General features: G+C 36.2%; 5 protein-coding genes across 17 annotated transcripts; 2 read left to right on the top strand and 3 right to left on the bottom strand.

Moving 5' to 3' along the window:
• The first annotated feature begins 53,702 nt into the window (after nucleotides 1-53,702).
• Nucleotides 53,703-55,093, top strand: LOC140005620 (uncharacterized). Its single transcript, XM_072046632.1, has 3 exons — nucleotides 53,703-54,005; nucleotides 54,307-54,538; nucleotides 54,645-55,093. The coding sequence occupies exons 1-3, from the start codon at nucleotides 53,703-53,705 to the stop codon at nucleotides 55,091-55,093; spliced, it is 984 nt and encodes a 327-aa protein (XP_071902733.1).
• An 11,073-nt stretch (nucleotides 55,094-66,166) lies between these two features.
• On the bottom strand, nucleotides 66,167-91,249 carry LOC140006113 (uncharacterized). 8 transcript variants are annotated; one of them, XR_011813729.1, is made up of 4 exons: nucleotides 82,479-91,224; nucleotides 81,543-81,761; nucleotides 75,778-75,838; nucleotides 73,795-74,621 (listed from the first exon to the last, which is right to left on the bottom strand). XR_011813729.1 is itself a non-coding variant. In XM_072047876.1 (3 exons), exon 1 carries the CDS (start codon nucleotides 85,282-85,284, stop codon nucleotides 84,472-84,474), a length of 813 nt encoding a protein of 270 aa, XP_071903977.1. In that variant the 5' UTR covers nucleotides 85,285-91,218; the 3' UTR covers nucleotides 73,795-74,621; nucleotides 75,778-75,838; nucleotides 81,543-84,471. The 8 variants fall into 8 exon arrangements, 1 of the variants encoding a protein (XP_071903977.1); XR_011813723.1 differs by having other exon boundaries at nucleotides 81,543-86,771; nucleotides 86,863-91,224; XM_072047876.1 differs by having other exon boundaries at nucleotides 81,543-91,218.
• A 2,339-nt stretch (nucleotides 91,250-93,588) lies between these two features.
• LOC140005619 (uncharacterized) lies at nucleotides 93,589-97,514 on the bottom strand. The gene is made up of 7 exons (XM_072046631.1): nucleotides 97,025-97,514; nucleotides 96,584-96,913; nucleotides 96,281-96,495; nucleotides 96,009-96,194; nucleotides 94,476-95,285; nucleotides 94,083-94,295; nucleotides 93,589-93,858 (listed from the first exon to the last, which is right to left on the bottom strand). Exons 1-7 carry the CDS (start codon nucleotides 97,512-97,514, stop codon nucleotides 93,589-93,591), a joined length of 2,514 nt encoding a protein of 837 aa, XP_071902732.1.
• A 2,194-nt stretch (nucleotides 97,515-99,708) lies between these two features.
• Nucleotides 99,709-101,394, top strand: LOC113740989 (protein SOMBRERO-like). The gene is made up of 3 exons (XM_072046751.1): nucleotides 99,709-99,923; nucleotides 100,598-100,884; nucleotides 101,242-101,394. Exons 1-3 carry the CDS (start codon nucleotides 99,743-99,745, stop codon nucleotides 101,299-101,301), a joined length of 528 nt encoding a protein of 175 aa, XP_071902852.1. The 5' UTR covers nucleotides 99,709-99,742; the 3' UTR covers nucleotides 101,302-101,394.
• A 539-nt stretch (nucleotides 101,395-101,933) lies between these two features.
• Nucleotides 101,934-107,938, bottom strand: LOC113741571 (S-type anion channel SLAH2). 6 transcript variants are annotated; one of them, XM_072047874.1, is made up of 7 exons: nucleotides 107,630-107,938; nucleotides 105,290-105,482; nucleotides 103,980-104,498; nucleotides 103,089-103,859; nucleotides 102,667-102,698; nucleotides 102,505-102,567; nucleotides 101,934-102,257 (listed from the first exon to the last, which is right to left on the bottom strand). In XM_072047874.1, the coding sequence occupies exons 2-7, from the start codon at nucleotides 105,464-105,466 to the stop codon at nucleotides 102,185-102,187; spliced, it is 1,635 nt and encodes a 544-aa protein (XP_071903975.1). In that variant the 5' UTR covers nucleotides 105,467-105,482; nucleotides 107,630-107,938; the 3' UTR covers nucleotides 101,934-102,184. The 6 variants fall into 6 exon arrangements, with proteins under 6 accessions (XP_071903975.1, XP_071903976.1, XP_027124914.1 ...); XM_072047875.1 differs by having other exon boundaries at nucleotides 101,934-102,250; XM_027269113.2 differs by having other exon boundaries at nucleotides 101,934-102,567; nucleotides 107,630-107,935.
• Between the last annotated feature and the right edge of the window lie 36,241 nt (nucleotides 107,939-144,179).

Here is a 144,179-nt window from a genome sequence, read left to right as displayed (position 1 = left end):
GAGAAGTCGTCCCTCAAGTTGCTTTGTCTCCTTGATGAATGAGGTCGCGAGCACTGTTTTCATCAAAGTACCGTGCGCCACTCTCTCCAGAATAATTGGTCATTGTTGGTCCAGGTATGGTATTTGGAGTTAAATAATGGGTTGAGAAATAACTCGACAGCCAAGCATATACGTAGTGCACTGGAAAAGTCACACGCGCACACCCTGGGGTAGATGAATTTGAAATTTTATTGAGTCCGCGGTAGATATTTAGTAAGACAGAAACAGCAAGGCAAATCTTACGACCGGCAGCCATCATACTAGCCATTTTGAAAGTGGATGGTCTAATATAATAGAGATCCTCATTTGGTAAAGCAAAGACGCAGAGCCAACAAGATATAAATGCTGCAAGATAGGTCTCTTCTCGCAAGTGAGATTTAACTCTGATGGTATCGAATACGCCATTGTCTTGACTTGAAAGCTTGCGGGGTTGTCCAATTTCTCCATCCGAATTTTGGGTCGCTTGAGCACGAGAGACCCTTTTTATCCTTCGTTGTTTTGGTTTTGAGTATCTCGTTTTACCTTTAAACCAAAAGGTAATCCATTGGTTAGCAGAAACTTCAACTGTTTTGGATTCTCAACGTTGAAGGTGATGCAAAGCCGCGAACAAATACTCACAACTTTGTGGATTATGCCTTAATTTCTTTTCATTAATTCCAATTAGCTCCTCTGCGCATGGGATTACCTCTTCATAGATATCCCCGATGATTGAAAGTCCTCCTAACTTGTGCTAATCCCAAAGTGAGAGAGACAATTCCCCGGCAGATGTTTGCAAGGTATTAGTGTCCAGACACCATGCCTCGCAAAATGCCCTAAGTACATGGGAATTCCTATCGTATGTGAAAAGCGAAGCATATAAGGCATCAAACAAGTAATTTTCACGGAACACTTGTTTGCTCCTACCAAGGATATTCTCCAACCACTCCCAATAATTTTCGATGTAACTAAATGCACCACTAAGTCTCAAGGAAGGGCCCCAGTGTTCATCTTCGTCTACGATCTGCCTGCCAAGGGTTTGAAAGGGAATTGTCCTTGACTTCTTATTATGAATAGAGGATTTCAAGGAGCGAATTTCGTGTCGTCCTCTTAAGAAAGTTCAAGCGACCAATCCTTCAATTCTGGGTACTGGTGAGAAGGCCACTTGCCAGAGTAAGTTCCTTGTATAGGAGGATACACCAATAATGTCGTCCCTTTGTCACCAGGGTCATCATGGTTGTCGGCGATAAGAAGATATTTTTCGTCTGAAGATATGACTTCTTTGAACATCACCATTATATCAAGATCAACCTGCAACAAAAGTAAGAAAAAGAAATTTTGGTTAAAATAGCATGACCGAAAATAGTAAAAGGACTTCACGAGTTTTGGTGAGCTCTCATTGAAGTTGGTAATCGCGTCTTCTTCTTTGTACTCCTCAAGCCGCAATAGGCTCTCGTGGGAGTTTGTGGTTGCCCCTTCTTCAAATTTTGGCTGCGCCATCTCCTTTGTATTCCTCAAGCCATACTAGGCTCTCGTGGGAGTTTACGGTTGCGCCTTCTTCAAATTGAGTGTCCACCGTGTATGTTGTAATGAGGGATCCTCCCTTCGTGGCAAAAAAAAAAATAGCATTGACAAGAAATAAAAGTCATAAAGTATGTGAATTACCTTAGCGTTTTGAATTCCAAGAGCTGTGGTCCTGAAATTGTGGACACAATTAAAACGTTAATTTGTTTCAAACAAGAGGTGTCAATGTCAGCTGCAACTTGAAAAAAAAAATTCCATCAAGAACAAAATTTTGCCTTGCTTTGCAAGAAGAGACATGCAAAAAAAAAATGTCGCATGCTGACGGGTATTTTACATACGTGCAAGCTAAAAAATACCGAATTACACCCGTTCACTGCAAGTATACAGATCAACTAGTAGTTTAGGGTATATATCGGGTCGATCCCACAGGGAAGAGTGAACAATTACCGGTATTACTAAAGTTTCTTTATTATTTAGACTATCAATTAATGATAAGAAATTTAACCTACTGCACTTATACAAGAAATTAACAAATAAAAGCTCCTTAGGTTGTGGTATCCCTAACTACTCATGCAAGTGTTATATTTGGATCATTGAATACTACATCTAGGCTAATTATGGTGTAATTTCCTTATGCATTTGAATCCTACTTTCGTAGTGAATCAATTATACTTATAACTAATCCATACCTATTCTCATGGTTATGAAATTAGCTACAAGTTCATTTCTTCAGTGAAATTATATGAAATGAATCACTAAAACCACATAGATGCACCTCTACTTTCGTGAGTGTACTCCCTATGTTTAGCACTTCTTGAACTAATGTTAAATCTCAATTTTCATTGCAGAAATAACACCTTAGATAATCACAATTAATGGTACCAGATTAATCATGATTTAAAGAGCCAAAGTACTAAATAATTTGCTCAAATCATAGCAGTCAAATAGCCAAATAATAAGCACTAACAATCATAGAAAGTTCAACCAAACCCAAGGTATAAACTTTAAAAACACATATTAGACATAAATTCCAGAACTTGCATATTAACTAAATTTGGAATCAAGTACAAAAGATAAAGAGTTGGAAAGGAATGTAACCCATGTCACTTGAGCTCATCACCTTGCCTTCTTCATCTCCATCTTAATCCTAGTCTAGCAATATACAAGAGTGGATGAATTACACTAGCTAAACTATCCTACACTAAGGAAATAGAAGAACTACATTTCTGCACTCTTCAAGCTTCTCCCGTATATTCTGCATGTCCTGGTTGCTCCCTATATAAAACTGCTCCAAAAGCTCCTTTTCCATTGGTCCAAATTTGCTGCATTTGATTTCCAAATCTGAAATTGTTAAGATAGTCAATAGCCATTGTTTTTGACTTGAAAATATGCCAACTTTCTTGCCCTTTTGTCTTCTAAAGCATGTGCACCGAATTCTCTTGCAGATTGTAGCTGGAAAGTAGTCAGAGCACAAGAGAATTGACTGAGCAAAATTGCAGAATTGCGGCCGGAAAACGCGCCTACACAAAACGCGGTTACAAGTCACGTTTTGTGTACTCGCGTATTCACTTTGTCCTTACTTCAGCTGCGATTTTCTCTATCATAAAGGCTGAACTGGCTTTTTTGTAAAACACCAAAGTTGTAGCCCTTTGCGTTAGCTTTCCAATGCTTCAAGAATCATCCAAATCTGAGCTTTGTAGCCTGAGATATGATCGAAATACTAAACACTGGTCAGAGCTCTGTTTTCCACTTTGGACAGCTGAGTTGAATTTCGGTATTTCAACTTTTGGACTATGAAAACGGCTGAATTGGACTTTGATGTCTTCATACCAAATGTAGATATATATCTTAGCTTCAAAATGGTACCAAGATCACCTTGATCCGATCAGTGTAGCTCCAGATATAGTCAAAATACCAAAACGTGTCAGAGTTGTCAAAACCTGACTTTTCTTGATTCAAATTGCATTTTTCCTTTTTACACTTCATATTTTATTTTCACCATTTTAATCCATCTTCAATCATCCAAATATCTTCTCAATACACTTCATTTGATGATTGAATCATTAAACTTACAAAATATGAAGTTTTTCCCATAAAAATCCATAAAATGCAATGTTTAGCCATTTTAACATAAAATGTAGTTTTTTACCAAAACCTTAGTTATTTTAGTTATTAAACTAAATAATCAAACCAAAATTAACTAATAAAACACACTAAAAATACGTAAAATAAACTCTTATCACATGCATTGGTGGGATAGGCTCTTCTGGTGGGCTATATTCGTCTCTAATGTCAAGTGTGGCATTACTTAATCACTATGGTAAAGGCAACGCAGATGGTCAACAAAATAGATCAATTAAATCCAAGTCAAGTAAAATTCACCAATTTCGTCATGCGAAGTGGGCACGTTAATCATTGAAGTCTTTTTGGATTTCTAGTTGCTACAAAGTCACAAGTCTATCCGTTAGGCTATATGTGAGCTTATTGGATTGAGTCAACGGAAATTGACGTGTTTAACACGAATTCTAATTCAATATTATGAGTTGCATGTGCATTGAGTCAATTTGTCAAGTAACTAGAGTACGAAGCTACACCGTGGGAGTTTTGGCAACAATTAAAGTTTGACAAAACCCAATTTTCAGCAGCAACATGCACAAGAAAAATTAAAATTCCAGCAGCAGCAAACATGAGAAAATTGAATTTCTTAGCAAGAAAGTTTCCAGATGAGATTGTGAGTTACCTGGGGTAAAGTTCGCAAATTGTAATTCACCAAGAAGGCTGGAAAATTTCGGTGTGATTGGAATAGTATCAAGACGAAAGCTGGAAAACCTCACAAGCTTGAAAACTTCGCAAATTGTAATTCTTCAAGAAAGTTGGAAAACTTCGGCATAGCTTCGGGCAACTTTATCTCTTTATATAAAACTCATATATGCTAGAAAAGACGAAGTCAGTTTCTCATTCGAAAGTCTTATGAAAAATTTTGGCAGTATGTTCATATGGTATTCAATTAAGGAAGCTGGTGAATTTTGGGAAGTGCGGCATTGCCGAAAAACTCGTTTAGGCCATGAGTTGGTCTTGGCACTTTCTAGTTTCAGTATCTTGCTTGACGCTTGAAGAGTTTAGAAAGTGAAGTAGTAGAGGTTTGATTGAACAATTGCTGAGAAGCTTGGTTGCCTAAGGCTCCGTGATTAGTCTCTTGGGACATTTGGAATTCTAAAAATCAATGAGGCCATCATTCGGACAATACCATTGGTTTGACAATTACCAAACCACTGCCATGATGCAACTACAATTTTAGCATCCTGGGTTCAGTTTCCAAAAGTCATTCAGTTGATAGTTTCCAATTATTTACAAGTTGATTTTAGCAGTTGTCGGTTTGCTCCCATGGTGCTTGATTGAATGTTCATTCTAGGCGGTGGACCTATTTTGATTGGTGCATGGTCTTAGAAATAAGTAAAGGTCAGAAGGAAAGAAATCACCTACCGTCTACACCGTCCAATAGTTGGTTTTGGCAATTACCACTTCATTGCAAGTACTCAATTTGGTACCTGCCGAATTGATGCATCATGAAAAAAATGGAAATGATTGAAAGTGGTATGTTTCTAATTCTCTTGGAATCAATTGTCAATCAAGAGGAAAATGGTCTCATGACTTCTTAAAAATTTAATTGGGCAAATGAAGCCGTGGCATTATGATTCTATACATGAATCAATTTGGTTCACAAATGTTCAACTGCATTGTGAGACTAGAAAGCAAAATTTGGAAGCTACAGGTTTCGGCAATTGTACTTCTTTAAATCAAGTTTAAGAAATCAATTCCAATTTGCTTGTGAATAGGATTTGGCAGCCATCGATTTTGTTTCCTGGTTTGAAACCTCATGCAAGGTGGTGAAAGTTAACGTGTTTGGTTGGCGGTTGCCTAAGTTGAGAATGTTCTAAATATTTGTGGCTTTCCATGTAAGACATCATGACCCAAGACATTGTACTTGGACAATTCTTATACGTTTGCACTTGAGAGCTAAGGGACTCATAGGAAGGTTGCTTGAGGTTATTCTCTGAATAAAATAATGTTCCTAGGAGAATTACAAGTTTCCTTATTGATTGGCTTCCTAATTGCATTCATGAAGCCGTGGAGAAAAGGCTAGGAAATATAGGAATCTTCAAACTGGTTCCCCCACTTTCCAAGCTTATCTCTTGCGGGTTATTGAAAGAATAGAAATTGCCAAATATTTTCTCATTCAAGAGCCAGTATTGACGGCTCCTTCAAAAAAAAAAAAAAAAAAACTCGAGGTCGTAATCTTGTCGTAGTGGATCACAAATCTTGTTTCTTTACTCAATTGATTATGGGTTTCAAAATTGATCCATCAAATTGATCTGTCAAGAAATTTCTACTGGAATGCTGTCTAGGAGCAAGACGGTAAATACTTCAAGTTCCAGTTTCAACCCTTGGCAAGCAAGTTCTCAACTGAACCTTGAAGTGGAGGCATTTGTAGGCAACGAAATTTTATTTAATTTATTTAGTCGAGATTTATTAAATTGATCTTGATTAAATTAAATTAAATTATAGAAGTCCATTATGTTTTGGACTGGCAAATTGGGCCAATATTATATGGGCTATTAAATCAAATTAAATCTGTACTGTCCATTTAAATTGAAGTGAATTAACTGATTTATTAATTCATAATGGACTATTTGGATTGGCTTACTATTTAAGCCCAAGTTAAATGGGTTTCTTGAGTTACAAGTTACCCAAAAATGCAGGAAGGTTCTGAAGGATTTTTCATGAAGACCTATGCTACATATTTTGGCTATAAATAGAGGTCTTCCCTCAAGGCAAGAGAGAGAAAAATCCCTAACTTTCGGAGAAACTCTGTCAAATTCTCCCAAGAGTTTTTTTCCTCAAATCCAAGTCCAAATCAAGCCAAATAAATTCTCCTGCCATTGGTGTTGAAGACTTAAGAGTTCCAAGTGTTCAATGTCATCATCAAATCAATTGTTTTCTACACCGAAATTGTAGGAAACACTCTTTCGATTGGAGAATAAGTCTTTTGGACCCTTCGATTGAACTCATTTGAAGAAAAGAATCAGGGGATTAAATTCTTCGATTCAAGAACTTTCAGAGATTGTAACCCACTTATTTTTTAATTCAATAAATTTGATATTTGTGCAAGTTTTCTTGTATTTTATTTTAGGCAACAAGATTTGTGCATACAATGACGTTTCTTTTAGGTTGTCTGAACGTTATAAATAAGTATGTTTAGATATTAGGAAAACTCACTTTTTACTTTTAGATTTACTGTTCTTCTACTTCTTATCAAAATAATAATTCTCTGAACCGTTCTTGGGAGAATTTTTTCATACCACTGTGTGGAAATTCTAGTTGGCTTTGTTATTCTTGGAGGGAATTGGTACAAACCTGGTAGTAGAATAGTGGGGGCAAATTTCCTTTAGAAAAGTGAATCTTCATGTCAAAACCATTTTCTGTAGTTGTAGTTGAATCTTCTCTAACACTTCCTTCTAATGCAAGAAAATTTATTAGCTTGAATTGTAGATCATTCCCGTTTATGCATGTCTAAATTGTAAGGGAGTAAGTACTCTTTATTTATATGCTGAATATGCTTCAGCGGTTTCTAAGTTTTCGGCTTTTGCTCAAACTCTTTGTAACATGTTTATTTTGTTTTAATAAAATAAAAGGGATGGCGTCCCTCATCCACGGGATTTGCCATAAGAAATGTCTTGAATTTGGTTTCGAAAACTGCTAAAATTTTGTGATTTCTGAATTATGATGGAGCTAGTTTCGGGAGTATCTTCCAAATTGGTCAGTTGCTGACTTGGATAGTTGTCTATTCAGTTTAGTGAGTCTAAACTCTTTCCTAATTCAAGCATTACGGTAGTGAGTCTCAAAAGTTGGACCTCACATGCCGACTGTTAAATGGAACATGTTTATTTGATGGGTGAGGTGGTGGTTTGATGACTAAGGGCAATTTCCTCCTTCAAAAATATTATATTAGGGATTAGAAGATTCCAAACTAAAGGTATTGTAAGACTCGATCTTCTCGTCAACAACCATTTGAGTTGTTGGCCACCACCATAACCTTTAAGGTTTGGTGGAGTGGCAAGTCAAGTGTTCAAACTAACCTTACTTCTCGTCACTTACCATTATATGTGGCTTATCACTTTATATGGCTTTGAAATTATGGAGGTCCTTCATGTTTTGATTGATAAATTGGGTCAGTATTATATGGATTGTTAAATCAAATTAAATTTATAATGATTTTGGAGGGTTTTCTTGAAGACCTATCCTACATATCTTAGTTATAAATAATATAGGTGTTCACTCAAGGCAAAAATAATTTTTTCTCTCAATTCCAAATCCAAATCAAGTTGAACAGATCCTCCTTCCGTTCATGTTGAAGATTTATAGATTCAAATATTAAACGTCATTATCACATTATTTGTATTCTATATCCAAATTTTAGGAAACACCCTCTTTATTGGAGAACAAGCCTTTTCGCCCTTCGATTGAAGTCTTTTGAAGATAAGGATCAGGAAATTAATTTCTTTGATTCAAGAATTTTCAGATATTATAATCCTTTTATTCTTTGATTTAATATATTTGATATTTGTACAAGTTTTCTTACCTTCTGTCTTAGACAACGAAATTTGTGCTTATAACAAAAATTAGGTGTTGTGGGTTCAATTTGCCCTTCTGTTCCCCTGCTTAAAAAAATGGTAATTCCTACACAAAATATTCAAATCTTACAAAAAATAAACACAGGCCCAGTTTACTAAAACTAAAGTCTGAAATATGAATTCTAAAGTCTAGAAATTAAGTGCTGAAAGTATTAAGTTGCTGAATTATCCTATATGTATTTAATAATTAACTAAAATATATTACTGAATTGAAATATGTACAAATATTATACTTTCCTTTTGAAAAAATTTATCTTTTATTGTATATTTGGGGAGGAAGAAAAATAATTTGTATGAGAAAAAATAATTAAACAATTGAGAGATAATATTTAAGTATGTGCGTGTGATACAGAGCGAAAGCGAACATATTACTTTATGTGAGAGCATGTAGAGAGTGTGTTATATGTTTGAGAAGTGTAATAGGTGTGATCCATTAAGAAAATTCAGTAAAAAAATTTTAAACTTTTGTGCACAAATTAAGTTGTGCTTAATATATGAGATGGTTATACATTTCAGTTATCAAACAAACTGAATTCAAAAGGTTTTGAGTGTATTAATTTTCAACATTAAGTTGAATTATCAAATAGGCCCATAAAATAGCAACCAACTTCCTATAAGGAAACATAATTTCACAAATCGGGCAATTGAGTTGGATTTTAATGAGTCCAACCTTGCTTCGTTGATATTGAAGATTTCTAGACACGTGCTTAGGCCCCCCAAACCTAAATTTAGGTTCACAAAAGAAAGGGAAAAAGGAAAAAGGATTTTGGCCGAGTTCAACTCAGGCCCAAATGACATTTAATGGTGATTATTTTTAAAATCTCATATAATGACAAATGGCAAATATAATTCTGTAGTGAAAAATTCCACGCTTATGATAAATATTATGCTTAAAAATGAAGACAATTACTTTCATATTTATGCTAAAAATTAAGCAACAAAGGCAATTTCATTTGACATGGATTACTTTAGAGAAAACTGTTTCAAATCTATGTTAAACACTAAACAAGAACAACGATTTTATACTTTATGTATTAGCAAACAAAAGTTTTGATATTTTTAACTTCTAATTTGGTGACAGTAATAACATAGTTATGGGTACAATACGAATAAGAGCATACTATGTGATTTTTATAAAAACAAAAAAGTAAAAGATGTCACTAAGATACTTATATACTAGCATTATGACTCGTGCTATGCACATATTTACATTTTAAATCCAAACAATAATATTAGTCATAAACACTGCTATCTAAAACAAAAATCCAAACAATTTAAAAGAGTGTAATTTTAAGCTAATTTATGTTAAAATATTTTGTTTTAAACACCAAATATAGACTAACAAGTAAAAAAAAAAAATACACACACATAAAAAAAGCATAAAGAAATATCTAGAAACAAACCTAACACACAAATCACCCTCCTCTACCCTATTGCCTGTAATTTTACCTTGCAGTCCCCTTCCTACTCTCTGATATCTCCTTCTCATCTTGCAGTCTCATCTTCCCCATCTCTACAATCATTCCGTTTCTTGCACCACATAAGCCGCATCTTCCCTTTCCCCTATCCTATACCCCTTCCTATAACCCCATTTAGACCTCATATTCTATTACTCTTCTTCTTATCTCGAAACCTTAATTCCCCCTCAACCACAAATTGCCCTCCTTCAACTTCACAATCTCGTTCTCCACTTTTTTCAGTATTCATGATTAGTTTCATTACCTTATAGACATTTTGGATAAATCAAAACTTGGAATTGCAGTCTTAAAAAAAATAAGTTCGATATATAAATTTTGTTTAATTCTTCCATCTTTAGCAATTTCTTTAAATAGCTATTAAAAGTTGGTTTTAAAAAATGTTTGTAGTAAATATTTTTTTAAAGCTACTCCCAAAAATAACAACCATCCAAATGTACCTTTAGTCATCTAACTCATACATACATTCACTTTTATTGTACTTTTCAAAATACTTGACTTATATGAAAAATCATCTAGATACTTTTATGTAAGATTAATCCTAAGTGCAAATAAAAAGTTAAAACTATTATTTATGAATCCAAATATGATGCCATTAGAAAGTCCAAAATTAAACTATAAAACTTACGAAAAAAACCTATTAAGGGACCCTAAATTCACTAAAGCCAATAATATTAAAAAGAAAAATTTCTTTGTAAGACAATAATAATACTGGCTGCCATTATTCACTACAAAAAATATATGTATAAAATTTCAATTTCTATCAAAACTTGAATTATATTATGAAGCCATGAAATTAATGAAGAAAAATTTGTAAGGTAAAAAAATAGATTTCCTCTAGATGAACTTGACAAATCAAAATGGAAGAAGAGTTTTAGATTTTATTTCTTTTCTAGCAAACTTTTGCTGTAAATTAAAGAAGAGTATTGTGCATTGAATCTTTCATATGGTTGATATTGTGATAGCGTGAAGAGTCCAAACAAAATTTTCGACCAAATTTGGTTACAGTTCCCATGCAGTAGCAACATTGATATGTAGTAACATAAAGGGATAATTTCAGAAACCTCTCCTGAGGTTTCTGACTATTTCACTGGCTTACCTCTAGGTTGTAAAAATTATATTAACCTCCCTTAAGATTTATTATCTTGTAACATCTAGATCCAACCAATAATTAAAAAGTGATATTAGGAGAAAGAAGATAATATGATTGCACTATTACCCTTTATCTACTAAATTATTTAATTAATCTAATACTAGTCCAAATATTAAAGAAAATACTAAAATTTGCTATTTATCATTAGGGATTAAATTACATGTGACATAAAAAATAGTATATCATTCTATATATATTTCATTTAATGAAAGATCCAAATTGTTCTTTTCAGTTATAAATCTATTGTCAAACAAGATCAACAACAAATAATTAAAAAAAATTGTAACCAAAATATTGCAAAGAGCAAATTTTAATACCATAAAAATCTAAAAAACTAACCTTAAGATGTTGGCAAGGATATTTATGATGTTAAACTTTGTTCTCTGTAATATTTTGGTTACAAATTTTTTGATTATTTGTTATTGATTGTGTTTGACAATGGGTATGTAACTGAAAAAGGTAATTTAGATCTTATATTAAGTGAAAAATATAGAATGATATACTAATTTTTGATACCATATGATTTGATCTTAATGATAAATAGCAAATTTTAGTATTTTTCTTTAATATGTGAGTTGGTATCAAATTGACTAAATAATAAAGTAGATGAGGGGTAATGATAGAATCATATTATTTTCTCTCTCCTAATGTCACTTTGTAATTATTGATTGAGTCCAAATGTTACAAGAAAATTAACCTTAAGGGAGGTTAGTGTAATTTTTAAAACACAGAGGGAGGCTAGTGAAATAGTCATAAATCTCAGGGGAAGTTTCTGAAATTATCCCTAACATAAATTCACTTAGAATGCAATTAAATACTAAGGTGACGACCGTGTGTGAATGTCAAATAGTGTGTTTTTTTAGTTAGAATTGCTGTAGTATGGGTCTAAAACATTGTCATTTCCTTTTTATTTGTAATAACATTTTCAAAAATAGCAATGCAAAGAATAACATAATTTTGGAAATAATTAGCGGTAATTAATGCATATATTTTCACCAACAAATCAAAGTACAATATTATTTTTAAGAATATAAAATAATTCAAAATTTTATGAAAGAAAATTAGGAGTCAGAGGCTTAATGCGACACTTGGTCTAAAAATATGTTCTCAAATAATTCTATATCAAAGGGTTCTTTGCCACTTCTTTTATCCAACTTCTCTCTACTTGTTCTCCTCTTTTCAAAGGCCTTCCCTTAGGAAGGGGGACCACACTATGGCCTCCCTCCTATAAATCTCATTTCATTTTGTTTCTTTTTTCTAATAAAGTCTTTCCTAAGTTTTGTTAGTGAGAGTTTTCTGTTTCTCCTAGGGATTTCTAGTGAAAATTTTCTACTCTCCTTGGGATTCCTATGGAGATTTATCTGACACCCCAACTTTTAAGATGCTATTGTTTTACGGTTTCTTTAGTTCATTTTATTTTAAAACATTATTTTGTTTCAGGGAAGATACTAAAGTTATTTCTTTGGGTTTGATTTAAAACCTTATTTTGTTTTAAAAGACTAGAAACCCTAAAATTTTAATCAAAAACCCTAGTTTACTTGTGACTATGTTTAAATCCCTCATATTTGACTCAAAACCCTAATTTTATTCTATGAAATTGTAAAATTCATCACATTTTTCTTAAAATTCCTTTTATTTGGAAATTATTCATTTAGTATGGCCCTACTACTCAAGCACCCCATAATAAGTGCAAATGAACCTAGAAAGTAGGGTTTCACTTTTCGTTTTCAAGATTGGAGCAATTAGGGTTTTCACGATTTTTCGCCGGATGATTTTTTCGGTACGGAGCAAGGATCAAATTTGGTGATTAAAAGTGACATTTAAGTAAGAAATAATATGTGATTAGGAGCAATGATACAAGGGTAGAAAATAGGAAGTAAAAACCCTAGTATATGTGTTTTTAAGAAAACGGCGCGAACCGACGGGTACCGTGCACTACCGATTGACCACACCACTTGACCACCACTTTCTTACCACATGAGCTCATTAATACTTGAGCAAAATATCTCCTTACTTCCAGCTAGCTTTGACCGAAATTGGTGGCCAAAAATGCAAGGGATAGTGAGAGAAATTTGCATGGCTTTGGTGGTGCCAAGTGTCACCACCATATGGCTCTTTGCTTATTTTTTTTTTCTTGCCTTTTATCCTTCATTTCAGATTCATTTCCTTCATTTATTTTCTGGTGTTGGCCGAGCTTAAGAGGGAGAGATAGAGAGCAAAAGAAACAACTTCAATCCATCTTGAGTTTGAATCATTTGAGTGCAACCAAGAAAAACTAAACCGATTGATTGTTAGTTTGGAAGCTTGGGAAGCTAAGGGAACCAAAACTTTCAAGAAATGGTGGAGGATCACTCTTGCAAGGCTTTGACTTAAGGTATATTGGCTGATCACCCTTTTCTTCTCCATTAATCATAATCAAGTTGGTTGTTAAGCTTAGAATTGAGCTAGTGATACCTATTTTCAAGTGGTTGTGATGATTAGAGGATTGTATTTTGAGCTAGGGTTTTGATTTAGTTGCTTATAATTCTTGTGGGTTAGGTGTTATATGATGTATATATATAGTATATGATCTTGTAAAGGTGATGGTAGTGGTAGATTCAAGATAAATGTGAAGTTTGGCTTGAAATACCAAAAATTCCAGATTTCTGGAAAAATTTCACCCTGTTCTGTCCGGTTCTAGTTCGTATAGTTAGAGGCCGAATTAGGCTTGGCATAAAACATAAAAGTTGTAGATAATGGTATTTTATAGTTTTCAACAAAATTTCAGCTCAATCGGAGTAATGTAGGACGTGAAAAGACCAAAATACCCTCGCTGCTCTAGGTTAAATTCCAGTGTTCCGCGTGGACAGTTCAGACTTTTTGGCTGTGTTTATTCACTATAATCCGTTCGGATTTAGCCATTTTCCAAAACATGAAAGTTTTAGTAACCTGTCTTAAATTTCTAACGCCACAAAGAACGCCTTAAATGGACCTTGGTAGACTGAGATATGGCCATTTGAATGCAGTACGGTTGATTAGCCAAATAGTTGGAACCAGGTTATATGAATTGGAAATTTGATTAGGTTACACTGAATATTAGCCTAAGTGCTCTTCATGAAAATTGTAGGTCTTCGTCTTAGCTTCGAAATGGTATAAGTTTCATTTCAATCCGATAAGCGTAGCCTCGGATATACCCGTTCCGCAAAAACCAGTCAAAACTGTTTTTTTTTAAACGTTGTTTCCGCACTTGATATTAGCTTAATTGTTGCTCTCGTATTGTTTTGGAGCCTATGGAATGGCTATTGAAATGGAATTGTGTTATGGATAACTTTGGGTTGGATTGAGTAAAATATTAAAGCCATAAATGGCTGGAAAATGGGTAAACACAAGGGGCATGCCGCCAAATTTTCACGAGAAAGATAAACTAGTCTTCGGAGTCCTAGTTTTATATTTTGCAAATTTAACTTGGATACACTGAAAAATGGATTGAGTTATTTTCATGGAAGTTGTAACCTTTTGTCTAAGGTTCGAGACACTATCTAGTACATTTTGATCCGATAACCCTAGCTCCCGTTATGGACAAGATCGTGTAACCGTTTTGATTATTTTGACCGTTTTCAACTGTATTCGATCGTTTCAATTATAAATTGCTGTTGTATGGCCGTTTCATTCATGTGTGTATATAATCTACCCATACAGATCTTGAGGCTTTTGACGGTGACGGTCAAACTCCGTGAATTGTATCATTTTCGTGCCAAGTTGTATCAAGTGAGTAATTGGGTGGTTATTGATGTGAAACTGTTAAAGTGCTTTGTACATGTTAAATGGGTACGCAGGCGAGGGTGTACTTTATCTCACTCGACCTAAGCCCATCCTTTGTTTAGATTTCCTATGTGAGAATACATGCTTTATGTTGAGTATCACCCTCTTGCTGTGTGCTGAGGAGGGGAATTACATGACTTGAGTATCACCTTTTTGCTGTGTGCTGATAGGGGTGATCTCGTGACTTGAATTAAACCCCATTTGTTGTGTGCTGTTTGGGGTAAGTATCTTGTTGTGCACTTGTTGAGAGATACCATCTATTGAGAGATTGGATATCTCAGGGCTTGGTTCCAACCCGGTTCCAAGGGTTAGACGAATTATTCGAGCCAGTCGGGGCTTGGTCGAAGATAGTTCCATGCTAAACTTGGGATTTAGTTTCTTGTTATAGCTTTGACGAAAGCTAAGTTACTTTATTTCGCTCGAGCTGCTGTGTGCTGTTGACTGGCCAGCGGGGGTTGATAAGGTGAACGGGGAACGTTTAAGTGGAGTCTACGGACCATGAGTACTTGGTTGACGGAGTGTCAACAGCCGTTCAAGTTCGGGGAATTGAACTGGCTTTGGAGCCACCCGTATCCTACACTTGTGATGTTACTTTTCTGTTATTGATGTGAAATATCCTGATTTACTTGTTTAATTATGTGAGTTTTATTTTTCCCCCTGATTGCTCACTAAGCATATAGCTAACCCTATTCCATTGGTTTTCCTTAGCAGGGGGCCGACGCGGGGGATCGCTCGGGAAGGTGTTTAGTGTTTCGATTTTAGATGAGTGAGCTTGTACTTGTTATAAGTTAACTGGCAAGATGTATATAGTTGTTGTGGTGGTTATAATTATCAACTTTTCTAGGGTTTACTTTCTGGTACTCGGGGTATGTATGATTTGATGTATATTTGAGATTTATATTGCAATTTGTTTGAGATTTGTAGTGAGGGAGTGAGTCCCGGCGAGAGTTGGGCAGGCGACTCGCCGAACCCTGGGGTACGCCCTAGGGGGAGGTGGGGCCGTCACAGGTGGTATCAGAGTTAAGGTTTCAGATCTCTGTAGTGTATCCTAGGCTAAAGTTTAGGATGCCGGACTGTGGAATTCGATTTGATTCAAAAGTTAAGCGATTGAGGGATAAAAGCTAGAGCCTGCTTCGCGTGGTCTCTGCGCGGAGTGAGCTTGGGCCAAGTGGTGTTATGGTCCTAATTTCGTGAATGGGTATTAAGGACTAAGGACTTTTTTTTTTTTGAAGCTTAAGTTACGAATCATGAAACATTCTAGGTTTGAACCCTTATCATGGTACTTTGGGGACAACGGTTAGGTATGCCAGGTAAGAATCTCTAATATGGATGATTTACTCTTGGGACCGGCTGGCTCGAGTTGTGAATTGTCTTATTGTGAATTCTTGTACTTGGGTACCATATAGTGTGCTCTTACGTACATGTAATGGACCTGATTTGATATTACGCATGAGTAATGTGACCTATATTTGGACTTGAATTCGGTGACTGTTTGAGAATGTGAATTGCTGGGTATAGGCTAGCCGAGTGAGTTCTTATTCGTACCTGTGCTCCTTGAACTTGAAGTAATTGACTCTATTTTTGAACTTATATGTTTGAACCCTGCTTCGACCTTGTTTTTGAACTTATTTCTACTCGTGTGGTTGTAGACCGGCTACTATTCCTCTGTAGCGGTTGAACTAAAACTCTCTGGTGAGGCATTGCCTGTTGTGTTTCCAAACACCGCCAGGGATGAATTTCTTGAATTAAGACTCACTGGTGAAGTATAGCCGTTGTGCTAGCTTGTTGTGTTTCCAAGCACCGTCCGGGGTAAAATTTTCGACTTGCGAAATTTTTGACCTGAGACTTGCATTTTGAGAACATGAACAGGCTTTGTCTGGCTAGAATGAGTACAAGAAATTAACGGGCACCTTGGGAAGTGGAGTAAGAAATCGGACGAGGGTGATTTTCACTGAGTGTAGGACGACAAGTCGCGTTTCTTTCATTTTGCCCTTGCATTGTTTCTACATGTCATTTACTTATGGTATGTTAATGCCTACATATATAGTACTTACTGCACATGACTTTGTCTAACCTGAAATGTCCCTTGGTGTATATGGTGCATTATATTATGTATATTTTGCGTGACTTGTATATATACGTACACACTTTGATCTTAAACCATATTTTGTCCCAATTAAAGAAACTATAAAACCATCAAATGGAGACTCGTGGTGGGGGTAGAGGACGAAGACAAGGAACCGAAGGGGTAACTAATGAAAATGCGAATATGCAAGCCGAAACCCAGGTAGCGATAGCCATACAGCGAATGGCTGATTTACTAGAACGAATGGTCAACCAACAGGGTCAAGGCCAAGTACAGCATCCTGGCAATCATGAAGGAGAGGACCGTGCCTTAGAACGGTTCCAAAAATTTCTACCGCCAAAATTCTTGGGTGGACCTAGTCCTGATATAGCGGAGAGTTGGTTGGAGCGAATGTTAGACATTTTTGCTGCGTTAGGATACTCAGAGGAACGGCAGATAGCTTTCGTCATTTTTCAATTTAAGGGAGCGGCTCGTGCCTGGTGGAATGTGATTCGAGCCAAATGGGATAGAGAGCAAACCCCATGGACATGGGTGAATTTTACTCGTGAGTTTAATGAGAAGTACTTACCGCCACTTGTTCAGGAAAGGAGAGAGGATGAATTCATACGCCTACGTCAAGGGACTATGAGTGTGGCGGAGTACGAGACACAGTTTACCAAACTCTCTCGTTTTGCTCCAGAATTAATACTGACAGACCAAAGGAGAATTCGTCGATTTGTACAGGGTTTGAACGTGGAAATTCAAGAGGCATTGGCAGCTGCTCAATTGGAGACTTATAGTCAAGCGATTGAAAAGGCACAAAGAATTGAAAGTACTAAGAGTCAAGTAAAGGCCTTTCATGATAAGAAAAGAAGGCACCCAGATACAAGCAGTTATATTGAGGGACAAAGCTCGGGGAGCGAGCCACCACTTAAGAAGAGTCAAGGAATAGGTGGACCACGATCCACTGGGATCCCAAATCAAGGAAATGTTGAGAAAAATCAGGTAGGAAGAGAGACCCAAAGGGGTACCTCACGAGGAGGTCCGACGTCAGGACCTAGAATGACATGCGGATTTTGTGGAGCTGCTAATCACATAGAAGATAATTGTTGGAAGAAAGGACAAGTACGGAAATGCTATCGATGTGGTAGTGCTGAGCATCTGATTGCTCAGTGCCCTCACCTACCAAAAGAAGGAAATTTGCCAAGGGCAGAAGGGAACACATCTAAGAAGACTAATGCCACGGGTAATCGACCGAAAGTGCCGGCAAGGACCTATGCAATAGGAAGCCAAGAGGTGACAGACCCATTAACAATCACCGAAGGTACCTTCCCTATTTTCCATCGTATTGAGGTATTTGAGTATTCCAACCCTTTAGTTCGTTGATTGGAATTTCGAGGACGAAATTCTTTTAAGGAGGGGAGATTGTGACACCCCAACTTTTAAGATGCTATTGTTTTACGGTTTCTTTAGTTCATTTTATTTTAAAACATTATTTTGTTTCAGGGAAGATACTAAAGTTATTTCTTTGGGTTTGATTTAAAACCTTATTTTGTTTTAAAAGACTAGAAACCCTAAAATTTTAATCAAAAATCCTAGTTTACGTGTGACTATGTTTAAATCCCTCATATTTGACTCAAAACCCTAATTTTATTCTATGGAATTGTAAAATTCATCACATTTTTCTTAAAATTCCTTTTATTTGGAAATTATTCATTTAGTTTGGCCCTACTACTCAAGCACCCCATAATAAGTGCAAATGAATCTAGAAAGTAGGGTTTCACTTTTCGTTTCCAAGATTGGAGCAAATTAGGGTTTTCGCGATTTTTCGCCGGATGATTTTTTCGGTACGGAGCAAGGATCAAATTTGGTGATTAAAAGTGACTTTTAAGTAAGAAATAATATGTGATTAGGAGCAATGATACAAGGGTAGAAAATAGGAAGTAAAAACCCTAGTACATGTGTTTTTAAGAAAAACGGCGCGAACCGACGGGTACCGTGCACTACCGATTGACCGCACCACTTGACCACCACTTTCTTACCACATGAGCTCATTAATACTTGAGCAAAATATCTCCTTATTTCCAGCTAGCTTTGACCGAAATTGGTGGCCAAAAATGCAAGGGATAGTGAGAGAAATTTGCATGGCTTTGGTGGTGCCAAGTGTCACCACCCTATGGCTCTTTGCTTATTTTTTTTTCTTGCCTTTTATCCTTCATTTCAGCTTCATTTCCTTCATTTCTTTTCTGGTTTTGGCCGAGCTTAAGAGGGAGAGAGAGAGCAAAAGAAACAACTTCAATCCATCTTGAGTTTGAATCATTTGAGTGCAACCAAGAAAAACTAAACCGATTGATTGTTAGTTTGGAAGTTTGGGAAGCTAAGGGAACCAAAACTTTCAAGAAATGGTGGAGGATCACTCTTGCAAGGCTTTGACTTAAGGTATATTGGCTGATCACCCTTTTCTTCTCCATTAATCATAATCAAGTTGGTTGTTAAGCTTAGAATTGAGCTAGTGATACCTATTTTCAAGTGGTTGTGATGATTAGAGGATTGTATTTTGAGCTAGGGTTTTGATTTAGTTGCTTATAATTCTTGTGGGTTAGGTGTTATATGATGTATATATATAGTATATGATCTTGTAAAGGTGATGGTAGTGGTAGATTCAAGATAAATGTGAAGTTTGGCTTGAAATACCAAAAATTCCAGATTTCTGGAAAAATTTCACCCTGTTCTGTCCGGTTCTAGTTCGTATAGTTAGAGGCCGAATTAGGCTTGTCATAAAACATAAAAGTTGTAGAGAATGGTATTTTATAGTTGTCAACAAAATTCAGCTCAATCAGAGCAACGTAGAATGTGAAAAGACCAAAATACCCTCGCTGCTCTAGGTTAAATTCCAGTGTTCCGCGTGGACAGTTCAGACTTTTTGGCTGTGTTTATTCACTATAATCCGTTCGGATTTAGCCATTTTCCAAAACATGAAAGTTTTAGTACCCTGTCGTATCTTTCCAACGCCACAAAGAACGCCTTAAATGGACCTTGGTAGACTGAGATATGGCCATTTGAATGCAGTACGGTTGATTAGCCAAATAGTTGGAACCAGGTTATATGAATTGGAAATTTGATTAGGTTACACTGAATATTAGCCTAAGTGCTCTTCATGAAAATTGTAGGCCTTCGTCTTAGCTTCGAAATGGTATAAGTTTCATTTCAATCCGATAAGCGTAGCCTCGGATATGCCCGTTCCGCAAAAACCCGTCAAAACTGTTTTTTTTTTAAACGTTGTTTCCGCACTTGATATTAGCTTAATTGTTGTTCTCGTATTGTTTTGGTGCCTATGGAATGGCTATTGAAATGGAATTGTGTTATGGATAACTTTGGGTTGGATTGAGTAAAATATTGAAGCCACAAATGGCTAGAAAATGGGTAAACACAAGGGGCATGCCGCCAAATTTTCACGAGAAAGATAAACTAGTCTTCGGAGTCCTAGTTTTATATTTTGGAAATTTAACTTGGATACACTGAAAAATGGATTGAGTTATTTTCATGGAAGTTGTAACCTTTTGTCTAAGGTTCGAGACACTATCTAGTACATTTTGATCCGATAACCCTAGCTCCCGTTATGGACAAGATCGTGTAACCGTTTTGATTATTTTGACCGTTTTCAACTGTATTCGATCGTTTCAATTATAAATTGCTGTTGTATGGCCGTTTCATTCATGTGCGTATATAATCTACCCATACAGATCTTGAGGCTTTTGACGGTGACGGTCAAGCTCCGTGAATTGTATCATTTTCGTGCCAAGTTGTATCGAGTGAGTAATTGGGTGGTTATTGATGTGAAACTGTTAAAGTGCTTTGTACATGTTAAATGGGTACGCAGGCGAGGGTGTACTTTATCTCACTCGACCTAAGCCCATCCTTTGTTTTGATTTCCTATGTGAGAATACATGCTTTATGTTGAGTATCACTCTCTTGCTGTGTGTTGAGGAGGGGAATTACATGACTTGAGTATCACCCTTTTGCTGCGTGCTGATAGGGGTGATCTCATGAGTTGAATTAAACCCCATTTGTTGTGTGCTGTTTGGGGTAAGTATCTTGTTGTGCACTTGTTGAGAGATACCATCTATTGAGAGATCGGATATCTCAGGGCTTGGTTACAGTCCGGTTCCAAGGGTTAGACGAACTATTCGAGCCAGTCGGGGCTTGGTCGAAGATAGTTCCATGCTAAACTTGGGATTTAGTTTCTTGTTATAGCTTTGACGAAAGCTAAGTTACTTTATTTCGCTCGAACTGCTGTGTGCTGTTGACTGGCCAGCGGGGGTTGATAAGGTGAACGGGGAACGTTTAAGTGGAGTCTACGGACCATGAGTACTTGGTTGACGGAGTGTCAACAGCCGTTCAAGTTCGGGGAATTGAACTGGCTTTGGAGCCACCCGTATCCTACACTTGTGATGTTACTTTTCTGTTATTGATGTGAAATATCCTGATTTACTTGTTTAATTATGTGAGTTTTATTTTTCCCCCTGATTGCTCACTAAGCATATAGCTTACCCCATTCCATTTGTTTTCCTTAGCAGGGGGCCGACGCGGGGGATCGCTTGGGAAGGTGTTTAGTGTTTCGATTTTAGATGAGTGAGCTTGTACTTGTTATAAGTTAACTGGCAAGATGTATATAGTTGTTGTGGTGGTTATAATTATCAACTTTTCTAGGGTTTACTTTCTGGTACTCGGGGTATGTATGATTTGATGTATATTTGAGATTTATATTGCAATTTGTTTGAGCTTTGTAGTGAGGGAGTGAGTCCCGGCGAGAGATGGACAGGCGACTCGCCGAACCCTGGGGTACGCCCTAGGGGGAGGTGGGGCCGTCACAGGTGGTATCAGAACTTAGGTTTCAGATCTCTGTAGTGTATCCTAGGCTAAAGTTTAGGATACCGGACTGTGGAATTCGATTTGATTCAAAAGTTAAGCGATTGAGGGATAAAAGCTAGAGCCTGCTTCGCGTGGTCTCTGCGCGGAGTGAGTTTGGGCCAAGTGGTGTTATGGTCCTAATTTCGTGAATGGGTATTAAGGACTAAGGACTTTTTTTTTTTTTTGAAGCTTAAATTACGAATCATGAAACATTCTAGGTTTGAACCCTTATCATGGTACTTTGGGGACAACGGTTAGGTATGCCAGGTAGGAATCTCTAATATGGGTGATTTACTCTTGGGACCGGCTGGCTCGAGTTGTGAATTGTCTTATTGTGAATTCTTGTACTTGGGTACCATATAGTGTGCTCTTACGTACATGTAATGGACCTGATTTGATATTACGCATGAGTAATGTGACCTATATTTGGACTTGAATTCGGTGACTGTTTGAGAATGTGAATTGTTGGGTATAGGCTAGCCGAGTGAGTTCTTATTCGTACCTGTGCTCCTTGAACTTGAAGTAATTGACTCTATTTTTGAACTTATATGTTTGAACCCTGCTTCGACCTTGTTTTTGAACTTATTTGTACTCGTGTGGTTGTAGACCGGCTACTATTCCTCTATAGCGGTTGAACTAAAACTCTCTGGTGAGGCATTGCCTGTTGTGTTTCCAAACACCGTCAGGGATGAATTTCTTGAATTAAGACTCACTGGTGAAGTATAGCCGTTGTGCTAGCTTGTTGTGTTTCCAAGCACCGCCCGGGGTAAAATTTTCGACTTGAGAAATTTTTGACTTGAGACTTGCATTTTGAGAACATGAACAGGCTTTGTCTGGCTAGAATGAGTACAAGAAATTAACGGGCACCTTGGGAAGTGGAGTAAGAAATCGGACGAGGGTGATTTTCACTGAGTGTGGGACGACAAGTCGCGTTTCTTTCATTTTTCCCTTGCATTGTTTCTACATGTCATTTACTTATGGTATGTTAATGCCTACATATATAGTACTTACTGCACTTGACTTTGTCTAACCTGAAATGTCCCTTGGTGTATATGGTGCATTATATTATGTATATTTTGCGTGACTTGTATATATACGTACACACTTTGATCTTGAACCATATTTTATCCCAATTAAAGAAACTATAAAACCATGAAATGCAGACTCGTGGTGGGGGTAGAGGACGAGGACAAGGAACCGAAGGGGTAACTAATGAAAATGCGAATACGCAAATCGAAACCCAGGTAGCTATAGCTATATAGCGAATGACTGATTTACTAGAACGAATGGTTAACCAACAGGGTCAAGGCCAAGTACAGCATCCTGGCAATCATGAAGGAGAGGACCGTGCCTTAGAACGGTTCCAAAAATTTTTACCGCCAAAATTCTTGGGTGGACCTAATCCTGATATAGCGGAGAGTTGGTTGGAGCGAATGTTAGACATTTTTACAGCATTAGGATACTCAGAGGAACGGCAGATAGCTTTCGCCGTTTTTCAATTTGAGGGAGCGGCTCGTGCCTGGTGGAATGTGATTCGAGCCAAATGGCATAGAGAGCAAACCCCACGGACATGGGTGAATTTTACTCGTGAGTTTAATGAGAAGTACTTACCGCCACTTGTTCAGGAAAGGAGAGAGGATGAATTCATACGCCTACATCAAGGGACTATGAGTGTGGCGGAGTACGAGACACAGTTTAGTAAACTCTCTCGTTTTGCTCCAGAATTAATACTGTCAGTGCTAATTTTGAGCAAAAACTTGCACATTACAAATCCAAAGTCAATGCGAATTTTTTCAACAAAGCAGTAGAACAGATAGAGTTCCATTTTGTTTGCATCTGTTCTGTGGCCATCAGTTGGCACTAACAGATTTGAAATGATGGTGAAGATGATCAAGTTCTGAGGACTAAGATCATCCAGTCTTGCCTCAGCAGGAGTATTGAACGTGGTTTGAAAGTAGGTCATGAGTTTAACATTGTAAAAATGATGGTAGGTAGAAGGGAATTCCTCATATGAAAAGAAATTTGCAATTTTTCCTTTGAAATTAGGTTCAATACTGGTTTTCAGAATGGAATTCACAATGTCAGGAGTTAACATGATGTCTACAGAATTGACCCTAGAGATGAGTTCAGTGTGTGATTTACCCTTTCTAAAATTAGCAAAAAATTGATACAGCATGTCAGGGTAAAAGACATTAGGAATGGTCAGAATATGAGTCCATTTCTGGAATTCAAATAGTTTGATAACAGGTTCAAGATCAAGTTTACGAAATTCATAGGGAAGGATGAGCCTTTGGGTGATGAACCCTTTTTGAGAGACTAACTCAAATCTGTCTCTAGCTTCATCATCAATGAATTTTGGAAGAGGAGTGGGTTCTTCTACTGGCTAAGGAACAGGATCCTTTCCAGAACGTTTCCTGTTTGAGGTTTGTGTGGCAGATGCCTCTACATTTTGAGCCTCAGTTCTTGTCCTTGGAGACTTCCTGGTAGAGGGTTCAGGAGTTTTCTGACTCCCAGTGGTGTTTCCTTCATTCTGCTGATCATCAGAGGGATCAGCAGACTATTTTTTCTTGGATTGAGGAGTGCTCTTCCTCTTTGCAGACCTCTTTCTTTTAGCAGAGGACCTTGTGACAGCTTTATCACCCCGGACAGCCTGTTCTGGTTCCTCGTTTCCACCAGTAATGTTTTCTTCAGAGCTCTGTTCTTTCAACTGTTCATCAGATGATTCAGCAGTTGGAATATCCAGTTTTCTTTGGGCAGTTTGCTTCACCTTACCACCACGGGTTACACTCTTCTTTTTGGGTGCCACAGGAGGTGGTTCCATGATTTCAATGTCTTCATCCCTAAGCCTAAAGGATCGTTCGGCACTAGTAGATCCTCCTCTGACTCTAACCATGATGCAATGTGGATATGATTTTTGATGCAGAATGTGGTGTACAGAAGAAGAATGCAGTAAAAGCCAACTAGAGTGCACTAAGAAGCCGCAAGAAGGGAGTTGTGTGAAGTTAGGGTTTCATATGTGAATTGGGAGTTTTAGGGTAGTTGGGGGTTAGGAGTGATTTTTATGAGTGATTAAGGAGCAATAGAGGTGTAAATAAGTTGGTTGGTTCAATTTCTCGGAACTTGGTTTGAGGAGAGAGGAATTTGAATTTCAAATATTAGAGAAAACTGAAAGGTCGCGTCCGAGACTTATGGAGGAAAATGAACTGAGAAGAATGGGTAACTGCCTTATAGAACTCATTTTTTAGTGTCGGACGTCCGAACGAAATGAAGCGTCCGACACAATCGTCCGAACCAGGGTTTTTCTGAAACTTGGACGAAGAACACTGTCGGACGTCCGTTCCAATTCATCGGACGTCCGATAAGGATTAACTTGAAATAAGACTTAGAACATTTTTTCTGAAATACCCAATTTTGTCCTCAAGGACACAAATTGATCTAGCGGAAGAGCTTTTGTGAGGATATCAGCGATCTGTTCTTTAGAACAAATAAACTCAACACGGATTACCCCCTTTGAGACAAGATCGCGAATGAAATGATGCTTTATATCAATGTGCTTAGTCCTAAAGTGTTGAATGGGATTTTTTGTTAGATTGATTGCACTAGTGTTGTCACAGTACATGGGTACAAATTCATATACTAAACCGAAGTCATTGAATGTGTTTTTCATCCATAACAATTGAGCACAGCAAGCACCAGCAGCAACATATTCAGCTTCAGTAGTGGACAGTGAGATAGCATTTTGTTTTTTACTAAACCAAGAGACCAAGAAATTTCCAAGAAAGTTGCATATGCCAGTAGTACTTTTTCTATCTATTTTACAACCACCAAAGTCAGCATCAGAGAATCCACACAAAGGAAGTTCATGACATTTTGGATACCACAAGCCAAAATTTAAGGTTCCTTTAAGATATCTCAACATTCTTTTTGCCGCATTCAAGTGTGATTCCTTTGGACAGGATTGAAATCGAGCACATAAGCACACAGCAAACATGATGTCAGGCCTACTAGCAGTTAAATAAAGTAAACTCCCAATCATACCTCTGTACTTCTTCTCCTCAACTTTTGTACCTTCTTCATCTTTGTCAAGTTTGGTAGATGTGCACATAGGTATCCCAACAGGCTTTGAATCCTCCATTCCGAATCTTTTCAGCAACTCCTTGGTGTATTTTGTTTGATTTATAAATGTTCCATCTTCGGTTTGAATCACTTGGAGTCCAAGGAAGAAGTTCAATTCTCCCATCATGCTCATTTCAAATTCTTTTTGCATGATGATGGAAAAGTCCTTGCACAATTTTTCATTAGTAGCACCAAATATGATATCATCCACATATATTTGCACAATCAAAAGATCTCGTGAGCTTTGTTTTGTAAAAAGTGTAGTGTCTACAATGCCTCTTTTAAAACCATTTTCAATCAAAAATCCACTCAGACGTTCATACCATGCTCTAGGAGCTTGCTTTAATCCATATAAAGCTTTTGAGAGTTTAAACACGTGATCTGGATAAGATTCATTTTCAAAACCAGGAGGTTGGTCAACATAGACTTCTTGATCTATAAATCCATTTAAGAAAGCACTCTTAACATCCATTTGAAATAATTTAAAATTCTTGAAACATGCAAATGCTAAAAACATTCTTATGGATTCCAGCCTGGCTACTAGAGCAAAAGACTCATCAAAGTCTATTCCCTCTTCTTGAGTGTATCCCTTAGCCACCAGTCTAGCCTTATTTCTAACAATCTCCCCTTTATCATTCATTTTGTTTCTAAAAACCCATTTAGTGCCAATGATAGGATGGCCTTGTGGTCCGGCAACCAGGGTCCAAACTTTGTTTCTTTCAAATTGGATTAACTCTTCTTCCATAGCTAAAATCCAGTGCTCATCATTCAATGCATCAACAACATTTTTAGGTTCAATATGTGATACAAAAGCAAGATTATCTACCAGGTGTCTAGAGGAACGAGTCCTGACCTTTTCAGAAGGATCACCAATTATAAGCTCCCTGGGATGATTATGAGCAAATTTCCAGACTCTTGGAAGATCATTAGGAGTAGTGATATATCTATTATTCACTTCTTCAGCTGGACTGACCTGAGCATCAGTATCCTTTGAATCAGTTTCTGGTGAGGCAGAGTCATGATCATTTATTGCTAGCTTCTTCAGTTCTTCTTGAACACATGTGTCATCATCTTCACCACAACTCATAGAGATGTCACCATTAGATTCATCAAAAGTAATGTGTATAGCCTCCTCTATAATCAATGTTCTACGATTATAAACTCTGAAACCTCTTTTGTTTTCACAATAACCCAAGAAAATTCCCTCATCAGATTTCTTGTCAAACTTTCCAAGATGTTCCTTGATATTCAAAATGAAACATTTACAACCAAATACTTTGAAGTAACCGACAACAGGCTTTTTGTCATACATGAGCTCATAGGGAGTTTTGTTCAAAATTGGTCTTAGAAGAACTCTATTCATGGTATAACAGGCTGTGTTTATGGCTTCAGCCCAAAAATATTTTGGTAAATTGCATTCACTAAGCATGGTTCTAGCAGCCTCTTGGAGAGTTCTATTTTTTCTTTCTACAACTCCATTTTGTTGAGGGACTCTAGCAATAGAGAATTCATGAGTAATACCATTATGATCACAAATTTCTGAAAAACCACAGAACTTGAATTCTGTCCCATTATCACTTCTAATCCTGACAATTTTCAAGCCAAGCAGATTTTGTACTTTAGCAAATAATGAGGTAAAATTCTTAAAGGCATCATCTTTATGAGCAAGGAATATCACCCAAGTATATCTAGAATAGTCATCAACAATCACAAAACAGTATCTCTTACCACCAAGGCTTGCAGTCTGTGTAGGACCAAACAGATCAAGGTGCAGAAGTTCAAGTGGTTTTGAAGTAGAAACACATTTCTTAGGTTTAAAAGAAACCTTGACTTGTTTTCCAAATTGGCAAGCATCACAAATTCTGTCTTTTTCAAATCTAATTTTTGGAAAACCTCTAACAAGTTCCTTTCTAGAAATTTCTTTCAGCAAATCCATATTGAAGTGACACAACCTTCTATGCCACAACCATGGGTCCTCATTTGCTACTTTGAGACATTTGAGATATGAGGAATCAATTTTTTCAAGAAAAACTACATAGACATCATTAACTCTTTTTCCTTTGAAAACAATGTTGAACTTTGAGTCAAATATGAGACATTCAAGCTTTTTGAACAATACAAACAGATTCCTATCACACAATTGGCTAACACTTAACAGATTGTAGCTCAAATTGTCAACAAGAAGAACATTGTGGATAAAAGTTTGATCATTCTTACCAACATCGCCAATACCAACAGTCTTGGCTTTGTTATCATCTCCAAACGTTACCTTTCCACTTGCTTTTTGCTTGAGTTTAATGAATTGTGATGCATCACCAGTCATATGTCTTGAGCATCCACTATCAATGAACCATTTTGATTTTTTAGCAATGTTATCCTGGTTCACCTACACACAAACCCACAAGATAATACTTGGTACCCTTTACATATTGGGTCCTTGAGAGTTAGTCTTATGTTTAACTACCCACATGCATCTCATGCCATTCCTCATGTTTTTCTTAACATGACAGTTGCTATTCATGTGACCAGATTGACAACAAAAGTTGCATACTGACATTGGATCAATCAAATGAACAGGTTTAATGAATCTGACTTGCCTTCTTCTGTGGATAGCAAACTCATTTGTATTTTGGTTCAGTTTTATTTGATGAGTATTAACATAAGGTACAGTGTCATTCTTTTGAAGATGGTTCTGTTTCAAATGATGTAACAATTGACATAAGTCATCCATCCTTTTTCTTAAGCTGCATTGCTCACTTCTGAGTATGTCACAGTAATTTTTCTTTTTGTAAAGTTCAGCAAGCACATCAGACTCAGTCCTTTTCAGGTTATCATTTTCATACTTAAGACATTTGTTTTGTCGAAAAAGATTTGCATTGTCTTGTATTAGAAAGCTAATTTTTTGCTTCAGTTCCTTGTTTTTAACATAGGATTCTTTCATTCTGTTATGCATTTTTTCTAGAAAAGAATTAACATCATCATCAGATTCACTATCACTATTGGTTTGAGAGTTGCATTGTGTTACCTCTTCATCTCCAATAGCCATGAAAGCCACTTGAGCAGATTCCTCTTCTTCTTCAACTTCGCCTTCTGAGTTGCAATCATTCCAGGTAATTTGAAAATCGTTGAACTTTGGTTTTCGTTCAATCTTGTTTTCCTTCTTTTTCTTCATTGGACACTCATTTGCATAATGTCCAGGTTGGCCACATTCAAAACATTTATCGTTTTGCTTTTTGTTGAACTCTAGTTTCCCTCTATTTCTGAAGTCATTAGTCTGATTCTGGAAGGAATTGCTGGATCCGCCTTTCCTGAATCTTCTCTTATTGAGAAATCTTTTGAACCCTCTTGTGATGAGTGCAATATCACTGTCATCACCTTCCAAGTCATTTTCATCCAGTGAGGCTGTTTCATCTTCATCTTGTGAAGCTTTCAGAGCAATACTCTTCCTTCCTTTTGTGTCTTCTTCTTCCTGCATCTTAGATTTAAGTTTCAGTTCGTAAGAAGTTAGAGAGTTAATCAGAGATTCAATGGATAAGGAATTTAGATCCTTGGCTTCCTCTATGGCAGTCACTTTACTTTCCCAATCCTTTGATAGAGCATTCAGAATTTTTCTGTTCTTTTCACCTAGAGAGTACTCCTTCTCAAGCACTTCTAAATCCTTGATCAGATCATTAAATTTACAATACATTTTGTCGATGTTTTCATGAGGCTCCATTTTAAAAGATTCATACTTGGTGACCAGAATGGACTTTTTCTGCTCTCTTACGTTGTCACTACCCTCATGAATTTCTCTTAGCTTATCCCACATTTCTTTGGCAGATTTACACCCTTTTACTCTAATTGACTCATTTGAGTCTAAGGCACTATAAAGAATATTCATGGCTTTGGCATTCAATGTGAGATTGGTTCTATCTTGAGCATTCATCTCAGCTCTCGTTTTTGGCCGCAACAAACCTGTTTCTGCATCAAGAAAGTTAGCATCATGCGGTCCTTCATTCACAATAAACCACAACTCAATATCAATGGATTGCAAGAAGATAATCATTCTTTCTTTCCAACTAACATAATTGGAACCAGTAAACATGGGAGGCCTAGTAACAGATTGCCCCTCAACAAACATAGCATGACTGGTTGTCATCTTTACTCCAAGCCGCTTGAGCTTAATCTCTAGGAGACCAAGCTCTGATACCAATTGTAAGGATCGAAGACAACCTAAGAGGGGGGTGAATTAGACTTTCAAAAAACCTGCTAAGATATAGTCCACTTTTTCACAGACTACCTTTCTTTTCTCAAATACCTCCCAATGAACGAGATAACACAAGAGCACAAGTTTTCGTGAGATGAAGAGAAGAACAGTTTATGTAGAAAAGCAGTAAATGAAAGTAAAGAAACAAACCAGGCTTCAAACACAACTGAGGTTTGAACACCACTTTTATATACCAAATTACTTCAAGTTGAACAAACTTGCAACCAATCTTTTGTGTACAAGGAAGGGATCACTTCCTTCTTGCCCCAAACCACACTTGGTCAAGCAAGGAAGTTTTACAAAGACTCGCAACCCTCACTATGCTACACTATTGAAGAAGTTGTGTCACACTTGAAAAACTACACGAAGATTACACAAGCAAAGAGTACAAATGTTCCTTTTGAGTATTCTAGCACTAGAATCACTCACAATCTGATGTAGGCTTGATGTGCAAAGTTCCCTTTAGGTGGTTGACTTTGTTCTACTTATAGGAGACCAGAAGGTTGTTCAATTAATGCTGTCAACGGGTAGAAGGCAACTGAAGAGTCAACTAGCCGTTGGTGCTGTCGGACGTCCGATACACAGGTGTTGAGCGTCCGATCCTGATCAGTAATCAAGTAACTCCTGGCTTGTCTTCTTCGGACGTCCGAGTCTGAGTTCTTTACTCAAAGAATGTCAGACGTCCGATACTCTCCTTTTGTGCGTCCGACATCATCCTTAGCAGACTTCATTATTTTTTATCTTCTTTTTCTGCTTTAAATCCACAGACCTGTTTGGTTCATTTCTGAAAAAGGATCTCTACAAAAGGTATTAGAAACATTCAATTGTTTTGTAATCATTAAAAGATATGAGTTGAGATAAACAACATTTTATGTAAAGATGTGTGAATATCAGACAAGAGTATGCGAATACTACTCTAGAGGGATTCTTGACAAATTTGTCCAAGTCGAGAGGGGTTCTTTCTGATTTCCGCACACGTCTACAGGTTTATGTTACTTATCTTGATCTATATATTCCTCGCTAACCTCGCAAGCTTGTAGTTTGCCTTTATCTGCCTGCTGCTTCCACACCTACACTACCTAATTCCCCGCTTGTTGAGCAATGTTAGCTTCATTTGCGGCTGCGCTTCAGATTTTGGCCGCAAATTAGGATTCTTCTTGAAACAGTCCTACTCTGAATGCCCTACTAGTTCGCAATACTACAAAAGTTAGGCCATTCTTCATATTGTACTTGCTGCTAGTATCCCAAAGAGTCATATCCAATCCAAATCCGTCTCACAGGCTGGCGCGTTACATCGAATTCCACTAGTACTCATGCGAGAGAAGGTCACTTACCTAAAATTGTTGCCGAATCAACCTTTAGAGGTCTGCCTAGTAGTTTGGCCAATTTCATGACATAGTTGACAGTATAAAAATGCAGCGGCAACCGTGGAAATAAAACCCAAACAAGGTACGATGGACGCTTCATGGCCAAGTTTGAAGCCCTAGAGTCCATTTGGAAATCACCATTGGCGAACTCTGTATGTACCAATTGCAGCAAACAAACGACCTCGTGTAATCTTCTTCTTGGGTCAATCGAATGAAGGCGTGATTATCATCAAAGAGGCCTACAGAAACATCTCCCTTAAGCCCTTCCGAAACAAAGAACTTGCGGATCACATCCGTTGGAGGCGGCTGAAAGAAAACCTCGATGCGGCTCAGCCAATCTCTCAATCTCCTGTTTAGATATCTTCAACGCTGGCTCACCCCTATATGAGGAAAGTCCTCCTACCTCTGGTAGCACAGCCACACCTTGTCGGGAAGAGGAGGAGGCCGCAGCCTCTGCAAAAGATTTTGCGGCCGGCTGAACCCCTAAAGGGGCTAGTCCGACGGCCCTAGTGCTACCATTCCAGCAGCCCAAGTTGCAGGGAAGGGTGAAACCTTGGAAACCCTAAACCCTAATGTGAGTCAAGAGAGCTAATTCTCTGTGTTATGAAAATTATTAATCTTTTTATGAGAATGAATAAACTATTCTCATAATTTAGATATATTTGCTAATATAGAAGTTAAGCACAAAAATCAGGAGCAATTTAATATTTTGCTCATCCCGTCTCATATTCACATAAAGTAGGGTTCAAATCCTAATTATTTTATTGTTAAATCTTGCACGAAAGTCATAAAGAAATTGTTGCAAGTTTTAACTAACTCCATCAAAAGGTTTTCTTTTGTGACACTTAATTATTGAAGTGTATTTTAACTCATTTTTTAAAAATAAGAATTTTACTATATCATCAACTGAAGTCCCATTAAATTGAAATTGAGTTATCCTATAGCATTTTATTCTTGATTCTCTCACAAAGAATTTCTTAGCCATTCAAATCTTTTATAACATGCATAAAAATATATGGTTAATAACTTGTTTTAACCATATGTATTAGGGAGAATAAAGATGTTAAGAAATAAGAGAAATATATACGACACTTAAGTTTCATCAAAGTAGAAATGCAAATAAATGTAATTCTATTCTCATTAAGTCAAACAATAGTAAAGACCAATATTGGTTGTCGGAGAATAGTCTTTGATACGTTGCATTGAGAAAGAAAAAATAACTCAAAAGAAAATCTCAATTGTTGAGTGTTGTATATTGTGATATATTTAGTGAATTGATTGAAATTCGTCAATTCACGTTGCCACTATAACAATTTTCTAATTATATAGAAACATATGAAAAGTGAACAAAAGTTTCTTTATAGGAACTAAAAATGTTCACATAGAGATAAGTGATATGTTAGTACTCATTTCAAGAAAATTTGTTTTTCTAAACATTATTTTCTTATTACTTTATAATTTCTATTTTCAAATTAATTGCTACTGGGTATGCTTCTAAACCTCAGTATCTAGTGATAGATTTTGAAAATAGTAAAATTATTAATTCTAAAGTTTTCAGTACCATTCTTTGAATTGAGCAATATAATATACTTGACCATAATAATTATATTGGCAATAAGTATGTTTATCACTAAGAGACTCTTTAAATTTTGGCATAGGAGATTGGGATATATCTCCATAAGAGAAGAGTTGATAAATCATAAATTTTTAAAAATTTTATATTTATTAATTGTGATATTTTAAGTAGACTGCATAAGTAAAGTAGACTACTCAACCATTATGGATGCCATAAGAGTTTCATTATAATACCAATTTTATGAATTACTTTCTACCCTTCTATGATTGATTAATAGCTAGTTTGGGAGTTTAGAATAGAAAAGAAAAGAAAGATCAAAGTTTCTATTTAAGTTGTTTGGGAGTTTTAAAAAAGAAAAGAAAATGAGTAGTTTTCTTTTGTTTGGGAGTTGAATGTAAAGGAAAGGAAAATATACTCAAACAAATTATTTTACAAATATGCCCTTTCTATAAACAAATGTGAATTAAACAAATTAATGTAGATTTGGCCATAGAAACCCAAAAGATATAACAAATTATTATATAAACAAAGTCACTTTGTAGATATATAATTAATCTATCTTCCCCATCAATATGCAACATTTCAACAAAAAATAGCTAAAGAAAATAACAATGAAATAGGGATGCACCTTATTAGAAGCCCATTGAAGATACAGAAGAACGCAAATGGCCACCTATTTCTTAGAGGAAGAAGCTGATGGCTAATAAAGTGAGAGGAGATGTTCTATCGATGGTTTTGCAGTGGAGGGATTCATCGGGTATTAAAATGTTTTGTATCAAAATTTTAAGGGTAATTTTGTGATATTCAAAAATTTACTTAAACTTCCGTCCGTTCCTTCCCTTTCCGCCCAAAATTGGGCGAAAAGTTTTCCAAAAGATGGAGGGCGGTGGAATCTTTCCTATTCTTTTCTTTTCCTTCTTATTTTTACTCCCAAACAATGGAAAAGCTTTCTTATCCCTTCAAAACCTTTCTTTTCTTTTCATTTCGATCCTCCCAAACTAGCTGTAAGAGATAGTTGTTTATCTTATTACTGAGTAAAGCTCTTTTCTTGTTTGTTAAAGGATCAACATTTGATACCTTTAGAAGTATTCAAACAGGAAAGGAAATTTGAGATTTAAGGGATAGAAAAATGAAATAAAGGCACATAAAAAAGGAGGGAGGGAGGGGGAACTATTTTGCATGTGCATATTTTGTAAGTTCCTTAACTAAGTAGCATTGTTAATGACTAAAACAATGCTTGATATGTTACATTTAAATGGTGTGCTCTAGCGACACAATGAGATACTTGTGGATATAGCATGTGGGTAACCTTTATATTTTGTGAGTAAAGTCTTGAAACTGAAGTATGTACTTAAACAATTTCATCCAATGTTATTTAAGCACTATTTTGATTATGGTACAGATGAAAACTAAATTTAAGGTATTTGGTTCAATTTTTGTGAGGGTAATCAACCTACACATAAAGAAGCTGAAACAAAAACAACAAGACTATCATGTTAACTCTAAGAAACTTTGATTTTTGTATCTTGCACACTTCAAGAATTATGAAAATCAGAGATTTAAAATTCTTGAAGAACATGAAGTAAGTGGGAGTGTTTTGACTCAAGAATGGGTTTTGAATCTCTATATACGTAAAATTGACGGCTTTCTCAAAATAATTATTTAAATTATTTTAGATAAGTAATCAATTAAAAAATTCCTAGTCAACTAAACACGTAAATCCACTTGTCAAGTTTTTTTTTTAAAAATAAAAATTTTATTGATTGGAAACAGAAGAGTACATAGCTGTGAAATTCTTAAGTAAGGAAAACTCAATCTATCTAAGATGACAAAATCTTTAATTAGGTTCGGCAAATTCTGGATGCGATAAATATCATATACATGGTTTGTATTGGCGCGATGAGCTAGGGCATCTGCTGCAGAATTGACCTCTCGATAATTGTGAACAAGGTGAAATTGCCCTTCCTGAACTGTATTCCAGACTTGTCGGACAAAGGCATCAATGCGCCATGGACAGCAAGTTTGCTTGCGAACCACGTCAAGTGGGGGTTTAGAGTCCATTTCAACCACAACCCTAGTATGGCCAAGTGTAGCGCAAGTCTTGAGACCCTCCAACAAAGCTTGTGCGTCGGCTTCCAGACTGGTGCAATGGCCATAATACGTGGAAAATATAGTGATCACATAACCCAAATGATCTCTGACGATACCTCCCCTATCGGAGGGCCCAGGATTTCCTAACGACGAGCCATCCACATTTAGCTTGATGAGAGGAAACCTCGGTGCCTACCAAGTTAGGGTAGTAACTTTCGAGGGAAATCTCAATTTTAGAAAAGGAATCACTCCCGAAGAAAGGGGTTTCGCGTCGGCTGCTGTCCTATGTGCTAAGGGCCAAGCAATGGAAATGGTGTGAACTTCAGCAAGAGTTCGACGGCAGACTTGGGAAGCGGATAGAATTATCCCCTCAAAGAATTGGAGATTCCGTGCTTTCCAAATTTCCCAACATACGATGGACAGTAAGATGTACAGAAGACTACCAGTTGCTGAAGAGACAGAGGCGTGAGCCCAAAAACTTTGGAGACGGGCTAAAACGTCAGTGCGGCGTATACTCGGGATATCCAACAAACGTTCAAAGAACCTCCAGACTTCCTCTGCAAACGGGCACTGGGAGAACAGGTGGTCCATTGTTTCACTGCTGTTACAGAATGAACATTTGGAGGACATATTAAACCCTAACCCCTCAAGGACGTCCGCCAGTGGGATAGCCTGATTCAGAAGTCGCCACATGAAAATTGATATTCGTAGCGGATGCGGGAGCTCCAAATGTATCTCCTGGAAATCATAGTTAGACGCCGTTGATGGGTGATGCTAAAAACAGATGAAGCGGAGAAGCGACCAGAGGCTGCAGGACACCACACAAGCTCATCCTAAGCCTCATTAGTCAAAGTAAATTGCCGTATATGAGCTCGCTATCCGCTGGAAACAAAAGACGGCAACGTCTCCAAGTGCCAGGCTCCGGCATTATAGAAATCAGAGATTCGAGCCTCTGAATTGGAATGATTGCCAGGTCGTTTGCTAGTGGCCCCTCACCTAGCCACTTGTCAAACCAAAAGGATGATGATCCATCGTGGACTAGCAGGCGAGTGTTCCCGATCACTATGTCCTTCGCTCATAGCATTCTTCGCCAAATCCGTGAATCGGATTGCCGGGGGGTGCTCAAAGAGGCATGAGTAATATCCCTTGTATATTTTACAGCCATGAAATCAGCCCAGAGGGAGGAGCCCGTTTGGAATTTCCACCAAAGCTTACATGCAAATGCCTGTTGAACATCCCCCAGCTTCCGAAACCCAAGTCCATTCTCTTCCACTGAGTAACAGAGTCTGTCCCAAGAGAGCCAACGCCTTTTGGTTGTTGTGATACCCCGACTTTTAGGATAATGTTTTTGTTTAGTCTCAAAGAGGATATTACGGTTTCTTTATTTTATTTTTGTTTTAAAACATTATTTTATTTTAAAGACTAGAAACCCTACTTGTACTTTAAAACCCTAGTTTACTTGTGACTAACAGGTTGTGTTTAAATCCCTCATATTTGACTCAAAACCCTAATTTTATTCTATGGAATTGTAAAATTCATCACATTTTTCTTAAAATTCCCTTTTATTTGAAATACATTACCTTATTATAGCTATACTACTTATTTACATCCTCAAGGGTTAGAATAAAGAATAGAATTAAGAGTTTTACCCTTAGTTTTATAGTTCGGGTAAATTAGAGTTTTCACGTATTCTGGTAATGTGATTAAGTGTGGAGGTTTGTGTACTAAATTTAGTAATTAAGAGTGAGTTTTAGATGATAAATAATATGAGATTAGAAGTGAGAATAATAAGTTAGTGAATTATAAGTAAAAATCCTAGTACGTGCGAGTTAAGGAAAAACGGGTAGAACCGACGTGCACCGTTTGTTACCGAGTGAGTGCACCACGTGAACACCACTTTATTACCTTAATACCCTTGCTATTAATTGAGTCAAATCAGCCCCAAAATATCTGATAAAGCAGCCAAAAATTGGACAAAAAACAAGAGAGAGAAAAGAAAATTTTGACCACCAATCAAATTGTGACATGTGTTAAACTTTGACTAAGCCTTTTTCTTGCTTTCTTATCTTTCCTTGGGCTGCATTTCTTCTTCATTTCTGCACATTTGGCCGTGAGAGTGAGGAGAGAAAGAAACACTTCATTCCATCTTGATTTCTTGCTCAATCGTGCAAACTAACCGATAGATTCACCAAATAATCCATAGAAGTTGCTTAGGAAGGTGGATTGCCATCTTGGAGTGGAGAGTTTTGGTGGTTCAAGCTTCCTAGAGGCTGTTGTGCTTCTCCAATACTAGGTAAGGAAGGTATTAGTTCATGGTTGTACTACTTAATGGTTTACAAGTGAAAGTTATGGTTTGTTGGGTAGATCTCATGGTTTAGTAGTAGATTTGGTCAATTCCAGCTTTATAGTGTAAAATTTCAGCTTTGGGTTTGAATGATTTTCTTCTTATACTTGCTGTATGGATGGTATATGATGTATATAAGCTTATATATGAGGTTGTAGTCCTGGTTTCAAGCTTAAAATGAGAGTTATACCTTGAATGGAGCAAATTTCCAGAATATCGGTTTCTTATGGTTCAGTTCTGTCCGTTTCTGTTTGAGTATGTTAGAGACTGAACCAGCCTTAGCCCAAAACATGAAAGTTGTATAGAATGATGTTTTATATTTGTCTACAAAATTTCAACTCAATCAGAGCAATGTAGTATACAAAAAGACCAAAATACCCCTGACTCTCATAGGTTTAGTCCAATGGACAATTTTGATATTTCGCAACACTAACTGTGTCTGTTCACCATGATCCGTACTGATTTAGGATTTAGCCAAAACATGAAAGTTATAGTGTTATGTCTTAAATTTCCAATGCCCCTAGAATCACCTTTATTGGACTTCGGTAGCCTGAGATATTGTCATTTACGAATAGTACGGTTAAGTAGCCCGAGTGTGAGATTCAAGTTCTGTAATTTGAAATTTTGACCTAGCTACACTACGAACTAGACTGAGTGGTCTTCATCAAAGTTGTAGCTCTCTGTCTTAGCTTCTAAATGGTATAAATTTCACCCTAATCCGATAAGCGTAGCTCCGGTTGTGTCTTTTACGCAAAACAACGTCAAATCTGCTTTTTGTTTCCTAACTTAAACTTCATTTCCGCACATGTTCTTAGCTTGATTTTGTACTTGTATGACCTTGAGCCTAGTGGACGGATAATGAAATGAGATTATGTTGTGTGTAACTTTGGGTTTGATTGAGGAAAATAATGAAGCCATAAATGGCTGGAAAATAGGTAAATACAAAGAGCGTGCTGCCCAAATTTACGCTCGAGAACTAGGTAGATATGCTTGCGACTTGAATAAGGTTTAAGAGCGAATACCACTTGACCCATCTAGGATATTGCACCTTCTTTTATCGAGGTATATAAGTTAGAACTTGGCCGACCTTGTACCTTTGGAAAAATGAAATTTATGACTAATAGATATACTTTTCTCCATTTCGTCGACCCAAATGGTATTTCAAAGTATAATTGTTTCCAAGTTTCAAAGTCTTAAGAGCGAGCATGAATTTCTTAGAATTTGATAAGTATCTTGAATACTACTCAAACGAGTTACATTTTATTGATTTTCTTGAAGCGAAACTCCTATGTTTCGAACTCTAGAAAATTTTACATTCGTAAATGATATTTTATCGCAGATTTGGACTCCAACCAAGGAGTTGGACCTGAACGTGTTTTTGAGAGGCACTAGACTTTTGGTGAGTGCTTCCAAATATCTGGTTGAACTGGACACTTGTTTTAATACTTGATCCATGAAAATACATGATACGAGATTTGTTGATCGGGCAAGGATGTACTTTATCGCACTTGCCCTAATATGATATATACTTGTTTATTGTTGCAATTGATTTGATATATTTGTACTTGAGTTGTAAGTGCGGAGCGGCAGTATGTACCACACTCAATCCGAGTGGGAGGTGTCTCTCATTCCCGTCTTCGTACTTTTATTTTAATTCAATCGATTGGAGTGTTATCTCATCGACTTTTGGAGACCCCAAACCCCACTGGCTAGTTAATCGAGTCGAGCCGGCAAGGGTTTGGTCGATTAGATAACGAACCATGGGTAGTTATTGATGTCGAGTGGAGTGTTATCTTCTCGACTAATCGGTATACTCGAGTGTTACCACCAATATTTATTGAGGATTTTGGGCCCAGTAGGGGGTGTGAATGGTGGACGGAGAGTAGTGTAAGTAGTACTCTACTGGATTGGTTACTTACTTGAAGGTTGACGGAGTGTCAACTATTACTTGATCAAGGTCTGGTGATGCAAAGGAGAATTTGGCTCCTGAGAGCCATCCGTATCCTTATACTTTGGAGTGATTATTGTTTCTTTTGAAAAACTTTTACACTCGCTCATTTTGAGATTTGCTACTTGAAGTATTATTGCTCACTTTTATGAACTTTTCATGCTCATTACTTTGTTACATGATACTTGCACTTTTAAATAAGGGTTAATTTGCTATTTGGAACCTCACTAGGCTTTTAGCTCATTCCACGTCATTTGTTTTCCTTACAGGGGGTACGAGCGAAGCATGAGACGTACAGGCTAGCGTAGTCTAGTTATTTTGACTTTTGGAATTGTACTCACACTAGTACCCGACTAGGGTTGATTGTACTCGTATTGTAAACATTTTGAAGTATTTTGGTGTGTTGAAGCTTTGTATCTGGATTTGAGCATCAAAGTATGTATATATTAAGTTGAAATGGGTGTGTTATTTATTTTCTAAGGATGTGCGTTATTTTTTTTTCTTGAGCTATGAGTGAGTGAGTCCTGGCGAGAGTTGGACAGGCGGTCCGCCGAACCCTTTCGTTCGCCTTAGGGTGAGGTGGGGCTGTCACAGTTGTCCCGTCCGAAGCCCGCCCAAAAGAAACCGGACATTAACTTCTCCAACTGTTTTAACACCCATTTCGGAGGATCGAGCACCGCCAATGTGTACAGAGGATAGCAGCTAGCACGTGCTTAATTAGTACCATTATGCCTCCCGCAATGAGAAGTTTACCCTTCCATCCTGCTACTCGCTTATTAAGTTTGTCGACTAGAGGTTGGAAATAAGATGATTTTGTCCTGCCTTTGAACAGTTTGCATCCCAAGTAATCTATTGGGAGCCATTTGCACTGCATTCCCGTAATGGAGGATACCAAGCGCTAGTTAGCTGTGGAGCACCTGCGAGGTAGAACACAGAAACTCTTCATCATGTTCACCTTTTGACCTAACCCACATTCATACAGAGTTAGAAAATCCATCAAGCCCCTAAGTGATTTCCTATCCGCCCAAATCATAATGTGTGACGACTGGAAAAATTTCCTTATATTTTTTCTTAAAATTTCCTTTTATTTGGAATTTATTACTTTAGAATAGCCTTACTACTCATTTACCCCACAATAAGTGCAAATAAACATAGAATCAAGGGTTTTTCCTTTCGTTTTCAAGTTATCGTAAATTAGGATTTTTACGCCTTTTCGTAGTGTAATTATTCGGCATGGAGTGTGTATCAAATTTAGTGATTTAGAGTGAGTTTTAGATGATATTAAGTGTGTGATTAGAAGTAATAATAATAAGTTAGTGAACTATAAGTTAAAACCCTAGTATATGCGATTTAAGGAAAATTGGTTTGAATCGACGGGTATCGTTCACTATCGATTGAACCCACCGCTTGACCACCACTTTCTTACCATAAAAAATCATTGATATTAGTGCAAAATATCAGCCCCTTAATCAGCTCTCTATGGCCAAAATTATTGACCATAAAACCAAGGCAAAAGAAAAAAATTTGAGAAAGATCTTGGAGTGACACTTGGAGACAATCCAACCATCTTTGACCCAAGCTCATTTCTATCACCTTGACCTTCTTGAAACTTCATTCTTCCTCCATTTTGACACATCTTGGCCGAACCTAAGAGGAAAAAAAAGGGAGAAGAAAGCTTCATTCCATCTTTGGGGTTTAGCTCATTTGAGTGAAAAATCAAGAAACTAAACCGATTAATCTTTGCTTTGAGCACTTGGGAGGTTTGGTGTGCTAAAACTTTACAAGGAGAGGTGGTAGATATCTCTTACAAGCATCATAGTGAGGTATATTGGCTGTCCATCACTTTAGTTCCCTTAATCTTGCTTAAGTTGCTATACAACTCATATTCTTGGTTAATTGATTAGCTATGCAAGTAGTTTTGATGATTATGGAGAATTTGTGAGTTAGGGTTGTGAATTGTTCAGCTATATTTCTTCTTGTTTAGATAGAATATGATGTGAATAAGCTTAGATAAGGAGGTGAAGTAGTGTTTCAAGCTAGAATTGTGACGATTAGCACTTGAATGCATGAATTCCAGTTTTTCGGTTTTGTATTACCATGTTCTGCCTAGTTTCATTCGGCCATGATGGAGGCCGAATCAGTCTTAGGTTAAAACATAAAAGTTGTAGGAAATAATGTATTATATCTTCCTGTAAAATTTCAGCTCAATCAGACTACTGTATCACATGAAATGACAAAATTACCCTTGCTGCATAGGTATAGTTTTGTGGACAGTTTTGACATTTCTTCATTCTGGCTGCATTTTTTCACCTTGATCCATATCAAATTAGCCTTTGGCCAAAACACAAAACTTTTAGTCCTATGTTTCAGATTTCCAACGCAACTGAAAGCAACTCAAACGGAATTGTGTAGCCTGAGTTATTGTCATTTGAACACAGTGCTGTTAACCAGCTTGATGGTGAAACTCTGGTTCTGAAACTTGTAAATTTGACCTAGATACACTATGAACTGGGTTGAGTTGTCTTCATCAAAGTTGTATCCCTTTGGTTTAGCTTAGAAAAGGTATAAATTTTACCCCAATCCGATAAGCGTACCTTCGGTTGTGACCACTACGCTAAGAGACGTCAAACCTGTCGTTTTATTCTTCACCTTAAACCTTATTTCTGGTCACTTTTCTAGCTTGGTTTTGTAATTGATTGACTTTTAGCCTATCGAACAGCTATTGTAATGAGATTATCTGTGTGTGACTTTGGGACTGATTGAGAAAAATAATGAAGTCATAAATGGCTGAAAAATAGGTAAATACAAAGGGCGTGCTGCCCAAATTTACACTCAAGGAATAGGTAAGGATTTGAGGATGAATACCACTTGAACCATCTAGGATATTTGCGTCTTCTTTTATCGAGGTATATAAGTTAGAATTTGGCCAAAACTTGTACCCTTGGAAAAATGAAATTTACGACTAATAGAAATACGTTTTCTTGTCACTTCGACTCAAATGGAGATTTCAAAGTTTTACGAGCGAGCATAAGTTTTACAAATATTTTACTCATGTCCTTTGGTTTAAATGTACTCTTTTCACTTTCAAAATCATATTTATACTTTGTACTAGTAGTTATTCGGATTTTCTTTGGTTCACCTAAACTTTGGATGGTTTAACTGTAATATTTTCCCTTGGTTATTATTAGGGTTCCTTGGTGATTGAGGGTATTATCCGGAAGGATACTTTGGACGTTATTTTGCTTAAATAGGTGAGTGTTCTTTGTTTGTTATGTTTCCATTAACTATATGATTTGTTGTGGATATTTGATTAAGTGATAAATGTTTGTTAAAAATGAATTTTGCTAGACGACTGTGTACTTTATCGCACTCGACCTAAATGAAATGTGAAATTTTCAAAGTTTAAGTGATTAAATGTTAGTTGTGCATGAATCTAAGCCTTTTGGCTGAACTGAGCCCTTGCCCTTCGTTGCCGGTCGACTCGAGCCAGAAGCGGACTCGGTCGGGCGATTTGGTGACCCTGAGTGAAAGTTTGGTATACTCGAGTATTACCACGTTGTCGGGTGGAGTCTGGCCAATGTCCAGAAGGGGGAGAAATGAAATGAATGAACGAAAGGAGGTTTTCAATTACAAATGAAATTTTAAATATTGGAGGAATAAGGAAATGAAAGGAGAAGGAAAGAACGAAAGGCTCCACGTGAGTATGTATCCTTTTAATGAATGTGTTATCATTGCTTCATATTGTAAATGTTTCCTGGATTACTTGTTATTACATGATTAATGTCCTTGTTTAAGTTGATTATGTGTCTGGAACCTCACTGAACTTTTAGCTCATTCCGTTAGTTTTGTTTTCCTTAACAGGGGATGCGAGCAAGGACGAGAGATCTGTACAGACTAGCCTAGTCTAGTTCTTTTGAATTTTTGTAATGGTTCTCGCCTTAGTGCTTGGTAAGGGTTGGATGTATGAAGAATTGAGAACCTTTGTGTATTTGAGTTGTATCTCTTTTGAGATAGAAGTGTATATAAGTATATGTTTTAAGTTTGGAATTATTGTTACACTTGTTATGGTGGTCTTATTTTCATTTTACTTGAGGTATATGAGTGAGTCTCGGCGAGAGTTGAGCAGGCGGTCCGCCGAACCCTTTAGTTCGCCTTAGGAGAAGATAGGGCTATCACATAATGTCATCAGCAAAGCTCAAATGGGAGATAGATGGACACCTTTGCGGCAACCCATAACTAGCGAATCCACTTGTCAAGTTATCTTTAAAACAGTAGGAGGTAAAGTGTTCTCTACAGTAAGAAATTTAAATTTCTAGTCACTGTGTTGTACACCTACAAGAGTTTAAAAATAAATTGTATAATGTTTTTACAAGGCACACAAGGAGAAAACTCCATATTTTGGAATAGTGTCATAAAGATACATTAATTGCCATAAAATTTCTACTAAATTTTGAGAGATTTTGTTTAGGTTAATTATGACACTAGTAACTTACTATTAGAGTTACATTAAATAAATGTGAAAATTAATGTCCTAAATATGAATCTTGATAAATAGATATACATATGTGTCATTGCAACAATCATAGGAAGGTGAAATGGTCAGCAGCAAACAAGTGAGTTTTCAACAAACAAAATTCCAGTTTACTTCACCACGGTGATCGTGCACTCTGAGTGAATTTTGATTCAACAAAAAGTTATGAAGAATCTACAAGAATCAGAATTAAGTAGCAATGAATGTTGAGGATTATCTGAAAGGGGTGAAGCATGCCATTTGCATTTTTTTTGAAAATGCTAGAAGTTATTGAGCTTTGAATTGAGCAACTTTGAGCAATTCTTGGTTGTTTATATTGAACTTATACCAACCGAAAAAAAGAAGAAACTCAGGGTCTCATTCAGAAGTTGCAAAGGCTAACTATAGCAATGTGATGAGTATAATTTTAGAAGCTACTAGCCTCAGGTAATTTTCAATTGCAAGAGAGATCGCAAGCTGGAGAAAAGGAAACCTATGTCTATTCCAAAGTTGCAGTAGTTGTTTATTGCAACGTTTTTTATGCTATCTTCTGGTGCATCTTCGGATCAGATAGCTCTGGTTTATTTGGTATTGGGTTTTAGACAACAAGGATTTCTTTTTGTCTATCTTGGGATTTCGTTATATAAGGGTAGGTCAATGGTGATGTTGTTTGATGCTCTTCTTGCCAAGTTAAGAAGTAGGTTGCACCATTGGAGTTCCAAACTATTATCTATAGGGAGTAAGATTATTTTACTTCAACAACTTTTGTCACCAATTCCATTTTATTGGTTGTAGGTACTATCTCCTCCAAAGGCTGTATTAGTTATGCTTGGTTATGTCTGCAATTGTTTTCTTTGGGATAGTAATACTGAGGCTCATAGGTTGCATTGGAAGTTTGGGAGAATATGTGTTTTCCAACGGATGAAGAGCATATTGGTGCTCGCTCTTTTGATGACATAATACAAGCTTTTTCTTGCAAATTATGGTGGAAATTACATAAAAAAATTCTATTTGGGCATCATTTGTGCATTTGAAATATGTTCAAGGTGTTCGTCCTTCTTTTGTGTCGGTTGCGAGGCCTACATCTTTGTGGCGTCATTTGGAGGGGATCCATAAATTTGCAGAGAGTAACTTTCTTTTGGTGTTTAGGAAAAGGTCGTGTTAATTTTTGGTTGGATAAATGGTATTTTGATCGTCCTCTTGCTCAAGAGATTGGGGTGTTGGATCCGCCAAACCAATGTGTTGCGGATTTTTATTCTAATGGAGTATGAAATTTGGAACTGGTTAATCAGTATTTACCTGCTCGATGGGTAAATGTTATTGCTTCAAATGCAATTATTTCCTGACTAGGAGGAAGCTTTGGTATGGTCTTTATCTTCTTCTGGGGATATGTTAATTTCATCTGCTTGGGAGGGTTTAAGAAAGAAATGTAACAAGTCCTTGGTAGATGATAGAATATGGAGTTGTATTATTCTGCTTAAGGGTTCCTTTTTATATGGAGATTGGTACGTGGTCTCTTGCTGCTAGATACAATCTTGCTGCTACAGAAGTTTGATAGCGATTTGTGTATATGTTTCGTATTTTGGACATTATGCGTGTGAATGTTTCTTCAATGATATGTCCATGGTTTTTATCGGTTCTGTCGGGGGCTCAAGATCATATTAGTATTTTGTTGCCTTGCTTATTTGCTAGTTTCTATGGAAAGAATGTAATGCTGCCAGGTTTGAGGGGATTTTCTTTGATGCTCGGTCTGTTGTGTATCAGGTTGAGCTTTTTCTAGATAATTTGGGTGTGGCTGGTACATTTAAGAAGGGTGATTTTGTTGGTGATTTGGGGTGTAAATAGTTTAAATATGCTGCTAGAGTTAAGCAAAAGGTCCCAGGTCTTGCTGTTGATTGGGAGCCTCCTCTTGGGAGCCTACTCTAGAGGGGTTCTTGACAAATTTGTCCAAGTTGTATTTGGTTTCTTAAGTTTTTTTTTTTGACTAAGTTTTCTTAAGTTTTATCATAACTAGTGCTAAGGCACACACAATTTTTTGCTAGTTAACTCCTTATCCATGAAATTTTTTGGCTATTTTGACTATTATTTCCAAGCAAGAAACAATTTTATTGTATTTTCTCCTTGGAAAAAGAGAACGACTTTTGTTCTTTTCTCTGGACCGCATGTCCATTGCAATTTTCCATATTTTTACTTGGGTCATTTCAATGATGAGCAACTAATTTTTTTTCTAATTGAAGGTTAACTTGAAGACATGGTTCCAAATTTTTGGCAATTTGAAGGTTAATTTTTAATTATTTCTTTTAATTCATTGGTATTCATATATTTTCTGATTTAATTTCTTATAATTATTTTATTATTTGGATGTCAAGGGACTGATATTCAAATTAAACTCATAATCTACTGCCATATTAACTAGTGTGAATATCCATGCTATGTATGGTGCTGACATTATTGAAAAAATTGAAAATAAAAGGGTGAATAAAAAAAGGTTAAAAATTGTACCAACACAATTAAAATGTAATATGTGTCTAACAATAGTTTGAAATATGATAGAATGTGTATATTATTCAAGAACTGTCATTTTTCGGAAGATAGATCTTGAAAAAATAATAGAAATTTATATTAGAAAATGAACGATAGATGAATAAAAATGAATGTAATTAAATGTTATTAAAATGAAATATTTACAAATATTATGCATTCGATTTGATAATCTTGCATGAAGGTGCGAACTGTGACGATCCCACCTTCCCCTAAGGCGAACCAAAGGGGTTAGAGGACCATCTGCCCAACTCTCATCAGGACTCGAGAGTCACAGTTCCATTAGCAGTACAAAAGATTCTTGACCGAATACAAAATATTGTGACTAATACAATCATCACAAAGCCTACTACTTCAACTTACAACAGTCAAGTTCCTAGCTTACAAGAACAAAACTAAAGTTGACACAACTATCCTAAAGCAAAAGATTCCGACAAGACTCGGCCCTTCTTAATCACTTGCTCAGGTCCTCACTCCTGTAAGGAAAACAAATCTAAATGGTAAACTTTCGCTCCCATGAGGTTCCAAGAAAGTCATGCAAGCAAGGATACCATGCTCAAACCACAAAAACATAATACACCACAATATAAAGCCAGTACACTTCAATTAATAATTCACATATTCATTTAAAAGGATATGGGGCTCTCAAGAGCTTGTTCAAGTAGCTTGATCAAGATTCCGTTGACACTCCATCAACATTTTTCCAAAATATTATCACGTATTTCACCACTTCACGTCGTTCTCCATCCACCATTCCACCACCTACCGGGCCCACACATCAAAATTCAAGAAAGGTAATATTCGAGTATACCAATTCAAGTTCAAGAGCTCAAGTACAAGTTCACGTCCAAGTCCAAGTGACAAAACCCCTGGTTCGTTAATGTTATCGACCAAGCTCTTGCCGGCTCGACTCGACTAACTAACCAATAGGGGTGGGGCCCCAAGCATGCAAAAGAGTCGATGGGATAACCACCCAAACGACCAACAAGTCAAGCACAACTAAAGCAGTTCATTTCACATCAATATTAAGAAGCTAGCCACGAAGGATCGAGTATGATAAAGCACATCCTCGTCCCAATATCATCAATTCAAAAGCAAGTACATCAATCAAGCAAGCATGTCCTTCAAGCAAGGAAACATTTCACGTAAACAGTTTCATGTACTTAGAACACTCACCATGACAACAAGCTCAAGTATTGGCCACGCATGCACTTCCGGCCTCATTTCCACGCCCTAAAATCAAATATATAAAGTGCCATGAGATCCACTACTCCAAGTCACAATATTCAAAGGAAAAATCACCTCCAAATCGACTAGGTATCTCAACCCTCAAATCACATGATTCTAGTGCAATTCAAGAGGAATTCTCCTTGTTTATGCTAGGCTCGTAGTTAAGTAAATGGTAGTCCCAAACTCTTTTCATTTTCGTTCACCAATTGAAGTTCAAAATTGCCCACCAACTGAAGTTCAAAACTGCCCAAATCCATTTGGTTTATAGGCTGGAAAAGTGAGGTTTTCACCCCTTAAAACCAAACCATTTTGCTTTCAAATCCCTCATTTATGCTAGGTTCAAGTTTTCGCGCCCCATTTTTCAAAAAATAAGATTTACGGTTTATAAAAATGAATTTTTGATTAATTTTGAGTGAAAATGAATTTTTGATTTTTAGAGAAATAATAAAGAAAAAGGGCCTAAAATGGGACTTAAAAAGTGCGACAATTTTAGCCCAAAATAATAGTCTAAAAACGGATTTTTAGAAAAAGTAGGAGTCGCCATTTGGTATTGAGTTAAGGTATACCAAGTCACTTAAAAATGTATTTTTAATAAAAAATAGGTAAAACCCTTTTTAAACGACTCCTAAGTCTTCGAAAACAAGAGAAAAGTGTTCGGGAGTCAGATTTGAAGAAGCGAAGGCAAGGATAAAATACAAAATACCCTTTCAATCTAGCCAAAGTTAGTTGCGTGATTTAGTCGGAAAATTTTCTTAGTTTAACCTATAAAACTTATCACATTTGGATGTTACTACATGGATACAAACCTAGACCTAATAGATATCGGGGGGTCAAAAAATATCTCTTCAAAGTTAAGTTGGTGCGAATCACATTAATTGTGATGCCCAAAATGACTCTTAAAAGAGGTCACGAATATGCAAGGAGTGAGATTCGAAGAAAAGAAAAAATTTTAACATAAATATACGTGACCTAAAAAGAGAAATGCAACATAACGGGTACGGGGGTACTAAGATTCGCGACTCAATTTTTCCTTTTATAGAGGGAATATGAGCGTGCTAAAGTTAAGTAGCCATACTCATCCATATCCCATATTTAAAGGATGATTCTCCAATCTAATCAAGCAAATGATCTAATCTAGTTCTAATTTTCTCAAATGGAATGCAAGTCTACGTATCATGTTTTCATACATGGGGATGAGGGATATACATATACGGAAAATATCATGCAAAATGATAAAAATCCTAAAAAGTAGAAAATATGTATAAAGTGCAGTGATTGTCACGCAAGCATGATCTAGAGTATGGACAGTCCCTAAGGGTCTAGCGTTGGACTAACCCATATTTATAAGTTCTTACTAGCGTTGGACTAATGAGAAATCAGAACAAAGGGCCACAACTAGCATTGGACTAGTATGGTGATGTCATGCATTTTTTATATTTAAATAAATCATATAAAACATAATAAAAGCAAGTAAACACATGAATTACATAGAGCACATAGCACATAAGCATGATATCTAGATGCAAAGACCCTAAGAAAGTGAGTAAACATGCAAACACACAAGCATACAAGCGCACAAGCAAATAAAAGCAAATAGAGACCTAACTATTACATTCGGGAGCCTTAACTACAATATAGGGGGGAAAGAATAAAATAATATTCTAACTATTACACTTATCTAACTAAATACATTTTTAACAAGAATTAAATCCTATCTATTACATAAACTAACTAAATACATGTTTTGAACCCTCTATCTATTATAATTTGGTATTTAAATGCCTCTCAAATAATCAGAAATTAAATTAATATAAATATACAAAATTAAAAAAAATAAATAAAGTGAATAAATAAAATAAAATAAAATAAAATAAAAACATTCAAAAACATGCAATTACATACATAAAATCACATAAGAGCACATAAGAGGATTTAAAAATAATACAAGAGGATACTCCCTTTGAAGTAGTAGCTAATGGGGGTTGGATTTGCCCTATTTAACTCCAAAATTAACAAAATTATCAAGGCACCAATTTAATCATAAAGAAATGAAATTAATCATGAAATCTACCAACTACATCACTTAAATGAAGCATAATTAACAATTAAAGAAGAAAAGCAACTTGTATTTAAGAAATCAAAACTGCTAGGGACTTAATTACAAAATTAAGAAAGTTCGCAGTCAAATTATAATAATTACAAAAATTAGGGGTCAAAATGAAAGAAAAATTAAGTACAGGGACTTATTTGCAATTAAATTAGGGACCTAATTGAAAGAAAGCTAAAATTTTTAGGGTTGTAATATGATTAACGAAAAGTACAGGGACCATTCTGCAAAGTTTGTTACAGATTACTTGAGCAAACAGGCTCCTGGGCCTTTTTATTATATCTTCTTGGGTCAAAGCTTCCTAAACCCAACAAGAGTCCAACAAAAAGATGCGGGCCGGACTATCGGGTTCGTTTGGATTGACAGTTTTTCCAAAAACTGTTTTTGTCTTTGAGAAACAATACTTACTGATAAGTAAGTCTACAGTGGGTCTTTAATAAAACGACGGCGTTTTTGACAAAATACCCAATTGTCTTGTTTTCGGCTTTCCTTTGTCGACGCTACTTTGCCAAATTGCCTTCTGTGCTGAAGGCGAAGACAGATTCAGAACAGGGACCAATCAGGAGCTTGTGCAAAGTACTCCTCTGAAGCACCATTGCCGACCATCGAGAGGCGAAATTTGTGAGTAATCGAAGCAGATTTCAGCTCGCAACCTTCGAATCCAACCTCCTTCAGCTCGCGATTTCAGCTTGCGACTTCACTTCCAAACCTCCTCTGAGCTCCGACCCCCTCTTCGCTCTTCGATCCATCTTGCTAGTACGCCCCTCTTTGAGAGCGACCTTGTCTGCAAGAGCCCATCCTCGCGCTTCAATCCATCAGGATCTTAACCCCCTTTCACAGCGAACAGCACATCTCGAGTGACTGGCAGCTCCGACCCCTCTTCGCCCTTCGATTTACTATTAAGGTTATGTTTCTAAGGCATTTTGCGGCTTTCACTTTACTGTTCTTGCTGCGTATTGTAAAGAATAATGTGTGGGATGTTCAAAATTTGATGTCCGGAAGCCCCAAACATTTGACTGTGAGGTCAAAATTTGCTTGTTGCTTTCAATTTTCCAATTTGGCGTTTAGAGGTGTTGGACAGTAGAGTTAGAGATTAGTTGTGCAGAGAATTGTGGTGTCTGAACCAAGTCTCGGCAATGCTGAAAATGAACCATGAAAAATTGAACTGGTTTGAATATTGAGACGATAAACTGGCCATGCTCTGAATTCAATGTCAGATTCATTTTTCAAAATATTGAGAAAATCTCTTGACCACAATACGGCATTGACTTCAATTCATATCAGCTGGTCATGAATTTTGTTTGGTGCTGTTTTGCCGGAGTTGGTGGTTGCATTCGATAGTCCTTATATAAATTTACCAAGATGTCTTACTTGCTTGAGATTCATTAGAATTGCCTAAATTCAGTGAAAGAAGCATATGTTTGTGCTTCTGATGGAAATAAAATATTTGTCCGGCTGCTTCTGATTGTGCTTTGGCATATTATTCCCCCCATGAGTGTGTCTCGCTTTGTTGAAATGCGACCCCAATACCCTGTTTTCGTATTATTGTAGTATTAATTCTTGTGTTTTTACCCCAAAATGAACTCTCTGATGCTATTTCTGTGATTTTAAATTGTCTTCTCCGGCTATAGATGAGATTGGTATCTGCAGTCTAACTTCATACTGCTGCTTGGTGCTACAAAACAGGGTAGGTTGGTGTTTTCATTGCCGTTCTCTAAGGTTACATGCCCGCTATTACCCGCTGTGCTTCCAAAGGTAGTTTGCGTGGTTCTGACTCTGTTTACTGCCTTGTTTAGTGCGACTAATTTTGACTCGTGTGTAAACACAGCATTGAAGATGAAAAATTGTGACAATTGTTGGGAATCCAACTCAGCTTGGGGGGAAAATGATTTACAAAAGTGCATTTCAAACTACTACAAGGTAATACATGCTAGTCCTCTACTTTCGCTACTTATTATTTCATCTCTGTTTTGTCCGGCCGATAGTATAAATACCAATGTTTCTGATTGCCTTTGTTTATGGGTTAATAAGATGAGAAAACAAAGGCGCAATCCAGGCCACCAGAAATTTTATTTCACTAGGCAGCAGGAAATAGAAATTGCCAACCGCCTAGTCAGCATGCATAGAGCTAGTGAAATTAGGGACAACAATATTGGTAGCTACGTGGTTCCTGAGATTCAACAGCAGTTGAACTGCCAATTTGGCACATCGTTCACAAGGGACAGCATAAGAGCCAAATACTATGCCTTGCGAGAACTTACCAAGCTGTACATTGCCTTCAAGAGGCGGGAAACGGGACTGGGTTGGGATAGCCAGAACTTTACCTGGCTCATGGATGATAGCAAGTGGGCTGAGCTTGCACAGGTATTTTTTGTCAAGTAAAGTGTTTTTATATCAATTTATGGATGTTAAAAGTTAATCAGATTATACGTGCAGCTCCCTCAAATAACCTTTTGGCTGTGTTTTTTTTTTTTGTCAGGTGAACCCAAAATATTTAAAATTTCAAGATGACTGCACCGTCTACCACTTGCTTGAGGAGGTTTTTGTCAACCAAGGAGCAACGGGAGATTTCAGCGCTGGCTTTGAGAACGAGCCCCGTACTTCACCCGAGGAGAGATACATGGAGAACCTTGCCCAATCGTCACAGGGAAAAGGAAGGTCGGACGCTGCGCACGAGGGTGTTGAAACTGAGTTAGTAGGGGCAAATGAAGCGAAAGGGAGAAAGGGCAAAGGAAAGCGGAAATCGGGGAACATGTCAAGCGGTAGTCCTATGTCCACCGCCTCCCATTCAGCTTCTGATAGGTACATGAAGGCTCTTGACACCATTGAGTCCCTGGTTAGTCGCCATAAGAGCAGCAGCATGGGCGTGTCAGTCAGTTCTCCGGACAAGCAGTGTTCCGGCCGCGGTGGCCCTCCCAAAACTGCCTATGAAGCTGCCATGGATCAACTTCGGGGAATGGAGAACGTTTCGTACGTAGTCAAAATGGCAGTGGCTGAAATATTGAAGGATAAGCAAGAGCTGGCCATTTGGAATTTAGCACAATCGGACGCCAACCGCATCACATTTATGAAAATAAAAGGCTGTTTCCCGCCTGATACGCAGGAGCCCCCTCCCCCACCTCCATTCTAAGCGTTTCATTTCCATCGGGAGCTTGTATCTGAGACTTGAGTTGTTGACTATGATTTCTTTATAGCCAACTCAGCTTGTTGTAGCATTTGTTACTGATACATTTGAGTGTTTTTTTTTCAGAGGTGTTGTGATTTGTCTATTTGGATTCCGGCCCCGTATTGGCCATGAGTTTGTTCAGTTTTTATTGCATTGGGTTGGAGTTGTTGAGTTTTTATTATTATTGATGATGTGTTTGTGGCATTGACTATCTTGGTTAATCTCTAAATTTAGGGGTGCTTTGTGTCCATAAATGCCCTGGATATTATATGTCGAAACGCAGGATTTGAGTTCATTGTGTTTGGTCCTCTGTTGGTTACTATTTAAAACCATGAGTAGTATATATTTTTGGGGATGACTTTGTGGGATAATTTCTAAGGATAGGATTAGGAATGTGGTCCTAGTTTTCATTAACAACAGGTTACTCGTTTTAAGGCATTTGTTCATAGCTACAAATGTTGTGAACTGAAATGGCAAAGTAACATGCTGTCCTAAGGTATATGATTGGCCAGGTTTTGTTGCTGTCCAAATATTCACTTATTGGCTTGTTAGTAGCTGTCTTGACTTGGAATCTTATTCACTATGGTGAATATATATTCCAAGAGCTATTGCCATATAAACAGAAATCATGTGGCGGATTTTTTTTTCAGATTTGTTGCCCGAAATAGCATATAACCTGCCTTCTTGATTTGCTGATGCTATATAGCTATTTGTCAGTATGCTTTAATTAGGAGATAATGGCGTTGTTGTTGATCATGCCTTTTGAAAATGGCCTTTTTCCTCAGGATCACGAGTGACTTTGGCTGCCGATATCACATTTGGAAATGGAGTATGAGCATTATTTGCAAGGTGGGGATTTCTTCGACGAAGGAGATGAGGAGGAGATACTTTTGACCTTCATCTACTTTGTGCTTGCTGGATTGGCTCTGTTCGACCCATATCTAAACCCTGTGGAGCGCCGACGAATTCGAGATGGTGCACAGTCGGGTGCTCAATGGGTTGTAGAACTCATAAACAGCCATCGAGATAGAATATTCGACAACCTTCGAATCGAAGCTCCGCTTTTCCTCCAGTTATGTGATTTGTTGATTGAGAGGGGCTATTGGGAGCCCCACCCGACAGGACGGGTAGGCATTCACTAGTCTCTCGCCATTTGCCTTCTTTGCTTGAGCCATAACGAGCGACATAGGGTGCTAGCCGAGAGATTCCAACGCACAACCGAGACCACGGACCGTCATCTACGACGATGCCTTCGATCTCTCGTTCGCTTGGGACGCGACTTTGTCCGGCCGATAGATTATCACACGACGAATCCAAGAATACAGAACAGTGCTACGTTTTGGCCCTAGTTTAAGGTTAGAGATATTTTGTGAAATCTCTTATTAATTATAATCTATAGGAGACTGAACGTCTACTTATTGTGATTAGGATTGTGTTGGAGCTATTGATGGAACGCATGTTTCAGCTTGGTGTAGAGCCGAAGACAGGGAGCGTTATCGGAATAGGCATGGCGGCTTATCGCAAAATATATTAGCAGTGTGTGATCATAATATGCGATTCACTTATGTCAGGGTAGGGTGGGAGGGTAGCGCACATGATTCTAGGATCTTAAAAGATGTCTTACTTGATCCTAATTGTGCTTTTCCACGGCCACCAGAAGGTAATTTGGGTATTAAATCATCCATTTGGAATTTATCGCATGATATTTCTTAAAACATTTATAGTAATATTTATAATGCACTTAACTATAATTACTTTGTGTGCAGGGAAGTATTATGCGGTGGATGCGGCATACACGAACATGCCAGGATTTATGGCTCCCTTTAGGGGTGCACGGGGAACCCAACAGGAGCGGGCAGCAAGAACACTTTTCAACAGACGCCATGCATCTTTACGGGGCATTATAGAATGCACGTTTGGTGTTCTTAAGAAGCGATTTCCAATACTTAAGGGCCCCATGCATAACTATTTGATGGCGACACAGAATAATATTGTCCTGGCTTGTTGTGCATTGCACAACTTTATGCGTGATAATGTCCCGAATGATGCATATTTTGTTGAAGAAGAGACTATTGCAGCACAGGCAGATAATATAAATCATGTGGTGGATCAAATGGCCGGCGCAGAACCACTGGATATGTCGCCTCAAGGAATTGCTGGTTGGAATGAATTCAGGAGCGCCTTGGCAAACAGCATGTACTATCACCAACATTAGTAGCTCCATTTTGTCGTTATCTATTTTGTGCTTTTGTAACTAGTGGGCGGATTGCGAATGGCAAACCATAAATAATGGTTCCACGGTGGCTATTGTATATGGCATGTACACTTATGCAAAATCTCTATCTATTAAGTTTACTTTTAATTATACCAGTGGTGTACTGATAAAGTATTTTGGTGAATGAAATTTATTGATTTTTTTAATTACCAATTTGAATGATGTTTTTCAAAAATAGCTAATAAAAACCAGCTTGTTTTTCAAAAACAAGCTGTTTCTCAAAAACAGATAAATCCAAACAAGCTTGTTTTTCAAAAACAAGCTATTTCTCAAAAACAGCTAAACCAAACAACATTTGCTGTTTTTCAAAAAATGAATAGTATAGTTTTTAAAAAACAACCCCAAAAACAGCCAATCCAAACGGACCCATCATTTTTATCAAGCAAACCCGACAAAAACTGCATGGGCTTTAACCCCCAAACCCATGCCAAAATCCAGAAATCTAAACCAATAACCCATTCCCCTAAACCCAAACAAAAGTAACCCTATAACCCAAACTATCTATTTCACTAAAACCCATAATTATAAAAATCAACTAAAAATTATTTAATCCTAATTATGTCCTAAACCAGAATTATTCTGCCCAAAAACCTATTTAAAAATGTAAAAAAGATGATTAAAACTTAACAGGGGTCAAAATGGTTCATTTGCAAAGGTTTTTGGGCCATAGCAGCATTATGTAAAACTTGAGGGGCTAAAATGAAATTTTTGGAAATGCTCATGCAAAGCCAATCGAAGAAAGCTTTCTTCCTCACAACTCTATTATTCCTACTTCTGCAACTTTGCTAGGTTTCCATTTCCGGCAAGAAATGAAAAAATATGATACTCCTAACAACATCCAAATCTCATTTACACAAACGCCACATTTAAACACAAGCAAACATGGGGGAAATCTTCATCTCACTATTCATGAATGGAAACAGCAAGAAAGAGCAAGTAACGGCAGCGATCAAGAAACCCAAAAGCATAGCCCAACAACGAATAAAAATGAAAGGAACTAAGTCATCAATCTAGGAGGGTACCTGAGGAAGCTTTTAGGACCAGATTTGAGCAAGCAAGATGCAGGGGGAAGTAGATCTGATGAAGTTCTACGCGAGGTTGCGGGTTGAGCCAGATATGTTGAAGCAGCGACTTTGGAGCCAGATTCGAAGGACTTTCAGTCATTTTCTCTACCAAGTTTCTGAACGAAAATCGCTCCCCTCACTTCGCAGACTTAGCAGAAATCGAAAGTTTCGTAAACGGAGCTAGAATGGAGGATATATTTGAGTCGAAAGATGGCTGAGAATCAGCTCTTTTTGCGAAATTTTTTCTGCAAAATTTTCTCCCTTTCTCTCTCTTTTTCCTCTCTTTTTTGGTTTCCCATTTTTTCTCTCTTTTCTCTCCGCCACCTCCCCTTCAATCTACATTCTTCAAGGCTGCGTTTCTCAGCCTTTTATAGTTACAAAAATCCCTCCAACCCTAGCATCTAATGGTGCAGGTTTGCCGCCTTTTCTTGTGGCTATTTTGAGCCCTTAGATGGCTCTTGTTACACAAGAATCTGAGGTTTCTGGATTAAGGCCAGATGGCCTGTACTAGAGTGATCCAATGGAGCCAAAAAAATGAACAAAAACATGTGCGAAAGGTGCTGGAATGGAGTTGCAATCTGTACTGCTCCATTGCTGGTTTTTGTACCAGTTTTGAAGGAGAAGACGCACACGTGCAGTGAAAGGGATTTTTTTTTAATAAAAAATAGATTTTGATTTAATTTTTTAATTTTGTTTTCTGCTTTTCTTTTCCTTCCTTTTCTTTTTCGATTTTTCTAAAATGCTTTCTCAAGAAACAAAATAAATTAAAATAAAATTTAACTAAAATGAACAAAAAAAATGGTAAAATTTTGGTGTCTACAACTTGTCCCTCTTTGTCTGAGTTTCGAAGAAACTCGAGACACAAAGACGTAGACACCAAATTATTTATCTATCTGACTCAACTACAATAAAAAACAACTAGCAAAACTTAATTGTTAAAACCTAGAAAATAAAAAGAGTGGTGGGATAACCCAAACCTAGCAAAAATAAGAACGGTCAGTGAGATAAAATCCAAGCCTGCCGAGGTTGGTGGGATAAAATCCAAACCCAACAAAAATAAAACAGTCAGTGGGATGAAACCCAAGCCTGCCGAGGTTGGTGGATAAAACTCAAACCCAATAAAATAAAAACGGTTAGTGGGATGAAATCCAAGCCTGCCTCGGGATAAAGTCCAAGATCAACAACATAAAAACGGTCAGTGGGATAAAATCCAAACCTATTGAGGTTGGTGGATAAAACCCAAATCCAACAAAATAAAAGCGGCCAGTGGGATAAAATCCAAACCTGTTGAGGTTGGTGGGATAAAACTCAGTCCCAACAAAATAAAACGGCCAGTGGAATAAAACCCAAACCTGTCACGATTGGTGGGATAAAACTCAAACCCAACAAAATAAAACGGTCTTGAAATAACTTTTGAAATCGCAACTTTTCAAAACTTGCCCCAATGTAGGGTTTTTTTTCTTGATTGACTTTCAAATTCGTAAGATCTTGACTTGCATTTTTTCATCGATTTCAGCCATAAATACCTGCATTAAGGGGATTTTTCAAAGCACAACATGTACAAAATTTCTTGCTTTATTTTAAAAAATGATGCGATTACTGCTCTTGAATGGAGCAGTTTTATTGAGGTCAAATTTTGGATGATAGGTTCGAAAGCATATTACTTGACCCTTAGGCGAAATTCTCAAATTTATTACAAAAATTTGCCCCAATGTAAGCTTATTTTGCGAAATCTCACAAATAAAAATTTGCCCTAATTTGAGCCTATTTTGCGAAATCTCAAAAATATATTATAAAATTTTGCCCCAGTTGGGTCTATTTAGTTGTAACAAAATTTTTGTTCGGATGCCTATCCATTTATTTGAACAAAACATGAAAAATGTGTTTCCTAAAATTTAGAAAATAATCATATACTTACATGCAATGTGAATAGAAAATGCATTTTTCAAATGAAGAAATCTAAATATCGTGTTCAAATTTATGTAGAAAACTCTATGATGAATTTCTCAAAACAAGACCAAATTGAAAAAATTCTTTCCTCACTTTAGGATTGGTGTTTAGAGAAAATGATCACTTTTCTTGCTAACTCATCCTTTAGGATCAAACAAGCGAGTATTATTCCTAATTTTGAGATGGCTAAGAGAAATGGTATGTCAGGATCTATCTTGCTTTTGTGCCCAGATTGTGTCTAATTCGTTCAATATCACATCTTGGTGAAAGCCAATGGTTTATCACTCTTATTTCTTGAGAAAATCCAGTCAACATATAAGCTCTATAGGCTTGTAATGTATAGGTAGAAACGATAGCTAAACATATGGAAAAACAGGTTATGGCCCTATGATCACGAGTGGTTTCTTAGAGGTATGATCTTTACTTCAAGTTGTCATGAAATATAAGTCAGCGATGGACTTCATGAGCTTGTAATACGGCTTGAAAACGACAGTTAAAGAAATAAGATTCTGAAGAACATTGCATTTAGAATCGCTTTCGTTTTCAAAAAAAATTGCCTCAGTTTTGGACTAAAAAATCCTGAACTCCATTTTGACTTTTATCATCACTCACTAGGGGATTCAACATTGAATCTTTTTGCATTTTTTTTATTCACATTTTTCTTTTTCTTTTTCTCTTTCTTCTCTTTTTTTCCAATATCGAAATTTCAAATATTAATGATAGAATTGAGAACCCCCTAACTTTTTAGAGTATAGATGCCCCTTCTCTCTTTTTTTTTTTCAAAATTGAAGGCCAAATATTAATGGTAGAATCAAATTATCCCAACTTGTAGTCTTTCTCCCTTCTTTTTTTAATTTTTAGCATTTTTGCTATTTTTTAAAAATTATGCAATCTCCTTCTCCAATGTGGGGTGCGATCATAAGTGCTTTTGAAACGAACCACTTATTTAAACTCAAATGAGGATACAAGGTGTGACGGCCCCACCTCCCCCTAAGGCGAACCAGAGGGTTCGGCGGGCCGCCTGCCCGGCTCTCGCCGGGACTCAGTCGTTCACTAAAGTCCTCAAATGAATTACAAGAATAAACCTCAAATATACATCACATGGTCCACAAATATACATCCAAGTCTCCAATAATTACATGTCACAAATGCAGCGGAAACAATTCTCAACTATACATAAAATGATTTCCAAATCCAAATTATACAAAACATAGGCCATCCAGTCACGTGCACAAGTACTACAAGTCCTTCCTTCGCCTTGAGCCCTGTGGAGGGGAATAAAATATTTTTGGGGTGAGCTAGAAGCTCAGCGAGTAACCAGTAAAATCATTAACCAAATATATTTCACAATGTTGCATTTCGATCATTTCGATAATGTCATGATTCAGAGATCAAATGTTCGTTTAGTGCTCTCGTGAGCCAGGGAAATCATCGCACTTGAATACCCAACGCTCAAATAGATCATTTAACATTAACATTAACATTAGGAGGGAGCCCCTTTTTGAGCTCCGGAGCCATTTGCTCCATCATGTCACGAACTCACGAAAATGGTGGAGACGTTGGTGTCCAGCACAAGACTTTCCCAGAACTCATTGAAGCCAAATCATGTCATGAATTCACATGCAAGCACGCATGAGATGCAATCGAGTACATAATGCAAGAAACATTTCACAAGTACTTTGGAAATAGTTTAGGGTCACTCACCTCCATGGCTCAGAAACCATCCATCATATATCATTGCCTTGCTCAAATCCGAGTCTTAGATCACAAACTCAATGAAAACAAATCCCTTCAAAGTTTGGACAGCACTTCCCCTAAATTTGCTTACTTTTCCAGCCATCATGGCTTCATTATATCCTCAGCCAGTCCCAAAGGTACACACACAACAACAAGTTCATCCAATAGCCATTCAGCAAGCTCCAAGTAGTACTAGTACAAGTCAAGCTAGGGAAAAGTCCGGAAATGAAAGTTAAGCTCAAAACCAGAAAAACAGTTTTGACGTCCTTTTGCGGTAATGGCACCAAAGGTACTACGAGTATCGGATGGAGGTCCAAGACCCACCGTTTCGAAGCTAAGAACCAGGGCTACAACAATGTAGAAGGTCACTCAGTCCAAATCCCAGCATAACTAAGTCAAATATGCCAAATAACAAACCAGAACCGTAATTGCAGGTTTACAAATTACACTATGCTGTAATCAGTACAACTCAGTCTAAACAAGTCCAAATGCAGAAATTCCAAAGGCATATGATAGCTAGGACATCAAGCTACATTTCATCAGAAGACCTCAACACCCAAATCCAAAACAATTCCAGTCAAAACAACCCATTTCAGACACAGTTCTAACATCCTGATGAACCCAGAACAGCAATAGTAATTTCGTCTTATCTCATTCTAAACTACTCCAATTGACCTGAAATTTTACAGGCACCCTTAAAACATCAATACCTACAACTTTCATGTTTTGAGTCAAGGCCAATTCGGCCTCTATCTATGACCTAAAAATTCGGACAGAATATTCATCACAAAACCCTCACTTTTCAATTTTTGGTCCAAAACAGAAATTGGTTGCAATTAATCACTTTTTCCACCTCCTAGAGTCATTAAACATCATTTCCAATCATCATACATGACCCCATAATCATATTCATATGAAAACAGAAAAATCCCCAATAATTATAAAACTTCACCAATTCAACCAAAATCAAGATTTAATCCATAAAAGTGCATCTTATACCACCACCAATCATGAATTGAACATCATTAGAGGAAGGAGAGGGGTCCTTCACAACTCACCTTAGCAATACAAGAGATAGAGCAACTAGTCACCTTAGCTTTCCAAACAACTCCACAAAACACCTCAAGACCACTTAGCAAAGAGATTTTATGGAATGATTTGGAGTTTTATTGGTTGGATTTGAAGATTGAGCAAGAAATAGAAGGAAGAAATTGAGAGCTTTTCTTTCTTTCTTGAGCAAGAACATTCGGCCAAGAGAGCTTTCAAAATGAAGTGAATTTTGGTCAATTTCAATTAAATGGTAAAGTTATGAATAGTAGTCAAACCCAAGACTAAATCTTATGGTGACACTTGTCACCTTTTAGTTCAAAACTTATCTTTTTGTCTCTCCAATACAAATATCTTAACACCTTATACAATAATATCACTTAATACAAAATTCCAAGAAGTTGTCAAAAATATATTGCGTTTACCGCACTTGCGGGTCTCACGTTCAAAATACGCTCTTAATTTCTCAAAAACTAACCGATACTAGAAAAATCATTTTAAAACTATTTTTGCTCATAAACTTTATTTGGGGAATTTTTCTAATAAAGAAACTGTAGAAAAGGCGGGCGATTAAATTAAATAAACCCTAAAAAATTAGAAAATTTTCGGGTTCTCACACTCATACTTTTCGGGGCGTCACACAAGGGATAAAACAGTATTTAGATCGTAGAAACGATGGTCAAAGTATCAATCTTACGCCTCATGACAACCAAAATAAAGAATAGTCTGTTGGGAGAACCCATTCCCTTTTGATATTTGAAAATTTCTCCAATGTTGGGTAATGATCATTAAGACTCTTATTTGAAACAAAATTATTCCTTTAAAGACTCAAATGGGAGAGTAAATGATAAAATCAGTATAGATAGAGAAACGAATGCTTGAAGTATCATTCCAAATTTTCAAAGCAAACAAGAATAATGTACATTTTTGCTTTCACTTAGATATGGATTGAATTTGTTTAGACATAGTGGACATTTTTCAAGCAAAGATTGCCCCAACTTGCAGTTTGTCAATCAATGTGACTGATTTTTGGGGGGTTAATAGAAGTGGGCAAAATATGGATTGTAGAGTGAAGGAGAAAAAGGCATCGCATTGGGTCTTTTGAGACAAACCAATCAGTTTGAGTGACCTCTTTTAATTCCGAGCACTCTTATTGTGTAGTTCGGATCACCAATCTAGTGTATGCAAAGATTTTAGAAAACATACACTTGTGAATCTTCAGGCAAGAGGTTGAAAAATCTCAACTTAGTTTTATTTTTTAAAATTCATCATGAAATCTCCCAATGAGCAAAATAAAGAATAAAATGTACATGAATATATACAAAACAATAATTGTCTAAATGAAAAACTTCATTATTGCAAATGTTTGAAACAATTTTTTTTTTGTACAACTATAATACAAATGATAAAAGAAAAATATCTAAAAAACACTTTCATACATACACACACATACTTTCTCTTTCTTTCTTTTGAGGCAAAATGTGTTAGAAACAATGAATCATGCAATCTTTGAGATGCTTTAGACTGGCACTTTCAGGTGGATTTTTCATGTTTTTATATTATAGGATCTGCCCAAGAATCAAGTAATACTTGTTATTTTTCAAAATTTAACAAATCAAAATTGTTATCAGATATAGAAAAAATATTTTACCTTATTGAAATATCCTTTATAAATGCAAGAGAGGGGGGAAAATATAAGAAAAATACCTAGAGTTAGTAAGCAAAACTGTAAAATCGGTATACATGTCCTATGGGGGAGCCCTTTTATGCTAAGGGTAGGTCTAACATGAAAAATACAATCCTCTAGGGTACGCACGATACAATACCTAATGATTCCGATCAATTTATTAAGATTCGAGAGAAAAGCAATTTGGCAGAAAAAATTTGGCTAATTGGAGTGACATGAGATATTTGCCCTAACAAAATGAGTACAAAATCAGAATGGATTGATTGTTTTGATTGACACATAAAGAGATGTTAAAAGTCAATTTAGTATGAAAAACTTATTTTTGAAAGGATTGCAATGTCTCGACTAAGTTTTCAATGAACCATAGATCGAAACCTTAAAAGATAATAAATTAATTAAATGAATCAGATGAAATTGATGGTTTATTCAAAAAATTGACTGGATGGAAAACTTGATAAAAAAAATTCACTGAATTGTCCTAAAAGTGAATAAATTGATCAAATAGATCATATGCAATTGATGGTTTATTAAAAAACTGACTAAATTATCCTAAAAATGAATTGATCCAATAGATGGTATGGAGTGGATGGTTTATCCAAAAAAACTGACTTGATCATCCTAGAAGCAAATAAACTCGTAAAATGGAATGGATGGAATTGATGGTTTATTTGAAAATTGACTAGATTGCCCTAAAAGTGAGTAAACTAATAAAATGGATTGAATGGAATTGACGATTTATTTGAAAATTGATCAGATTGCCCTAAAAGTGAATAAACTAGTAAAATTGACTAAATTGTCAACCCATTTGTGGTTTTCAAATTATACGAATTTCGCTACAATGCATTAGTCTATGAGTTTTTCTAAAATCAAGATTTGGTTTCGATATATTTATCGTCTCAACAATTAAGGAATTATTTGTGAATTTGTTCAACTTAATGTCTTTTACGCAAGGGAATTTTACCAACTATGATAAAATGGCCAAAAGATGATTATTAGATGCTCATATTCTAATGTGCAAAAATTGGTTTATCATTTTTGATGCCAATATCATGGAAAAGATCGGATCCTACCTTACCTTGTGCACTACCCCTTTGGACGGTATAAGAAATATAGACGTGCAAGTCTCATTGGATTACATATCCGAGACATAAGGTGGTTTATTCCTAACGTGGGATTCCATATGTGGCATTCCCTTCTAAGGTTGATGCATGATGCTAGTTTATAAAAACAAGTAAATATGCTATAACGAGGATTTTTTTTTAAGGGTGTCCCGCAGGGAGTGGACCCCGCAGACTAATTCCCCCGCCCCCCGCAACTTGCTGGCAGCGAGACTCGAACCAGGGACCAATTCCCTTCTTCAGCAATCCCATGCCACCAGGCCAAGCCCCGGGGGGCGTAACAAGGATTGAACATGACCTACAGGAGCCCTTTTGTATGCCAGGGTAGACCTAAAAATGAAATGCAATATTGAAATGTAATAACTTGTAATTTTAAACGTGTGAGAATCTATCCACTGAGGAGGGCTCTAAAAAGAGTACTATGCCAGAACTCTTATTTCTAAGGTTTGTGAATGCAAAAGAGAAAACAAGGAAACGTTAGTTCAACAAATAACACATAACACGTTGGGGCAACGAAAAAACAAATAAAAAATAGGGGTGGAATCCCTCCCCTTGTATCTAGTGTTCCTAGTTAGGTAAGGTTGATTCTATCCTAAGCAAATTCTAATATGGATGCATGAGTTTGGGCTCACTAATGCATCTAGATTCGATAGGGTTTCAGGCTCCCAAACCTTCAAACCAAGAAACAAAGGGTCATCAATCCCAAGGCCTTTAGTCGATGATTCGAATGATTCCTCGGACATTGCTAAGCGCATGTCATGCCACGGTCACATGTCCAAGTGGATCGATCCTAATCCTAATAGAAAGGAGTGGTTTGACAACCACTAAAAAGAAAATAAGATGTAGGGTTATAAATAAATAGTGTATGCACGTATGAACTGCTCCTTTGAGGGGAGTGATTATAATTAAAACACATGTGAAGACTCTAAGGTGATATTCCCCCCACCCAAGATGCAAGCGCGATACAAATATATAAACATAAATAAATGAAAATAAATAAATAAATCATTGCATACGCGAATATCGAGAGTTGATTGTGTGTGTAAAATGCAAAAAACCCTAAAAAGGAAAAAAGAAAGAAAAAGAAAAGTGCAATCTAAAACATCCCAATGTGATATGTAAAAAGGTTAGAAAAAGAAAAGAATCGACTAAATCAAATGCTCGGACTCTCTAAAAAGTCCCCAGTGGAGTCGCCAGCTGTCGCGCCTCATTTTTCAAAAAATAAGATTTACGAGTTTATAAAAAAGAATTTTGATTAATTTTGATTGAAAATAAATTTTTGATTTTTAGAGAAATAATAAAGAAAAAGGGCCTAAAATGGGACTTAAAAAGTGCGACAATTTTGGCCCAAAATAATAGTCTAAAAACTGATTTTTAGAAAAAGCAGGAATTGCCACTTGGTATTGAATTAAGATATACCAAGTCACCTAAAAATGTATTTTTAATAAAAAATAGGTAAAACCTTTTTTAAGCGACTCCTAAGTCTTCGAAAACAAGAGAAAAGTGTTTGGGAGTCAGATTTGAAGAAAGCGAAGGTAAGGATAAAATCCAAAATACCCTTTCAACCTAACCAAAACTAGTTGCGTGATTTAGTCGGAAAATTTTCTTAGTTTAACCTATAAAACTTATCACATTTGGATGTTACTACATTGATACAAACCTAGACCTAATGGATATCGGGAGGGTCAAAAAATATCTCTTCAAAGTTAAGTTGGTGCGAATCACATTAATTGTGATGCCCACAATGACTCTTAAAAGAGGTCACGAATATGCAAGGAGTGAGATTCGAAGAAAGAAAAAAATTCTAATATAAATATACGTGACCTAAAAAGAGAAATGTAACATAACGGGTACAGAGGTACTAAGATTCGCGACTCAATTTTTCCTTTTATAGAGGGAATATGAGCGTGCTAAGGTTAAGGAGTCATACTCATCCATATCCCATATTTAAAGGGTGATTCTCCAATATAATCAAGCAAATGATCTAACCTAGTTCTAATTTTCTTAAATGGAATACAAGTCTACGTATCATGTTTTCATACATGGGGATGAGGGATATACATATACGGAAAATATCATGCAAAATGATAAAAATCCTAGAAAGTAGAAAATATGTATGAAGTGTGACGTCCCCACCTCCCCCTAAGGGGTACCCTATGGTTTAGCGAGTCGCCTACTCAACTCTCGCCAGAGCTCACTCACTCAAAACTCGACAAAATAACTTACATCCAAAGAATAATAAATAACACAATAATTCAAACTTAATATATACAGTGATGTTCAAACCCAGATACAAAGCTTCGACACACCAAAATACTTTAAAGTGTTTACAATTCAAGTACAATCAACCCTAGTCGAGTGCTAGCTTGAGTACAATTACAAAATTCAAAACTACTAGACTACGCTAGTCTTTACAAGTTTCACGCCTCGCTCGTACCCCTGTAAGGAAAACAAAACGAACGGAGTGAGCTCAAACTCAGTGATGTTCCAAATAGCAAATTGACCATTAATTAACAGTAAATGTATCATATTAGTGAAATGGCGAGCATAACAAGTCAAGAAAATGAGCAATACACTTTGTATAGCCAACATTCCACGTTCAGTATTCAACGTAAAAGGATACAATTGCTTTTGTAAACCAGTTCCACCATAGTTTGATCATATAGTAGTTGACATTCCGTCAACTTTCAAGTAAGGTAACTAGTCCAGTAGTACACCACTTAACTCCAATCTCCGTCCACCAACCAAACCCCTTACCGGACCCGAACTCCAAGATAAACACTGGTGGTAATATTCGAGTATACCGATTAGTCGAAGAGATAACGCTCCACTCGACATCACTAACTACCCAGGGTTCGTTATCGAATCGACCAGGTTCTTGCCGGCTCGACTCGATTAACTAGCCACAGGATTTCTGGAATTCCAGACAAGATAAATGCATGTATATCAATTCAATTGAAATCAATGAACAAGAACAAATCACATTAGGGCAAATGCGATAAAGTACACTCTTACCCTATCAATCAACTCAGATAACATGTAATCACATTGGTCAAGGATGAAACCCACGTGTCAAGTTCAATGAGATATTTGGAAGCACTCACCAAAAGATGTAGTGCCTTTACGAGTCACGTTCGGGTCTTACTCCGTGTTTGGAGTCCAAATCTGCGATAAAACATTGTTTAAAAGCTTTTACAAGTAACTAAGGTTCGAAACTTAAACGTTTAGTTTAACGAGAATCACGTAATTGAAACTTATTTGGAGAATCTTTGTAAACTCATGCTTGCTCTTAAAACAGTGAAACTTTAAAGTGATTAATCTTTGAAATCTCCGTATGAGTCGAAGTGACGAGAAAAATGTATTTCGAGTAATCGTTACTTTCATGTTTTCCAAGGGTACAAGTTTCGGTCGAATCCTAATTTATATACCTTTATGAAAGAAGTCTTGAATATCCTAAATGATTCAAGTGAGGTTCGTTCTCAAACCCTTACTCAAGTCGCGAGTACATCTACCTAGCTCTCGGGTGCAAATTTGGACAGCACGCCCTTTGTGTTTACCTATTTCCAGCCATTTATGGGTTCATTATTTTTCTCAACTCAACCCCACAATCACACATAAGTAATGTTACTAACATAGTCCTTCAATTAGGCTCCAATATCATCCAATTACAACACAAGTCTAATAATACAATCGAAAATCAGTTTTGAAGATAAAAAGCTAAACAGCATATTTGACACCTTCTAGCATTTTGGTCACAACTGGAGCTACGTTTATCGGATTGGGGTACACTTTATACGTTTTGAAACTAAGACAAAGGGTTACAACTTTCATGAAGTCAACTCAACCCAGTTCACAATTGATCTAGGTTGAAATTACAAATTACAGAACCAGAATGTGCTTGTTAGTACGATTGTCAGTACTGAATTCAAATGACAATAACTCAGGCTACACAATTCTATTTGAGCCATTTTCAGATGCATTGGAAAGTTGAAACATAGGGCTAAAAGTTTTGTGTTTTGGCCAAAGGTTGATTTGATACGGATCAAGGTGAAAAACGAAGCCAAAAGTGTGAAATCACAAAACTGTCCGCAAAATGAGGCTTTTGGCGGTCAGGGATATTCCGATCATTTCATATGGTACAGTGCTCCGATTGAGATGAAATTTTATAAGAAGCTATATAACATTATTTTCTACAACTTTCATGTTTTAATCTAAGCCTAATTCGGCCTCTAACATACACAAATAAATCTAATCAGAACAGAGCAGTTTCACTCCTTAAATCTGGAATTTAGTGTATTCAAGATCTAACCTTCACATTTCTACCTTGAACCACTACTTCAACTTCCTATACAAGATTATGGACATCATATGCTATCTAAACAATAAGAAATACAAATGAACAACTCAATCCTAACTCAAAAACATCCACCACATCCATCCAAACCACTTAAATAACTATCATTTGGCACAAGTATGAGTTGTTATCCAAACTTAATCAAGTTTAAGAAAAAGATAAAGGAAAGGAAACCATGTACCTCTCTAAGATTCTTGCAAAAGAAATCCTTCATCTTTCCTTTCCAAACTTTAGCACCCCAAGCTTCCTAAGCTCCCAATTTAGAAGTTAATCGGTTTAGAATTTCGATTTTCTCTCAACTAAGCTAGGAATCAAGAAGGAATGAAGTGGTCTTTCTCTCTTGTTTTTCTCCCTCAAGGCTCGGCTGGAATGGCAGAAATGAAGAGCAAATGAAGTGATTTTTGGTGATAAATATGAAAGAAATTGGTTGGTCAACAACCTTGGGATGTTCGCCACTTGTCGCCTCAAGAATGCATCTTGAATTTTTTCCTTTTTCCTTTTGTTTTATGGTCAAGAATTTCGGCTGTCTCTCTAGGGTAATTAGGGTTGATATTTTTGCACTAATGACAATGAGATTAAGTTAATAAAGTGGTGGTTAAGTGGTGTGTTCAATCGGTAGTGAACGGTACCCGTCGGTTCACACCGTTTTTCCTTAACTCGCACGTACTAGGATTTTTTTTTCTTACCATTCACTAACTTATTATTATTACTTCTAATCACACATTTAATATCATCTAAAACTCATTCTTAATCACTAAATTGAGTACACACTCCACACCGATTACTCACGTTACGAAAAGACGTAAAATCGTAGTTTATCTTAACGATGAAAGTAAAAGGGAAACCCTTGGTTTTATGATTATTTGTAACTATTGGGGAAGTGAATAAGTAGTAAAGCTATTGTATAGTAATAATTTCCAAATTAAAGGGAATTTTAATAAAAATATAAGGGATTTTACAAGTCCTCACACTCTCTCCCCCTTAAGAGAATTTCGACCTCGAAATTCATACCTTTTGCTGTAAACAGGTCTGGATACTTTTCTTTCATGTCCTTCTCTAACTCCCAGATTGCTTCCTCCACCTCATGGTGCTTCCATAGAACCTTCACTAATGGAATCTGCTTGTTTCTCAAGTCTTTCACCTTCCTATCCAGTACTCGAATGGGTCGTTCCTCATAGGTTGAAGACTCGTCCAGTTCAATATCTTCTGGTAGCAAAATGTGGGTCGGATTCGGATGATATTTCTTAAGCAAAGAAACATGAAACACATCATGAATCTGAAACAAACTAGTTGGTAATTCTAGTCAATAAGCCACTGTTCCTATCCGCTAGAGTATATTAAAGAGCCCTATGTATTTCGGTTGCAACTTTTTCCCTTTTCCTGCTTTAATTTTTCTTTTCAATGGAGTAACCCTAAGAAACACTTTATCTGCTATCTTAAACTCCAAATCCTTCCTTTGATGATCGGCATAACTCTTTTGTCGGCTTTGGGCTGTTTGAAGCCTCTAACGAATTGCCTTTACCTTTTCGTAGGTTTCCTCAACCCATGGTATTGTGGCCGGATCTATAATCTTCCTCTCTCCTACTTCATCCCAATGGATTGGTGATCGACACCTTCGGCCATACAATGCTTCATATGGGGTCATTTGAATAGAAAAGTGATAACTATTATTATACGCGAACTCAACAAGGGTTAAATATTGGCTCCAATTCCCTTCAAAATCTACAATACAGGCTCTCAGCATATCTTCAAGAGTTTGAATGGTTCTCTCAGATTGTCCATCGGTTTGAGGATGATACGCTGTATTATAGTTCAACTTAATTCCTAGAGCCTCTTGCAATTTCTGCCAGAATCGAGATACAAATCTGGGGTCTCTATCAGATACGATACTCACTGGTACCCCATGTAGTCTCACCACTTCATCCATATAGAGTTTGGCAAGTTTCTCCAAAGGATATTTCATATTAACTGGCAGGAAATGTGCGGTCTTAGTTAATCGGTCTACTATCACCCAGATCGCATCATGACCTTTGTGAGTTCGTGACAACCCTGATACAAAATCCATCGTTATATGCTCCCACTTCCATTCAGGGATCTCTAAAGGCTGTAACAGACCCGACGGTTTTTTATGCTCAGTTTTCACTTGTTGACATGTAAGACACTTTTGTCCAAATTGGGCAATCTCCGCCTTCATATTATCCCACCAATACAGACTTTTCAGATCCTGGTACATCTTACCACTACTTGGATGCACCGTGTATCTAGAACGGTGAGATTCCTCCAAAATCTCATTTTTCAGTGCTTCATCTTTAGGTACCATGACACGATTTCGAAACCTTAAAATCCCATCGGAACCTAAGTTAAACTCAGGCAATTCCCCTTTTTTCACTCTTTCCACCCATTTCTGTACCGTGGTTCTTTCATTTGGCCCTCTTTAATCCGATTCAACAGTGTCGACTTCATCTCAATATTTCCAAAAATAACTTTCCGTGGATCCAGACGAGGGTTCCATTCACATACATCATCCGACAAGCTCTATCTCCCACCATTAAGCTTGCTAATTGAGCCTTTCGATTTAGAGCATCTGCTACAACGTTGGTCTTTTCTGGATGGTAATTAATCGTACAATCATAGTCTTCTAAAAACTCCACCCATCGACGTTGTCTCAGATTTAGCTCTTTCTGAGAAAATAAGTATTTAAAACTCTTATGATCCGTGTATACCTCAAATGTCACCCCGTATAAATAATACTGCCATTTCTTCAAAGCAAACACAACCACTGCAAGTTCTAAGTCATGGGTTGGATAATTTTGCTCATGAGACTTTAACTTCCAAGATGCGTAGGCAATCACATTCCTATTTTGCATTAAAATACACCCTAACCCTTCTCTCGAAGCAATTGGAAACTATTCCCACACTTAACATTCCAAATATACTTTCCTTGTTTTTTTGTCAAGTTAGTTAGGGGTCCCGCAATTCTCGAGAAATTCTTTATAAACCGGCGGTAGTACCTCGCTAGACCCAAAAAGTTTCGTACTTCAGTAGGATTCTCTAGCCGTTTCCATTTAACTACAGCTTCCACTTTGGTTGGGTCCACAGTAAATCCATCCTTTGAAATTATATGGCCTAGGAACCCCACTTTCTCTAATCAAAATTCACACTTACTGAATTTGGCGAACAACTGGTGCTCTCTTAGGGTTTGCAATAATATTCTCAAGTGTTGTTCATGCTCCTCCCTTGTTTTCGAATACACCAGGATATCGTCAATAAACACCACCACAAACTTATCCAAATAGGGCTTAAACACTCGATGCATTAGATCCATGAATATCGCTGGGGCATTGGTTAACCCAAAAGGCATTACTGCAAACTCGAAATGCTCATATTGAGTGTTAAAGGCCGTTTTTGGCACATCCTTCTTTCTAATTCTCAATTGATAATACCCTTGTCGGAGATCTAATTTAGAGAACACCACAACCCCTTGTAATTGATCAAACAACTCATCGATGTAAAGGATATTTATTCTTAATGGTTACTGCATTCAATTCTCGATAATCAATGCATAACCTTAAACTCTCGTCCTTCTTTTTGACAAATAGCACTGGAGCACCCCATGGGGACTCGATTTCATGTATGAATCCCCGTTCTAACAGGTCTTGCAATTGAAATTTAAACTCTTTAAGTTCAGCGGGTGCCATTCGATAAGGGATTTTTGAAATGGGTGTAGTTCCAGGTGCTAAGTCAACCTTAAATTCAATCTCTCTTTCGGGTGGCAATGATGCCAACTCTTCCGGGAACACGTCTGAATACTCATTGATCACCGGTATATCTTCTAACTTAATATTTTCTCTTGGGATGTTAACTAGAAATGCTAGATACCTCCGTGCCCCATGACTAAGCAATTTTCTAGCCCTAATTCCCGAAATAAAGGCAGATGAGGATAGAATACCTCTCACGTCTAGTTTTAGAGTTGCCTCACCCGGTATGCAAAACTCAACCACTTTTATACGACAATCTACTCGGGTATGATAATGGGCTAGCCAATTCATGCCTAAAATAACATCATACCCCTTAATGGCTAGACTTATAAGGTCAACCACTAATTTTCGCTCACCGCTCCATATATCGCAGTTTTTATACACCTCATTTACACCTCATTCGCAAGTAAAGTTTGATTACCAGTAGGTGTTCTTATTTATAAGTCATATGGTAGGCTTTCACCTTTCACATCAATTTCAAACATAAATGTGGGGCTAACAAACGAATGGGTTGTACCAGAGTCTATCAAAATTTTGGCTAAACGATGGAAAACAGGAATCGCACCTTCCACTACCTCCGTCGGTTCAAGTACCGATTGCTGGTCCAATGAGTACATTCTGGCTGGCACCCTTGACCTGGTCCCTCCTACATTGGTTGGTTTCGGGTTTGATTGGCCAGCCGACTGAGTATCACTGATTAGTGGGCAATTAGCAATCTGGTGCTCCGTACTTCTACACCTTAAACACTTTCGAACTTTTCTCTAACAGTTATCCTCGGTATGGTTCGACTTCCCACAATATCCACACGATACTCGGGAAGCGGAGGTCTAGCCTCCCTGTGGACCACCTCTTCCCTGTCCTCTTCCACTTTGGGGTCCCCTTCCACTTTGGACTCCCCTCGGAGTACCTCCTCTGGATATACCCGTAAACCTTCCACCTCCAACTCCACGACCGATTTTAGAATGTGGCATGTTTCGATCACTCTGTGCCGACCCTTGACTTCTACCAGGCGCACCTCTCCGTTTGGCATGGAAATTCCTTACTTGTACCCTGGCGATTTCTATTCTCTGAGCCTTTTCCAAGATCTCCGTAAAAGTGTTGATTTGGGCCGCCGCCAAAGCCTTCTGTATCTCTATATTGAGGCCCTGCACAAATCTCCTTATCCTTCTTTGCTCTGTAGCTATCAACTCGGAAGCAAATTTGGATAATTTCGTAAATTGAGTCTCATACTCAGCTACACTTAAAGTCCCCTGACGGAGTTTAATAAAATCGTTCTCTCTCTTCTCCTGGACGATAGGTGGGAGGTATTTTTCGTTAAACTCCCGCACGAAATTCAACCAAGTCCATGCGGCTCCCTCTCTCTCCCACTTAGCTCTAATTACATTCCACCAAGTCCTGACTGGACCCTCAAACTAAAAGACAGTAAATTGCACCTGTCTATCCTTCGCATAGTTTAAAGCGGCAAATATATTGATCATGATTTCTAACTATCTCTCCGCTCCCTCAGGGTCCGGTTCTCCCAAGAATTTAGGAGGAGAGAACTTTTGGAATCTCTTTAGGGCCCTATCTTGCCCCATTTCTGGATCCCTAGGTTGATTCACAGGAGCTTGACCCTGTTGCTCTACCAATCAGACAAGGATATTGGTCATCTGTTGAATTGTAGTTGCCACCTGATCCCCCCATTCCGTTCGGGGTCCAGGTTGCAGCTTAGTTGTTTCACCTCTTTTTTCTCTCGATTCTTGTACCAGTTCCTGTGCCTGTCTACCCCCACGCCCACGATTAGAGCCACGCCCTCGAGTAGCTCCATGATCCTAGCTTCTTTTACTTTTCCTGATTCTTGACTAACCAACTATATAAATATAAACAAAATAAGGTATGGCTCAAATAAAACGTTTCCAAATCATAAAACAAAGGCAATAAAACACATTCAAAATAAACATTTCCTTTATATACATAGCAAAACAAGTCACATAACAGGTTAGAAAGTACTATACATGCCAACCTAGCCAAGTCAAAAGCTTATACTATCCAAGAGACATAGAACAAAACAAACCCTATTTACATCCGCCGTAACACGTCACATTCAAAAACAAAAGGGGACATGTCATCCCATTATGTCCCTCACTACCTCACAAAAATCCCTCAAACCCTAAACTAAGACTCTAGGTAGTGGCCGACCCAATCGACTCCGCAGGTGCAACCGACTCCTCCTCCGGGTCCTCCTCAAGAGCCTTCTTGGGATTACCAGGAATCGCGGGCACTTGACCCTCCTCGACCAAGTCCTGAACCACATCCTTCACTAGGACCCCGTACTCAGTCAAGATACGGTCGGTCCGGTCTCTGACGTCTCCAACTACCCGAACAAGGCGACCAGTAGCCGCCTGAGTCTGCTCTTTGAAGGCATCAGTCCGCTCCCGCTCCTCTAGAACCGAAGTCTCAATCTCTCGGATCCTGGCCCCCTGTACATGGACGACTGCTTACAGGCGCTCAATCTCTGTCTGACACCTACGATTGGTGCTACCCAATCGTCTCCTCTCATCATCAACTGCAAGTACTACCCAATCGGGGTAGGAGTAAGTGTTCCAACAGTCGCAACGTCGGATGTTACGTGTCGAAGACCACCGACACACAGGCCCACCGGGACTCTCTTGATAGGTAAGTACATGACATATGGACCCCTCAAAGTGCATCTAGTCGGTAGATACGGGTTGAGATGGTCCGGCACCCCCAGTGGCATCTTTACCCTCCATCACCTACATTACAATGAACATTGCAAAACTAAGCAAGTGAAACATATAAATCAAGGATAAAGATCTATTCTCAAGTGTAAAACCATAACCTATTATAACCAAGCTATCACCAAGGAATATTAAGTATAACGCACTCAATCTACCCAAATCAATTCAAACCTAGACTCTGATACCACTTGTGATGACCCCACCTCCCCCTAAGGCGTATCCTATGGTTTAGCGAGTCACCTGCCCAATTCTCGTCAGGACTCACTCATTCAAATCTCGAGAAAATAACTTACATCCATAGAATAATAAATAACACAATAATTCAAACTTAATATATACAGTGATGTTCAAACCCAAATACAAGGATTCGACACACCAAAATACTTTAAAGTATTTACAATTCAAGTACAATCAACCCTAATCGGGTGCTAGTATGAGTACAATTACAAAATTCAAAACTACTAGACTACGCTAGTCTTTACAAGTTTCACGTCTCGCTCGTACCCCTGTAAGGAAAACAAATCTAACGGAGTGAGCTAAAGTTCAGTGATGTTCCAAATAGTAAATTGACCCTTAATTAACAGTAAATGTATCATATTAGTGAAATAGCGAGCATAACAAGTCAAGAAAATGAGCAACACACTTTGTATAGCCAACATTCCACATTCAGTATTTCACGTAAAAGGATACAATTGCTTTTGTAAACCAGTTCCACCATAGCTTGATCATATAGTAGTTGACACTCCGTCAACTTTTAATTAAGGTAACTAGTCCAGTAGTACACCATTTAACTCCAATCTCCGTCTACCAACCAAACCCCTTACCGGGCCCGAACTCCAAGATAAACACTGGTGGTAATACTCGAGTATACCGATTAGTCGAGGAGATAACACTCCACTCGACATCACTAACTACCCAGGTTTAATTATCGAATCGACCAGGCCCTTGCCAGCTCAACTCGATTAACTAGCCACAGGGTTTCTGGAATTCCAAACAAGATAAATACGTGTATATCAATTCAATTGAAATCAATGAACAAGAACAAATCACATTAGGGCAAGTACGATAAAGTACACTATTGCCCTATCAATCCACTCAGATAACATGTAATCACATTGGTCAAGGATGAAACCCAAGTGTCAAGTTTAATGAGATATTTGGAAACACTCACCAAAAGATGTAGTGCCTTTACGAGTCACGTTCGGGTCTTACTCCGTGTTTGGAGTCCAAATCTGCGATAAAACATTGTTTAAAAGCTTTTACAAGTAACTAAGGTTCGAAACTTAAATGATTAGTTTAACGAGAATCACATAATTGAAACTTATTTAGAGAATCTTTGTAAACTCATGTTTGCTCTTAAAACAGTGAAACTTTAAAGTGATTAACCTTTGAAATCTCCGTTTGAGTTGAAGTGATGAGAAAAATGTATTTCGAGTAATCGTTACTTTCATGTTTTCCAAAGGTACAAGTTTCGACCAAATCCTAACTTATATACCTTTATGAAAGAAGACTTGAATATCCTAAACGATTCAAGTGAGGTTCGTTCTCAAATTCTTACTCAAGTTGCGAGTACATCTACCTAGCCCTCGGGTGCAAATCGGAAATCAGTTTTGAAGACAAAAAGCTAAACAGTAGATTTGACACCTTCTAGCATTTTGATCACAATTGGAGCTACGTTTATCAGATTGGGGTACACTTAACACCATTTCGAAACTAAGACAAAGGGTACAACTTTCATGAAGTTAACTTTCATCAGTACGGTTGTCAGTACTGAATTCAAATAATAATAACTTAGGCTACACAATTCCGTTTGAGGCGGTTTCAGATGCATTGGAAAGCTGAAACATAGGGTTAAATGTTTTGTGTTTTGGCCAAAGGTTGATTAGATACGGATCAAGGTGAAAAATGAAGCCAAAAGTGTGAAATCACAAAACTGTTCACAAAATGAGGCTTTTGCCGGTCAGGGGTATTCCGATCATTTCACATGTTATGGTACTCCGATTGAGTTAAAATTTTACAGACAGCTGCATAACATCATTTTCTACAACTTTCATGTTTTAACCTAAGCCTAATTCGACCTCTAACATACACAAATAAAGCTGGTCAGAACAGGGCAGTTTCACTCCTTAAATCTGGAATTTAGTGCATTCAAGATCTAACCTTCACATTTCTAGCTTGAACCACTACTTCAATTTCCTATACAAGATTATAGACATCATATGCTATCTAAACAACAAGAAATATAATTGAACAACTCAACCCTAACTCAAAAACATCCATCACATCCATCCAAACCACTTAAATAACTATCATTTGGTACAAGTATGAGTTATTATCCAAACTTAATCAAGTTTAAGAAAAAGATAAAGGAAAGGCAACCATGTACCTCTCTAAGATTCTTGCAAGAGAAATCTGTAAGGATCGAAGACAACCTAAAAGGGGGGTGAATTAGGTAATTTTAAAAGCTAGCCAAAATATAAATCACTTTTTTCTGAACTAGCCCTCTTTTTCTAAAGAACCAGACCAAGGAACAATTTGTGATAAGGCCGAAGTAATTTAGAGCAGAAGAAATAAACAGTTAGTGTTGCAAAACAGTAAATAAGAAGATGGAATAGCAAACTAAATTTCAAACTCGACTAGAGTTTGAATATCCCTTTATATTGTAAGTTTCTTCAAGTTGATTCAACAAACAACCAATCTCTTGTGTATACGGGAAGGATCACTTCCTCCTTGCCTCAAGATACACTTGATCAAGCAAGGAAGTTTTACAATCATTCGAATAACCCTCACAGAGCTACACTATTGAAGAAATTGAATCACACTTGAAAAACTAAAAGAAGATCACACAACTAAGAGTACAAATCTTCTTTTTGGAGTATTCTTATGCTTGAATCACTCAAGATCTGATGTAGACTTAATGTGTATCAGTGCTTTTGGTGGTTGACTTTTATCCTGTTTATAATAGACCAAAAACATCTTCAATTAAAGCCACCAACGGACACAAGGCAGCTGAAGAGTCAACTAGCCGTTAGTAGTGTCGGACGTCCGGTAGGCTGGTTTTGTGCGTCCGAACGTAGGTAGTGAGTTCAAGAAACTTTCTTGAAATCTTTAGGACGTCCGGCAGCATCAGAATATGCGTTCGACCATATGATGTAAAACTTGGAATCCTTCATTGATTCTTTCCGACGTCCGGTGCTTCTAATGTTTGTCGTCCGAAGTGTTGCAAAGATTTTCGGACGTCCAGTGCTCAGGTATTGTGCGTCTGATCGAGGTTAGAGATCTTAGAAGTGCTGACTTATCAGCTTTGGACGTCCGAGGATAGGTTCTTTGCGCGTCCGAAGATACTCAACGATTATCGAACGGCCGATAGAATGTATTTATGCGTTCGACAGATGTTTTAGTAGATGCTTGGCCTTTGAACCTGTCTTGCTCCATTTTCTGACCAAAAACAAACTTGGAAAACATTAGTTTTATCCACTTGTTTTGTAATCATCAAAAGGTACGATCAAAGATAAACAATCTCCCCCTTTTTGATGATGACAAAATAATAGATAAAGTGAGGAAATTTTGATATAGTTTCCCTTTACGACTCCCCCTCAGAATGATATCCACATCCCTTCAGTGACTCCCCCTCAGAAAATTTTCATACCCCACAGAAAAATTTACTTGACTCCCCCTCACATATAGATCAGATTCTTGACTCCCCCTCACATATAGATCATATTTATATCCTGATTCCATCCATGTTTCTCCCCCTTTTTGTCATCATAACAGCAATATCCATATCAGAACCAAAATTAATCAGAACTGAGATCAGAGCAGCAACAAATGACAGTAATTTACAAGGAACTGACATAAACAGACAAGAGAGATAGCTAACAACGGATTTAAGACATCCATTTAAGATAAGAGAGACAACATCCATTTAAGACATGAGAGACACAACCTTAATATAGAAACATCTTCCAACAATGGATAGCTAAATATTTTTACAGACCAGTAGAGGAGTAAACTCCTTAAAATTAACAAACACACCAAATGTCTTTTAAGAGTAAAATATGCAAAAGAGAATTATTGAGAACTACTCATGAAGTGCAGTGGCCTAGTAGTGCCTATATGGTGATCTTGGATGATCCAGGCCTTCTCCTAGTCAGACGAAATTGCTCAGGATCCACATGATCTTCCTCTTCAGTATCTTCAGCATCAACTTCAGTCGCCTCTTCAGAGATGGGAGCTTTTTCTTTATTCTTGGGCTGAGAACTGGAGGCATGAGCTTCTGGAGTATCTTCAGTACCAGGAGTGTGCTCAGTAGGCTCAGTTCTGGGCTCTTTTTGATGAGCATGTTCATTGTTCACATGAGTAGGAGGCACAAGAAGATTTCATTTTTCAATGAAGGAAGCCTGCTGGTCAGGTGTCATGGTTGACATTAGACCATCTTCAATGAGCATAACATGTTGCTTGAGGTCTTCAAGCAACGTGATAACCTCAGAGCTGTATACAAAGGACTTGTTGGCTGATTTTCTAGGGTGAATGGTGAAAGGAGAGATATACATGGATTGATCCCGAGAGGTCCTAGGAGTGACTAGAGTTTCGTGAAGGCTTTTTCTTCTGAACTCTGACAGAGGTTCCTTGTGACACCAATGACCCTAAAAAAACTTCAAATTTTTTCATTCAAAATAGGTTTTTGAGAAAACAGTTGAGGCACTATCTCTAGGAGACTTTCCAGTGAAGGGAATTTCAAGGTAAGCAAAGATGGGAGTCAGGAATTTTTCATAGGAAAGCTTCCTACGACTGTCAGTACTAATCTTAAGCAGGAATTTGCACATCACAAAACCAAAATCGATTCTGATATTTTCCACAAAACAGTAAAACAGATACAATTCCATTTTGTTTGCATCGGTTCTGTGACCATCAGTGGATACCAACAGATTGGAAACAATGGTGAAGATAATCAAGTTCTAAGGACTGAGATCCTCTAATCTCGCCTCAGCAGGAGTGTTGAAGTGAGTACGAAAGTAAGTCATTAACTTGGAGATGTGAAAATGATGGTAAGCAGAGGGGAATTCTTCATATGAAAAGAAATTTGTAATTTTTCCTTTGAAACCATCTTCAATCTTAGTTTTCAAAACAGAGTTAATGACATCAGGAGTTAAAGTTATATCAACAGAATTGACTCTAGAGATAAGCTCGGTGTGTGAGTTTCCTTTCCTAAGATTTGCAAAAAAACTGGTAAAGCATGTCAGGGTAGAAGGTGTGTGGGATAGTCAGGAGGTGAGTCCATTTTTGGAACTCAAAAAGCTTAAGCACAGGTTCTAAATCAATCTTACGAAATTCATATGGAATGACAGACCTCTGAATGACGAATCCTTTTTGAGAGATTAACTCAAATCTATCTCTGGCCTCGTCATCAATGAACTTTGGCAGGGGTGTAGGTTCTTTGACAGGCTGAACCTCTGGTTCCTTTGAAGTGCGTTTCCTTTTTGCACTTTGTTTGGCAGATGACCCAGTAGTCTGAGCACCAGACCTTGTCCTAGGTGATTTTCTGGTAGAGGGTTCAGGTGTTTGCTATTCCTCAGCAATTTGTTCCTCAGTTTGATGTGCTTTCACTTGTACAGGAGATGATTCAGCGGTTGGAGCATCCTGTATCTTCTTTGCAGGTTGTTTTGCCTTTCCACCACGAGTCCCTGTCCTCTTTTTGGATACCCTGGTGGAAGGTTCTACAATCTCAACATCTTCATCCCTGAGTCTAAATGTGCGTCCGGCACTTGCTGAACCGCCTCTAACTCTCACCATGATGTAATGCAGATGATTCTTAAGATGCAGTGTAGTGCAGATGCGTGTCAAATTGACTACTAGTGCGTTAAGAGCTGCAGAGGATGCTTGAGATGATTACAGGTAGTGGATTTGGAAAAGTTAGGGTTTCTAGTATGAATTGGGAATTATGAGGCAGTTGGGAGTTATGGGGTGTTATGAGTGAAGTAAAACGGTCAATGGAGGTGTAATGAAGTTGGTTGGATCGATTCCTTGGAACTTGAATGTGGGAGAGACTAATTTGAATTTTGAATTTGAAAGAGAACCAAAGGGTTGCGTCCGAGTCTAAGAAGGTAACTGAACTGAATGAAGTGGATGGCTTCTTTATAAGACGCAGTAAATTGAGTGTCAGACGGCCGAACGAAGTGAAGCGTCTGACACAATCGTCCGAACAAAAATTTTCTGAGGAAACTGATGAAGAACACTGTCGGACGTCCGTTCTAACACATCGGACGTCCGATGGAAGTTTTTAGAGAACTTTTTCACAGATGCCCAGTTTTGTTCTAAGATACACAAACTGGTCCAGTGGAAGGGATTTTGTAAAAATATCAGCAATTTGATTTTTCAAACACATATACTGAACGCAGATTTCTCTCTTTTGAACAAGATCACGAATAAAGTGATGTTTTATGTCTATGTGCTTTATTCTAGAGTGCTGAATGGGATTTTTTGTCAAATTTATGGCACTAGTATTATCACAATACATAGGCACACATTCATATATTAGTCCGAAATTATTCAATGTGTTTTTCATCCATAACAGTTGAGCACAACAAGCACCAGCAGCAATATATTCTACTTCAGTTGTAGAAAGAGAAATAGCATTTTGTTTCTTGCTGAACCAAGATACTAAGCAGTTTTCAAGAAAGCTACATATTTCTGATATACTTTTTCTATCAACTTTACAACCACCGAAATCAGCATCAGAGAATCCACTCAATGGGAGTTCATTACACCTAGGATACCAAAGACCAAAATTCAAGGTTCCTTTTAGATATCTAAGAATTCTTTTTACTGCATTCAAATGCGATTCCTTTGGACAAGACTGAAAACGAGCACATAAGCATACAGCAAACATGATATCTGGTCTACTAGCAGTTAAGTAAAGCAAACTACCAATCATACCTCTATACTTCTTTTCATCAACTTTTGTACCTTCTTCATCTTTGTCGAGCTTGGTAGATGTGCACATAGGTGTTCCAACCTGCTTTGAGTCCTCCATTCCAAATCTTTTGAGTAGCTCTTTGGTGTATTTTGTTTGATTGATAAACGTTCCTTCTCTGGATTGAGCCACTTGGAGTCCAAGGAAGAAATTTAATTCTCCCATCATGCTCATTTCAAATTCTTTTTGCATTATTTTGGAAAATTCCTTGCACAAGTTCTCATTAGTAGCATCAAAAATAATATCATCCACATATATTTGAACAATTAGAAGATCATGTGAACTATATTTAGTGAAAAAAGTAGTATCTACAATGCCTCTTTTGAACCCATTCTCAATAAAAAAAAACTACTCAAGCGTTCATACCATGTTCTTGGAGCTTGTTTTAATCCATACAAAGCTTTTGAGAGTTTAAAAACATGGTTTGGATAATTCTTATTTTCAAAACCAGGGGGCTGATCAACATAAACTTCTTGATCTATAAAATCATTTAGGAAAGCACTTTTAACATCCATTTGAAATAATTTAAAATTTTTGAAACATGCAAAAGCTAAAAATATTCTAATAGATTCTAGCCTAGCTACGGGTGCAAATGATTCATCAAAATCAATTCCTTCTTCTTGAGTGTAACCCTTAGCTACCAATCTGGCCTTGTTTCTAACTATCTCACCTTTGTCATTCATTTTGTTTCTAAAAACCCATTTAGTGCCAATAATAGGATGATTTTGTGGTCTAACAACTAATGTCCAAACCTTATTTCTTTCAAATTGATTTAACTCCTCTTCCATGGCCAAAATCCAGCTCTCATCATTCAATGCATCAACAACATTTTTGGGCTCAAAATGTGAGACCAATGCAAAGTTATCTATTAATTATCTAGAGGAGGAACGTGTTCTGACCTTTTCAGATGGATCCCCAATGATAAGTTCCTTAGGATGATTTTGGACGAATTTCCAGGCTCTTGGAAGATCATTAGGAATCGCAGTATCACTGTCATTGTCTTCTCTAGCAGGATTGTCTTGATTTTCATCTTCCTTTGAATCATTTTCTGATGGAGCTGTACCTTGATTGCTGATTGTTAGCTTCTTTAATTCTTCTCGAGCACCTGCATCATCATCTTCACCACAACTCATGGAAGTGTCACCATTAGATTCATCAAAAGTGATATGTATAGTTTCTTCTATAACCAGAGTTCTACGATTATAAACTCTAAAACCTCTCTTATTTTCACAATATCCCAAAAAGATCCCCTCGTCAGAATTTTTATCAAACTTACCAAGATGCTCCTTGATGTTCAGAATGAAGCATTTACAACCAAATACTTTAAAATAACCAACTACAGGTTTTTTATCAAACAACAGCTCATATGAAGTCTTGTTCAAGATTGGTCTTAATAGAACTCTGTTCATGGTATAGCATGCAGTGTTTATAGTTTCAACCCAAAAAAACTTCGGTAAATTGCATTCACTAAGCATGGTTCTAGCAGCTTCTTGAAAACTCATGTGTAATGCCATAGTTGTCACAAAATTCTGAAAATCGACAAAAATGAAATTCTGTGCCATTGTCACTTCTTATTTTTATGATTTTCAAACCAATCAGATTTTGAACCTTGGCAAACAGGGAAACAAAGTTTTTGAAAGCATCATCTTTATGTGCAAGAAACATCACCCAAGTGTATCTAGAATAGTCATCAACAACAACAAAACAGAATCTCTTGCCACCAAGGCTTGTGGTTTGAGTTGGACCAAACAGATCAAGATGTAGGAGTTCTAAGGGCTTTGAGGTAGAAACACATTTTTTTGGTTTAAAAGATACCTTGACTTGTTTTCCAAATTGGCAAGCATCACAAATGTGATCTTTACAAAAATTGAGTTTTGGGAATCCTCTAACCAGGTCCTTTTTGGAAATCTCTTTTAGCAAATCCATATTAAAATGACAAAACCTTCTGTGCCACAACCAGGGATCCTCATTTGCTATTTTGAGACAATTAAGGCTGGAAGCATCAACTTTTTCAAAAATCTCCACATAAATGTCATTAACTCTTTTTCCTTTGAAAATAATGTTAAATTTTGAGTCAAAAACAAGGCATTCATGTTTCTTAAATAACACGAGTAGGTTCCTATCACATAATTGACTAACACTCAGCAAATTGTAACTCAGGTTGTCGACAAAAAGAACATTATGAATAAAAATCTGACCATTCTTACCAACATCACCAATTCCAACAGTTTTGGCTTTATTATCGTCTCCAAAAGTAACCTTTCCACTTGTTTTTGGCTTGAACTTGATGAACTGTGATGCATCACCAGTCATATGTCTTGAGCATCCACTATCTATGAACCATTTTGATTCTTTAACAATGTTCACTAGGTTCACCTACACAGTAGTCCACAATATAATGTTTGGTACCCATTACTTTTTGGGTCCTTCATGGTTAGTATTATGTCTAACAATCCACATGCATCTCATTCCATTTCTTATGTTTTTCTTAACATAACAATTACTATTCATGTGACCAAATTGACAACAAAAGTTGCATACAGTCATTGGATCAATCAAATGAACAGGTTTAATGAATCTGACATGCCTTCTCTTGTGGACAGTAAATTCATTTTTACTATAATTCAATCTTTTCTTATGAGTGTTAAGGTAAGGTTCAGTGTCATTCTTTTGAAGGCGGTTATGTTTCATATGTTGTAACAATCGACATAAATCATTCATCCTTTTTTTTAGGCGGCATTGTTCACTTCTGAGCATGTCACAGAGATTTGTCTTTTTGTTAAGTTCAGCAAGCACATCAGTTTCAATCCTTTTCAGGCTCTCATTTTCATACTTAAGACACTTGTTTTGTCAAAAAAGATTTGCATTATCTTGTATTAGAAAGCTAATTTTCTATTTTAGTTCCTTGTTTCTAACATAGAATTCTTTTAAGCTGTTATGCATTTTTTCTAGGAAAGAATTAATATCAACATCAGACTCACTATCACTATCAGTTTGAGAGTTACATTGGGTTACCGCTTCATCTCCAATGGCCATGAAAGCCACTTGGGCGGATTCCTCTTCTTCCTCTACTTCTCCTTCTGAATTGCAGTCATTCCAGGTGATCTGAAAATTGTTGAATTTTGGTTTTCGTTCACTCTTGTTCTCCTTCTTTTTCTTCATTGGACATTCATTTGCATAATGACCAGGTTGACCGCATTCAAAGCACTTATCAGTTTGCTTTTTGTTGAATTCCAGCTTTCCTTTATTTCTGAAGTTGTTGGACTGATTTGGAAAGGAATTGCTATGTCCTCCTTTTCTGAATCTTCTCTTGTTGAGTATTCTTTTGAAACCTCGTGTGATGAGTGCAATGTCACTATCATCACCTTCCATGTTATCTCCATCCAGAGAGATTGTATCATCTTCTTCTTGTGAAGTCTTCAGAGCAATGCTCTTTCTAACTCTTGTGTCTTCTTCTTCCTGCACCTTAGACTTGAGTTTTAGCTCATAAGAGGTTAGTGAATTTATAAGGGATTCAATAGATAAAGTGTTCAGATCTTTGGCTTCCTCAATGGAAGTCACTTTGCTCTCCCAATCCTTTGATAGAGCATTCAGGATTTTTCTGTTTTTCTCACCTAGAGAGTAGTCTTTCTCAAGAACTTCTAGATCCTTAATAAGATCATTGAATCTGCAATACATCTTGTCGATGTTTTCATGAGGTTCCATCTTAAAGGATTCATACTTCGTGACCAGAATGGACTTCTTCTGTTCTCTCACATTTTCACTTTCTTCGTGTATTTCTCGAAGTTTATCCCAGATTTCTTTTGCAGATTTGCAAATTCGTTTAAGTCTAAAGCACTGTACAGTACATTCATCACCTTGACATTCAGAGTGAGATGAGTTCTATCTTCAACAGTTAGTTCCTTTCTTGTTTTTGGTCTTGGCCTGTTTGTATTTGCATCAATAGTGGAGGCATCAAACGGACCTTCATTGACAATAAACCATAGCTCAATATCAATAGATTGTAAGAAAATAATCATCATTTCCTTCCAACTCACATAGTTTGAACCATTGAATATAGGAGGTCTAGTTACTGATTGTCCCTCAAAGAACATGGCATTGTTGGTTGTCATATTTACTCCTAAGCCGATTGAGCTCAATCTCAAGGAGACCAAGTTTTGATACCAATTGTAAGGATCGAAAACAACCTAAGAGGGGGGTGAATTAGGTAGTTTTAAAAGCTAGCCAAAATATAAATCACTTTTTCTGAACTGGCCCTCTTTTTCTAAAGAACCAGACCAAGGAACAATTTATGATAAGGCGGAAGTAATTTAGAGCAGAAGAAATAAACAATTAGTGTTGCAAAATAGTAAATAAGAAGATGGAATAGCAAACCAAATTTCAAACTCGACTAGAGTTTGAATATCCCATTATATTGTAAGCTTCTTCAAGTTGATTCAACAAACAACCAATCTCTTATGTATACGGGAAGGATCACTTCCTCCTTGCCTCAAGATACACTTGATCAAGTAAGGAAGTTTTACAATCTCTCGAATAACCCTCACAGAGCTACACTATTGAAGAAATTGAATCACACTTGAAAAGCTAAAAGAAGATCACACAACTAAGAGTACAAATCTTCTTTTTGGAGTATTCTTATGCTTGAATCACTCAAGATCTGATGTAGACTTAATGTGTATCAATGCTTTTGGTGGTTGACTTTTATCCTATTTATAATAGACCAAAAACATCTTCAATTAAAGCCACCAACGGACACAAGGCAGCTGAAGAGTCAACTAGCCGTTAGTAGTGTCGGACGTCCGGTAGGCTGGTTTTGTGCGTCCGAACGCAGGTAGTGAGTTCAAGAAATTTTTTTGAAATCTTTAGGACGTCCGGCAGCATCAGAATATGCGTCCGACCATATGATGTAAAACTTGGAATCCTTCATTGATTCTTTCGGACGTCCGGTACTTCTAATGTTTGTCGTCCGAAGTGTTGCAAAGATTTTTGGACGTCCGGTGCTCAGGTATTGTGCGTCCGATCGAGGTTAGAGATCTTAGAAGTGCTGACTTATCAGCTTCGGACGTCCGAGGATAGGTTCTTTGCGCGTCCGAAGATACTCAACGGTTATCAGACGGCCGATAGGATGTATTTGTGCGTCCGACAGATGTTTTAGCAGATGCTTGGCCTTTAAACCTGTCTTGCTCCATTTTCTGACCAAAAACAAACTTGGAAAACATTAGTTTTATCCACTTGTTTTGTAATCATCAAAAGGTACGATCAAAGATAAACAAAATCTTTCACCTTTTCTTTCCAAACTTTAGCACCCCAAGCTTCCTAAGCTCCCAATTTAGAAGTTAATCGGTTTAGAATTTCGATTTTCTCTCAACTAAGTTAGGAATCAAGAAGGAATGAAGTGGTCTTTCTCTCTTGTTTTTCTCCCTCAAGGCTCGGCTGGAATGGCAGAAATGAAGAGCGAATGAAGTGATTTTTGGTAATAAATATGAAGGAAATTGGTTGGTCAACAACTTTTGGATGTTCGCCACTTGTCGCCTCAAGAATGCATCTTGAATTTTTTCCTTTTTCCTTTTGTTTTATGGTCAAGAATTTCGGCTGTCTCTCTAGGGTAATTAGGGTTGATATTTTTACACTAATGACAATGAGATTAAGTTAATAAAGTGGTGGTCAAGTGGTGTGTTCAATCGGTAGTGAACGGTACCCGTCGGTTCACACCGTTTTTCCTTAACTCACACGTACTAGGATTTTTTTTTCTTACCATTCACTAACTTATTATTATTACTTCTAATCACACATTTAATATCATATAAAACTCACTTTTAATTACTAAATTGAGTACACACTCTGCACCGATTACTCACATTACGGAAAGACGTAAAACCCTAGTTTATCTTAAAGATGAAAGTAAAAGGGAAACCCTTGTTTCTATGATTATTTGTAACTATTGGGAAAATGAATGAGTAGTAAAGCTATTGTAAATTAATAATTTCCAAATTAAAGGAAATTTTAAGAAAAATATAAGGGATTTTACAAGTTCTCACATGAAGTATAGTGATTATCACGCAACCATGATCTAGAGCATGGACGGTTCCTAAAGGTCTAGCGTTGGACTAGCCCATATTTATTAGTTCTCACTTGCGTTGGACTAATGAGAAATCGGAACAAAGGGCCACAACTAGCGTTGGACTAGTATGGTGACGTCATGCATTTATTATATTTAAATAAATCATATAAAATATAATAAAAGCAAGTAAACACATGAATTACATAGAGCACATAGCATATAAACATGATATCTACATGCAAATACCCTAAGAAAGTGAGTAAACATGCAAACACACAAGCATGCAAGCGCACAAGCAAATAAAAGCAAATAGAAACCTAACTATTACATTCGGGAGCCTTAACTACAATATAGGGGGGAAAAATAAAATAATATTCTAACTATTACACTTATCTAACTAAATACATTTTTAACAAGAATTAAATCCTATCTATTACATAAACTAACTAAATACATGTCTTGAACCCTCTATCTATTATAATTTGGTATTTAAATGCCTCTCAAATAATCAGAAATTAAATTAAAATAAATATACAAAATTTAAAAAAAAAACAAATAAAGTGAATAAATAAATAAAATAAAATAAAATAAAAACATTCAAAAAAACATGCAATTACACACATAAAATCACATAAGAGCACATAAGAGAATTTAAAAATAACACAAGAGGATACCTCCCTTTGAAGTAATAGCTAATGGGGGTTGGATTTGCCCTATTTAACTCCAAAATTAACAAAATTATCAAGGCACCAATTTAATCATAAAGAAATGAAATTAATCATGAAATCTACCAACTACATCACTTAAATGAAGCATAATTAACAATTAAAGAAGAAAAGCAACTTGTATTTAAGAAATCAAAACTGCTAGGGACTTAATTACAAAATTGAGAAAGTTTGCAGTCAAATTATAATAATTACAAAAATTAGGGGTCAAAATGAAAGACAAATTAAGTACAGGGACCTATTTGCAATTAAAAAAGGGACCTAATTGAAAGAAAGTTAAAATTTTTAGGGCTATATTATGATTAATGAAAAGTACAGGGACCATTCTCCAAAGTTTGTTACTAGATTACTTGAGCAAACAGGCACCTGGGCCCTTTTATTATTTCTTCTTGGGTCAAAGCTTCCTAAACCCAACAAGTGTCCAACAAAAATATGCAGGCCAGACTATCATTTTTATCAAGCAAACCCGATAAAAATTGCATGGGCTTTAACCCCCAAACCCATGCTAAAATCCAGAAATCTAAACCAATAGCCCATTCCCCTAAACCCAAACAAAAGTAACCCTATAACCCAAACTATCTATTTCACTAAAATCCATAATGATAAAAATCAACTAAAAATTATTTAATCCTAATTATGTTCTAAACCAGAATTATTCTGCCCAGAAAACCTATTTAAAAATGTAAAAAGATGATTAAAACTTAATAGGGGTCAAAATGGTTCATTTGCAGAGGTTTTTGGGCCATATCAACATTATGTAAAACTTGAGGGGCTAAAATGCAATTTTTGAAAATGCTCAATCAAAGCCAATCGAAGAAAGCTTTCTTCCTCACAACTCTATTATTCCTACTTCTGTAACTTTGCTAGGTTTCCATTTCCGGCAAGAAACTCTGCCAAATATACATGTCCAGAAGCAAAAATGAAAAAATAATGATACCCCCAACAACATCCAAATCTCATTTACACAAACGCCACATTTAAACACAAGCAAACATGGGGGAAATCTTCATCTCACTATTCATGAATGGAAATAGCAAGAAAGAGCAAGTAACGGCAGCGATCAAGAAACCCAAAAGCATAGCCCAACAACGAATAAAAATGAAAAGAACTAAGTCATCAATCTAGGAGGGTACCTGAGGAAGCTTTTAGGACCGGATTTGAGCGAGCAAGACGCAGGAGGAAGTAGATTTGATGAAGTTCTACGCTAGGTTGCGGGTTGAGCCGAATATGTTGAAGCAGTGATTTTGGAGCCGGATTCAAAGGACTTTCAGTCATTTTCTCCACCAAGTTTCTGAACAAAAGTCGCTCCCCTCACTTCGCAGACTTAGCAGAAATCGAAAGTTTCTTAAACGAAGCTAAAATGGAGGATATATTTGAGTCGAAAAATGGCTGAAAATCAGCTCTTTTTGCGAAAATTTTTCTGCAAAATTTTCTCCATTTCTCTCTCCTTTTCCTCTCTCTTTTGGTTTCCCTTTTTTTCTCTCTTTTCTCTCCACCGCCTCCCCTTCAATCTACATTCTTCAAGGCTGAGTTTCTCAGCCTTTTATAGTTACAAAAATCCCTCCAACCCTAGCATCTAATGGTGCAGGTTTGCCGCCTTTTCTTGTGGCTATTTTGAGCCCTTAGATGGCTCTTGTTACATAAGAATCTGAGGTTTCTGGATTAAGGCCAGATGGCTTGTACTAGAGTGATCCAATGGAGCCAAAAAAATTTAAAAAAATGAGTGCTAAAGGTGCTGGAATGGAGCTGCAATCTGTACTGCTCCATTATTGGTTTTTGTACCAGTTTTGAAGGAGAAGACGCGCACGTGCAGTGAAAGAGATTTTTTTTTAATAAAAAATAGATTTTGATTTAATTTTTTTCTTTTGTTTTCTGCTTTTATTTTCCTTCCTTTTCTTTTTCGATTTTTCTAAAATGCTTTCTCAAGAAACAAAATAAATTAAAATAAAATTAAAATAAAATTTAACTAAAATGAACAAAAAAAAATGGTAAAATTTTGGTGTCTACTCAAGTATTTTCAAGTGTCTAGGCCTTAACAAGAAAATTTTACCACCAAAAATCAAGTGTAAAGCTAGTAAAATTCTCTTCCTCTCATTCGGCCAGCTTGAACAAATTCCAGCCATGGTTTTGGTAAAAAATGTGAGGTTTAAGCCACTTAAAGTTCATGATTTTGATCAAATTTCAGCACACCCTTGTAGCTTAAAGTAGTATAGAGTATCTTGATCAAAATCAAGCTTAAAATCATCATGAAAATTTCGAAACCAAGGTCACAACTGTAGCCCTTCCATTCGGCCAGCAAACAGAAAATTTTTCCACTAATTGTCCCAAATTCAGCCCAAATCATCTAGTAATTCCATAGGGTTTCATCACCAACACAACAATAGACATATATGTAGCCAAAATTACAACAAGATAACCACCATAATCATATGCATAATCAAACCCTAGAACTCAAGTATGAAGTATAATAATCATCAACTCATGAACTTCCAAGATTCACCATCAAATCATGCCTAAAATCCAAAAATCCAACTTGTTTCCAACATAAAGTAAACAAAGAAGGACAATCTAACATTTTACCTCTTTGGCCTTCCAACCAAGATGAAACTCAATTCAATCCACCAAATCTTCTCTTTTTTTCAAGCTCAAGCAAAGGTTGATGGACACCCCAAGCTTTCTTCTTCCTTTTCTCCTAAAATCCAAGCAAGATTGAAGCTACTTTGGTTGAAGTTTTTTCTCCCCTTTTTTTTCCTCTAACTCTCGGCCCTCTCTCTCTCCTCTCCTCTTGTTTTTATTTTGTTTGGTTTTAAGTCAAGAAAGGGAAGAATAAATGGTAAGAAGGCTTGGTCAAAGGCTTAAGGCTTGGTGGCTATGATGACACATGTCGCCATCTAAATGTTTTAGCTCTCAAATATCTCTACACTCTCACTTATTGCACTCAACTCATCTTTGTTCACTAAACTTTTCTTTTATACCCTACTAAGAATTGTGGTTACCCTCTCACTCCCTTCCACATATAACATTTAGGAAAAGCATTACGACAAAATCATTATCAAATCAATAAGTAAATGAATAGATAACTAAATGAATAAAATGCAATGTAGTTAAACTAGGTAAATTAACAAAATTTCTAGGTTCTCACACGAACACTCTTCACACCAATCAACTTTTCATACGAAAGTCAAAATTAGTGATTTAATTAATTCTGTTGAATTTTGTGGAGTGCGTAGTACAAATGAAAATGCATGATCTTTGTATGATCGATTCTTTGGTTGAATAACCTATCACCATTTTCCTGAGAATTAAGTACGTATGAAATTCAAAATTAGTGTATTTTTTTACATAGTTTATAAATAACATTATAAAAAATAAATATATGTCAAGAAATTCTACCTTCCTTTGTAATTCTCTGAGATAAGAAGCATCACAACCAAATGAATCGTGCATGTCTATCTTGTAGATTAAGATGCATATTACTACTGGAATCTCTAATTTGTATGTTAACATTGTACCTGTTTGACAAATAAAATATTATATATAGTACAAAAAATTATGTTGAAATTAAAGGTACATGAAATTAATCCTAACAACAGTGTCGACCATGTCATTACAATGCATACAAACTGTTTTTGAAAAATGACCTTCACATAGATGTCCACAATTTTTGCATAGCTCATAGAGCATGCTTTCTAAGTTAATGCTCTAAATGTAAGCAAGAATTCGAAAATATTTAACCTAGTAAGAATGAAAGAAGGTATAGGTTATGATTACAAATTTAAAAAATTTGTGCAGTAATTAAATTAAATAGAGTAAGTTTATCGTAGGCATGATTGTATATTTGGATATTCATATTCTCTTTGAATTTGCTATCAACAATGCTTGATATTGTAAAATTGCTTGACCTCAACCACATAAATAACTTTCGAGCACATGTATCATTTTCAAACCTACAATTTTTTGAAATACACGTTGATAAGAGTATGAAACAACATGAATAGTTTGATATAGTGTTACTGATGGAACTCACCAACTGCACAGGTATCGAGCAAAATCTAAATTGTGATTGATATACAATTTGTTAGCTCCAATTGTACAAAGTGATGGTCCTGCATAGTATGGTTATATTCACAAAAAAATATTCAAATTATATAGAGTATAACTAAAAGCATTTGATTTACCTCTGAAATTTCGTATGCAAATACCACATGCTAGTAAAATATTATTTTTTATAGCAGACTGATATAACCGTTCACCATCATCATTAGCAAATTTATCCCACAATATGAATCGAGCTATTGTCAAACTGTGTTAACAAAATTTTGTTTTGTGCAAATCTAAGTTCTCTAAAAATAAAAAATTTTAAAGAAGTCGGGATTTGTTAATTAACCTTTTGTCAACCAATAGTATCTTCCGACCAATTTTGTTATTAGTATATGTCTGATAGTATGAACCAACAGATACAACTAAACTAATCACATCTGTAATAAATAAAAAACTTTAATTAATAGCATTTGAAATGCATAAATTTAATAAAAATGATATTAATTGTAATGACGTACCTATCAATTGCAGATCATTATTCATGTATTGTTCTATATGTCTCAATTTGACCAAATTGAACTTGAAACGGGGATGGTTGCACAATCATCTAAAATCTTCACTATTTTTGTATCATTTTCAAATAACAACTAATACTGATGTGGTGCAATCCGGTACTTGGTATCTGCTAGGATTACATGTATATTCTGAAACAAATATATCTTACCTTCACGAAGGTATTCTCCAAAAATACTGGGCATGCTACTGCCTCTTATTATTCCTTGCATGACAAATTTTTGATAATTTTTAAAAAAATTAGTAAATATTAAAACTCAACATAATAAGTAAGATATGATTTGAATAATTACCTGATCGTGAATAAAAAGTATTTTGATGCACCATGAACGCTGAAGCACTCCAGATATCATCATATCAATCAATCTAAATAATCTAACCTTTACATTCCATGTACATCTTTGAAGGTCCAGAGAAATTAGAGGTATATATCGAATATCTGTAAATATTGAATAACATATTGATTAATTATTTAAAAACTATAGTTGACACAGATAGTAAAATAAAATGCAAATGCTAAAGATGAATATGAAAGTGTCATTTATTTACAATACATAAAATATAAAGGCAATACATGACAAATTTTTATTATAAAATGATGTGTATAATTTATGAAAGATTCTCAAAAACCTCTCGATATACAATATTCTTTGTGTAATTCCATGGATCATTATCTCTATTAACAATGAGTATTTTCAATCTAGATGGAGAAGTAGCACGGGAAAGAGCAATATAAAGTTGACCATGAGAAAAAACAGGTTCAGGAAGGTAAACACCAACATTGCTCAATGTTTGACCCTGACTTTTGTTAATAGTCACTCCAAATGCTACTTTCACTGGAAATTGCCTCCTTTTAATTGGGAAAGGAGTGCGTATACTCTGAGGTGTTAAAGAGATTCGAAGTATCAGTACTAAATCTCCAAGATTGGATCACCTCATAACTTCTGCTTTGATAACTTTATCTCCCAATCTAGTAATGATAAGTCGCGTTCCATTGCAAAGACCCTCTGACTGATTAAATTTCTCAAACGAATTATGGGTGCTCCTTTTTTCAATTCCAAACGATGATTTGGAAGTCCAGAAAAATTCAATGAGTTCAAAACTTCAGGAGAATTCATGTTTTCAACAATGTCTCCTTCGGTGGCACAAAAAGTATTAGCACTCATGTATGCATGAAATTGACCGGGAAGCATTGACATCAACTTGTCATTTAATTTATCAACATCACAAGTTTTTGGAGCCAAAATAGCACGTTCTCTGAGATAACTGCTATCATTATATGAATTTCTCAAATTAGGATAGACAGAATCTACTAACTTTGTAAAAGATTCACAGTCATTTTTTATGAGAAATTGAGATGGTATCTATATCCAATTTGCTTCCCCAAATTCTGTAAGTAAAATTTTCCGTGCCTTTCCTTCATCAACTGACAACAACCAATTTGTAAACCATGTTAATTGTCAACGCATATTTTGATAAAGATTCGAACCCATCACCCGCATATTTGTTTTAAGATGCAACACTGTGCAGTGATTCCAAATAGGAGATTCTTTTATGGTAGCTAATACTGTTGCTTCTCTCCTACCCTTAGGAACAATGGGTAATGTTTGGCAAAAATCACCACCAAGAATAATTAATTTTCCTCCAAAAATCTGATTTTCAGAATGATTATAATCGAATCTCAGAATATCATTTAATGTACGATCAACAGTTTCAAATCCGTATCGATGTGCCATTGGAGTTTCATCCCAAATAATTAGAGATGCCTCTCTAATTAGTTTGGCCAAATCAGAATTTTTATTAATTGAATAACTAGATAATTCATCCAAATTAATCGGAATTTTAAATCGCGAATGTGTTGTTCTTCCACCGGGCAACAGTATTGCCGCAATGCCTGATGATGCAACCGAAAGAACAATTTTTCGTTGAGATCTAATTCGAGCAATCAATGTCCTCCGTAAGTAAGTCTTACTGGTCCCACCACTTCCATATACAAAGAAAAGTCCTCCACGATTTTGTGTGTATGATTGCATAATAATATCATATGCATTTAATTGATTCTCATTTAATCCAGCATACAAATCATCGAACAACTGTTGCTCTGATAGAAAATCATAATCAAGTTCCTCTCTTATCAGCCTATTCATGGAGAACTGAGCATTTTGAAAAGATGGTAATGGCATCTGTGGAAAATCTCGTAAAGAGAAATCGTTTTTATTTAAAATGAGTTCAATTTCAACTAATCCCAAATTTTGTAACTCATCATCACCAATACGAATTTGAAGATTTCCCATGTCCCTTCTAATCTGATAAAGTAAATCATCTGTCATATTTTTCCAGTGACGTTGCCATAGATTGAAGGGGTTACTTATCTCGGAGTGCATAAGTATAGTACAGTATATGCTTCGCAACTTTTTTGCGGATGCCTATATAAATGCTTCAGTCAAAGCTTCATTCCACTCGTTATCATCATCAAGAAGACCAAGTGCTGCACATGCTGCTTTAAAAGTCGGGTGTACAATTCCATTAATGGTACGGATATGTTGAAAACTTTGAACTCCACGAGTTTTATGAAGTAACATTGGCAAATAATAGCGTTCGTCACAGTGGGGATGTGCGTATGGCAGTCGTCTAATGCACTTACCACTCAATTTGGGCTCCCATTATCGTATGTTTTGCTTCTAGGTCCACTTACTTGGAAACTCGACAAACGTCAAATTTCTAACTGAAACATTATTTGTATTTGTTTCGAGCCATTTGGTCAACATGGTGTCATGTATATTTTCACGATCAAGAACATGATAAATATGATCATCATCATTGAAAATCACAAATTGATTATCTGGAAGATGATACTGCAATCTAATCACATATGGATACTGCCTTTGCATTTCAAAATCAAATATCTTCTAGCATGATTCAATTGACGATAAATATCGACAATCGAGATATTGTATAATCTCATCAACATTTTTATAACGACGATGCCCACCTTCATTTGAGTGTAAAACACTATTTTTATTCTGTACGTTTGCTCTATCAACCCCTTTATTCATGTATTTGTACAGATATTTAGTGATATCCAGTTGTGCGACTTTAGTCACGTTGATATGGACATCAAACATGACAATTAAATCTCGATTATAAGAAATAACCCATCTATTGTCAAATGTGAAACCATTGATGGTCACCTTCTTAGATGGATCATCTCGACGCTTGTATGACACAAATCGTAGATGGATCGTAGTTTCATTATAAAACTTTTTTGGATAGTGTTTAGAAAACTTTTCATTCGCCATACGTGGAGCATTTGGATAAGCATCACCACAGTGTCCATGTAACATACACCTAATAACCTTATATAAGCAAGTGGATCAGCATCTTTATTTGGTATTTCAGCACAAATGATGTCATCAATAATTTGTTTTGGAGTAAGTGGTTTATCATCTGAAGCTAATGTCAGAGTGATATGAGTATGTGGCAAACCACGTTTTTGAAATTCAATGATAGAAATGTCTGCACGTATACATAGATGTTCTTTAGTATATATAAGAATAATAAGATGTGAAAATTTTTTTAATTTAAAACAAAGTGAAATTTTTACCTGCAAGTACTTTTCCAAATAGATTATTGATCTTCAGAACATCCATTAATTTTTTATGCCTTATTCTGAAAACTCGAGCAGTAATATCGGGCCTGTCTTCAACTTTTTGTCCCGATATTCTTGTCAACTCTTGTTTAATTTCTGGCCAATTCGGATTGCAAGTAAATGTAATAAAAATATCTGGATTTTCAATTGTCCTACAAATTGCCATTGCATCTTGAAAATGTTGTACCATATTTTGGATTCCACTCGAAAATGATGATGGTAAAATAATTCTCCTTCCAACTGCCGATGCATCCGTATCTCTGGCAACAACAACATCTTCCAAACCTTGATATACATCAGCCTACAATACAGACTGATGGATTTTCATGAAATTTAATCTGTCGTGTTCAATTGCTGCATAGCAATCAACGACAAACTGTTGGAATAGTTTAACACCTTTTAGAAGTGTATGACCTTTATTGTATTGAAATTGAATCCGAAAAGCATAAAATTCTCGGATTGAAACAAATTGTCTCTTCTTACTAGAAGAGCGTGAAAATTTTATGCCACATCGCCATCCATCTATTCCGTAGGGAAATAGTAAAGGATATTGTAGTGACATGTAAGATGGATAAGTCTCCTTAATTCTTTTCAAATTTCCATCTCGAGTAACAACTACAATATCACGATGTGTAATATGCCCACTATCTTCACCTACGATTATAGCAGCAACTTCATTTGCAGTTGATTGGATATATTGTCTATCACCCCGAGCACAAATTATTTGTACTTGAAGATTCGAAACATTTTGATTTCGAAGCATGTCTCTAGCATTCTGAAATACCTGTACATATGGGTTGATCTCATCTAACATACTATGTAACCCCTCAACTATGGATGCATCAACTCCAATTGGTTTGCCATCATGACTATTTAGAAGATTCATACGATTTTGTAACTCATTATCGGTATAAAAATTTTGCAGTTGTATGAATCTACCTAATTCTCCAACAGGTGGTAGCAGAGATCCAATTAAATGATAATTTTCTCCGCTAATTTGCAATGAATACGGTCCAACAGAATTAACTATTTTTTCCTCCCATAGATGTAAATCCAAATAGGGAGTTCAACAATATTTTTGGCTATTTGAAGGTTAATTTTTAATTATTTCTTTTAATTCATTGGCATTCGTATATTTTTTGATTTAATTTCTTATGATTTTTTTGTTATTTGGATGTCAAGGGGCTGATATTCAAATTAACCTCATAATCTACTGCCATATTAACTAGTTAAATATGTAACTGTTTGATTGGTTAATACTAGTGGTAACTAGTGTGATTGGTTTCATGTTAGGGAAACGTATGATCTAAGTTAAACAAACTCTAGTAGCATACTTATTGGTTAGGGTTGGGCTTTTCTAGTTTTTAATACAATTAGAAAATTAAATCATATGGTCATACCGAGAATTGTTTCTTGATTAGGGAAATAGTTAACGATCGTACCTTGACTATCGATAAAGTAAGAAAAAATTGGTTGTCAGATTTTGTTGATGGTTATAACCAATCTATTAATGAGTAATTAATCTATTCTTACATCAATGATCAGTTGTGTGAATCATATCTAAAATGTTGTATTCTTGATTAGAGTCGTGTTTATTATTGAATTAATTCTTGTTTATTTTCATGAATTATTTATTAATTAGTTATTTTTGAATCAAAATCCCCCATAATTCTTACTATAGAAGAAACAAATTTCTCGCCAATCCTTGTGGAGATGATTCTACTTGTTGCTCTATACAAAATCTTTATTTTCTCTAGTAAGACTTTTACTACTGTGTAGGGTCGACACCTGTCAAAGTGTTACTCCAAACCCCCATCTCTCCCTTTTTATATAGTATAAATAAATATAAATGTCAATCATATAAAAGACTCAATTAATGTTTATTAAGAAGGGAATAAAATCGGGGAGAAGGAATTGGTTGGATGGCACTGAAGGAGAGAGTGTAAATGAGAAGTTCTAGGTTCAAAACTTTCCACCTAATTGATCCCTAATTGCGCACACGTTGAATGTACCCTTAACACTAGTCTATACAATAAGCATCACTGTGTGATAAACAGTATTATTTTTTAAAATTCCTAATCTATCCTTAATGATAAGGTTAAATTTGTCCCAGTATACTAAACAAACTTCCCCACAATTAGGAGAGAGTTATTTGCTGTAGTTATTTGTTGAGCTTATCCAATTTTTTACACTAACTCCCAACTCCCATGTAATTTGCTCAGCTTCCATCATAGTTCTCTACAATTATCTACATTATAAAAAAATTTAACCAATAAGAAAATATTATAAAGGGATAATTTTGATAAATATGCTTTTTATTAGATGCAGACACATTAGGGTTGCCTCAAGCACTAGTATATATAAAGAGAGAGTATTGGATTTGGTGTAAACTTTTTCTTTTGTCACTTTTTAAATTTTCAACTTTACCCTCATAATCACTATATTATATCTTTACTATCTGATTACATGTTGCCCATGTTGCCAACCAATATAATCACAACTAATTTTTATCCATACCCACCCACAAACATTGCAACCACCAAATTAATTAAAATTTGATTAAAAAAACTTTAAAAAGATCAAAGTTTTTTTGTGTTTATGAAAATTTTATATTAAATTCTTCTATATAAAAAGCGATTGTTTCTAAATTACACACTGATTGGGTATCCTTGTCACTAGTACATATAGAATACAGAGAATGTAGAATGTGCATATTCAATCCATTGTGATCTCCCTTTAACGTTAATTTTGGTCTAGATATAGAACTACTATTAAAAATGGAAATGAAATTAATGAAAAAGTCAATTCACACAGTTTTAGGAAACTCACTTAGGGTTACTCTTCACCAGAAAACGAATACGTTTTAATCTTTTCTTAGCCACAAACAATTGAAAAAGTCGCCTAAAATTGTGTAGACTTTAAATACTCCAAGTTGTACTAGGATTCAACTTTCCTTCTGAAAGAAACGTACGTATACGCGCAATTGTTCAATACAAGCTAATATAAAATACGGGCTTCAGTTGGTAAAGCTACTACCATCTTCGTTCTTTCAAGGCTTGGCTCTATTTTGTCCATCTTCTTCATTGATTTGTTACTCAAAATCAGCATTTTCTCATGGAAACCAGCCAACGTTTGTTGGAGTTGGAGATGCCTGTTGGGTATAGATTTGTGCCCACTGATGAAGAGCTGGTCAAGTATTATCTGGCTAACAAAGTACTCTACAAACCTCTCCCGGTTAAGATCATCCGAGAAATTGATGCCCACGACCTCTATAGCAAACATCCCAAATGTTTAGGTACATCTCACTCTGTCATCTATATTCTTCTACATATGGATTATACGTTAATTCTGTATGGATAGCGCATGTAACATTAGTCTGGAAAGATTTGTAGGGTGCTTTTCAGATTTGTAGGGCTCTTTTATATAGTTGTTATGGAAGTTGCAAGAAGTTGCAAAAATTTTGTTATTTTTAGATGGTAATGCTAGTTGTGTAACGTATTTAACAATAGTTTTGGTACATCAAGATTACACTTAGGTATAATGAGACTACACGATGATAGGTTATAGATTATACGTTATACGTTGTGATTCAAGAAAATTGCAAAAGATGGAAAGGATAAGAAACAACAGAATTGCAAATAACTCATGACTAGAATTGCAACAATCTAAACTTACGTTCTCCCTTCTAGTTCATTATCCATCTTTATTCTAGTATACATCCCGTGATAATTCATTTATTTCCAGTTTCATCAATTTCCGCTTCAGGTCATTTATTTCTAGTTTGATCAATTCCTGGTTCATGACAACTCCTAGTTAAGTGGCATCTTCCAGTATACATCATGGTTGCAATTTTGTGATTTTGGAAATAAGACTAAAGATTTCACTGAAGTTTTTGTTTTTTCTGATGGAATGGTTTTTTTTTTTTTTGGTTATGTTTACAACTCATTGCGTTGAAATTTGTTTTTGCAGTGGGAAATGGTACTTTTAATGATAATGAAAGGGAATGGTTTTTCTTCATATACAAAGATGAATATTTTCTTGGGAAAACAAGATCAACTCGGATGGTTGGAAATGGGATCGGTTTCTGGAGATTCATTGGAGAAGAAGAACCAATTCACAATTCAGAAGGAGATATATTTGCTTTCAAAATTTATTTGACTTATTTTTCAGGTTCTCCACCACATGCTAAGAAAACACATTGGAGAATGGAAGAATACAGATTGCAGACTGAAATTAATGGCAGAAATAAGCAAGAGGTAATTAATTAACGTGAGACTGGAATATTATTTTACAAGGCAGATTTTGGCATCATGTTTTCTTCTGTTTTTTAAGTCTAATTTTGTCTGCAACTTGTCAGTTTTTACCTATTTGACAAGAATTTCAAGATATAGAACTTTCTAGCATTGCTAAAATTAAAATCTACAAAAACATGAAGTTGCTGAATGTTTTTCTTCACCTTACTTCTAAGAACTGAAACTATTTTCTTTAGGGCTGTTAATTGTCCTTCTTGTTTTTCTAGTTTTCTCTTCAATTTTATGTCCTACTCATTTTCCTGCTGATAGTAAGCTTGGTGTTTTTCGTCTTATACATTGTCATCTAACCTATATTCTCAGGTACAAGAATGTATACTGGCTAGAATTATACGTGGGAGAAATTACACTGATTCTATTTAGTTGTAGAAGAGTGATATGGTGATTATGGGGAATCACCCTTGTTCTTGTCATTGTCCAGTTCTCCTTATTCAGCACATTTTGAAGTTCTAATAATAGTGACTGTTCTGAACTTTGTAACAATATATTACTTCTATATTTTTGTAATAATAGTGATTCTCCTTATTCTCCAATCTTGCCCTTTATATTTTTTAATTTCCTTTCTTGTTTTCTAAACTTTGTAAATTTTGTTATGCTTTTGTAACAATAGATTGACTTGTGCGTAATTATATTGATAAGATTACTTATGAAAGAAGCTAAATTCACACTTCTGCATCCTAAATCCACACCCCTAATATATTATTATTGAGATTTGAAACCCTTTAGCCGAAATATAGTTTAGATTCAAGAACCGGATGTTAAGTCTTTTCATTAGATAATGTTTAACTGTTCTTTTGGCAGGATGGAGTTTGAAACCCTTCCATGAGCCAGTTTCCAGTCATCAGATATTTGTTTGCTTGATTTTCATCCCATCTTTAAACAAACATTGGCATCCAATGGCTAGGTTACTCCCGCAGCCAATTTACAATGTTCTATGGGATACACACTCATCCAACGACTAAGTGACTAACAGACTAAATTATTACTCTTATCCATGCTAAAAATTTAGCTTATTCAGAAAGATATCCAACTGTTCAGACTTTCAGAGTTTCTAATACAACAATTTACAGCTCAAAGAAAGTGGAAAATTTTCCTTGATCTCTCCTTGCTACATAAACCATATTGATAAATTTGTACATCAAGTTCATCGGGACTTCAAGATTTACTGCTCCTCCCTTGATAGACTGTTTGTAAGTACTTCAGGACCTGTAAAACTGATGAAGTACTGAATATTGTAGACTTCTTTTTATGCCAGAAGTTCAAACTTTTCCTGCCGACTCATTAGAAGCTTCAATATCTTTTTCTTCTGAATCTGCAAACTTGAGGTAGTGTTCAATATGTTTAGTAGTAGTATCAGAGCTGCCAGATCTTCTATGAAACCATCGTCGAGTTGTTTTAGGCTTTCCTTGACTAATTGCAATGGCAATGTCATTGGGAAAGAGGTTTCGAAGCACGAAAGCATGGATGATTGTTGTTACGAGTAGTGCAGTTACTGTGAGTGTTGCAGTTACACATAGTATCACAGTTAAACATTTTGTCACTACATTGGTTACCGCATTTGAATACCTGATTGTGGCAATGGCAGCTCCAGTCATTGGAAAAGTGTACGCCCACCATGCCAAAGAAAACCTACATTAGACCAAAACAAAAAAAAATGAATATCAGGAATCTATAAAAAGTAGGTTGGATACAGAACTCTGGAGTTAAAAATTACACATCTTACTGTACCTGAAGCCTCGGAAAAAGTTAATGCGAACAGCCTGTGAGGAGGAGAAGCAAATGATTAGATACCTATTCTTACCAACTGAATATGCTTAGATAAAATTGTTCGCGAAACAACTTGATCATCCACTTTAACATGAACTAGCCTTGGCCTGTTTTCCAACCTCATTTTTTATCTAGAGCATAGTACTACTTTTTCTTCGACAACAATGCTCAGGAAGGTATTCGATTTCAAGGGTAGGGAAGTGGTTTCTTATCTTATAGATCCCCTCAGTCTTCAGACAACATTCATCTGAGTGTTAATGTTATAGCTAAAGCTAACCGAGCTCACCAACAAGCTTGTAAGTCCTATCCATGCATAAAATACTCAACATAATTGAGAATGCAAAGCACATAGGTTTGAGAAATCACATAATAGAAGGACTAACCAGCGATAAATAGAGGAACATAGCAATGAAGTAAGCAATCCGTGATCCATAATCAAAGGATCCCTGAATGTTTGCCCACGCCATAGAAGCAACACTAGGTGCTGCGACAAACAAAAAGAATACTGGGTGAAGCTCCTTTGGAAGTGTCTCATTTGTTGGAAGTCTTTGGTAGAGAGTGACAAATAAGACCATGTAATGAGCCAATCCAATAGCAAAGAAGAAAATAGGCCCTTCCTTTAGCCCCATGGATGCGCCAAGCAATGCCCCAACAAAATTTCCAACAACTGAGAGATGATTTGAAGGATTGGCCACCTTTGAAAGCCTCCTCTTTCCTCCTGACATCCATTGTCCATAAATTTTTAGCTCAAGACAAAAGATTGGAAACATAAGAATGTACCATAGAGTTGCATGGAGCTTTTCAGAAATTGATGGTGGAACTCCTAGAGCTAAAAAAAGAAGTGCTATCCATGGAGCAAAGAAGAAATTGATACGGATCGGGTGATAGTATTCTCTCCGAACTGCTTCAAAGTAGAAAATCACTTTCAGAAAGTAAATGGAAGAGACGATTACTACAAGAGCAACCGATATGCACCACAAAGCTAGGTTTACATCGGGGCTTATATGCAGAAATTTTGTGGAAGCAGACGTTGCAAGGGCTTTCCACATAATGGCTTGGCTGCTAACACCAAGACAGATACCAAATGAAGAGATTGAGTAGCGAAGAAGAAAGGGCCACTGCTCATCTTCAGGAAGAATTATCTCCTCAGAAGGCTGTACAGCAGAAAGTCAATGTTGCAAATCTCAGTGATGAATACACTTATGACAACCATCTCACTACACCTAGACAGATACCAAAAATAAAAGAAGAACAGAATATGCAAAGATACATACCCGTAGTGTATCAAGTTCAGGCCCCTGCAAGGCATCAAAGTACCGGTCCACAGGTAAACTCTCCACTTCTATATTCTCTTGCGGATTGGAATCATGTGTATCTTCCCTGTTCTTTCCACGTAAATTGGATATTTGCCTCTCAAGCTTCCCAGACCAAGTTTTGAAAGTGTCAAATCTTTTATCCTTTAGTCCGTTAATTGCAGGATTCCTAAGGGGACCTTCTGGATGGCTTGGAAATTTGCCATTTGCGACAACCTCATCAGATGTTGAACCTGTTGGCATTGGCTGAGAATGAAACTTTGTGGTTTTTAGTTCTGCAGCACCACCATAATTGGTTGAAGCAGCAGAATTTGAAACGTCATTGCTGAAAATTATTTCATTACTATCATTGAAGAGTACTTTTTTCGCATTTGAGGAATGATTTCCCGCAGGAGTAGATGGCATGCTAATAGAAACAGAATGCAGTCTTTGAGTCTGAGAAAGATCACTCTGACCATCTGCAGCTGCTGCCACAGTTCCCTAAGAAAATTAACATAACATATAACTTCAGAAACAATTAGTAGAGTGTAACCCAATGACAAGAGTGTCAGAAGCTTGCCGTCTTGCAAATTAAACAACAACAGAGAACTTTCCACAACGAAATAGTTGATGCAATGCCGCAACTAAGAGCATCTCAGCAGCAGAAATTCATGTTAGAGATGGGGAAAATGAAAAGAGAACCAGGTTAAGGTCCCATTGCATAAAAAAAGGACGCTGGAGCCAAGTCTATCATAATCAGTGACATTTACTTAACTCGAAGCTTCTAAGAAGGGCCTTATTATGATCATGGTTAGTTACTTAAGAGCATGCCTTTGCTTCAAGCCACTTACTTACTATCTCATTCTTTGGCTTCTTTTACCTTTAAATTAATCCTGAAGACCACGTTATACACCAAGAGGTCCTCGACGAGTAAAAGATAAATTTAATATGCAAGATCTACTATGTCAGTCACCCAGTATATGCCTTTAACATAGCTAACATACATTATAGACATGCAACACAGGTCAACTAAAAGCAATTGTAGGAGTCTGACAATGGACTACTAATATTGATGGCTCCTAGAAACAACTTAGGTCTTGACTTCCAAAAAGTCTCAACCAAAATATCCTTCTATAAATCAGGGAAGAGTCGAAACATAAACAAGACAAATGGTATTGCAGATACCAAGAACCATTTGATTGTAAAAAGATAAAATGCTAATTCTCATGACAATTCAAGATGTTAACATTATTGCCGAATAGGGTAAAATCATTAGCTTTCTATTGACTTACCATGCTTAAGGGGCTTAAACAATGAGAACACATGGCAGCTGGTTGATAATTCAGCTCACTCTTCTCCTTAATGTTATCAAATCCAGCCACTTTATTTCCAGCAATATGTTCAATCAGTGAAGGAAGTCTTTCTGAAGAATCTCTCTCTGTGAGGTTAATTCCTTCGCTCTTATCCATGTCAAAGAAGCAGCACCTATATGGTAAATAATCAGGTCAGGCAGCTCTTAACATAAGGAAGTAGAAAGTTACAATATTGGGAGTCCCATATATTGGCCTTTGGGGAGAACCAGAGATGGGTGCCTATTTACTAGAGTAAGGTAGCTGCCTGCCATATTTTCTGAGATTTAACTATTGTTATACTCCTAACTTCAAGTAGAAGCCTTGAAATTAAGTGGCAGTCCCTTCAACTATACTGCGAAACTGAATTTGGACATAAATACCCTATTGCCTTAAAACATCAGAAAGAACGTTGAATTACAGAGATATGCAGCAAAGGAAAAAAAAAGATATCTATTGTCTGACGCAAGTATATCAAAGAAACAATCGTTCAGTAGTCAACAAATAAGAACGATAAAGTTGTATACAGTAAAAATATAATTTTTTTTCGAAAATGACAATTATTGTATAACTTAATCTATTTTACACTAAAAAGAAGGGACGGACCTAAAGAGGTCCAGACATAATTCAGAGATGATTGAACCACCATCGGACTAGATAGATACACTTCGTATCATCCTAAATTTTTTTTTTGTAGTCAGACCATTTTAAATGTGACATTTTATCCCATCAAACCTTAGTGACCGGTGATGGCCACCCGCCCAAAGTCTGGTGATTTCAGTAATAAATATATTCGCTTCTGGCACTTTAAGACAAGCACAGGAGATGGGACCAAATGTTTCCTGTTTTTTATGCCATAGAATACGGAGGAGATGAAGCCAAAGGAAGAGAGAGAAGTACAAGTTCCCTAATAGATAGTATACATGGCTGTCATTCAAGAATTGACAAGTAATGTTTAGTCAAATCAATTTTTAGGACAATAGAAATTTTCGGCCAAATCAAAATCAATGTGGATAACTATTGCACTTGTTCGGCAATTCTTGGATTCTACGGCTTCATCAGTAGACCGGCCCAATGGTTCCGGACACTTCTCGACAAAAAAAAAAAAAAAATCAGTAGATCGGGTGGTCCAAAATCTACTACATTAAAGAAGTTGATCCTAAAAAATCCACAACCCTTTCCTCTTTCAATCCATAAAATGTCAAGGGGAAAACAACTAGAAAAGTCTTAGGATATTTATGAACGCACTAGTTAAATTCATCATTCACATAATCATGAAATTCTTTCATCTCATGGTGGGCTGTAAACTTGGGAGTGGGACGGGATTAGTGCCAAGAAGTCTTGATGCTAAAGCTTAAAATAAACAAACTGTTGGCCTGCTGCTCGGATCCATCCATGTGATGAGGAAACAACAAACAATCAAGATGACGATGTTGTGCATATGCTAATTAGAAGCTTCTTTCCACTTGTGGACATTACCGCACCATCTGCCTGGATCTGTTCACTGAAATGCAGCAGTAGGTGCCGATTTTGGAAAAAGGGAGAGGAAAAGGAACGACCGTCGATATGGGGAGTGGGGGAGAAGGAGTGACAAGGAAGTGTTGATAATGGTGGTGGTGGAAACCGATTTACTGAGGTCTTGAGGATGGCGGAGTGGAGCCAATAAATGTAAGGATAAGACTGATCTGCTGTTGAGGGAGCATTTTGAACTAAAAAATTAACTTCAGTGATGTGGCATATTTTCCACCTCTCGGTCTACATGTAAATCTGGTTCTACCCGTCCTAAACTTTTCCTAGTGGTTTCTGAGTCAATTTCACTGGGAAGGACTAACCTGAAGCCATCATGCTTAAATCAACTGCCTCGTATTTCCCAGGTCTATTTCTACCATAACTTAGAGAAGCAAATAGATTTGCAGATGCATTGGCCAAGCAAGGAGGAAACTGCAGCAACCAATCCCAGTCTTTTGATTCATGCCCTGATTTTGTATTCCCCTATGTTTTGGATGATTTCAGGGGAGTTGCACTTCCCAGGATGACTGTATTAAACTATGTACTTGAACCTACTATCTTTTACTTTTATTTCAATGCATAAAAAAAAAAAAAAAAACTGTCTCGGATTTCTTGGATATGAAGAGTTCAGATATATATGGACTAAATGTAAACAAAAATCCGCGCTTAAGCCGTAGCTTGTCAAAGAAGAAGATGTATCCTAAAAGTGCAATACAACATCAAACAGCAAAATTTTCGTCATATTGTTAACAAAATGCAAACTCAAAGTCTAACCTTCAGATATGCACTTTTGAAAAATGACAACTATGCAAAAAAACTCTTGACCTTCAATGTGGAATGCAGTCAACCCACCAAAAAGCTCTAGCAATGAACGCAGCGAAGGTCTAAATCCAACCAAAGCTGGTAAAGTAGCTCTTTTTCCTGTGGTAGTAGCTGTGGAGGAAAATCCCAAGCAGACTTATTATTCTGGGAAACAAATCTTGGTCTGCAGAAGGGGAACTGGAACATGTTTTTCAGCCACCGAAAGCTGTATAAATGGGATCAAGCATGCAAGGTTCTTCAAAAAAGTACGTGATTGTAACATATTCTTAAGAGATACAGCTGTTTTCTATGATGACATATCCTTTACCAAGCTCGGGAGCCATCAAATTTAGGGATAATTTTAGAAACCTCCCCTAAGGTTTCTAATAGTTTCATTTGGTACCTTCAAACTTTGAAAAATCTCACTTGGCTCTCCTACTTTAAACTTTTTTATAACATTTGAAACACCTTTTAAAATATAATATTAAAAACTCATTTTGAAAGAGAGAATACAATTTCATTCCAAATTTGCCCTTTTCTAGAGATTTCTTAATTATCATAATACACTAAATTCATCTCTTAATTTTTGGTTAATTGATCGATATAGTTTTTTTAATGAAAATTTAAAAGTTGATAATAAGATTGAAAAAACTCTTTAATAGTTTTTGTGTCATTAGTTCAAACAGGAAATGTTAGATAAAAAAAGAAAGGAATGTTAAATAACTTAAAATTACGATTGACTTACAATAATCAAATAACTTGCAATAATTTACAACCATGAGAATACCTTTTTGCATGAGATTGAAAACAATACAAACAAGTTTATGTATAATTTTTAGCACGTTGCATCATTTTACTTTCAAGCCATCTATTTGGAAAAAAATTGGAAAACTCAAAAATATGTAAAAGATTTATAAGAATTATTAAATTAACTCAAAACACTTTACAGTAAAGAAAATATTGTCTTTGTAACTTACAAAAAACATTCATACTTTTTGTTTTTGTTTTTCATTTGTTATTAATATACTCAACATTTTGGTAATAAAAAGTAAGACAACAATAGGGAAAATTTAGAATGAGGTTATATTTACTCTCTCAAAATGAATTTTTTAATATTATATTTTAAAATTGGTTATAAATGATACAAAAAATCCAAAATAAGGGAAGTAAGTGAGATTTTTTAAAGTTTGAGAGGGTCAAGTGAAGCTGTCCAAAACCTCAAGGGAGGTTTTCCGACATTATCCCTTAAATTTAACTATTAAATGGGTTGGTGAGAAAAGCAGCTACTGGCTGGAATTTTTAGTCGTTTGCCATTAGCTTTGTTCGGTTTGTACACTTACACTTCAAGTCAAATACGTAGGTTGACAATCAATAGCAGACAACTAATAAGCACGACAACATATCTGGACGGTTTTTTATTACGGATAATGAGGACAAATCTCATATTAGAATCCAGATTCTCCCCCCACCTTGTTTGGATTGTGTTTTTTCATAAAAAAAAAAAATTTACCTTTTTTAAATAATTTTTTTAATTATTATTTTATCTTTCGTATATCAAATCGTTATAACATTTTTTTTATAAAAATTCTAAAAATAACAATCAAAATAGGGTAATTGCAAAAAAAAAGAGAGTTAATACGTCCCTCAAAATGCCGATATTTCATTGAAAATCAGATGAAAAACTCTTGTGTTTCGGTTGAGATGGAATTTTGTCATTCAAACAAAAAGGACACATATGATTGAACTCTTTCACACAGTAAAGTTAAATTCCAAGTTAATCGCCTAATCAAAGCTATAAATTGCACTTCAAATCTGGCAGAAAGGAGTATTGAGGAATCATTCCATGTGTTTGGTAATATTCCACCAATCACCTTAATTAAATAAAACGGTGGAGGTTCTGGAAAAATATTTGTTATTCTTCCAGAGTTTCAGCCTACAACTGTGCTTAGAACACACGAGTAATAAACAACCAAGAGTCAAACCGTTGCAACTTGTATAATACAAGTACACGGTTTAGGAAGCTGCCAACAAACATAGGGCTGGGGACAATTTCAATTCCAGGTGTTCCAAAGCTGTAGATTAAGAAAACTCATATAAAGAAAGAAACTCCACCACGCAATTCAAGTCCAAAATGTATAAAAATTGAGTGATATGTCTTCAGCATTACCTCAGACAAAATACTGAAATAGACAGGCTATGGAGAACCCCCACCCCCAAAAAAAAGCAGTACACACGAAAACGAAAAGAACCACAACTCTGACTCAAGTTCATTGCATATAAATATGTAATTCGATACACATTTATGCTACTGCCTGAATGGTGAAGTTCTGTGGGTCCTCTCTTAGATTGAGTGAGACTCTCTTTGGTGTGGCCGAATGTAATTTAACTTTTCCCTTATAAATGCCTATTGTCGAAAAAAAAATACACATTTATGCTATGCAAAGATTAGATGAATACAGCGAAGAAGAGGGCCCTCATGGACAGCGAATATTAAATTTCATAACACAGCAGCAAGATGGTCCCTGAATGCGCAATTTCTTTGACATAACAAAACCGATTGTCTGGGGATCCAAAACTGACCAGAAAAATCAGCATCGGGATAACCAAAAAAAAAAAGGTACCACCTTAATTCCCTGCAACTTTGCCATTGTCTGGTTAAGCAGCTGAGGTGAAATCCTATCTTATGTAGTGGAATTTTGTGGGAGGGATTAAAGTTGAATGAACGTTGAACAGGTTAAATACAGTAATCCCAAGAAATTAAACACGTCAATTTAGCCAAGACTATCTCACTTATCCAAATTAATTAATAAAGATCTTGAGTCTCTCTACTCATTGCAAATTGATTTCGAAAAGAAAACTCATCTTCTTTTAACCTTTAATCATAGGTAATCAATCAATCAATACGTGATTTTAATTCCCGTGCTTTCATACACCGGAGATCAATTGATTTTGAGAAGAAAGTCCATTTTTTTAAAACTTTTTAGTCATGCCAATCTACACATGATTCGGACTCTTTGCTTCCACTGGAAGCTCACATTCTTTAATAAGTGGTAACAACTAGCGTGCAAGCGCACCAGATGCTGCTGCATTAAATCATAAACTATTTTTACCACAAAAAAATAAATAATAGAAAAATAAAAACTATTAAATAGTTTGCCCGAGTTGTTATACACTCTGAGTCTATCTCAGAGTGCCCGAGTTGTTACAGTTGTTGTAGGTTGCCTAGTATATGAACACAAAATATTAGTACTACGTACGCAATTAGATCTCAGCCGCTAATTGCTTAATTAAGCAGCAAATGCTCTCAGTGACGCGATAGAAACTGGTTTATTATTATTACTGTCGTTGTTAATTGAGTTTGTATTGTATTAAGATTATCTAGAAAAATGTTTTGGAATATGTCTGTAACAATTTTTGTAATGTAATGTGTGTGAAATAAAAAAATATAATTTTAAAAAATAAAAAAGAAAGAATTGATAAACATATTTATATTGCAAGGCCATCTCATTGATCCAAATTAATTAATAAAGATATTTAATCTCTCCACTCATTATAAATTGATTTCAAGAAGAAAACTCATCTTCTTTCAACCTTTAGTCGTAGCCAATCAATCTTCCCGCTCCGTGTTTGTCTATGCTCGTGGCCAATTAAGGCCTTATTTGGTAAGCAAGTTTTTGACCCAATTTGTCTGATACAAGTTTTTTAATAACTTTAATTATAGTAACATTAAAAAACTTCTCAAAAATTTTGAACTATACACTTCATAATATCCAAAAATTTATACACTTTAAAATTTTTTTTATAACTTCTACAATAAACTACAATAAATTTTAGATAAATATTCAAAAAATTCACTTGTCAAACGGAGCCTAATTTTGAGAAGAAAGCCCATAATTTTTTTTCTCAACGTTTAGTCATTGCCAAGCCACACATCATTTGGAATCTTTGCTTCCACTGGAAGCTTGAATTCTTTAATAAGCGGTAACACCTAGGGTGCAAATGCATCAGTTGCTGCTGCATTAAATCATAAACTACTTTTACCACAAAAAAATAGAAAAAAAAATAAAAAGTAAATAGTTGTTTGGCTGCTGCTGAGGACTTCCAAGTTAGGACACTTGCCGCTAGTGTGCACACAGTTACAGTAGGTGTGTTTTCTTGATGTGAAAAAAAAAGGTACCTTCTGCCTCATACACAATCCTCTATCCGGACATACACCTTTGTCCATGTGAACACAAAATTCAGCCATCTAAGAGATGGGTTCGAACCTCCCACTAACACTATTTAAAAAAAAAAAAAAAACTAAGCAGCAAAGGCGTTTAGGGATAAAGTTGAAGCTAGTTTATTATTGTTACAGTTATCATTTGACTATGTTTAGATACATGATTATTTGGAAAAATATTTTGAGATAAATCTGTAACTTTTTTTGCGATGTAATATATATGACACAAAAAATATGATTAGGAAAACAAAAAAAAAAGTGGTTTATACACATGTTAGGAGTGTAAGCAAAAATTTGTTTGCAAAAGATAAGATATTTAAATAAAGAGAAAATCAGCAAAATGGTCCCTCACATTTACTAAAAGTTCTTTTTTGATTCCTGACATATGAAAAGATAGAAATGATTCCTCACATTTGCATAAAGTCTTGTTTAGTCCCTCACATTATCAGCATTTGTTACAAATATATTTTATTAAATCTTTAGTTACATAATTTTATTTTAAATAATCAAATCATATTTATGACGTTATTGTTACATCATCTGGTTCGTCAATTTTTAGACCCTGGCTCAACTAGTAAAACCTATTGTTGCCTAATGCATGATTTAGTCGAGTTACCGTCCAGTCTAAGTTTCAAAATGCAATTTGGATTCAAAATTGGATTTTATTTGAGGAAAGAGATATAAGTGTAGGCATGTGACATTTTATTTGGAGCAAAATGATGTGTTGTTCCTATATTACCACTAAAATTTTTTGATACAAAGTTAAAGTATGCGTTATTTAGATGACAAACTAACCAGAGATGATGTAATTAATGACATAATAAATATTTCTTAATTATGTAAAATCATATATATAATTAAATTTTATTCAAAGTATATTCATTTTGAATTCTAATAATGTGGGGGACCAAAGGAGGACTTTTTTGCAAATGTGAGGTCTCATTTTCCATCTTTTCGTAGATGAAGGACTAAAAATGGACTATTTGCATGTGTGAGGGACTAAAAAATGACTTTTTATAAATATGAGGGATCATTTTACATATTTTAGACCAAAAAAAACTTTTTTCAAATGTGAGGGACCATTTCGATGATTTTCCATTAAATAAATTTAATTTGGATAATAATAGAACAAAAGCTAGTTTCGTGTTCGTCAATCTGGTATTCGCATATGAGGTAAATTTGGAGAGAACTCTTGCTGTCTCATTCAAGGTTTGATACTTTCTATCCTTTAAAGATCCCTCAAAAATATCCTTCAAAGATCAAAAAGACTGTTTTAGACCACTGGGATGAAACTGCTAAATTCAACATTTCCGGCCATAGTCCAAGCTAGTCTAACCTACAAGTGCACAATTAATGTATAATAATATCTATATATAAATCGTGAGCGGGATTTGATATTATTAAAAAAAAATTGTCATTTTTGGATTGCTAATTTTACCCTTATCATTAAGGGTAAAATGGTCACAATTGAGTTACAATTAAAAACTTTTTTTGTTTGTTACAAGTTACAATTAAAAACTTGAAACCACATTTTGTATAATGATACACGAAAAGCATGTGTAAGTCAACTATGATGATGCAAATAAATTAATGTGTAATTGGATAGACCGCAACGTTTACAAGTGGTACGATGAGCGAAGTCTACACCAATGTTTTTCGCAACTCTATTATCCTATTAGAAGTCTACACTAATGTTTTTCCCAACTCTGTTATCCTATTAATAATTAATAAACCTATCATATCCATCGTATTCTTTAATATGACTTGCCAGAGTTGAAACTTTAGGTCGTCAGCCGGACAAATGGCTCAAACTCTTTTACAAAGCGGCTTGACTTCGTTGGTTTTCCAATTTTTTTCCCCTTATCCAAATCGCTTGATTATTTGCTCTTGTTTGGTTCAAGCCACATTTAAACAGAGTCGTTAAAAGAAAAAATCACCTATATAGTCCCTCAACATTTTTTAAAGCCAAACTAATTATTCAACTTTATTTTTAATCAACTTAGTCCTTCAAGTATTTTGTTGTACCAATTAGGTCCTTATTTTGCGAAACCATCCAAATAGTAAAATTTATCCACTAATAACTAGTCAAATAGGAAAATCGTCCATAACAGTTCTTAAAATTGACAACCAGATTTAGTCCAGCCAAATTGCAAAGAAATTGGAAATGATCAAAAGCTAAAATGGGGGGAGGGGCTGCTTTTAGTATTTTTTTAAATAAAAATGCCAATTTTATACTGTTGGCTTGGGTTGGATGATGAATTTTTTGAGTGTTTGTATAAAAATTTTACTATAACATACTGTAAAATTTGTAAAAAAAAAAAAAAAAATTTTACGAAGAAATTGAAAAAAAAATTATTTTTATTTTTCTTTTCTTTGTTTTTGCCCTTTCTTTCCTCTTTTTCTTCTTCCTCCCCTCCACCACTCCTACTCCAACCACCACTAGCTGGCACTTGTCCCTAGTATTGGTCTCTCTCTCTCTCTTCTCCCGCCACCCCATCTGCTCCGCCCTTCCCTCCCCTTTTCCTTTCCCACTTTCGCGACCCACCTCTCCTACTAGATCTGATCAAAATGGGGGCCATGAAGAATGGACTAGGGAAAGGGAGAGGGAGGTGAGCAGGAAAACGAGGGGAGAAGAAAGGGTGGCAGGGAAAGGAGGAAGAGAGAAGAAAAGAGGAAGAGGGAAAGAGGAAGGAGGTAGAGAGAGAGACATTTTTGACAACATGAACAGATATAGTTAGACAATTGATAGCCATAGATGTATCATAGGAGCGGTCATGCAGAAACATACCAAAATTTGGTAACTGGTTAGCCGTCGATCATTTGCCTTGGCACTGTCTTTCGACCACAGCACTCGACTGATATGGAGATAGTTGTTTGCTCCCATGCCTTGATGGCCCCTTTGTCGTACCACCTGTTATCCCAAGTCTTTCAACCACATTGTTGGATAGTGTTGTAACTAATAGGTGTATTTCAAAAGACTTTGTCCCACATTGAAAAACTAAAGGGATTTCTCAACATTTATAATGCTTAATCTTTTATTGGGCTTGTGTTAAGTTAGTAATAAGTGTGGGCTCGCACGCATGAGAGGGAAGTTGAGTTGGGCCGTTTCAGTACAAATTGACAGATTTACCTCTCTGCGCGTGGGTTAAACACGACCCAAGTTGGTTTTGCTGCGAGTAAGAAATAAGAAATAAATTTTACTTTTACATTTTACAAATCAAAGTTTGACTCTTTTCCGAGAAAATAAATTTTTATCTCATCGGTTACGAAAGTCAAGGTATGTTCTCAACGTTCTCTTATTAACGTTATTTTCTGTTACACGAAAAAATAGGCATGTTTCTTTTATGTTATCAGATGTTAGCTTTTCCTCTCCAACGTACACTTTTTGATGTCTAGAAATAGCAACTATTCCCACTTTAGAATGTACACCAAAAAGCTGACAGTAGAGACCTTCCTGCCAACTTTCTTCTTGTTCTACTGCTATCTTCATCTTCTTCTTCCTCTTTCACTCTCTGCTGGATTTACACAACATTTGCTAGTTCTGATCCTTCTTGTTTATAACAAGAAGAAAGCTTGTTTAATCTTGGGGAAACATTTCAACCTCTTGAAATAGTTTCTTAAGACAATGCTATTAAGCATGACTCAAGCTACATTTTAATCAGCTGTAGTTAACGTTGTTTTTTGGTTATTTTTACAACAATCTAAGAAACTATGGCCTCCGGCAATGTTAACACCTTAGAACCTGCATCCGTATCAGTTGTAGTCGCACTATCTTTGGTTAAACCTTTTCCGGACATCTCCAAAATTGAAGTTTTTGTCAATGAAAACTTCAAAAGGTGGCAAGAACATGTACACTCTCTGCTCGATATTCATGGAGTGGCCTATGCACTGACAGAAGCACAACTAACTGCAACTATGGATGTCAAGGCGCAAGAATCCTAGCAATATGCCAATAAGGCATATCGGCATACTATTTTACAAATACTTTCAAATGAACTATTTAACGTGTACTGTAGCTACAAGAAAGCTAAGACAATTTGAGAAACCTTGATAACAAAATTTATCACCAAAACACCACTAAACAAAAATTCATCGTGGAAAAGTACAACTAATAGCAGCTAACAAAAGATAAAGAAATGAAAGTACAAATCACAGAGTACCAAATGCTATTCGAAGATCTCAAAAATGAAGACATAAATTTGTTCGAAAAATTTGCTGGTGGCATGCTAATTGAAAAGCTGCCTGAATCATGGATTGACTACAATAATAATCTAAAGCACAAGCAAAAAAATTACACCATTGATGAGCTCATAAAACATCTTTTGATTAAAGACTTCAACAGGAAGGAGTTAAGGACTGTCAAAACTAAGGAAATGGCTCTGAAAGCTAACCTGGTTCAAAACAATAATAAAAGGTGCACCAATAAATCTCAGAATTACAAACCCAATAATCCCAACTTTAAAAAGAAGAAAGGCATTTGCCATGTTTGTGAAAAGTCAGGACACCATGCTGCTCAATGCAGGCACAAAAAGAAAGGTGACAAAGCAAATGACAATCCTCCTAAAGTTAATTTAGCCGAAGGGGATGATATAATTGCTGCAATCATCTCTCAAGTCAACATTGCAGCCAATGTAAGAGAGTGAGTAGTAGCGCCTGGGTCTACTCGGCACATATGTGTACATCGAGAAGCATTTCCTCATATACTCTAATAGGGGATGATGAAAAGGTGATCTATCTTGGAGACTCACGAACTGCTAAAGTTTTGGGTAAGGGCAAAGTTCTTTTGAAACTCATTTCAGGAAAAACTTTGGCCCTCAATGATGTGCTGCATGTGCTGAATATTCGGGCAAATTTGGTTTCTGTAGCATTGCTAGGAAAAGTTAGGGTGAAAGTGTCATTCGAATCTGACAAGATTGTAATGGCCAAAAATAATGTATTTGTGGGTAAGGGCTTGTGAGATCTCGAAATTTTACTTGTCTTTATAACTCTTATTTGAACTTACTTGCCTTAGATTCTTGGTTGAATGTGAGCCAAGGGAGTGAATTTTGTTAAGAAAAGTTTCATAATCTCAAGTTGTTAGAAAATCTAGAAATTTTCACAGGAGGCTCTGCGCAGCTTTAGAAAATTGACTATAACTTCGTATAGGAAAGTCGGAATTGAGTTCCGTTTGTTGCGTTTGAAACTAGACTCATAGGGATTCCTACGGTGAAAAATTTAGAGTTTGATTCAATCTCTATAAATTCCAGAAAATTGGCAAAGTTGACTGAAAATTCTGCCCTGCACAAGTAAATATAGGAATGTTGTAGTAGCTTATGGCTCAATTTGGACTAACTTATGAACTGAATCTCTTTGAGGTGTCTTCTAAAGATTATTAGTATTTGAAGTCTAGTTTTTAACAGGCCAAGTTTTATGAATTTTTGATAATTATAACTCAAATTATGATTTTTCTAAAGGAAGGGCATAAGTTAGGGTTTTTTGTGCATACTAGGGTTTTTGGTGTGTTTTTGGTGCATTTTGGTAGTGTGATCACTTGGTGAGGTGTGTGTACTAAATTTGGTAGATAAGAATGAGTATTAGGTAAGAAAAAGTGTGTGATTAGAAGTGTTAATAATAAGTGAGTGAACCATAAGTTAAAACACTAGTACGCGCGAGTTAAGGAAAAACGGCTTGAACCGACATGCACCGTTTGCTACCGATCAAGTACCCCACTTGACCCCTACTTTCTTACCATAATCTCTTTGTTCTTATTTCATTTAATTTCCCATATATTACCCTTAAGTCAGCCACCATTTTTGACTAAAGAAAAGGAAGAAAAGAAAAAAAATAAGAAACCATCTTATTGCGATAAGTGTCGCCCATCCAAAGGATGTTGACCAAGCTTATTTCTTTCCTTCTTATCTTCCATTTTGGCTCATTTTCTTCTTCCTTTCTTCATGCTTGGCCGAAACTCTTGGAGAGAAAACACAAGAGAGGAGAAACCTTCCATTTCATCCTTGATTAACCTTGTTTGAGTTGAAATCTCAAAACTAAACCGATTAAACTTCTCTTTTGGTTGTTGGAAAGCTTTGTGTGGTAAAAGTTTTGGAAGAAAGGGGTGTGGTTTTCACTTCAAAGCAATATTGGAAGGTTTCATGATTTCCTTTCCTTTTCCCTTCCTTAATCTTGTTTGAATTTTGATAGAAGCTTATGTTCTTGGCTTATTATGGTTAATGATTCAGTTTTGGATGATATAATGGAAGGGTTAGCTAGAGTTTACATTTTCAACCTTGATTATGGTTTTCTATCTAGTAATTGATGGTATTGAGCAGTAATTGATGGTTTTGATGATATAGTACTTGATAGTAAGGAGCTAGAAGATGAATTTTTAGAGTGGAAGTGAATTTCCAGCTTTGATGATGAATCTGGCCTGTTTCTGACCTGTATATTCGTTCATGATAGAGGCTGAATCAGGTCTTGTTCAAAACATGAAAGTTGTAGAGAATGGTGTTAACTATCTGCCTGTAAAATTTTACCTTAATCGGAGCACTGTAACATGTAAAATAACTAAAATACCCCTGACTGCCAAAAACCCTATTTCACAGGCAGCTTTCTATTTTCTCTGAGATTTCACATTTTAACCTTGAAAATGCATGAACTGGGTGTTGATATCTTCATAAGAAATGTAGCTCTCTGTCTTAGTTTCGAAACGCCATAAAGTGTACCCCAATCCGATAAGCTTGGCTTCAACTGTGACCAAAACGCCAGAAGGTGTCAAACCTGTTACTTAGTTATTCTTCTTTAATACTAGTTTCCAACTTTGATTTTATTGTTGCATTGCTAGAATTGCCTTGTATTTGGATGATATTGAGCCTAGTTGAGGGGCTATTTTGTTAAGATTGCTTATGTGTGAATTTGGGCTGAGTTGAGGAAAATAATGAAGCTATATATGGCTGAAAAATAGCAAAATACAAAGAGCATGCTGCCCAAATTTCTATTACTTGCTTTTATGAATATTAGTGAGATGTAAGGTTTGAGTTTAGGGTTAGTTGGATCTTAAGTTACATATGTATCCTTGAATGCATTTCAATATTAGTATATGAGTTGTTTTGACCAAGATTTGGCATCAACTAAGACGAAAAGTGTTAGTTTTCTCTCGAAAACTTTGAATTACCTTTGCTCACTTCAATTTGGGATTGGTTATTCTTAGGGTTTGTCGGTGATCAAGTGCATAATCTGGAAGGAAACTTTTGATGTTATTTGCTTAAATTGGTGAGTGTTCTTTGTAGGTTATGCTTCAAATGACTATGTGGATTGTTGTGAATGTTGGATTACATGTTAAATGTTTTCAATGATTGCTAAAATGAATTTTTACTAGGTGAGTGTGTACTTTATCACACTCGACCTAAATGAACATGAAATTTTCAATGATTAAATGATTAAATGCTACTTGTGCATGAATGTAAGCCTTTTGGCTGAACTGGACCCTTGTCCTTCGTTGCCAGTCGACTCGAGCCAGAAGCGGACTCGATCGAGTGACTGGTGACCCTGGGATAATGTTTGGTACACTTGAGTATGACCACGAAGATTGGTGGAGACTGGCCAGTGAATTGGCTAGTGGCGGGAAATGAAATGAATGAATGAATGTCAAGAATATTGGAGGAGTTTTCACTTGCAAATGTTTTCTAATGTTGGAGGAATAAGGAAAATGATTGGCGAACGAATGAACGAATGGTTCCACGTGAGCATGTATCCTTTTAATGAGTGGGTTATTATTGCTTTTATATGTTAAATATTTTCTGAATTATTTGCTATTAAATGATTAATGTCCTGGATTTAATTGCTTGATTATATGTATGGAACTTCACTGGATTTTTAACTCATTCCTTTAGTTTTGTTTTCCTTACAGGGGATACGAGCGAGGCGTGAGACTTGTACAGGCTAGCATAGTCTAATTTTTTTGGATTTTACAATTGTACTCTCGCTAGTGCTCGACTATGGTTAGTTGCACCTGGATTGTAAACACCTTGATATATTTGGGTGTGTATAAGCCTTGTAGCTGGATTTGAGCATCAATGTATATGTTAAGTTTGGAATCGTTGTTTTATTTCTTTTCTATGGTTGTAAGTTCTTTTCTCGAGTTAAATGTGAGTGAGTCCTGGCGAGAGTTGGGCAGGCAACTCGCTAAACTCTAGGATACGCCCTAGAGGAAGGTGGGGTCGTCACAAGACTACTGTAATCCGGGACTCTTTGTACTCAATATTTTAAATATGATCAATGAAAATGTATCTTCTTCTGCTTATATTGTTGATTCGATTTCTTTATGGCATGCTAGATTAGGACATGTTAATGTTAGCTACATAAAGAAAATGCAATCACTTGAATTATTTTCTAGTGTTAATAATAATAACATGAAAAAATGTGAAATATGTGTAGAAACTAAAATAACAAAGAAAAGTTGTATAACTGTCCAAAAAAAATTGAATTATTAAATCTAATTTACACAGATTTGGGTGACTTAAAACAAACTATGACTAGAGGAGAAAAAACATATTATGTTACTTTTACAGATGATTATTCTAGATATACTAAACTTTATTTACTTAGAAATAAAGATGATACTCATAATGCTTTTTTATCTTATAAGTTTGAGGTGTAAAATCAACTTCGTAAGAAGATAAAAAGAATTAGATCAGATAGAGGAGGTGAATATTTAGCTTTAGATAAGTTTTGTGAACATGATGACATAATATATGAAATAACACCTCCTTATTCACTAGAATCTAATGGAGTAATTGAAAAAAAAATATGACACTAAAAGAAATGATATGTTAGTTAGTTCTCATACTCCAGATAACTTATGGGGAGAATGTGACAGCCCCACCTTCTCTTAGGACGTACCCCAAAGGTTAGCGAACTGTCTGCCCAATTCTCGTCAAAACTAACTAATCCAAAAGTACCACAGGTACTAAAATGTACAACACCACTTAAAAAATATCGCAACCCAAAGTCATATATACAATTCAAGTTTAAAGTACAAGTCAAAGGATTCAAACTTATATAAATACATATAAGGTTAACTAATACATAGGAGTTTAAACAAAAAAAAAATATCTAAAGTCTAGAATTAGCTCAACTCTTCCCAAACTCACGCTCCCAAAACATCATCCTCTGTAAGGAAAACAAAGGTGACAGAGTGAGCTTTCGCCCAATGAGGTACCATAAGGTCACGCAATCAAAGAATCACATAATTCAAACTTTAAACAATTAAATATAAGTATCAAATAAAGAAATAAGTAAACACCACAATTAACACAGGGTGCTTCAAGTAAAAGGATACAGATGGCTCTCAAGAGCCAAATTCACAGTCGCATTAGCTTGATCCAAGCTCGTTGACACTCCATCAACGTTTAAAGAAACAAAAATATTGACCGTAGATCCCCACTTTACACTAGTTTCCATCCACCAAACATACCCTTTACAGGGTCCGAACACCAAACAGAAACAGTGGTGGTAATACTTGAGTATACCAAATATCAGAAGGATTCAGTATTCCGTGAATCAGTATCAATTTTCTTATGGTTCGTCAATCTATCTCGACCAAACCCTTGCTGGCTTGATCCGATTGACTACCAATGAGGTTTGAACTCAAATTCACAATATGGTCATCAGAAATTAAGCTCCAAACGACATCAAATTGATGCACAAATAACAGATTTCAAATAAACTGTAGGCCAGTCAAACAGTCAAGTTGAATCGAGTGTGATAATGTATACACCCTTTCAGTCCAGATTAAACCAAATCACAATCATACATTTCCAGTCACAGGTAGTTCATTCGAACAACTAGTCATGCGAGTGGTACACTCACCTTTTTAAAGTAGAGTAACACTAAACGTTCGATTCAGTGTAAGGACCCGAAAAATTTCTTATTTTTATCGAATATTAATGGTTTAATTAAGTATTTATCCACCTGTTTTCCCCAAATAATTTATTACGACCATTTTAAATCCATTCGTATGGAATAATGTCTTCATTATGTTTTTAAAACGTCCCGTTAACAACTTCAATTTTCGGAGGATTGTTTAGGTGAGAAATAATGAACACGAGTGTTTCAAGGTGATATTATATTCGAGAGTATGATTATCCTGGGGAAATTAAGAACGGACAATAGCAGATTAAGAAAAGTTAATCGAGAATTAAAGGTGAATAAGTTCTAAGTGAGCATATACTACTCACGCGTGGATAGTTTTCCAAAAGACGCATGAATACAAATTTATTGGAGATTTGAGGAGTTAATACTCGACTCATGTGAGAACTCGTAAAACTCCTATTAAAACCCTATTTTGAGCTTATTTAATTATTTACTTGTTCATTTATTCTGAGTATTATTTTCTAGACCTATTGAATCTAATTACGTGGAAATATAGCTTCATTATATTTTTAAAGTGACTTGTTTCAAAAATTAATTTTCGGAAGCGCGTTTAGTGAGAACAGTGAATAGTGCTTGGAAATTTTACCCGATTGAGAGTACAATAGGCTTGGAATATTAAAGACTTATACAATGGACCTAAATTAGGTATTTTAACGATTAAATACTCAAGTGATAGTTATTAGTATTATCGTTATAAGGATTTCTTGGAGGTTTCGCGTTATTGCGCTTAAATTGGTGGTACGCGTTTCACACGCGCGATTTTAATTGAGGGACTTTAGACCCTTATTTTGGGACGAATAAGAGTGAATAATATTTACATGAATATAAGTGCATTAGAGGTTTAGTGCACTAGTGAAACAAATGCGAGAGAAATCGAGCCCAAACGCACCCTACGCGCACTATTGAGAGTTGACTTTTGCTCCATTTTACACCACACAAATGAAGCTTCTCTTGGAAGCTAAAATTGAATCAACTCTCTCTCTCTTCCTCACTAGAGCAGCCGGCCAAAGGGGAGCAAAGAACAACACCCAAGTTCTTCCATTTTCTTCTTCATTTTCCTCACCAAACTTGCACCATTTCACATCAAATTTTCACTACACTTGGCTTGTTACTTGGAGAGTTCATCTAGCTATCAAAGGAGCTCACTTTCCACGATTTTCTTGGAGCTTCAAGGGACCGAAATTCTGCTCTTGTACACCCACCAAAGTAGGTAATGATCCAACACTCTAATCTTGGCCTATGGAGGTTGTTTTACACTTAGGAGTTTAGATATTCATGTGGGTGGCTTGTTATTGTTGGAAAACTTTGAATGTGGGCTCTATGAACTCCCACTCTTGGGTTGATGGCTGATGTGGTGCTTGATGATGGATTTAATGTTGGTTTAGTGCTCAAAATGGTAGATTAGTAGTGCATAGCTAGTATAAACTTCAAGGAGTGCATGAGAGAAAAAGTTCCAATTCTGCCCCTGTTTTGATCGTGCCCCTTTTTGTGAAATTTTGAGGGTTTAATGACTTGAATATGATGTTTATATATTGTATGGATAGTGTACAAAATTTCATGGAAAAATATTGAGGTTTTGGTTGGTCAAAGGAATTATTTTCGTGAAGCTAGTAAACCTGGAAACTGTTCCCGTAATGCTCAGACCAGCTTTCTTGTTTCATCCATAACTCTGTGCTCCGACGTCAAAATTGAGTGCTGTCAGCTGCATTTGAAACTAGACATTCCCCTCTTTCCAACGGTATAAAATGTACGTTCTGGTTCCATGTGTGTGAGCCGAACCAACCATTTAAAGTTGGCTGTTCTGTTTCTCTGTTTTCCTGGAATGAAATGCTAAAGCCTCGACTTGAGGCTCGAATTCGAGCTAGTTGTGTGCTGAATTTCAAAATGATTTCTTCTGTGAAATTATATCTCTATGGATGTATTTTCTAACGCCATAAACCATGCTCAATTCAGAGTTAAATTGAGTGAGTTGTGATCAAAATATGGAACCTGCCCTGCTCTTGAAAACCCTTACTTTTGGACAGAATTGATGCAAGGCTTGGTGTAGACTTGCTAATTGAATTTCTTGGTGTTAATCACCCACAAATGTTGTTTTGGGATGCCCATAGACCTTTTCTATGTAAATGGACCATGGTTGAGGTACCCTCTAGGTTAAACATTTTGAAAACGGCAAAACGGAACTTACAAGCCAAATTGCCTTGGAAACTTTGAAACTTTGGTGATTTAGTTCACCAACTTCCCGTGCATATTTATTCATGAAATTTGGTAGAGGAGTAACCCTCATATGGTAGTATGTCCATACCAAATTTGGTGTATTCCAAAGCCGTTTCGATGTTCAATTAAACTTCCAAAATTCATGATTTAAGCTGAAAAACCCTTGTTTATCAAGGAAATTTTGGTAACTTTGGGTCACCATATCTCGGTGCTCAAAACTCCATTTATCATTCTGCTTGTTTTTTATACTCTTGGATTGCAACTCTAATAGAGTTTAAAATTTCAAAGGCTAGTTCAAATCGAGTGAATTTTGCCGAATTTCCAAAGTTGGCCAAAAACCAACTTAAAACTACCTTGGTAACTCAAGTTACCAACTTTGAGCCAAAATTGGAGTGCCTTCCACTTAGATTCATGGAAAGGTGTCTTCTAAGAAATTTTAGTAATTTCGAAGACGTTTCCAAAGGTACCAAATTTACCAATTTTTGACTTGTAGAAAATAAGTTATGATTTTTCAAAGATTGCACCAAAAATCGAAAACTTTGGAACTTTCAAAAGAAATCCGCGAGGGAACTATTCTACCAGAATCCGGCCTTGAATCCGGCCAGTTTCTGGCTGGATTAGCGGCCAGATTGGCGATGGGATTTAAAAAGAAAATGGAGGCTAGCCACTGCCTCCAACCCGGCCAAAAATCCGGTCGGATATCCGGCCAGGTTCCGGCCGGATTGTGACGTGGCCCGCATCCTTCCGATTTCGATCGTTCGTTTTGCAATCTTTTTACTTGTACTTGCTTCCGTCCAATGATTTCAAGAATAATAATCCGATTTTACTCGAGTCTTGTACCCTTTTGCGAATCCAACTTCAAAGACAAACTCAAACGAAATTCCCAAAATATTTCCAAACCCTACTCGTGTTCAATCTTTCTCACCACTTGGGGACCTGTAGTAATGGTCAACTATTCGTTGTTCAGGCATGCACGAGGACCTTCAAGAGGATCCTACGGTGGAAGTTTGAACTCTCGGTTGAATCTACTTGCTTGCATAAGTTGGTGAGTGTCAAGTGTGTGTCTACTTAAATTCTATGGACTTGATTCATGCTTGGCTTGTCGAATTACATGCTTAGCCTCCTTGGTTTTGAAAAAAAATGGAGTTGGGTGTGTACTGTATCACACTCATTCTCATTTGAAACAAATGACTCATGCTTAACATGATTTACCTGGTTTACATGACTTGAAATACCTGCTTAGACCTGTCGAATGCTTTATTACATGACATGGTGTGCTATGGCTGCATACGTCGTTGGAGTGAATCTCCTCGACACTTACATGATACATGGGGGACGCCCAAACTCATAGGCCGACCTTGGGACTCGAGCCGGCATGGGCTTGGTCGGGAACCTTGGGGAGCCATTAGAATCACATGATAAGCTTGATCTATTTGAGAGATCTTGCTTGGCATACTCGTGGAGTATAGCCTTATAAATGTCGTGCGGGCCCGAAGCGGTGTAGGGTGGACGGATGAGAAGTAAGTGGTGATCTACGGTTTGGAAATATCAACCCGGTTGATGGAGAGTCATCGCGGGAAGATATACGAATGAACTGGCAAAGCAAGTGGAACTTAACTCCTGAGAGCTACCATATCCTTGAATTGTTTCTGTTTACATTTCGTTGGCTTTATGAATTACTTGTAATTTATCACTTGAACTGTTATTCGGGCTTGTTACCTGAACAACGTGTTTGCATGTGTGTTCTTGGCCTCACGAGCATTTTGCTCACCCTGTAGATTTATTTTCCTTAACAGGATTGGACTTGGAGAAATGTTGGAGAAACCCCTCTTGGCGTACTCTTGTTTTAGGGTTTCCGTTGCACTTTGGGGCTAGACTTGTGATTGATGTATATTTTGAATATTGATGTATTTCGAGGTCCCGATGTAATGATTGGGCAGATGTTGAATATTGATAAGCTTGAATGCTTATACACTGATTGTATTTATGATATTTAATCGTAACGTCTAGTATTGTATTAAGCTTGGACGGAAATTGCTTGAGTCCTAGCGAGAGTTGGGCAGGCGTCCCGTGGATACCCTTTGGTTCGCCTTAGGGAGAAGTGGGGGCGTCACATTCAGGGTTGTGCTCGTTTCCACCATCAAATCCTAAAAGTAACCAAGATAAGATGTCATGGTCCGGCCGTTCAAAACTAAAGTTAATGAAGTGCTTACATTAGACTCAATTATGAGTCATACACCTATCTAAGTTCGGCCTCTCAAAATACAAAATTCATAGACAAACTTGAAAGCCAATCGAAAAATATCCAAGTGCCTTCTAGGTTATGGTTCAAGTAGGTTATTAGTGTGAAAAGTAAAACACTTAGACTCACAAGATGTAAGAAACCAAAAGAGAAAAATTATATATGTATAACTCATGAAGCTTAGCAAGACATACGTAAGAGATAAGCACCTGCTATTAGAAGAAAACAATCAACCGCGAGTCTAAAGTTGGGCAAAGGAAACTAAAGAGCATGATAAAGGAAGTCATTACTTTTCCTCTTGCTTTACACATGATTTTTGATAAAATTTCAGCTTACACGCCACCACCAAAGTGAACTCAAGCAATCATATGTAACCTAAGTGCAAACCAACCCAGAATCACCACTCTAACATCACTTATATCACAAGAAAGGAAGTAACAAAAATTTCAGCAGTACTTCCCCTTATTTTTTTAACGTTTCCAACCAAACTTAACACCTATATTCATAGCAATCCAACCTCAATTACAACCACAAGTTATATGCTATAAAGTATACTTGTTTAAGGCCACAAAACCATCCAAAATAGTCAATTATCTAGCTCAAAATCAACCATAATAAAGCTGGAAATTTGTAACCCTAAGCTGAAATTTACAACTACAAGCTGAAATTTTCTATAATCAAGTCAAAATAATATACAAAAGTTAGAAAATTCACATGGCAAAACTACTAGATCATGGCCAAGCTCAAATCATCATATCAAAACAGAAAATTCTCATTCAAAGCTGAAATTTTTCAACCACCACACAAATCATGAAATTTCCCATGAAAACTACCAAAATCAAGCCTTAAATCTACTCATATGCAAGTAATAAAAGAGAAGATGGTTTCTCCATATAGTTACCTTGAAACCCTAAAAAGAAATGGAAACCAAGAGTTTCTTTCTCTCAAATCTTTCCACCAAAATCTTTAATCCTTCTTAAAGGTCACCTTTTATGGAGCAAATTGCAAGTTTATGGTGAAAACTCAAGGATTCAAGCAAGAATTGGTGGTTAAATATGAAGTTTTTCTCTCTTCTTTTCTCTCAAGAGGGTCGGCCAAAGGAAAGGGAAAAATGATGGTTTTTTGGTCAAATTTTTTGGTAATTAAAGGTTAAGAAAGGTCTTAGTCAAAGTCAAAACTCTTTGGCTTTGGTGACACTTGGCTTTCTAAGGTTAATTCTCATCCTATTGTCTTCCAAATACTAAAATATCTAGTTAACTTCTAATTATCCCTTAACACTTTATAAAATAATATCCCTTTGCACAAAACTCCTTCTAATTTTCAAAAATTTATCGCACACACCACACTAGTGGGTCCCACTTCTATAATGTACTACGAACTTAATATGTACTAACTTAGAAAAGAAAAATGATTTAAAAATTTGATTCACTTATAAAAATATCTAAAAATTTAAGGCAATAAAGTAAAGTAAAGAAAATATATTTGAAAAAATAAAATAAAGAAATTTTTCGGGTCCTCACAGAGAAGCTATATTATCTGCATGTCATCTACAAAATAAAATTTCACATAAAAAAACTAACAAAGCACCTTATGAGTTATGAAAAAATAATAAATCAAATTTAAAATATTTAAAAATACGGGGTGTGTTGCTAAAGTGTTATTACCTGAACCTAAGAAAAGAAAATTAGATTCTAAAACTTCTAATTGTATGTTCATTGGATATGCTGAGCATAGTACTGCATATAGGTTTCTTGTTTTAAGAAGTGATATACTTAATTGTAATACAATTATTGAGACATAGAATGCTGAGTTTTTTGAACATATTTTTCCACTGTCCAATAAAATTTCTCATGCACCTATTGAAAAGAATAAAGAAATAACCTGTAATGAGGAATTGAGAAGGAGTAAAAGGCTGAGAAAAGAATTTTCCTATGGAAATGATTTTCAAACCTTTCTTGTTGACAATGATCCTTTAACTTATTCTGATGCAATTTCTTCTTTTGATTGCAAGTTTTGGAAAGAAACAATTAAATCTGAAATTGATTCTATTTTGAAAAATAAAACGAGACCTTTGGTAGACTTACCCCCTAGTGCAAAACCTATTGGTTATAAATAAATTTTTAAAAGAAAATATAATTTTGATGGTTCTATAGAAAAATAAAAAACTCGTTTAGTAGCAAAAGGATTTTCTCAAAAATAAAATATTGACTATTTTGACACATTTGCACTAGTAACAAGAATTTCTTCTATTTGTATTTTATTTGCCTTAGCTTCTAACCATAAACTTGTTGTTCATCAAATGGATGTCAAAACAGCTTTTCAAATGGTGATTTAGAGGAAGAAATTTATATGTTTCAACTTGAAAGTGTGTTGTATCTAGATAAAAAATAAAGTGTGTAAATTAATTAAATCTCTTTATGGCCTAAAACAAGTTCCTAAACAGTGTTATGAGAAATTTGATCAAGTATTGATAAAAGATAAATTTTCGTTTGTAGAAGTGAATAAATATGTATATACTAAAGTTGTGAATGATCAATATGTGATAATTAGTTTATATGAGGATGACATGCTTATATTTGGTACAAATATAGATATTGTTAATCGTACTAAATATTTCTTATCTTTTAAGTTTGATATGAAAGATTTGGGTGAAACTAAAATGATATTAGGTGTTAAAATCATAAGAAAAGATGATGGTATAATATTGTCATAAGAACATTATTAAGAAAGACTTCTTAGGAAGTTTGAAAATTATGATGTGATACCTATAAGTACTCTTTATGATGCTAACACTCAATTAAAGAAAAATAATGGTGACCCAGTTGCTCAATCTAAATATGCTCAGATTATTTGGAGTCTGATGCATTTGATGAATTTCACAAGATCTGACATAGTTTATGCTGTGTGTAGACTGAGTAGATATACTCACAATCCTAATAGTAAGCATTGGTTTGCATTAGTCAAACTAATGAAATATTTGAGAGGTGTCATGAATTATGGTATCTTATATTGTGAATTTTTCACTGTATTAGAAGGGTACAGTGATGCTAATTGGATTTCGGATTCAAATGAGACAAAATCTACTAGTGGTTATGTATTCACCCTTAGTGGTGGTGCAATAGCATGGAAGTCAGCTAGACAGACAATCATTGCTAGGTCAACTATGGAATCAGAGTTTATAACTTTGGAATTGATTGGTTCTAAGGCTGATTGGTTAAGAAACTTCTTAGCCAATATTCCTCCGACTAAGGATCTGTTGCCTCCTGTATTTATACACTGTGATTGTCAAGTAGCAATTGCTATTGCTAAAAATAGATCATAAAATTGTAAAAGTCAACACATGAAATTAAGACATAATGTTGTAAAGCAACTGCTTAGAAATGGAATTATTTCCATTGATTTTGTGAAGTCAAAGTTGAACTTGACCGATTCTCTGACTAAATCTGAAGGAAGAAAATTTATTCGTCAAACTACAAGGGAAATGGGACTGAGGCCAATAAGTTATTAATAGAGACACCAACCCAGCCTATGTGATTGGTGATCCCATGAAATAGGTTAATATGGGTAATACCAAGTCAATATTGACCGTAAAACACTTTAAATTTAAGTCTCTTCGGAGATAAGTGCTTTGATTGCTAGTAATTGTGAGGGTGAGTTAAAACTCTTAATAAATTCATATCCTTTTAGGGAGGTGTATTTAAAGCAGTACACACTTGATGAATTCACCTATATGAGAGTAGAGTGGGGCCACTCTTATAAGATTTATTGGTCGAATCTTTAGAGTTCTCATGAATAACCAGGTAGGCGCACAGCTTAAAAGCGCAAAACCGCGTTAACAGCAAATTATGGGTTGCAATGTGATTGATAAAATCTCTATCATACATCAAGAGTTACTGATTGATAAAAATTCATATCTCACCAATAATTCTGTAGGTCATGTTTTGTCAATCTAACTTTGGTTCATAGTCCAAAGCCACCAAACTAATTACATTTCACCCAAATAAATCTAGCAGATTACTTTCTTATCTTTTGTCCAAAATCTTTTGAAATAGGAAGGAGATTGTTGTAAATAATAGGTGTATTTCAAAAAATTTTGTCCCACATTAAAAAACTAAAGGGACTTCTCAACATTTATAATGTTTAGTCTTTTATTGGGCTTGTGTTAAGTTGGTAATAAGTGTGGGCTAGCGCATATGAGAGGGAAGTTGAGTTGGGTCATTTCAGTACAAATTGATGGATTTGTCCCCCTGCACGTGGGTTAAACACGGCCCAAGTTGATTTTACTGCGAGCAAGAATAAATTTTACTTTTACATTTTACAAATTAAAGTTTGACTCTTTCCCGAAAAGCTAAATTCTTATCTCATCGGTTACGAAAGTCAGGGCACGTTCACAACGTTCTCTTATTAACATTATTTTCTGTTACATGAAAAAATAGGCATGTTTCTTTTATGTTATCAGATGTTAGCTCTTCCTCTCTAACGTATACTTTCAGATGTCTATAAATAGCGGCTATTCCCACTTTAGAAAGTATACCAAAAAGCTGACAGTAGAGACCTTCTTGCCAATTTTCTTCTTGTTCTACTGCTATCTTCATCTTCTTCTTCCTCTTTCACTCTCTGCTGGATTTATGCAACATTGTTAGTTTTGATCTTTCTTGTTTATAACAAGAAGAAGGCTTATTTAATCCTGGGGAAACATTTCAACCTCTTAAAATAGTTTCTTAGGACAGTGTTATTAAGCATAACTCAAGTTACATTTTAATTAGTTGTAGTTAACGTTGCTTTTTGGCTATTTTTACAACAGATAGTACAGAAAGGATTATTAAATTGCTAGATAGTACAGAAAGGATTATTAAATTGCTAGGACATGGTTCTTCTTCATGATAGCCAACATTTGTAAGGTTCAGCTTCAGTGCCTTGTTACACGTTGCTTTGGATGGTGCCAGTTCACCTGTGTGTGCCTTAAATGGTGAGGTGATAGCATCATCATAGTCGCCCAATTTTGCATATTGATCCATATCTCGCTCCTTGGTGGGTGTTCTCGATTTAAAACCCTTCCTTATCCCTCCCAATCGGGCAAAGGGTTGCCTCTCCTTACTTGTTGCTGCAATGGCATCCTCCATTCCTTTTCCCCACACCAGTATGCTTGGTTTTTTGTTTCTTTCCAATATTTTCTCTCCAAACTTATAATCATCGCTTCATCATCTGAAATATGTTAGCATTAAGTTCCTTTAATGTTCCACCTATGAGTGTCTGTCCTGAACAGTTGTATTCAACTGCTCCCATTTTCACTTCTGAGTCTTCGTCTTCTATCACCAATTCAACTTGCAATGTCGGTTCATGCACCAACCACTATCAAAAACTATTCTTAACAATCCAAGTTCTTTACAATCCTTTATTTCATTTACCTCATATCCATTGAAAATGCTTGTGCATTCCAAGGCCACCACCCTCAGAACAAATTCAGTTTTATCCCATTTGTGATTCGAGATGACAACCTAAAGCATATAGGAACAAATGGCCCCCTTTTGAGCTACACGTGCTATAGGAAATGAATCTACAACGATATAAACCCATCAAGTATGGTTTAGATTGCAAATCCTGATGATATTTTTCCTCATTTTTTACCATCAAGAAAAGGACGCACCATCCTATTTTGCTTCTTTGATCCATTAACCACTCATGCACTGCCCTAATTGATCCGTCCACAACAAATTTGGCCCAATTAATCTTGCTCAGGTCTTAATATCTTGGGATCAGTGACCTATGTACCCTACTTGTTGTTACTAGGCTAAGAAAAATGCCAATTAGAAAAAGCGCAAGTTTGATTGTAAACTCCTTCCCTCAACTATCCAGACTCTTTAGGCTCCTTACTAGCTATGCCATTCTGATAGGACCTCTAATAACATCTACATTTAGTTGTCTTTCAATGTTTCTATCCATCGTGCCTACATCTTCCACCAGCTCAATTCCTTCATTTTTCAGCTCTAGTGCAAACTCTACATCTTTTGCTTTGACTTTAAGCCTATGTCTGTGGATGCTAAGTGCACTTTCTACTGCGTCAAACTTTTCCACCAGTCGTGAAACTAGCTCTATCTTCATATCGAAATCTTTCATTTTCAGCATGCACTCAAAACCCACTTGTTCCACTTCTATTAGCTGTTTAATTTTCAGATTACCCAAGACCTCGCAAACTATTTTGGGTAAACAACTGAACGAATACCTTGCCTGTTGCGTGGTATCATTTAGCCTCTCGTATGTAGTGCGAAAGTGTTTGTAATACTCTTATTTTGAACCTTAACCCACATATTACCTATTTAGTGCCACTGATGCCATTTGGTCCTCTATAATTTCCTACATTTTGGCTTCTTCCTCCACTAAAAGGTGTTGGATATTTTAATAAAAATATCTTATTATTATTTTGAATTCATTCATATACTTATTTTGAATTCAATTGCAATAAGTTACAAAATTCTTTAATGAATTTTTAGCTACAAAATCAACCATTCAAAAGTGTAACTTATGCGTTTTATGTCTTGTATTTGTAACATATGTAATGATTAGGTTTTATGAATTCATTCAGTGAATTTTTTTCCACTATACAATGAACCTAAACCTTTTTCATTTTGTAGCTGAAAATATGAGATATTTATTCCACTTAATGGTGGTATTTTAATACTCATAAAGTTTTAGCCTAGAAATAGAGGCTTGTATTAACCAAGTTTTATATTCATTCTTGTTATCTCTAAACAATATTCCTCTCACTTCTATTGGGCTTTAGTTAGGTGTTGATAAAAACTTTAACTTCTCTAAATTGGGTAGGTTTAGTAGAAGTAACAATAAAGGCTGGGTTGTTCTATTCTAGAGGCGACGTGTCATCAACTTTCTACACCGGGCATAATCCCGAGAAGGTGCAAATCGTCTTAAGAGAATGATCTAATCTGCATCTCACATAGTCAAAATACTTTATTTCTCTTTCTTTAATCTTTGTTTTGCAGGTTGATCGCGCATATCAATTTTTAAAGGAACAACAATTTAAGACGATTCGAGTACCATGGAAGTTGCAAGCAGTGTTGAAAACATTAGCACTATTGGATCCAGTGATCTTAACAAATCATTTCGCTTTAATGGCCAACACTTCAAAAGGTAGGCCAAGAAAGTGATGTTCTATTTGAAGCCAATGAAGGTCGCCTAGGTCTTGACTGCAAAGAATCAAGATAGACACTAGTTCAATGACTGATGAAGAAAGAGAGAATCATACCTAACAACTTCAAAAATGGGAAAATGATAAGGAAGATTGCAGAAATTATATCCTTAATTGTTTGTCTAATGAATTTTATGACTTTCATTCTTCATCTTATACTTTAGCAAAAAGAATTTAGAGAGCATTGCAACAGAAATATGATACCGATGAAGCAGGTTTGAAAAAATATACTTGTAGCCATTATTTCAAGTTCCAAATGTTGAAGAACAAGCCAGTACTAGAGCAAGTTCATGACTTGCAAATGATTGTCTATGAGATTGAGTCTAAAGGAGTCAAAGTTGATCCACAAACGCAAGTTGCAACCATCATTGATAAACTTCCAGTATCATGGAAAGAATTTCAGAAATGGTTACGTCATACGCAACAAGAATTGACTATAGCAAATTTGATGGCAAGGTTGCGCATTGAAAAGAAACTAGAAAACAAGATAAAGGTGAAGATTTCAATGGGAGTACTAAGGTAAACTTCTTGACTTCTAGTGAAAATGTCTCTAAGGGTCATCAAGACAAAAATAGCGCTTATTTGAAATCTAGAGAAAAGAATATGAAAAACAATTTTTAAAAAGTAATAATTTTAACCAGAAAAAGTCAAATCAAGGATCCCCTTCAAAACAAGTTTCAAATACTACAAATTTTAGAAATAATATGAATAATAGAGCTTATTTGTTTTGTGGAAAATTGGGTCATCGTGAAAAAAATTTGTCGTTTTAGAAAATTTGGACCCAATTTTAAGCCACAAGCTAATGTGACTCAGCCAATTGAAGAGACATTTGTAGTTATGATTTCTGAAATCAATTTTGTTGGAAATACTGAAAGGTGGTGGGCTGATTTTGGTGCCTCTAGGCATGTTTGTAATGATAGAACTTGGTTTAAAAATTAATCTCCTGTTGAAAAAGAAACAAAAGTTTTGCTAGGAGATTCACATACAACCAATGTTCTAGGCATGGGTGAAATTGAACTAAAATTTACTTTTTGGCGTGTCTTGACCCTAAGAGATGTTCTTTACGTTCTTGAAATTAGGAAGAAATTGGTTTCTTGCTATCTTCTTAATAAGGCTGGTTTTAAGTAGTCTATAGAGTCTGATCAATATGTGCTTTAAAAAAATGGAACCTTTGTTGGAAAAGGTTATGCTTGTGATGGTATGTTTAAACTTAATGTTGAAATGAATGAAATTTCTACTTCTGCTTATATCGTTTCTTGTATAAATATGTGGCATGCACGTCTTTGTCATATAAATAGCAAATACTAAAAAAAATATAAGCCACATAAGATTAATTTCAAAATTGGATAATGAGTTTGAGAAGTATAAATACTGTAGCATGACTAAAATAACTAAACAACTTCATTTGAAAGTTGAAAGAAAAATAGAATTATTAGAATTAATACATTCTAATATTTGTGAATCTTAAAACATATTAACATGTGAAAGTAAAAGATATTTTATCACATTTATAGATAATTTTTCAAAATATTGTTATATCTACCTTATGAAACATAAAAGTGAGGCTTTTGAGAAATTTACTATTTTTATTTAGGTGAAACCAATGTCATACTTGGTTTGAAAATTACAAATAATTCAGAAGGAATTTTTATTGATCAATCTCACTATATTGAAAAAATATAATTATTTTGATTGTAAACCAGTATGTACCCCATTTGATCCTCATGTGTGTATATTTCCTACTAAAAATGATTATGATGTGATAAATCAAAAAGAGTATACTAGTATAGTTGGTAGTTTGAAATATGCAACTGATTGTACTAGACCTGATATTGCATACGCCATTGGTGTACTTAGTAGGTTCACTAGTAAACTCAACTTTACACATTGGAATATGATTCATGGAATCATGAGATATCTTAAAAGAACTTTAGATTATGGTTTATTTTATAAAAAAAATATCCTACTATACTTGAAAGTTTTAGTGATGCAGATTGGAGTTCACAATCTAGTGATTCTTTGTCCAATACTGGTTATTTCTTTACATTGGGAGGTGGAGCCATTTGTTGGGGATCCAAAACACAACATATAATCACAAAGTCCACCATGGAAGTTGAGTTAATTGCTCCTGCTTCTGCATGTGAAAAAGGTAAGTTGGTTACATGATTTATTATCTAAAATCCCAATGTGGAATAAACCTATACCGCCTGTTTTAATACATTATGATAGTACAGCTGCTATTGACAGAGTTTACAATAAATATTATAATGAAAAATCCAGATCTATAAGGAGAAAGCATAGCACTGTGAGATCATATTTAAACAATGGTATATTAACAACTGATTTTGTGAGATCAGGTGATAATCTTGCTGATCAGCTTACAAAAGTTCTAGCTAGAGAAAAGATCTGGAAAGCATCAAGAGAGATTGGACTAAAACCCAAAAATGTAAAAGCTACCTATAAGAATACAACCACATAGGGACTGGAGATCCCAAGAACTAGGTTGCAGATATACGAATCATAGAGTCGCTTGTTGTGATACATGCAGTCTAATCATATGATGCTATGCATGTAATTTTGTGACAAATATGAAAGGTTGAGAACTAATCTCTTAATGAGTTCTATAGCCCTTATGGGTGGGATGTTTTAATCATAGAAACTTCTTTGATAGACTCACCTATATGAGTGTAAGGGTTTACCCGCTCTTATGAGAATTTGGGTTAGTTCTCTAGAGCACTCATGAAAATTGTAAAGTACATTGCCATAATGTACTGGATTGAAAAGCTTGTTAAGAACACCTTGAATATTATGTGTGTTAAGTTTTCTATGAATCCTCAAGTAATCATAGTTTAAAGGTTAAATCCACTATGATTCTAATATGGAAAAACTGAAACACTAACTGGAAGTTTAAAGACATTGCCACTTTCATAAGGCATGATGTTCTCACTATACGTCCGAGTTATTTTTATTAAAATAAGTGGAGAATTGTTGGATATTTTAATAAAAATATCTTATTATTATTTTGAATTCAAATGCAATAAGTTACAAAATTCTTTAATGAATTTTCAGCTACAAAATCAACCATTCAAAAGTGTAACTTATGAAATTTATGTCTTGTATTTGTAACCTATATAATGATTAGGTTTCATGAATTCATTTAGTGAATTTTTTTCCACTATACAATGAACCTATGACCTTTTCCATTTTGTAGCTGAAAATATGAGATATTTATTTCATTTAATAGTTGTATTTTAATACTCCTAAAGTTTAAGCCTATAAATGGAGGTTTGTATCAACCAAGTTTTACACTTATTCTTGTTATCTTTGAACTATCTTCCTCTCACTTCTATTGGGAATTAGTTAAGTGTTGAGAAAAGCTTAACTTCTCTAAATTGTATGGGTTTAGTAGAAGTAACAGCAAAGGTTGGGCTATTGTGTTTCAGAGACGACATGTCATCAACCTTTTATACCGGGCATAATCCCAAAAGGTGCGAATTGTTTTAAGAGAGCGACCTAGTCTCCACCTCACTTAGTCAAAATTACTTTATTTCTCTTTCTTGAACCTTTGTTTTGCAGGTTGATCATGCATATCAAATTTTAAAGGAACAACAAAAGGTCCAACTGAACATCTTCCTTCCTCTATCAGCCTACCACAGTTGTACCGTCCTTCTATATACCCCACTTACTCATCCTGTGTCCTCCAATACTAGCGCCATTTTGTGTTTAATGACAATGGTTTATCCTTGATTAATGATATGCTATCACCGCTATCCTGATATTTATTTTACTCACTTGCCCCTAGTTGTCATTAATGTTTTCATATTTGTATTTTCCGCAAATAAATTCAACAGCCCTTACCATGAGATCCCCATACCCATTTTCCTTATTATTATTATTTTTTGTCTAATATCCTCATGCACCTGATTTTTTGTGTCAAGGGAAGCTAAAACCCTCCTTGAACTTTCAATGCTCAAGAACAAACTCATCATTTCGCTCATGGCAGGGCCACTCGGATTGAGATTTAAATTTGTTTACCAATTTTTGGGGGTTTCCCTTTGTCGATCTACGTTGATTATTCCTAATAACTTCTTCATTGTTTTCCCATTGGGTCGATTTGCTATTAGACTTCTGTTTCCCAATCTTTTTCATGCCCTTCATGTTGAAGATTCCCAACAATTATGGCTTGATTGTGTTGAAGATTACCAAAAATTATGACTTGATTGTGCCAAAAATTATGGCTTAATCATAGTCTATTATTGCTCCTTACCTTGTACAATTGTATTTTGTATCTAGCTAGAGTTGTAGCTTAGTCCATAGCTCTAGTTTAGGCAAGTTTTGTATTATAAATTCATTCTCAATCATTGTGCAGTTTTCATGGAAATCATAATACAAGAAAATTTTCTTAAGTTTAATTATCATCTTTACATGGTATCAGAGCAGGTCTGATACTAATCTTTTCTAAGGTTTCCCTCATTGTGTCAATAGAAAGTTGCTCCAGTCGGGGAACCCTCTCGACAATGAACCTTTTTCAAGATCCAACATCACCATATTTTCTCACATCAACTGATTACACTAATTCTTCCCTTGTGGCCGTGCTGCTTGATGGAGATAACGATCAGAGATGGAGAAGGGCGATGTTGAACGTGTTTCGGGCTAAAAAAAAGCTCGGATTCATAAATGGAGTTTTAAAGAAACCAACAGACAACCCCCAAGAAGCACTCGCTTGGAGCAAGTGCGATGGTCTGGTAATTTCTTGGTTGACTAACTCTATCCATCCTGTTTTGTATGATTCTATTTTCTACCATGAAGCTGCTCTTGATCTATGGAAAGATTTGCGACAATGACCCAAGAAGCAACTAGCATGTCATCTTTTTTTACCCGTCTAAAAGGTGCATGGGATGAACTTAATTCTCATATGACAATTCCGAAGTGTACCTGTGATGCAACAATGGCATGGCAGGCTGAGAGGGACAAAGAAAAAGTTCATCAATTCCTTATGGGTTTGAACGACAGTTTCAAAACACTTCGTTCTTAGATCATGGCTATGGAGCCTCTGCCCATCTTGAATAGAATCTATTCAATGGTTGTAATGGAAGAGAAACAGTTGAGTATCACTTAGCCTCAAGAGATGGAATCAGCTGGTGCCTTGACTGTTCAAAATCAACCCAATGTTATTGTTGGTCGTTTTCAACCCAATGCTCCTGTCAACCATAGCAAAGGAAGTCGACCAAGGCCCTGATGCGATCATTGTCATAAAAATGGACACACAATAGATCGTTGTTAGGAACTGATTGGTGTAAGGATTGAAGACAACCTAAGAGAGGGGTGAATTAGGTGGTTAAAAAAACTAGCCAAGATGTGAGCCACTTTTTGTGAACTTGCCCACTTTTTCTAAAAGACCACCCAATGGAGCAATTGATGAGGAAGAACAAGTGCTTGTGAGTAGAAGAAATAAGCAGTTTATATTGCAAGACAGTAAATAAAAAGATAGAATAGCAAACCAAGCTTCAAACTCCACTTGAGTTTGAACAACACTTTATATAGGAAGCTTTTTCAAGTTGATCAACTTACAACCAGTCTCTTGTGTACAAAGGAAGGATCACTTCCTCCTTGCCCCACGCCTCACTTGGTCAAGCAAGGAAGTTTTACAATCTCTTGGATAACCCTTACAAAACTACACTATTGAAGAAATTAAAACACACTTGAAAAGCTTATCGAAAATTACACAATTAAGAGTACAAATCTTCTTTTTGGAGTAATCTCACACTTGAATCACTCAAGATCTGATGTAGTCTCAATGTGCAAAAGTTATTTTGAAGTGGTTGACTTTTCTCTATTTATAAGAGACCAAACAATACTTAAATTAATGCTGCTAACGGATAGAAGGCAGCTGAAGAGTCAACTCGCCGTTGGTGGTGTCGGACGTCCGATAGGCTGGTTTTTCGTGTCCGATCGCAGGCAGTGAGTTCAACAAGATTTCTTGAAATGTTTAGGACGTCCGGTGCTTCAATGCTTTGCGTCCGAAGTGTCGTAACGTTTGTCGGACGTCCGGTACTCAGGTGTTGTACGTCCGAACGAAGTCAGTAAGTTTACAGAACTCTGCTTATTATCTTCGGACGTCCGAGAGTGAGTTCCTTATGCGTCCGAAGTTATTCGAAGGTTGTCGGACGGCCGATGCAGACTTTTTGTGCGTCCGACTCATGCTTCAGCATATGTTGCATATGTTAGCCTGTTTTGCTCCAAATCTGAAAATATCTATTTAGGGAATATTAGTAACATCCATTTGTTTTGTAATCATCGAAAGATACGGACTGAGATGAACAATCTCCCCATTTTTGACGATGACAAAACAATGGATGGAGCAAAAAATTTAATTACAGCTCCCCCTTACTTAATGCAACTCCCCTCTTTGCTTAAGTACAAAATTTAAGTACAACTTCCCTTCAAAATAATGTTCACCCATGTTTACTCAGAAAAAGATGACAAAGATGACTCCCCCTCACATAGAGAATTCATATCCAATCCATTTCTCCCCCTTTTTGTCATCATTAAATCAACCATGGTCATATTACCAACAATATCGTCCAGCAACAAACAATATCAAACATTAAGTGCCAAACATTCATCCAAAAACCATAGGAGTAACAAATCACGAGTTCAAGGCACACAAAATATCCAAATATTCTTACAGACCAGCAATGAAAGAGAAAGTAGAAATCTTAATATAAAACACATAAAGTTTGAAACGCAAGGGATGCTAAGAGCCTATTATGAACTACCATGAGGTGCATGTGCTCAGGGGTGCCTAAAATGTGATTTTGGAGGATCCAGGCCTTCTTCTAACCAGACGAAATTGAGCAGGGTCTTCTTCCTCAGTGTCCTCATCCCCATCATCATCATCCTCCTCTTCAGTTTCTTCTTCAGTTGCCGGAGCTTTTCCCTTGTCCTGTGGTTAAGAATTGGAGGCACGGTACTCTGGGGTAGCCTCAATGGTTGGCTCAGTTCTAGGCTCCTTTCGGTGTGCATTTTCATTTTCTGGAGGAATGGGAGGTACGAGCAGATTCCTTTTGGCAACGAAAGTGGCTTGTTGATCAGAAGTCATGGTTATCATCAAGCCATCTTCAAGAAGCAAGATATGTTGTTTGAGGTCTTCAAGCAGAGTGATGACCTCAATGTTGGATGAAGGAAATTTAGAGGCTGGTTTTCTGGGATGAATGGTGAAGGGTGTCACATACATTGACTGGTCACGAGGAGTCTTAAGGGTGACAGGGGTTTCATGAAGATTTTTCCTCCTAGACTCAGAGACAGTTTCTTTGTAGCACCAATGACTCTAAAAAAATTTCAGATTTTTCCTTTCAAAATAAGTCTTTGAAAACACAGTTGATGCACTCTCTTTTGGAGATTTGCCAGTGAAAGAAATTTTAAAATGATTAAAAATAGGAGTCAGAAATTTTTCATAGGACAGTTTCCTACGGCTGTTTGTACTGATTTTTAGCAGAAATTTGCACATGACAAAACTGAAATCAATTTAAATTTTTTCAAGAAAACAGTAGAACAGATAAAGTTTCATTTTATTTGCATCAGTTCTGTGACCATCAGTAGGCACCAACAGATTTGAAATGATGGTAAAAATGATCAGGTTTTGAGAACTAAGATCTTCCAATCTTGCCTCAATAGGAGTATTAAAGTGAGAATGAAAATACGTCATCAATTTTGCAACATGAAAGTGATGGTATGCAGAGAAAAATTCTTCGTAAGAAAAGAAATTTGTAATTTTGCCTTTAAAATCACTTTCAATTTTGGTTTTTAAAACAGAGTTAACAATGTCAGGGTTCAGTTCAATATTAACAGAGTTGACACGAGAAATGAGATCAGTATGTGATTTGCCTTTCCTAAGATTAGCAAAAAACTAATGGAGCATGTCAGGATAGAATGTGTTTGGAATGGTTAAAAGATGGGTCCATTTTTAGAATTCAAACAGGTTGAGAATAGGTTCAAGATCAAGCTTATGGAATTCGTAGGGGATAATGGTCCTCTGGGTGATGAAACCCTTCTGCAAGATCCATTCAAACCTTTCTCTGGCTTCATCGTCGATGAACTTGGGTAGAGGAGTGGGTTCAGTAGCAGTGTGGGTCTCAAGCTGCTCGGGACGCTTTCTTTTTCCACTACGCTGAGTAGTTTATGCAGCACTCTGGACACCAGACCTTGTCCTTGGTGATCTCCTGGTAGATGGTTCCTCAGTTTGCTGTTCCTCAGCAGTTTTTTCTGTATTCTGCTGATCCCCGGAAAGATCAACAGTTTGCTTTTCCTTGAGTTGAGCAATGCTCTTCCTTTTGGCAGTCCTTTTTCCTTTCTTGGGTGATTTGGTTACTGTTACATCTGCATTGGTGGGCTTCACTGGTTCCTCTTCATTGTCACTAACTAGATGCCCTTCAGATTGCTGTTCCTCCATCTGCTCATCAGATGGTTCAGCAGATGGCTCTCTAGTTTGCACATACTGCTTTTTTCTTGCAGATTGTTTCGTTTTTCCACCTCGGTTTTCAGTTTTCCTCTTGGGTGATTTAATGGAGGGTTCAATAACTTGAACATCTTCATCCTCTTCGTCACGCAGCCTGAAAGTGCGTCCGGCACTCACGGATCCCCCTCTAATTCTCACCATGATTGAAGTACAGTGTGGTTTGTGTTGCGTGATATGATGCAAATGAGTATCAAATGGTGAAAAGTTCAGTATGAACTACAATGGATGCACAAATAGTCCACAGAGAATGAGTTTTTGTGATTAGGGTTTCGAGTAGTAATTGGGATTTATAGTGTAGTTGGCGGTTGGGGAAAGTTACGAAGTGCAATAAACCCGCAATAGGTGTGAGAAGGTGACGGTCAGAGTGATTTCTTGGTACTTGCTCCAGGGAGAGACGAATTTGAATTTTGAACTTTGAGAGAATGTGAAGAGTTGCGTCCGAAATAAAAGGGAAAGAATGAACTGAATGACGCAGAGAATTTCTTTATAAGACGCGATTTTTGAGTGTCGGACGGCCGAACGAAGTGAAGCGTCCGACACAACCGTCCAAACCAAAACTTTTCTGGAAAAGGGATAAAGAACACTGTCGGGCGTCCGTTCTAACCCATTGGACGTTCGATAAAGAATGACCAGAAAAAAAATCTTAGAATATTTTTTCTGAAACGCCCAGTTTTGTTCTCAGATACACAAATTGATCCAATGGAAGGGCTTTTGTGAGGATATCAGCAATTTGATCAAACATATTAAACAGAAATTTTATCCTTGTGGACATGATCGCGAATGAAATGATACTTTATGTCTATGTGCTTAGTTCTAGAATGTTGAATGGAATTTTTTGTCAAATTGATGGCACTAGTGTTATCACAATACATAGGCACACAATCATACACTAAACCAAAATCATTCAATGTATTTTTCATCCACAACAATTGAGCACAACAAGCACCAGTAGCAACATATTCAGCTTCAGTTGTAGACAGTGAAATAGCATATTATATTTTGCTAAACCAAGACACTAAGCAATTTTCAAGAAAGTTACATATACCTGTTGTACTTTTTTTATCTACCATACAGCCACCAAAATCAGCATCAGAGAATCCACACAGAGGAAGTTCATGACACTTAGGATACCAAAGGCCAAAACTCAAGGTTCCTTTTAGATATCTAAAGATTCTTTTTACCGCATTCAAATGTGATTCCTTTGGACAAGACTAAAAACGAGCACATAGGCACACAGCAAATATAATATCAGGTCTACTAGCAGTTAAGTAAAGCAAACTATCAATCATACCTCTATACTTCTTTTCATCAACTTTTGTACCTTCTTCATCCTTGTCAAGCTTGGTGGATGTGCACATAGGTGTTCCAACTTACTTTGAATCACCATTCCAAATCTTTTTAGCAGCTCCCTGGTGTATTTGGTTTGATTGATGAATGTTCCATCTCGGGTTTGAACCACTTGGAGTCCAAGGAAGAAATTTAATTCTCCCATCATGCTCATTTCAAACTCTTTTTGCATGATATTGAAAAAATTCTTGCACAAACTCTCATTAGTAGCACCAAATATAATATCATCCACATATATTTGCACAATTAAAAGATCACATGAACTTTGTTTAGTAAAAAGAGTAGTATCCACAATACCTCTTTTAAAACCATTTTCAATCAAAAAATCACTCAAATATTCATACCATACTTTTGGAGTTTGTTTTAATCCATATAAGGTTTTTGAAAGTTTAAAAATATGATTTGGATAAATTTCATTTTCAAAACTAGAAAGTTGATCAACATAAACTTCTTGATCTATAAATCCATTTAAGAAAGCACTTTAAACATCCATTTGAAATAACTTAAAATTCTTAAAACATGCGAAGGTAAAAAACATTCTAATTGATTCTAGCCTAGTTACGGGTGCAAATGATTCATCAAAATCTATTCTTTCTTCTTGAGTGTATCCCTTAGTTACTAGTCTGGCCTTATTTCTTACGACCTCACCTTTGTCATTCATTTTGTTTCTAAAAATCCACTTGGTGCCAATGATAAGATGATCTTGTGGTCTAGCAACTAATGTCCAAATCTTGTTTCTTTCAAATTGATTTAACTCCTCTTCCATAGCTAAAATCCAGTTCTCATCTTTCAATGCATCAACAACATTTTTGGGTTCAAAGTATGAGACCAATGCAAAATTATCTATTAGTTGTCTAGAGGAGGAACGTG

The sequence above is a fragment of the Coffea arabica genome, chromosome 4e, assembly GCF_036785885.1.
Source record: "Coffea arabica cultivar ET-39 chromosome 4e, Coffea Arabica ET-39 HiFi, whole genome shotgun sequence".
Lineage (NCBI taxonomy): Eukaryota > Viridiplantae > Streptophyta > Magnoliopsida > Gentianales > Rubiaceae > Coffea > Coffea arabica.
Note: the sequence above shows the minus strand (reverse complement) of the source record. Positions and strands in the feature narration are given on the sequence as shown.

Excerpts from the sequence above, each read along its gene's own strand:
- LOC113741571 (XM_027269113.2), bottom strand. The coding sequence starts at position 105,466 with ATGGATAAGAGCGAAGGAATTAACCTCACAGAGAGAGATTCTTCAGAA. Across the intron at positions 104,499-105,289 it reads GTTTAAGCCCCTTAAGCATG|GGAACTGTGGCAGCAGCTGC; the intron begins GTAAGTCAATAG and ends TAATTTTCTTAG. Across the intron at positions 102,568-102,666 it reads AACTTTTTCCGAGGCTTCAG|GTTTTCTTTGGCATGGTGGG; the intron begins GTACAGTAAGAT and ends GGTCTAATGTAG.
- LOC113740989 (XM_072046751.1), top strand. The coding sequence starts at position 99,743 with ATGGAAACCAGCCAACGTTTGTTGGAGTTGGAGATGCCTGTTGGGTAT. Across the intron at positions 99,924-100,597 it reads CAAACATCCCAAATGTTTAG|TGGGAAATGGTACTTTTAAT; the intron begins GTACATCTCACT and ends TTGTTTTTGCAG. Across the intron at positions 100,885-101,241 it reads ATGGCAGAAATAAGCAAGAG|GTACAAGAATGTATACTGGC; the intron begins GTAATTAATTAA and ends CTATATTCTCAG.
- LOC140005619 (XM_072046631.1), bottom strand. The coding sequence starts at position 97,514 with ATGAATCTTCTAAATAGTCATGATGGCAAACCAATTGGAGTTGATGCA. Across the intron at positions 96,195-96,280 it reads TGCTTATCCAAATGCTCCAC|CGTCGAGATGATCCATCTAA; the intron begins GTATGGCGAATG and ends GTGTCATACAAG. Across the intron at positions 93,859-94,082 it reads AAAACATGAATTCTCCTGAA|AGTATACGCACTCCTTTCCC; the intron begins GTTTTGAACTCA and ends TTAACACCTCAG.
- LOC140005620 (XM_072046632.1), top strand. The coding sequence starts at position 53,703 with ATGGAGTATGAGCATTATTTGCAAGGTGGGGATTTCTTCGACGAAGGA. Across the intron at positions 54,006-54,306 it reads AGCCCCACCCGACAGGACGG|GATTGTGTTGGAGCTATTGA; the intron begins GTAGGCATTCAC and ends TATTGTGATTAG. Across the intron at positions 54,539-54,644 it reads TTTTCCACGGCCACCAGAAG|GGAAGTATTATGCGGTGGAT; the intron begins GTAATTTGGGTA and ends CTTTGTGTGCAG.
- LOC140006113 (XM_072047876.1), bottom strand. The coding sequence starts at position 85,284 with ATGGAACCTCATGAAAACATCGACAAGATGTATTGCAGATTCAATGAT.